Source organism: Girardinichthys multiradiatus, chromosome 22, assembly GCF_021462225.1.
Source record: "Girardinichthys multiradiatus isolate DD_20200921_A chromosome 22, DD_fGirMul_XY1, whole genome shotgun sequence".
Classification (NCBI taxonomy): Eukaryota; Metazoa; Chordata; class Actinopteri; order Cyprinodontiformes; family Goodeidae; genus Girardinichthys; species Girardinichthys multiradiatus.
Window position 1 is genome coordinate 19,439,279 of NC_061814.1, and position 143,400 is coordinate 19,582,678.

The window sequence follows — 143,400 nt, forward strand, 5'->3', positions numbered from 1 at the left end:
GTGTAAGAATGGACCAGTGAAAGTCTGGAACTAAATTAAGCATCTGTAGCAAAACATAAAAATCTATCTCTACAGATGCTCTTTATCTAATCAGAAAAAACTAGAGCTCTTTTGCAAATCCATTGGATAAAAGTGTGCAAAGCTGCAAAGAGAAACACCTGCAGCTGTCAATTGCAGCAAAATGTGGTTCCAGAAGTTTTGACTCAGTGGGGATGAATTGAAATGTGTCACATTTTCCAGATTTTTCTAAAAACCATTCAACGTCTTCCCAATTATGCACTACTTTTGAGTTGGTCCATCACATATTGTCTCTGTAAAATAAGCTGAAGTTTGTGGTTGTAATGTGGCAAATTGTGAAGTTTAAGCGGTGTAAATACTCTTGCAGACAGGGAGTTGTGTGTTTCTTTGAACCTTTTAATGCACAGACTGAGGGGTACCAAACACTTCAGCTTTTTTTTAATCAGCTCTCCATTTTTCTGCAGTCGAGTGAAAACAGTCGCCATGATGTGATATCAAACATTGTATTAAAATAATGAGTTGACAAATATGTGACAGGAGAGATGTGCACCCTTGGATAAACAGTGTTAATTGGTGGCAAACAGTGATCAAACACATTCATTTACAAAGTTCAGCAGTTCACATGCACAACACTAACAACAGCTATGATTTGGATGGAAAAAAAAAAAAAAAAAAAAAAAACAATCCTCAGTGTGAGTGACTGATTATTGACCAAAATACCGACATACCTGTAATTCTACAGTGGAAATCCCTTCTGTTACAATTCTTCTCATTCATTTTCACATATATATCATTCATTTCTCTACCTATATTTACAGATCTGACCTATACGAACAATGTATATTTAAATTGTTTTAGCCCAAATTAAAAACATCTTACTAACTTTAAAGCTTTCAAAGTGCAAGACTCTTATGGCAGGGGTCGGGGACCAATGAATGTCGTCGTATCACATGTATTCACACCCCAAACCATGCTGGTACAGCGAGCTCACACCAAAACTTTTCACATGTATAAAAGTCTTCATAAGGTTTTCCAGCATAACAATAGAAACAAAACCTCACCATGTTAGGCCAAGCAAAAGGAGCCATATTTCAGAGAGCAATATGAAGCAGTTTAAGCGCACAAAAGGAAATGGTGGTTTCTCTAAAGAGAATAATGCCACAGGATGCTCAGACTGAGAATTATCCCAGAAAAAAATGCTCTCCTGTTTCAAGAAATCCCATTGTAATATAAGCTGCCGTTTAAGTCAAATTAATGTCAAACCATGTTTCATGTAATTTTAGCTCTAATCTGCAGCCAATTTCTTCCCCTGCATCCACCTTTAATCCCGGCAAACATTACAACCCGAACAGAGCCCTGAACAGCAGCCAAGTCTGTACTCACTGCCTGGCAACGCTGGAGCACTCAGATATTTCCTGCCCTCCAAAACTCTGTTATACTTCGCTTTGATGCAGGAGAAAATTACTCCTCCCAAAAGGGGTGGGGTTTAATGTTTTGTTGGAATCAATTTATTGATGTAATTAATGAAGGAAAAAAAATGTACGTCATGAATAAGAAGAGTCTAGAAAGTAAAATCAGGCAGTTATCCCTTATTTTGATTAATCAGATACCATCCTAAAAGAAAACACACTGCTTTGCTAAATTATTCATACCACTTGAACCTTTAGACGTTTTGTCACATTACAACCCAAAATGCCAAACTATTTTACTGGGATTTTCTTGCAATAGACCAACACAATGTAGTATGTAACCGGGAAGCAGAAGGAAAAGGATGCAAGGTTTTTAATTAAAAAAATCTAAATGCAGATTACAGAGGGAATAATTTTTGGAGTATGGTTTTGCAAAGACAGAAAATCTTTGCCACTTCTCTGCAAAAATAGCTCAAGCTCAGTTGGACTGGATGGAGAGCATCTGTGAGTAGCAATTTCTAAGTCATCCCACAGACTCTCAGTTGGACTTTGGCAGGAATATGCTCAGTTTTCAATCGTTCCGTTGTATCTCAGCTTTGCTGGAAGGTCGACCCACGTGCCTGTCTCAAGGCCTTTGCAGGTTTTCTTCCAGGACTATTCTGTATTTTCCTCCGTTCACCTTCCCATCAACTCTGACAAGCTTTCTTTGTCCCTACTGAAGAAATGCATCCACACAGCATGTTGCTGCCACCACCATGTTTTTACAGTGGGTATGATAACTTTAGAAAGGTCTTCAAGATGCTTTTTGATCACCTGTGTCATCTAAGAAACATGACTAACTGTGGAAAAGTTCAAGTAACATACAATACAAAGCACTGTTCGGATGTATCATTTTTTGCCGTTAAAGATACTAAAAAAGAAAAAGTTCAGAGGGAACTTTATGGCTTTATTGTCTGGACTTTTTTGATGTGGGCAGTTGTGATGAAGGGATGGACACAGTGCTGTATGAAGCATCACTTTTTACTGACAATGCACCTCTAGCAAACATGGTGCGCAGCAGCACGAAGTCCAAGGTGTCGCACATTTCCATCCTCAGGTTCAACATCAGACATACAAGTGGCAGTTCTACTTACTGAACACATACACACACAATTTTTTCACAGCTCGCCTGGAGCTACAATCTTTTTCACACTTAAACATCAAACATCACAATCTACATTCTCGATGCATGCAGTGTGTTGTGTTTACTCTGATTGTGTTACAAGGTGCCAGGTGTGTTGTTTTTTTAAATAGTATTTTAAATATATTTTCAGTTTTATTTAGGTTTATTAAATTGTTAGATAGTTTAACTCTTTGATATAGCTAAAGATTTTAAGGTGACATCATTTATGAGTGAAATCCTCCTCCTTTCGTTGTTTCTTGCTTCATCTTTGCTTCTGCTGACACATAAGCGACTGATACCTGCTGACACAGATATGTGTGGTTAACAGTAGCAGCTGAGGCAGGGGAACTGTCCCAGGTGGCTCTTAATAATGTATACAGTGCAGTTGTGTGTTAGTGAATATTTACAGGGGCAGAAATGAACAACTACAGGAAGACAGACAGTAGCTTGGCACATTGACACAGACCCAGAAGGTCTGCACAACCAAGTGGAAATTAACATGTGGGAGAGATTGTATTTCTGTCTTCATCCTCCTCCTCCTCTTTCTTCTCACTGTGTGGGGGAGCAGTCGTCCACGTCCAGCAGCTCTCTGACCAGTCTCTCTCCGAACTGCGCTCGGCTGTAGCGCTTGACGGCGTAGGCGTCGGACATCTTGTAGAGTATGTACGCGTTGTTGATGGCGATGCTGATGCTCAACCAGAACACCTGCTGCCAGGTCTTGTTGGGCTTATGGAAGATAAAATATCTATAACACAGAGAAACAGGAAAAAAACAAAACACAAATGTTTACCACAAAACTGAAAAATAACAGATAAAATTAACTGCATCTAAATACATTGTTTTATTGCCTTTGTTTGTATATCCTGCCATGAATGGCAGTGTTTTCCAAAACACCTGTTAGACAGATTTAAACATGAATAAAGAATGTGTGTCATTTTTGATGCACTATCAAACTGAATAGTTTGTGTAAACTGGAATCAATAGTGGGGAATTCACAATGTTCTGCAGTATCAGGACAGGACATGTTAATTTTTTCTGACCTCACAATCCTGTTTTACTCCTTTTTATATTATAGGAGCAAATGATCATCTGTGAATAGAATTCAAATGCTCTATGAGGGCCTCTATATGGGCAGATAACTTTTAGCTGAATGAATCAGACAGAAAGTGATGACATTATTTTCACTTTCAATTTCAAGCATCTAGCATCCTGAGGTGAGTGAGCCGTCCGTATAGTATAGCATGAGATTAAGTAATATAATTGGGTCATGGCCGCGATATTTGAGTTGCATTTGTGTTAATTTTTTGAATGCATGATGTTTGAGACCTGTGGTGCTCACGCAGCAGTATTTTTGGATATACACACACACATATATATATATATATATATATAGGTCCTTCTCAAAATATTAGATGAAAATTTAACATTAATATATATTAGATTCATTGCACACTAACTGAAATATTTCAGGTCTTTTATTGTCTTAATACAGATGATTTTGGCATACAGCTCATGAAAACCCGATTCCAGACCTTGGGGGACCTGCGGAAGCAGTGGACTGAGTCTGGAGTAGAAACATCCAGAGCCACCGTGCACAGGCGTGTGCAGGAAATGGGCTACAGGTGCCGCATTCCCCAGGTCAAGCCACTTTTGAACCAGAAACAGCGGCAGAAGCGCCTGACCTGGGCTACAGAGAAGCAGCACTGGACTGTTGCTCAGTGGTCCAAAGTACTTTTTTCGGATGGAAGCAAATTCTGCATGAGTCTGAGGTGCCAGAGTCTGGAGGAAGACTGGGGAGAAGGAAATGCCAAAATGCCAGAAGTCCAGTGTCAAGTACCCACAGTCAGTGATGGTCTGGGGTGCCGTGTCAGCTGCTGGTGTTGGTCCACTGTGTTTTATCAAGGGCAGGGTCAATGCAGCTAGCTATCAGGAGATTTTGGAGCACTTCATGCTTCCATCTGCTGAAAAGCTTTATGGAGATGAAGATTTCATTTTTCAGCACGACCTGGCACCTGCTCACAGTGCCAATACCACTGGTAAATGGTTTACTGACCATGGTATCACTGTGCTCAATTGGCCTGCCAACTCTCCTGACCTGAACCCCATAGAGAATCTGTGGGATATTGTGAAGAGAACGTTGAGAGACTCAAGACCCAACATTCTGGATGAGCTAAAGGCCGCTATCGAAGCATCCTGGGCCTCCATAAGACCTCAGCAGTGCCACAGGCTGATTGCCTCCATGCCACGCCGCATTGAAGCAGTCATTTCTGCCAAAGGATTCCCGACCAAGTATTGAGTGCATAACTGTACATGATTATTTGAAGGTTGACGTTTTTTGTATTAAAAACACTTTTCTTTTATTGGTCGGATGAAATATGCTAATTTTGTGAGAGAGGAATTTTGGGTTTTCATGAGCTGTATGCCAAAATCATCCGTATTAAGACAATAAAAGACCTGAAATATTTCAGTTAGTGTGCAATGAATCTAAAATATATGAATGTTAAATTTTCATCATGACATTATGGAAAATAATGAACTTTATCACAATATGCTAATATTTTGAGAAGGACCTGTATATATATATATTATATAATAAAATAAATAAGCTACAGTGTCAAATGCCTCGTAAGGCCATGTGGGAGAGTTATTTTTCTATATCCTCATACCACTAACAATGAAGGACAGATACAAAGGAAAATGAGAACACCATTAGGTCTGTGCATACTTGCTATACTTGTCGTCGTATTTGCAGATGTAGCTGAGGTGCGCCGCAAAGGCCTCGACGGCAAGGGGGCATGGAATTTCTCCACTTTTCCTCTTAATAATCATACCTGCCAAAAAACACAAAGATGATGACTCTCAGCCAGAGAGTCTCCAGAAAAGAGAACAGCTACAGTTTATTGCTTGCATTGTAAATGTGAGTATAGAGAAGGAGGGACTGAGAAAGAAATAAATTCATATAAACATACCTGCCTGCATATCTGCATTAACACACAACCACTGAAATTTAAAAGAGGTTCTATAACTTTTAACACAATCAATTTTGATGCCGTTTCAAAAGAAATGAGAGGATTGGAAGCTATTTTGTCTTTAATGCCAGATTACAAAAAGTCCCACACAGACACCCACACATACACACAGGCCAAAGAAAATTAACGCTGGATAGTAAATGTTTAAATGATCTGGGGCCTCACTTCCACACTCCTCCTCCATTACAGTGCACAAACACGGCTAGATTTATAACTTCACAAAAAACAGTGGATTAGGCAGTATGAGGGTGTTTCCCTCCTAAAAAAGGATTATTGGGGATTAAAAGCTCTCATTGTTTCTCAATATCAGGAATGCTTGATATTGAGCAATTATCTACTGATGGCAAGCTCACATCACAGAATAACACTAAATCTTATTTTAACTAAAAATGGCAAATATAACTTCAACTTCGAGTTGTAGAAAAATTCACTTTGAAGAGGATATTTTTTTTATTTACCTTGTTTTGTTGGTGAGTAAGCATTGGTAAGAAACCTGAAGTGTCCCTTATTGTACCAGCTGATCAGGGACATGCTGCCTTTCATCATCACACGTGACTGGCCGCGCTGCGCCGGCGTGGAGCTGCAGACCAGCATGCTTTGTGGCAAACCTGTACAGTCGCTCTTCCTGGTGCTCAGTAAGCCACAGCAGTGGATATCTGAACAGACAGACAAATAAATATTAAAAAAGAGGTTTAGCTTAACCTCCAGATTATCCAACTCATATAAATGTGCATATTTGAAAACAGAACTTTAAAATGATTAGTAGAACATCTGATTTGTTGATCCAAAAATACCAAGCTTGTTTTTTATACAATGAGTGACACCTAATTTCAAAGTTCCTTGCTAAATCCTTCCTCATCTTTCCTTTTGAACTTTGTTATGTGATAGATAACTGTTAAGTGAAAGAAATATGATACATGGTTTTAACACGTTTTTACAGATTAAGATGTGGTATACATTTATGTTTGGCCCCATTTACCTTAATAACTAATCTGTGTGTCATTTAATTTCAGTATATTTCCAGGTGTTTTGTGAAGGCCTCAGAAGTTTGTTAGAGAACATCAGTGAACAAATGGTGGCATAAGACCAAAGACTGGGGCACCTTCCAGTCAGACGACGACTCTAAACAATAAACATACAGCTAGAGACACAATGTAAGGGTTTAGATTAAAGATTATTCATGTGTTGAAGTGGCCTAGTCTAAGTGCAGATCTAAATACAGCAAAAAATCTATGGTTAGATTTGAAATCTAATCTTTACAGAAACTCTCCATGCCATCTGATTGAGCTGCAGCTCTTTTGCATAGAAAAAAAAAAAAAGGTAAAACCCTCCAGTCTCTGGAAGATGTTAGATACTCCAGAAGACTTTAGCTAAGGCTTTAGTAGCACCTTCTTTTAAGTACTGACTCAGTGCCACATTGTTCAGATTTAGATAAAAAAAAAAACATATATCATGTTCCTTTCATCAGAAACTTGTTGGTATTTTTCAATAAATCCCAAGAAAATGTGCAGATATTTGAGTCACAAAATGTGTAAAAGATCAAGGATACTTTTATATGGCACTGTATTTCTTGGCTGGTCTCTCAGGGTTACTTTGCAATAGCAGAAATTTGATTAACACAAACTAAATTCAATGGTATTAACCAAAAAGAAAGGGCACATTGAGGACAATTCATGTGGCTTTCATGCTGCCTCCCTTTAGTTATGGAACAAAAAACCTGCAGACATGTTTTAGCTGTTCATCTCTCTCATCAATGCAACCATTGAATCACTGTATTTCTTCCTCGATGAGCAGGGGCAAAGCAAGCATTTGGTTGAGCGCTGCTGATGACTTAATTCAGAAAACAGCTTGTGTCTATGTTCATGAGTGCTGCAGAATAACACAGAGCAATTAAGTCTGCAAATTAAACATGCAAGATAAAATTGAGAGAGGAAAATGTTGGACAATGTGTTCGAACAGCCATTTATTGTGGGGGAGTGAGATGTTTAGAGCTGATGGCACAATGTTGATCATATCGCTGGTCTTTTAGTCCTCATGGTGCAGGGAAACTCAAGCTCCAGATAACTCAAGAGTTTTGTTTAGAATAGCTTTGATTAAACACAGAGTGAAAGTACAAAAACTTGTCTTGAATAAAGTAGCGGTGTCAGGTGAGAGAAAAGAGAGGCTCTTTATATTATTGCTTGGTTCAGTCCCATTTGTCTAAGTCTCCATCTGTGCTTTTGCAAAGCATCTACACTAAAAATATGTCATTTGTATGGAAAGAAGAGTTTAAAGGATTGATTAGTAGGCCTGTTATTTTATTTATGGTAAAACAAAAGCCACACTCTGCATAGTCTGGGATAAAGTCCTAATTAAACCATAAACCTATTTTCACTGTTGGAATATGTGACTGTAGTGTTACACCAGTTAATCAAATCAGGTTCAACCAATTTTCCCTTGATTGGCCCTGATCTCTGTGGAAAAACTGGATCTTTTTTCTTTTTCATGAAATGCATCAAAAGTAAGAACTTTTACCACATTCAGTCTATTGACCAGCCACATGTACTTGTGAGGGACATTTGGTTTTATTGTATAAGTGGAGATAATCTTGCAATTCCTTCGTTTTTTTGCCGGGGTCCAAAGTACTACTTCTACATGGGAACCCACAGCCCTTTTTGTCCCCTTTCATGCGTTACAGTAAAATCAGAATAGAAGAAAACTGGAAACCAGTAGTGGCGATGTACTGCCTGATCAGTGCATCCTTATTAGACTGTTATTACAATCTAACAAACAGTATGTGTCGAGCGGAGCAGGGAAAGAGATAATCCTGATTAGATGCATGCTTATTAACTGCAGCTTCTCCTTCAATGAAAACATTTTGCACTCTTCAAAGTAAAGATTTGGAAACAAGGAGAAAAGGAGAGTCTTTCTAGGTTTAGTTTGCAAAAAATAACATTTCAAGGAAAAAACATTTCAGGGCTTAAAGGTTGGACCTGAACACTCATTGCAGTCATAACAATTTTCTTGCATGATGGGCAAAGGCTGCAATATACGGACAATTCAAGCTGTAAAACCCGTGATCTTTTATGCTGTGTTCTTATCCTTTGCACAGCAACTAGACAACACTGTCACGTCATCAAACCTACTTTAAAAATAAATGAACGAATCAAAGTTGTTAAAACGAAAAAGTGGATAAGATGAGCTGCGAGATTACAATCTGCGCTCCAAAGACAGAAGAAGGCGGCTGCTACTTTATTGGGCTCGTGTACCCTGCTTGCTGAATTCAGTGAAGAGGCCGAGGCTCGTGATGGACGGCCCGGTGAAGATGATGGTGTTCTTGCCGGAGATGTTCTGACAGAGCTGCTTGGCCACGAGGCTGTGGAGCTGTGGCTTGTTCTTCAAGGTGGCCAGTCCATCTGTGCCCTGTCCCTCCTTCAGATGGACGGAGATCTGCATAGTGTGGTGGAACCAGACAGAACATGAGGTACAGAACGACTAAACATTGTTGACAGAACCTATGGTTCTGTCACATTTGTTTATGGGGGCCAATTATTGCTGCATTGGGGATTAAATACAAAAAAACTGTTCTTTCTTGACATGAGAGTGAATAAATGTAATCAGGTTAAAGACTGAATTTGTTCAGACTTTTTTAGTGCAAGATTATGCAATTACAATGTAAGATGTATTTAGAAGACTTTTAAAACATCTTTATCAGGGATGCACATAAATGTAGAGGAGCCTTCATTTACCTACTTGGTAAATATAGGACTTATTATTATCAATAATTGATAAATATTTTTGAAACTGTACAGAAGAACCAAAAGGTTGTGTATTCAGTGTGATTCATAATTACCTCTTAATAAAGTTATAGTTACACATTAATAAGCATCCAGATGCGCAATAAAGGTTGAGACTGATATGTTTATTTATTTAAAGCAAAATTTTGGTTTTAATATTCATTAAAATATTATTAAAAGTCTGAAAAAAAAATCAATATCTTAGAATTTATGCTTCCTCTGGAAATTTTAATTTTTGTCATTTTATGCAGGTAAAAGTGTTTAGATTCACTGTTTCTTACATTAAATCTCTACATCTCAAAATAAATATTATAAACTTGAAATTATGATCACTTAGGAAAAACAGTTTGCAAACTGCACTGGGTTAAATGGCATTCATCTCATTATCTCACTTATAACATTAGCTATGTAGCCATTAGAGTGGGGAGTCCATTCATCTGTGAGATGGTTTGTAAACATGCTGGGCTAGTCTTACGTGGTGCACAGACTAATGCAGTCCGATTGATTCCAAAAAATATTTTATCTATACTTTTTTCGGTCTTCTGTCCCTTGACAGACCTGATCCAGACGAAAAATACATCAGTGGAGCCAGCAAACTGGCAAAGGAGGAGCTGCTGCCAGATGGCTGCAGTCAGCGTGAGTGCTAATGGGTTTTCCCTAAAATGGATGGGGTAATAGAATGTGGCTTCAGCATATAAAGCACAGCGTATACAACATTTTATAATTTTTTTATTGGAATGTAAATGTGGCATTATAAGAAATCTATTAATAAATAATAAAAAATGGTTTGGTTTGCTGTCGTGTCTCTTTGAACTATTGCAACTCTGGCATGTTACCAGGTTAAATGAGGAGAGTTTATAGATAAATTGCTTAATGTAATCTATTTATGGATATGTGTAGTAAAAGGTCTTACATTTATCATGTTGTATGGTTGTACTTGTCTAACTGCTCCGTTGTTTTTGTTCTAGATGTACTTGGAAAGGTCATTCTCAAATTAAAGTTCTTGGCAGTGTTTATTTAGTGAGAGACCTACTGATAAAAGATTATTTGCATGGCTTTACTACACTTTGGTGGAGGTATCAGGTTATTGTCTCTGAAGCTGTGTTCACCCATGAGATGGTGTTTCCATCTCATGGATGATTAGTCTTGCTCTCATATTTCAGGTCTTCATCTGGAGATAAAGTCTTTATGCTCTCACACCCCATGTTTTAGGAGTTGGCGTTATTAGTTTTATAGAGCAGTGTTTTTCTAAGTGATATGGTGCACTCAAATTTAACCTTTAACCTACAACAAGAACTTTTCTCCAGGTCACTTCAAAGTGTCCCTGCCAGACCACAGGTCTAGTCAAAACAACATCTTACTCCACGCAGTTGGTCTCCAAAATATGATAAGCGATTTAGACCAAAATATTTTATTACAATACTTTGTGGTATTTATTACGGTAACTATAAAATGGGGTATAATGACTTTTCCAAGTTCTTACAGTTTTTATAGAGACAGAGCCTCAGAGCTGCACTAAAACAAATACTGTTCTTAAAATAGAACTTGCCCATTGTTTAGAAAGTACTTCATTGCACCCCTTACAACACTGACTGATTTTACTTACTTTAGTTTACTTTACTTTAGTTTGCCAACTTGAAAATTTAGGAAGCTTTAAAATGATCTATAGGTGGTCAGAATTTTACATATCATTGATGGTGTTAAGTCTTGAATGTGTATGTTGCATTTGGTCTTTGTCAGTCTAAAGAACGTGTTTTAGAAAAAAATTGTAAGAATCCTTTTGATTTTTGTCTGTCTAATGTTACATAGTGTAGTGCTCTTGTTACTCCCAAGTCTGGGTCTGATTGGTTGATCTGGCCCCTATAATGTCTCCTTCCCAGGAAGCTTGAGCTGAGGGGTGACACATACTTTCATTAAAAAGTAACAGGCTCACTAATATGTTTTTTGGGAGAAGAGGTTGACTATAGTCTAATCCACAGGATGAGCTGCTGCAGCAGAGCAGGTGGACACCTTCATGTGAGGATATCCCACAAAGTGAGACATGACTTGTTCTGCAAGGTATGGGATTGTTGCTCCCACAACTCCCAAAACCAACAGGTGAGTATTTTATTTACACATTAGGCTGTCTGAAATATACTAATATATACTAATATACTAATTATATGTGCTCTTTTTCAGACTCTAACCTTTATGTAAATAATAAATCATCTTTAAACTCTAGGGTTAATTGTGGAGTACCACAGGGTTCAGTACTTGGCCCAATTCTCTTTACTATATATATATGCTTCCAATAGGTCAAATGATCAGGCAGCATAGGATAAATATTCACTGTTACACTGATGATACTCAGCTTTACTTATCCATAAATCCTGATGAACCCAACCAGTTAGATAGACTACAAGCATGTCTTGAAGATATGAAAACTTGGATGACTTTAAATTTTTTGCTTCTAAATTCAGACAAGACAGAAGTTGTCGTCTTTGGACCGGAGTCTTTAAAAAAGAAACTGCTTAGTCAATCACTTAACCTGGATGGCATTAAATTGACCTCCAGTAATAAAGTAAAAAACCTTGGTGTTACTATTGACAAGGACGTGTCATTTAAATCCTATATTAAACAGGTTTCTAGGATTTATTTCTTTCATCTTCGGAACATCGCCAAAATTAAAAATATTCTATCCAGGAGTGACGCTGAAAAACTAGTCCATGCATTTGTTACTTCAAGTCTGGACTATTGTAATTCTTTACTATCAGGATGTCCACATATAAAATCCTTCAGCTGATTCAAAATGCTGCAGCAAGAGTTCTGATGAAAATTAAAAATAGAGATCATATTTCTCCTATTTTAGCTTCCCTTCATTGGCTCCATGTTAAATCCAGAAGAGAATTTAAAATTATCCTCCTCACATATAAAGCCCTTAATGATCATACATCCATCATACATCAGAGATCTGATTGTTCCATATGTTCCTAACAGAGCACTTCGTTCTCAGACTGCAGGTTTACTGGTGGTTCCTAGAGTCTCTAGAAGTAGAATGGGAAGCAGATTCTTTAGTTATCAGGCTCCTCTCCTGTGGAACCAGCTCCCAGCTTTAGTCCGTGAGGCAGACACCCTGTCTACTTTTAAGGCTAGGCTTAAAACTATCCTTTTTGATAAAGCTTATAGTTAGAGTGGCTTAGTTTATCAGGGAGGGAGCCTTCCTCCCTCCCTGTTGGACGGAGTAAGGAGGAGTCAAGTTTAGCCTAAACCGGCTCAGTTATGGTTGAGGTGCAAACACACCCTCCATTTCTGCTACCTGTATGACCCCTTCTCTTTTCCAATGGTTTTATAATCAGTGTGACAGAGAGACGTATCCTAATCCTTGTGGTTTTTAGTATAACAATGACCATCAGTGGGACCCTTTGTGGGGTGCCTTGAAATGACATTGTTGTAAATAAGCGCCGTTTAACTAAACAATCTAAACTGAAACTATCTGTGTAGTTATGCTGCTATAGGCTTAGGCTGCTGGAGGACATAATGACCACTTTCACCCTCTTCGCTACATTCTCACACTACTCTCCAATGTTGCATTATTTGCTGTCATTTCAGCTTTTAACTTTGTTCTCTCTTTTCTCTTCCTAGAAGCTACACCTGGCCTGACTCGGTGTCTATCGGTGACACCTTTCTGACCTTTCTGGAGAGGGGCATTGTCCGAGCTTTTGCTGGCAACAACTTAATGCTCACCCTCTACGGATGATCCACATAGCCCTGTCTTTTAGTGTTTAACCCTTTCTCTCTCCTAGACATGGCGATTGACTGAGATTTACTGTAACTAATTATATGTGCTCTTTTTCAGACTCTAACCTTGAAAACTGGCTCAGAGTTGATCTGTTCTTTCTTTCTAGTTGAAACGACTTAAGGAGCTACATCCATTAACATTTACTTCTCCTTCCCAAAGAAAGGACTCCTGGATCAGTGCTTCTTTGTTCTCTTTGTGTCTCTGCTCTGTTCTCTCAAACCCCCAGTCGGTCGTGTCAGATGGCCGCTCACACTGAGCCTGGTTCTGCTGGAGGTTTCTTCTTGTTAAAAGGAAGTTTTTCCTCTCCACTGTCGCTACATGCATGCTCAGTATGAGGGATTGCTGCAAAGTCAACGCCAGTGACTGTCCACTGTCTCTACATGCTCATCCAGGAGGAGTGAATGCTGCAAGTCACTGACTGGATGCAATCTGCTGGGTTTCTTTAGACAGAAAAACGTTTTATCCAATTTGAATAAATAACTAAGTCTGACTGCACTGTTCAATGGTTAGGATTAATTGGAATGTATGTACCTAACTTTTGTGAAGTACCTTGAGACAACATGTGTTGTGAATTGGCGCTATATAAATAAAACTGAAACAACTCCCAAAACCAACAGGTGAGTATTTTATTTACACATTAGGCTGTCTGAAATATACACTCACCGGCCACTTTATTAGGTACACCTTGCTAGTACCGGGTTGGGCCCCTGTTTGCTTTCAGAACTGCCTTTATCCTTTGTGGCATAGAGTACTGGAAACATTCCTCAGAGAGTTTGGTCCATATTGACATGAGAGCATCACACATGATCTATGATGTGAATCTCCCGTTCCACCACATCCCAAAGGTGCTCTATTGGATTGAGATCTGGTCACTGTGGAAGCCATTTGAGTACATTGAACTCATTATCATGTTCAAGAAACCAGTCTGAGATGATTCATGCTTTATGACATGGCGCGTTGTCCTGCTGGAAGTAACCATCAGAAGATGGGTACACTGTGGTTATAAAGGGATGGACATGGTCAGCAACAATACTCAGGTAGGCTGCGGTGTTGACACGATGCTCAATTGGTACTAAGGGACCCAACGTGTGCCAAGAAAATACCCCCCACACCATTACACCACCACCACCAGCCTGAGCCGTTGATACAAGGCAGGATGGATCCATGCTTTCATGTTGTTGACACCAAATTCTGCCCCTACCATCCAAATGTCGCAGCAGAAATTAAGACTCATCAGACCAAGCAATGTTTTTCCAATCTTCTATTGTCCAATTTTGGTGAGCCTGTGCGAATTGTAGCCTCAGATTCCTGTTCTTAGCTGACAGGAGTGGCACCCGGTGTGGTCTTCTGCTGCTGTAGCCCATCTGCCTCAAGGTTCGATGTATTGTGCCTTGTTGTGGTTGTAACGAGTTGTTATTTGAGTTACTGTTGCCTTTCTATCAGCTCGAACCAGTCTGGCCATTCTCCTCTGACCTCTGGCATCAACAAGGCATTTGATCCCACAGAACTGCAGCTCACTGGATATTTTCTCTTTTTCGGACCATTCTCTGTAAACCCTAGAGATGGTAGTGCGTGAAAATCCCAGTAGATCAGCAGTTTCTGAAATACTCAGACCAGCACGTCTGCACCAACAACCATGACACGTTCAAAGTCACTTAAATCGTCTTTCTTCATCATTCTGATGCTCGGTTTGAACTGCAGCAGATTGTCTTGACCATGTCTACATGCCTAAATGCATTGAGTTGCTGCCATGAGATTGGCTGATTAGAAATTTGCGTTAACGAGCAGTTGGACAGGTGTACCTAATAAAAGTGGCTGGTGAGTATAGAAGCGTCATTTTGTGATCTATCTAGAGCACCTTGCAAAAGTATACACACCATTTTGTAATGTTACAACCACAAGCATTAATGCTTTGTGTCAGACCAATTCAAAGTATACTGGAAGGAAAAATAAATGGGTTCAATTTGTTTTTACAAAATAAAATCTGAAAAATGACTGAATTTTTAAATCAAAGCATATTATTTTTCTCTAGATGTAGTCTCTTTTGCTACCCTAAAATGAAATCTGCTACCAGATTTAATTTTCCTCCTATTTTCACAACACTACTTTGTGTTAGTTTATCAAACAGTTGTAGAGTGCTTAATCCTGAAGCTCCCTTGTTAAGGTTGGATCTAATAATTCAACCTATTGGATCCAATAGTCTGAGGGAAACTCGGGGCTTTAGTTCATACAGGATAATATAATCTTACGTTAAAATGAGAATTATGACATAAGAAGAAAGACAAGAAAGCCTTCAAAAACAGACAAAAAGGACACCGACACTGGATCTACTCTGAATCAACGATATTTTCCTCTGAGCAACTGTTATATGATATGAGTAACTAGGCAGCTGTTTCAAGGAAAACCGCTTATTATTTTTATGCAAAATTAAAAACAGTGACTCTGAGGCAGATACCTAAATCCTTGTTGGCACATGTTCTGTCAAATACTTACAACACACTGCCTATAACAGTGGTGAAACACAATTAGTTATAAAAATCTAAATAAAAAGTTGTGCAATGTTTTGCTTTTGGGAGGATTGGACCGATTCTACCGTTCTGCTCCTCAGAGGATCCGTGGTGTTACATAAGAGACAAGCTTAGGAGTGGAAGGTTGCATGGAGGGCAACGTCGTCATTCAGCACAGCGGCTCTATCTGTGATTGTAATCTGAAGCCAGAAAATGCTCCATTCTGCAGCATCAAAAGGAAACTAACAACCACTATTTTAGCCAGAAGCCATTTCTCATGCTCACAACCAATTTTCAAAATGAATTTTGCAGTTTTTGAACATCAGTCTGACAAAATAAAAATTGCATTACACCTGTTTTCCTCTATTCACCATACACAAGTAATAGGTTGAGATAGAGATCAGAAATGGGCTGTAGATCAAAGCCTCTGATGTTTTTATGAAAGCCTTTTAGAATTTCTCATATTTAATGTAACTTTCGCCATCAGGTTTCAAAGCAGAAAATTAAAACTGAATCAAAGCAGATGCACATCCTGCCTTCACTTCTTTCAAAAAGTGCTGTGATTTTTACTTATTGCTGTGTAGTGACGTTTCTCCTCCAGCAGTCAGTGCCTGTACCTGACAGATGAATCCGGTGGAGGTGCACTGTCGAACCCAGAGACTGAACTTCCTCTTCTTTCTCTTCCTCAGATCTCTTTCTGTACAGGTGGTGATAAACACAGGGTCCTCGTCTATCAGTGGCTCATGAAGAACCTGGAAATACACAGATGATGTTATACATGTTGACTTGTATTAAAACATTTTAACTAAACCAGATCCAATGTTATTACTTGATCAGTTTATAAAGATATCATTAGATAAGCTTGATAAGTAACTTTTAGGCTTGATAAGTCTGGAAAAGGTATAGGTTTTGCCGTTTTCCACGTTAATAATGGAAAAAACTAAATTGTTTATGAAGAATATGTAGTTTTCACACTTTCTTCTATTATCTGAATCATGAAAAAATTTGTAAAAGAAAGAACAGGAATTTCTTTCACGATTTATTTTTAAATTACATCTTTTATCTTTGTGGTTTAACAAATCACTACTGGAGTTAACAAAAACAGAGTTAAGATGTCAGAGATCACAAACTGTGATCTGTATTTAGTGTAGGACAACTGCATTATGGGATATAGAGCTGATCTTAGCTAGTCCAGATGCCAAAAAAAACAAAACATAAAAATTCCCAGGGTCGCATGTTTCCATTTCACAAATCAGAAGTCAAGTTGAGCATTGTGTTGTTTCATGAAACAAATAAACCTCATCTAGCGAAATGTTACTGTTTTAAACACTGCATTAAATCCACAAAGACCTGAAAGGATGAGTTTTTTATCTTGAAAATGTGTAAAAACACAGTAGCGCAGAAGGTGCTACTGTAGTAAAAAGCTGCCCGACTGTGAAATCTAGACAGACAGAGAGAGAGTACTTCTTTCAAAGAGCTGTACGTGTTTGAGTTGAATAATAACACAAAAAACAGTTTTCAAAAAAATATATATATATTGTGCTTTGTAACCTTTGCTTTTTATTTCCAGAGAGCCGTTTTTCAACTGTTCAGATGTATTTGATAAGCTAGACCCTGGTTAAATTTCTACTTTTCTCAGAACCTAAGGACACTAACATACAGCAGCTAAAAAGCAATAACTGTATTTCTAGGCACTTGTAAGTTAATATTTTTTTCTAGGCACAAATGGCTAATAATAAACTTTGTGTTAAATTGTTTTTATGGTACATTTTACAAAAACAAAACTATTACTACAGATATTGATAAATACTATAGATATTGATTTACTACAACAGTTTTTCCAGCCTAATTTAGTTCATTTATATGGCACCAATTTACAGCAAATGACAAAGACAAACAAATCTAATTCATACCATATTAATATAGACATTAATTCAGTGGTCATTGAAGCTAACACACATATTTATGGAGTGTATCAGGAAGCTGGAGAACCATGAGGGAAACATGCAAACGTGCAGAGGGATAACATGCAAAACAGCAGAAGTTTAGGTTTAATGTTGGTCACAAAAAAAACGTGCCTTTTTATAAGGTGAGTGCATCTGGTTTCTGCTGTTGCCTTTTCTTGATGTTAAAATCTGGCTAAAGAGAGCAGTGATCAGAGGCTTAGTTCTGATCTAGCATCAATACAAACAGGACATTTATCAGTTAAATATGGAGTTTTTGTTTCATTAAAAAATACAGAGGCTTTCCAACCATTTTGCTGAATGACTTCATCCAGACCACAGTTCTCCCTATGGTTTAGGGTCCTAATGACCTAAGGATGTGTTTCAAAGAAACAAGTCTTTACTTAAATATTTATTGCCCAGCCTATGAAGAAAATAAAAAGAAATAAATAGCAACCATCTCCAAGATTAGAAATTAGACAATTGCCTTTCTCTTTTTCTTCATACGTCCCCTAAAACAAACAAAAAGAAAACAGGGAAATGCAAACAGGTTAGTACAGCTGATAAGAAAACCCCTTTTCTCCTGGATAGTGTTTATTGAATGAGTAAACTATTGTTTGACAAAGAAATGGTTTCAGTCTGCGCTTCTCTCAGCATCTGTCCCTGGCATTGTCAACTAACAGATAAAATAAACTGGCTTTGATACTCAAACACACACACACACACACACACACACACACACACACACACACACACACACACACACACACACACACACACACACTCTCTCCATGGCAGCCGTCCTGCCCTCATTATTTCAATTTTGTCAATTTTAGATGATTTGTGTAAAAATGCCTTTAAACAGCACGGGTCTACTTGGCAATTAAATAACTCCACAACGTTAAAATGTTTTCCTTTAAATTTGTAAAAGTGAATTAGATCTGGGTGTGATATAATGGGGGTAGTGATACTCCCAAATGTATTTGTGGCATAGGAATCATGTTTCACAGTTCGGCTGATCCAGAGCCACTTAAGCTGCTCAAACAAAAAGCAAACAAATCAGCTAATTTCCACTACTTCCATTACGTTTTTGATGCTGGCATGAAAATTAATGCTCTTGAAATTTGATTATTTATCCCAGGAGTCCCTTCATGAACAAACACAGAATATTAAGTAAAATGTGTTGGTTATTAGCACTGGACACAGTGGAGCTAAATGAATGCTTTTATAAAATAAGGAACACTGGTTGTGATCATTCTCTGTGCAAAACTCTTCATGCATTAGCATGAACAGAAGATTATTTTCTTCTTTCATTTCTTTCTAATAATGGTATTCACCAAGAAACCTCCTCTGGGTTCTTACATCTTTAACAGTGTCAAGCACTTTTAATGTTCATTCAATATATATTTTTAAGATTTTTCCACCATCTAATAGCAATGAAAGGTTACCCAAAGACTGCCTTACAATAGTACTTTTGTTTGAGGTAGAATCTATCATATAAACCAACAAAAAGAAAATACATGATTTTCCCTTTTATTAACAAATAAAATATTAAAAGTGTGGCATATATTTGTATTTGCCTCCTCTGAGTCAATACTTTGTAGGACCACCTTGTGCTTTAATTACAGCTCCAAGTCTTCTGGGGTGTATCACTACTAACTTTGCACATACAGAGAGTAAAACATTTTGCTTATTTTTCTTTGTGAAACAGCTCAAGTTCGTTCACAGAGTACCTGTGAATATCAATGTTTATGTCCTCCCTTAGATTCTCAATTGGTTTTAGGTCTGGACTTTGACTGGGCCATTTTAACCAATGACTGAGCATAGATCTAAACCACTCCATTGTCGTTCTGGCTGTATGTTTAGGGTTGTTGACCTGCTGGAAGGTGAACCTCTGCCTCGGTACCTTCTAACAGGTTTTCTTCCAGCATCACCCTGTATTTACTTCCATCCATCTCTTTATCAACTCTGACCATCTTCTCCCTGCTGAAGAAAAGCCGCCAGCATGTTTTACAACACATATGGCACACTGTGATGTGTAGTTTGAGTTTTCCACCACACAGTGTTTAGCATGAAAGTCAAAAGGTCAAATTTTGAACCTTTGACCAGAGAATCTCCTCCCACATGCTAGCTCATCTTCATGGCTTACGGGTAAACTGCGAAAACGACTTCTTGTGGCATTCTTTCAACTATTGGTCTCTTTTTGAACTTCTTCCATAAAGGAGATTTGTGGAATGCACTACCAATAGTTTTCAACAGCTTCTCCCAGATGAGCTGTGGATCTCTGTAGCTCCTCCAGAGTTACTAAGGGCCTCTTGGCTACTTCTCTGATTATGATTAATACTCTCCTTACCTGGCCTGTCAGATTAGGTGGACTGCCATATCTTAGTAAATTTGCAGCTGTAATTGGACACATACTCTTTCCATTTTCATGTGATAGATTGAATAGTACTCCCTAAGGCATTTAAATCTTGGGACATAGTTTTATAATCCGACCCTACTTTAAAATGTGTAAACCATGTATCATTCCAGTTTACTCTACTTTGTGTTGGTGTATCACATAAAATGATCAGCGTAAAAAAAGAAAAAAAAACTCAACTCTGTTGTTGTAGTGTTAAAATGTGCAAAAGACAAGAGGCACTGTAACTGTGAATTCTCTGCAAGGCAATTTTATAACACCTAAATTCTTGAGGATTACACTGATTTCCCTTCCAAGTGAAGATGACAGCAATTTGCTGCTAAGAACAAACACTAGGTTTTGTGATATTAGCATAAACATATTTATGCTCAAACGTGTGAAACTAGTCACAAAGACTATGTGCTTCACATAGTAGAATGTGCCGTTTCTTTTTCCCCATATTATGTAAGATGTGTTTTCCTTAAATTTAATCTCAGCAGACTATTTTAAACACAATGATGTGTTAGTGTCCAAAGCGATTTCTCTTGGCCCTTTATGAGTGGTTGTGCTACAATCATGTGGTCAAATTTAAACATTAAAACAAGACTTTATAGTAAAGCATCCATTAACCTTATCCGGGATTTCAAAAATCCTCTAAAATAACTTTTTCATGAAACAGTCACCCAGAGGCTTTTATTCTGTCACTTGTCTCTGATATTATGAGCGATGCACACTGTGCAGAGGGTGTGATCAGTGTGATGTTGCATGACCACATCTGCAAATGTGGTGCAAAATAAATCTCTACTGCATTTAAAAGCTGCGCACAGCTGAAGCCAGTAGGTTTATTTCAAATGTAGAACTGTGACCCCGTTCTACATTTATCAGGTACAAATCTGAAACTCTCATCCTTCATTGCGAAATGTTGCGTAAAAAATGAGAGGACTTCTCTGTTCCAGTTGCAAAACTGAGTCTTAAATGTTAAAAGAGGGGAGTTTTCCTACATAATTAATATGTGGATAGTTTTCAGACCGAGGTGAAACAATTCCATTGTTTTATTTAAATGTAGGTACACAAGTTTTCTCATAAACGGTAAGACAGTCTCTAAACTGCTAAGGTGTAATATCAGATTTAATTACTCCTACAAATATTGCTTCATTTTTAAATATAATTTTGTCTCAAATTTGACTTTGCCCGCAGTTCAGAAAATTGTAAACTGTGTCAAACACAGGTAAAAACGTGAAAGACTAATAAGCATCATTCTTGATGTCAATTATGAAATAAGTTTCTGCCGATCCATATACACAAAATGGTTGTGATTTTGGTGAATGGTTCTGATACAAGCTGGAAATTTTTACATGTTGACAACCATGGATTTTTTTTCCACCAACCTCACAATTTTAAACTACTTTGTTCTGATTGGTCATGTAAAATCCCATTACAACATATTGAAGTATGTGGTTATAAAGCAACAAAATGTGAAGACGTTCAAGGTGTATAAAAACATTTGCACTGTACCTTGGCCTTGTACATAACTGAATAAAGAATCTGTCTATATACAAATATCAGAAGATTCTTTGAGAAAACACAAAGCTGGAGACTTGCACTAACCTGTGTCTGCGAGGGTCTGAAGGTGCAGCTGAACGACTGCTGCAGTGAATCCAGGAATGGCTGGATCTTGTAAAGGCCCTGATTGCTCCCCTGGGACGGGCGGAAAGCCACAATGTGAAAGTACTTGAGGATCTTCTCAAAGCGCGACTGGCTCATCTTCAAGGCCATGCTCCTGTTGCTAAAGAAGCCCGAGCTCCAGATGCTGAGCACCGACTCGCAGCGCTGAACGCTGGTGGAGATGACGAAGCCCAGGAACGCCTTCATCTCCTGGGCCGTGACCGGACGCCAACCTTCGTCGGAGCCGAAGCGCTCCTGAAACTTCTTGGCGTACATGTTTGTCTGGGTGACCATATTTTGGATGCAGTTGTCCGGGACAAAGAGCTGAAAGAAGTCCAAGGCTGTGGCGGTGCCTGGCATCTTCTGAGCGGGGCCTGGATGGAGACAGGAAGGAATAAAGTGATGGAGATGTTGCAGCAAAGGAAACTGATTGACAGAAAGTCTTATATAAGCTTACCATCAGGCACAACTGTCACTTAATCTCAGGTCCTAAAGTTTACTAAAAGCCTTCAGTTTGGCTGATCTTGCTTGATAAAGGTTTTTATTTTGACACTATGACAGGAGAAAGTGACATTTTGTTGAGCTGTCAATCTTAAAGCAGAGGAGAATGCATGCAAAGTGTTTCTTGCTGACAGAGTACAATGTCGCCTCAAAAGAAAAGAAAAGAAAAGAACAGCATCACAACAATCCATTGTTTTTTTCATGAATGAACCGTGGCAGCTTTTGGTCTGAATGTCAGAGGCCTCGGGCCGTGGTTGAAAAGTTAAGAAGATTTGACAGCTGTAGTGAGCGTCAGAGTGTGTCATTTTTCTGCTTGCACAAGGTCTCAGAGTCTTGTTGCTTTATTGTTATGGCAGGAAATGAGTCAGAACCATGAGCCCATGTAGTTGAACCAGACATCTGCTAATAAAGCCTTGGCTCATAAATGATTGTTGAGCTGGAACAGCAACAACTTTAATTTAGCTATGTAAAACACACACTGCCATTCCCATTGACTCTGTGATTTATAAGGAGAGGTGCGAACTGAAACCCTACAAGTGAGGTTAAATATAACCCTTGCCTCAGAGGACACAGATAAAAATCTTCTTTAAAAATTAGTTAAAATAACTTTGTGTAAAAAATACCACCACCAAAGTCTAATCATCTGTTCCTTGTGCCAGTAAACACCATGTCTGAAAATTTCATCTAAACCTATCAAAATATTTTGTGAACAGACAGATAAAGCAATGCCGACAAAAACATAACCTTCTTGGTGAAGGTCATAAATAAACTATTACAGCTTTGAATTTAAATTAAATATTCACAGCCTTATACAGCTCATATTTGAACTCTGCTCTGGTCGTTCCATTTTTCCTCAGTTTAACTAGAGTCTAACTTATAACACAAACACTTGATGATACAGTAGCTCAAACCTGACATACTTTACTGTGCACGGTTGCCTCCAAGCAGCCAATATTTAGTAATCTGGAAATATTTCCACTTGTGGAAAACACAGACAGTCATGTGCAAAATGCACAAAGTTCACCAACATTCTGCAGAGTCAATAGCTTCAGATATCCAAACATCATGTGACCTTCAGGTTAGTTCAAGAGCAGTCCATAGAGAGATTCATGGAACGGGATTCCATGGACAAGCAGCTGCGCCGAGCCATACATCACTAAGAGCAATCGAAAGCTTTAGATACAGTGGTATAAAGCATTACACCACTGCCAGGATAAATAGGTATTTTTATTGATGGTGTGCCTGTTCAGTCTTTTTTACTGAGATTCTTAGTTCTTTCTTGTGTCCTGTTCTTTGTGCATAGGTTTAAATTCCAGGGTTCATATGCATTTTTCCTTTCCAAGTTCTATACTATAACAGAATCAAATTTCAAGATTTTCTTCTGCCGTTTTTATAATATTCTATTCATTCTGGATATTTTGAGACCAAAATTCTCACCTTGAACTGCTTAAATAGTCATCTTAAATTTTCTGCTTTTACATTCAGAAAAGACAAAAATTGTAGTCTTTGGACCAGAGTCTTTGAAAAAGAAACTCCTTAGTCGATTACTCAATCTGGATGGCATTAAATTGGCCTCCGGTAATAAAGTAAGAACCTTGGTGTTATCTTTGACCTAGACATGTCATTTAAATCCCATATGGAACAGGTTTCTAGGACTTCCTTTTTTCACCTCTGTTGGACTCATCCATTTTGGTTGCACATTTTGACATGCGCAGCTCAACAGACATCGCAGCTCTGACGTCACCGGGATTATAACTCCACCAAAAAATAAAGTGTTGTTGCCATTTCCCGCGTGTCTCACAGGACAGAGCATCGGAGGCGCATGTCTGGAGAGACAAAAGCTCGCAGACAAACTTTTGCTCCACAAGGCCATTCCCAGAAAAGCATGAAAGCTGAAAATCTGTCTGATACAAGAAGAACAGCAGGTTTATTTGCCAATCGAAGACCGCGCCGACACCTGGCGCAGCTGAAAACCCACAGAGGTTTATTTCCAAGGAAATGAGTTCCCTACTTGTTGATTCAGTCGACTAACGGTTCTTCATAATTTTTCCCTCTTGGACCGATGAGAAGATACCGTTTTTTTTTTTTTTCTTGAGTTGATCATGGACACGTGCTTGTTAGTTGAAGGTTTTTGAACCAGAATAAGGGTATATCAAGATTATTTGGCTTCAGTAAATCTTCATATATATAATTAAGAGAAGCGTTTGTGTTTTTTTCGTGCAAGAGTGATTTATCTGTCAAAACAAGGTCGAAGATCCTCCACCTTGGTGAAGTGGTTGAATAAACAGTGACAGTTTGTGGTTTTGGTTAATAATTTGTAATTATTAAACAACTTTGAGCCCATAATCACAACACCAGAGGACATCTCTGATTTCTATTCGTAAGTAATGATTTTTGTTTAAGAAATTAATTTTTTTCAAATTATGATTTTAAATTATAATTCTTGATGAATATTAATTAATCAATAATCATAATCCTTACCCCTCCGTAATATTGCCATATTAAATATCCTATCCATGAGTGCCTCTGAAAAACTAGTCTACGTATGTGTTACTTCAAGGCTGGACTATTGTAACTCTTTACTATCAGGATGTCCACAAAACAGTTAAAAGCCTTCAGCTGATTCAAAACGTTGCAGCAAGGGTTCTGATGAAAATTAAAAAGCGAGATCACGTTTCTCCTATTTTAGCTTCCCTTCATTGCCTCTTTGTTAAATCTAGAATAGAATTTAAAATTCTACTTTCTAATCAAGCTCCATCATATAGATGAGAGATCTGATTGTTCCATATGTTCCTAATAAAGCACCTTGTTCTAAGACTGCAGGTCTACTGGTGGTTCCTAGAGCTTCCAAAAGTAGAATGGGAGGCAGATTTTTTTTATTTATCAGGCTGCAGGTTACCCTGTCTACTTTTGAGATTAGGCTTAAAACTTTTCTTTGTTGATAAAGCTTATAGTTAGGGTGGCTTAAGTTATCCTGAGCTATCTCTGTTGTGCTGCTATAGGTTTAGGCTGCTGGAGGACATAATGATCGCCCTCACTCTGGAGAATTCTCTTACTACTCTCCCACTCTTTGTGGGAACAGTTTGGGGTTAGGCCCATTGTGTTCCAACATGACTGTGCACCAGTGCAGAAACAAAGGTCTATAAAGACATGCATTAGTGACTTTGGTGTGAAACAACTTGAGTCCTGCAATCAACCTGACAGAACATCTTTCGGAAGAATTAAAGACTGAGCCACGTCTTTTTGTCCAACATCAGTGTCTGAGCTCACCAATGCACTTGTGGGCGAAAGGTCAAAAATGACCAAACACACTCCAAAACCTTGTGGAAAACCTTCCCAGAACAGTTAAAGCTATTGTAGCTGCAAATGTAAGCCGATATCATATTAAACCGTTTGGATTAAACAGTGCCACTCAAGTTCCTGTGTAGGTGAGGGTAGGCTTTACATGCCTAAATGGTTTACATGTCATAGCTAATAGATATGAAGAATAATCAGGTGGTAGGCTGAAAATCAGTTAAAAAGTCACAGAAGATCAACCAAAAACGTATAAAGCCTGCAGAACTATTACTCAAATCCCTTTACAAGAATATCTGGGTTCTAGGAGGCAAAATATAAAGAAATAGAGTTTCATATTTTCCAAAACATGGTTTGTAATCCTGATATGAAGCCTTAAGGTTAGAACTGAATGTAAACACTTCCCTGTAACTTTGAGCTGATGCATTAATGTCCCACACCCATCTGTGAGTGGCATTTGTCTCAGAGATTTTCTGTAAACTTATTAACTGCTTTGGAAACAAATGGAAATCAAGTGTAACAACATCATCAACATATAGTGTGTGCTGCTGCGTTAATCTATCTTTGCTTCAGAGATATGTTTTCTCATAAAGCCCTGCCAACTTGTTTTCAGTCTGATCTTGAGATGCCGTTTGCCATCATTGTCTGATATTAGATCATGGAGATATGAAAATATATATTTTTCAAATTATTCAACATGAAATCCACTTGAATCCCTGAAAGAAGAAAATCCTACTTTATGATCAGTTGATATGTTATTCCAGTAGCTGGAGAACAAACATCTGCCTGGTAGAGCTTTTATATCTGGGGATTACAGTGTCAGGGATTACACTATATTTGCAGCACATAAATCCTTCACATAGCTGCAATAAACTGAACATGGTTTTGGCTCAGTTCCTAGTGGAAGATGAAGAGCAAGAGCAAAAAAATGTGAGTAATTCTCGACAGCCTTCTCCAACAGGATTTTCTGAACTAAAATGGTTCGATGTTAATATTCAGAAGGCCATAAACAGAACCCAGAACAAATGCAGTGCCATGAAAAGCATTTGCCCCATACAGATTTCTTGTTTTTGTTTTGTCACATACTTTTGTGTTTGTCATAATGAAACAAATTTTTATATCAGACAAAGATCACCAGAGTAAATACAAAATACAGTTTTCAAATGATGATTTTATCTATTAAGAGAAAATCTATCCAAACCCACCTGGCCCTATGCAACAAAATAACCTAATAACTGGTTGTTAACCCTTCGGAGGAAATAACTGCCATCAAACGTTGGCAAAAACTGGTAATGAGTCTTTTACACCTCTGTGGAGGAATTTTGGCCCACTCTTCTTTGCAGAATTGCTTTATTCACCCATGTTGGAGGGACTTCAAGCATGCGAGGCATGTCTACGTTATGCCACAGTATTTCAATTGGATTTAGGTCTGGATAGTGACTAGACTAATTCAAAAACCCTTAGTTTGTTTCTTTTAGCCATTCAGAGGTGGACCTCCTGGTTTGCTTTGGATCAATGTCCTGCTTGACCTTAGGGTCACAAACCTGTGGCCGGACATTCTCCTTCAAGATATTCTGCTAGAGAACCTAATTCAGAGTTCAATCAATTACAGCAAGTTGTCCAAGTCCTGAAGCACTGAAGTAGCCCCAGACCATAACACCACCACACTTTTTCCGCTCTCTTTCTGAAATACTACATTAGTTTTACGACAGATGTAACAGGACACACACTTTCCACAAAGTTCCATACTTATTCCATCAATCCACTGAATATTTTGCCAGAAGCCTGATCATCTACCTGCGTTATGGCAAAAGTAAGAAGGACCTTTGTGTTGTTTTTGGTTGGCTGTGTTTTTCTTGGAACTCCTCCTTGAATGCCTTTTTTGTTGAGTTTCTTTCTCTTGACCTTAACAGAGGCAACTGAGGTTTGCAGTGCTTTAGATGTTCTGGATTATTTTGTGACCTCTTGGATAAGTTGTTGATGCAGTACCACTAGTTCTTTGGTAGGCTGGCCACCCCAAGGACAGTTCTCCTGGTTCCATGTAAGGGATTTGGGTTTTTTTAGAGGTCTGTAGGTATTCAGGCCTGGGTGTGGCGAGTTAAACTGAACTAAAAATGTGGTTATTCATAGTTACAGTTGAGGCCGAAATTATTTATACTCCTAGCATATTAAGTTTTAAAGTAATATTTTCATTTTACCAACAGGTTTCTTCTGATTGGAAGTAATTTTGACTATTTGGGGTGTCCCACTCAGAGTCCACCCTTGAATCTGACAGAAAATCTGTGGAAGGAGCTAAAGATCGAGGTCATAGCAAGGAGGCCTTCAATCGTTAAAGACTTGGAGCTTATCACCAAAGACAATCATAAAAAAGGAAATCAGCAGAAACTCAAAAAAGGCTCCTCAGCAATTAATAGTAGGGCTGGATTGCTGTAGTGTCAATAAAGATTTTTCCATGGATTATTTAGAATGGTATAAGTAATTTGCAAAATACCATATAATAAAATGTAAATAAGACAGATTTTTTCCAAAATTGATACTCCCTTGGCATCATTTATTATCTTTAGAGACATTTCTTATTTTCTATGAGAAACAAACCTCTTGGTTGAATAAAAATTGTTTTAAATCTAAATCTTTCAGACGTATGAATAATTTTGGGATTAACTATTTGATTAAACATGGGGATTTGATGATCTGAAATATTTAAATGTGGTAAAATAAGCAAAACAGAAGATATTTTGAAAGGGGAGAAATACTTTTTCACAGCATAAATATTGTAAAACACTTTTTTCGGAATACAACATGTTCAAAAAAGGTTTTGAGTTTAGAAAACTTTAGCTCAGTCTGCAAGTCTATTTAAAAATGCATCTATAATTTCAGATTTTTTCAGGCTTCATCCCAGATCTTGCCTCCTTAATACCCCAAGTAAGCTGAGAAATCTCTACTCTTATTTCTGTCTATATATACGTATGCATTTTTATGCATATATGCATCATAATATGGTCATTCTGACATTTAGAAATACCAGGTCAAAAAATGTACGTTGGCATAAGGTGAGTAGCAGCAGTCTAACAGATATGCTCCGCACATCAGCCGATTGAGTGAGCTTTTAATTCCTTCAAAATGCTGATGAGTAGTTTATATAATCTAAAGATTGAGATATGAGATTAATAATACCTTCCCTTCCTGCTATGATGAAGGCAAAATCAACCAAAACCTGAACTAAAAACACAGCAGGGTTTCCTAGTTCTGCAACTGTCTTCTGCAGCGAACCAGAACAAACCATTCAGGGTTTGTATGAGGTTTGTGAGTGAATGCTTTCTGACAGCAGCTGATGATTTATGAACACGTTACACAGAGTCCAAGGAGTGGAGCTGTCACATCCACACCGTGATATAGACAGCACAACTTGACAGAGCGATGGGCAGGAAGGTAGACAGGTAACTGACTAATATACAGCCAGACAGGTCCACAGACAGGCAAAGCAGCCCAGACATTTTAAACTCCTTCTTTACTGCAGCATTAGTCGACTTAAGAAGCTTTCGATACCATTAAAGTCAGTAGAGATGCATATTCATGCACCAGCGTTCAGACTGAAGATTTCAAGATTATTTATTTTTTACAGGATAGTGGCCAAAACTCATGCTTGTTGCACTTGTGCAAATAGAAACTAAATGTTTTTTCTACAAATCCACCTCAGATTACACAAAGCAGACTGCTGCTACACTAGATTAAGCCAATAGCAACACCACAGCTAAACAAAGCAGGATAACTCCAAGATGTGTGAACACAGAGCATTGTGTAACTTTCCTTTTCTCCAAGGGAGCTCTGATTATTACGGGGAGGGAACCTCATATGTGTTCTTACATTACTAACCATAAAAGGGGCATTTTCTCCTGATGCTGCAGTGGTTTCCTGTCATTTTATCCAGTACAGTTAATGCTTGTGCTGGTATTCATTTGTGAAAGCCAGTAAACAGGTTATGAGGCTTGGTTCATATCTGCCACAGCAAATGCTGCAGCTACATCCAAGGCTGCTTTATTGCTGGGAAATAGAGAATGACATTCCCTGCTGCCTGGATAAATATATAGAAACTCAAAGGGACAAAGAGCAGTTGGATAGGAATCGTAATAATGTACATTATCTTCTGTTTCTACGCACAACCTTGTAATGACAGAAAACTGAGACTGGCTTGAATCGAGTCCTGAAAGCGCCACAATGTAATAAATAAGAAGAATGAAAAAAAAAAAAGAGAAAAAAATTAAAAATAAAGAGTATATTGACAAAATAATGATTTTGAAATAAGAAATAAATACATGCATTAAATTTATTTCATAATTACTTTAACGAGTAAACAATTAATCAAATGATTATATAAGAATTAAATGAGTAATAAAGAGTTAAACTTTAAACACATTAATTTTATAAAAAATAATATGTTTGCTGTCACCATTAAATCATTTAAACTGTCACTACAGGTGACATCGATTCTGACACTTGATTGGTCAACAAGCAACACTGATTGACAATCAATTTCACCTGCTGTTGTGCAAATGAAATAGACAACAGGGGGAAATCTTTGGTGATTAGCAAGACACACTCAATAAAGGAGTGGTTCTGCAGGTTCTGCAGGTGGGGACTACAGACCACTTCTCAGTACCTATGCTTTCTGGCTGATGTTTTGGTCACTTTTGAATGTTGGTGCTGCTTTCACACTCATGGTAGCATGAGACAGACTCTACAACCCACACAAGTGGCTCAGGTAGTGCAGCTCATCCAGGATGGAACATCAATGCGAGCTGTGGTAAGAAGGTTTGCTGTGTCTGTCAGCGTAGTGTCCAGAGCCTGGAGGCGCTACCAGGAGTCAGGCCAGTACACCAGGAGATGTGGAGGAGGCTGTAGGAGGGCAACAACCCAGCAGCAGGACCGCTACTAACGCCTTTGTGCATCACAGATGAAAGCAGGTTAACACTGAGCACATGTGACAGACGTGACAGAGTCTGGAGACACTGTGGAGAGCGATCTGCTGCCTGAAACATCCTTCAGCATGACCAGTTTGGCAGTGGGTCAGTAATGGTGTGGGGTGGCATTTCTTTGGAGGGCTGCCTGGTCCTCCATGTGTTCGCCAGAGGTAGCCTGACTGCCATTAGGTATCGAGATGAGATCCTCAGACGCCTTGTGAGACCATATGCTGGTTTGGTTGGACCTGGGTTCCTCCTAATGCAGAACAATGCTAGGCCTCATGTGGCTGGAGTGTGTCAGCAGTTCCTGCAAGATGAAGACATTGAAGCTATGGACCGTTCCCCAGACCTGAATCCGATTGAGCACATCTGGGACATCATGTCTCGCTCCATCCACCAACGTCACGTAGCACCACAGACTGTCCAGGAGTTGGCGGATGCTGTAGTCCAAGTTTGGGAGGAGATCCCTCAGGAGACCATCCGCCATCTCATCAGGAGCATGCCCAGGCGTTGTAGGGAGGTCATACAGACACGTGGAGGTCATACACAATACTGAGCCTCATTTTGACTTGTTTTAAGGACATTACATCAAAGTTGGATCAGCCTGTAGTGTGTTTTTCCACTTTAATTTTGTGTGTGACTCCAAATCCAGGCCTCCATTGGTTAATAAATTTGATTTCCATTGATGATTTTGTTGTCAGCTCATTCAACTTTGTACAGAACAAAGTATTCAATCAGAATATTTCATTCATTCAGATCTAATGTCATCTATGTGTTATCTGAGTGTTCCCTTTATTTTTTTGAGCAGTGTGTGTATATATATATATATATATATATATATATATATATATATATATACATACATACACACTGGCATTAGCTTACTAGTTTATCAGTTTCCTGAATGAATTAGTTTCAGCACAGGTTATCCTGCTGTTTCTCTAAATTACACAGCATGTCTCTCAGCACTGCAATCAAACATGAGCACAACAGCATGTGTATCACAGCACCAAGGGGAGAAGAATCAAAGGCTGAGAATGTGTAATTAACTCTACAGTGCAGCGTCATGCTCCTCTCCATCAGTTACCTGCACATGGATGGAAAAGAAGCATTACTGCCCTACATTTCAGACTGAATGAAGAATCTGAGAAACGGTGTGCCTGACCTAAAAACCTGCACCATGTATGTTCTTCTCTACTGAACAAACGAGCTTATTCGTTCATCATGAATCACGTCTTACCGTATGTCTCTATGTACGGCGGGACCGTGACATCCTGCAGTGTCTCTGCCCACCCTTCCTCCTCCGCCTGACTACGGGTGAGAGAGCCCGGGGGACCGCTGCTCCCGCTGGTAGCCCCACCACCAGACCCCCCGCTGTGGCCGCAATCCTTATCCCCACGTTTTGGATGATGGTGGTGCTGATGGTGCTGCTGCTCCTCTTCGCCCGCCTCGGCGATGTAGTTGTCGGAGTCGGAGTCCCCGGAGGTGCTGTAGAAGGGGTTGTCGCTGCTGTCGTCCCCGGACTCGCCGAACACGTCGTCGGATATCTGCAGGCTCTCGTACCGGGAGCGGGCCGCTTCCAGGAGAGACAGCGCCTTTCGCCCGCACTCAGCCATCTCTCTCAGCAGTGATGCTTTTCTCTCCGGCGTCCCTTCTTCCTCTCTCTCTCTCTACCACAGTCTCTCGTTACGCTTTTCCTGGCGTGCAGGTGGTCACGATCTTGCAGGGACGAGGACCTTCACCGTGCCAGCAGCACCTTACCTTGCCCTAGGTGGCTATACATTTAAATCCACCTCCATCCACCGGCTCAGAAGCGGTGCTGGCGGACAAACGACTGAGCACCCGGGGAAAGCTGTGCTTTAAGTGTCCGGAAATAATTCCGCCCCTTGCTGTGCCGACGGGGCTGCGCACTGGGTAGTGCACAGCATCCGGGTTGACAGAGAGCAGCGATCTACGCTCTCCTCGGAGGAGCAGGTGTAGTAGCTGTCTGCCCCTACATCACCTGACACTGAATCCCCCCAGCGTCGACCAATAAGATCATATTTCCTGATCCAATCCGAAAGGAGAACCTGGACCTTGTAACCCATGGAAAAAAGACGACAATGAACGTGGTTCTGTTTTTTGCAGCATTTGACTAAATAAATAAAACACAGTAACACATTGAATGCATGCAAGATAATTGGTAATATTCATAAAATGCATCAAATACATGAAAACCTATCTGAAATTAAACCTGTCAGATATTTAGTGTAGCAAATATACGTGTAAGTAATTCAATCAAGAAATCATACATTAGATATTGCACGTGGCACAGATTTTCTATACGTGAATAAAAAAAAAAAAAAAACATTTGCAAAAGTGCCACAATCCAATCCAAAACCTGAACAATTCTTGTAAATAATTTAAATAATAGTTTAAATAAATATTTAGGCCGTCTATGCAAATGTAAATGTGTCAATAAATTATTGACACATTTACATTTTAAATACATATTAAAATACAGATAATAAATGTGGCCCACTTTTTCCTGCCTTTGATGAAATACATAAATAGAAAAAAACATTGCAATAATCCTTGTTGGCTGTTCTCGATCAATGGTAAAAAAAGAAACAAAAAATGGTAATTCATTAACTAATGATCATTAGAAAGGTGAAGGATCAGTCCAGAACTACTTCCCCCAGTAAGAGCACTGAAGATCATGTCTGGGTCTTCCAGGATGACAATGACCTGAAACACAGCCAGGGCAACTAAGGAGTGGCTCCGTAAGAAGCATCTCAAGGTCCTGGAGTGGCCTAGCCAGTCCTCAGACCTGCAGCCAATAAAGAATCTTTAGAGGGAGCTGAAACTTCGTGTTGCCCAGCGACAGACCTAAAACCTAAAAGATCTGGAGAAGATCTGTATGATGGAGAGGTCCAAAATCCCTGCTGCAGTGTGCAAACTTGGCAAGAACTACAGGAAACATCTGACCTCTGTAATTGTAAACTGTTGTAAATTGGAAAGTTTAATTTTTCTATTATATCAAGTCCTTTATACAATAAAATGCAAATTAATCATTTAAATATCATACAGAATGATTTTGTGCATTTTTTAAGATTTTGTCTCTCACAGTTGAGTTACTGAAATACACTTTTCAATAACATTCTAATTTATTGAATGGGTCCAGAAATACTTCATAGAAACAAATTTAACAGATTTCAAAAAGCCTCAAGTTTTCACAAAAATAATACATGTCAATTTTTACCAAAAAAAGAGTCTTCATCTCATCTTGTATGATCACCTGGACACTTAACTGGATGGGAAAGAAAATTAACTCTAAAAGGATATTTTACTGTAATTCTCATGGATTACATTGACTATGCCTTAAAGACCTATATTGCTTTAGCAGTGAACACAAACGAAAATGTCCCCTCAGACACACTACAATATGAACTAGTCAAAACAAGAACGTTGTGGCAATGGACCGATGGTTTTATTAAAAATGTAATTTTCCAATAATTCTTCAGTCAACAAGTTTTAAACTTACAACCATCACTCTTTATTCAGAATTTCTGGTGGCCGAAATAAGTAACAACCTTTTTGTGGATAAGCGGTGAACACGTTTAAAAAAACCTTGTGGAACAGCAGGGAGCACAGTTGGGATTTTAGGAACTCTGCAGCTCTTGTCCGGTGGTGTGATCCCAGCAATCGCTTGAAGCCTTCACACAAGCATCTGGCTTCGTGATGTCTTCATCTGTCAATCACCAGAAATAAAAAAAGGTTATTGTCGGCTAAAAGTGAGGTACTTTAAATCAAACCGGTACATAAATATGTTTGTGATTCCTGAAAGATATGCTTTGGGATGTGAAAAGCAGTGCTGACCATCTATCACTCCACACTGACATTCATTTATTCCATCAAATAAAAAGAGTTACTTCCTGTCCCATATTGGGTTTCTGCAAGAATTATGCAGGTTTAATAAAACCCTATAAACTTGCCAAAACTCCTCAGATACTTTTAACGTTCATAACAGACAGTCAGGGGGATAAGAAAGTTTCCATGACTGTCAATACAGGCACGGAAAAAAAAAAACTAAGTACCCTTTGATGTTAACACTGGGTTTAGGAGGTAAAGTAGCAGCAGAAATGAATCAAATGCACTGTGATCATCTCCCTAAAAGCAGGATTTTTGGCACTTTGCTAATCTGGAGCATACAGGTGGATAGTAAGAGAATGCTAAAAGGGAAAAACACTACCTGTAATCCAGACATCTAAAGATCTATGAGCAGATATGGCCCAGTATGAGTTGTGTTCTAAGTACAAACACTGATGTTGCAGAGCAAAGAGAAACAATCAAAGTTGGGTCTATGAGAATTGGGGTCACTGGAGTCATCCTTCTTTGAGAATACATTTTAAAAATCTGTTTTGTTTTAGGTTTGGAAACTGACAAAGAAGACCTCTAAAGACCAAACCTTTGAGATGCCATCAGCACCAAAGCACTTTCTCACCAGCAATTGATCAGTTTTTAAAGTGATCTTCTAGCTTATCTATACATTAACTGACTACTGGACTACTTCAACATCGCAGGGTCAGGATGGGATCCCAGTTTTATTTCAATTTAATTTCAGTGTGATTTTGTATTCGAGCAATCATTTCTAAAAAGATGAAGTTGTGGAGCTAACTCTCCCATCCACTTTAAGTGTAATAATATTAAAAACATTCCATATTAATTTAAGATGGTTTTTTTTCTTGGAACTGACAAGTCTTTACAGCTGGTAACTGAACTGACCAGATTCCTGGAGCAGCTGGATCTGTATTTCCTCTGAAATCATTCCTTTATCTTCTAATTGTTCTAGGAGTGACTTTAAAGTTTGCTTCTGTCTTCTTTCTCGATCCTTAGCATTTCTGAGTTGTCGCTCCAGCTCCTCAATCCTTGCTTGAGCATCAGATAGCTTTTTCTTTACTTGATCAGGATTGAGGGCATAATGGTGATCCTGCAGAAGGAAAGACTTATTGAGTCAGTAAGACAAAACATTTGTTGTGAAAGTGCGGTAGATAGTTTCATTTTTAATTAAACAATCTATTATTTTTTCTGGACTATTCTCTGTTAGTGTATCACATAAATCTCATTCAGTATATAGAATTTGGTAGTTGTAAAATGAAGAAGCATGAGGTGTATGAATACTTTTGCAAGCCACTGTACTTACAGAGACTGAAAGCTTTGGAGGTTTGGGAGCAGGGACGTGATCCTTGATTGTTTCCAACGCGCGTCTTGATGTCCTTGTTGACCTGGCTTTAACAGGCTTCTTCAGGTTCAATAAGAATTCAGTATCGGTGTGAAAAAAAAGCATCTTTATTTTAAGTCTAATATTGTGTGGTAATCCGAGTAAATCTGTAAGAAATCTGTGAACTAACCTTCTTTAGATGGTTTGGAAAAGATGCAAAAACACAAGGTATCACACCTTCCCTCAATCGAACAGTTTGTCCAGTTCTGTCAAAATCCCCTTTATTAAAGTGATTGCTGCAGAGGACAGTTTTATTGGATGGCCTGAAGTCCATCCGTCTGAAAGCTAAGATCCAGGCTTTTCTGAGTTCAGGATTTTTGGGAAACCTTCAAACCCAACAAATTCATGTCAGATTTACTTGAAATTGGAGCAATAGTTCAGTGAGTGTGCACAAACTTAACAACATGAAAGTAGGTTTTTCTTGGTAACTATAATGTAAGTAAACCTGTTCATATTCATGAATAGCTTAAACGACGTTACAAATTGCAGACAACATTGAAACAACAAATATTAACTCACTGGTGAAAAGTTATCCCTCGATGTTTACTTAAACTGGTTCGTCTGTTTTTACAGCCATAAGCCGAACACGACACCGGCATTTTTGACTGTGGTCTCTAATCGCCTGTTGTCAACGTTGACCTACCTAACATGGCGGACACGAAGACGTACGTCTCAGCAGTAGCAAATACAGTATCTAGCCGTATTTATTTACGACCAGGAGATTTTTGTAGCACAGTCGGAGTATAGTTGTAATCTTACGATTAATTAAAAGTGAAGAAAACCACCTGAGTAAAATATATATTCGGTAAACTCTCCGTAAAGCGACGGAACAACGCTCCACGCCGTCTCGTTGGTGATTGAGAACCACCAGCCTCTAGAGGGCGCAGTGGTGCCACGGGAAGTGCCATGTTTGCGGAAGCTTGGCTGTAGTAGCTAAGCTGAGAGTGTGAATGAGTTCGGTAGTTGACAACTTTGTACACAAATATAGTGCCGAGCTGTCGTTTGTGGTCCAAAATGAATCTACCGAAAGGACCAGATTCTCTGTGCTTCGATAAAGATATTTTTATGAAGGTAAGAGCTTGTTAAACTCGCGTTATTTTAAAGTGCTACGGTTAGCCCCGGTTAAGCAATTTAGCATTAAACTGGATATTTCTCGATATTTGAAGGTTTAGAACAAATGTTTTCGGAAAACGTATACAATGCCCAACATATTTTTCATTACTACTAGTTTGTCTTAAGAAATGACCATAATCTTCATGTTCTCGGGATCTTTCTTCTATTTACAGTGCCTTGTAAAAGTATTTACACTCCTTTTAATTTTTACACATTAGTAAATGTAGTTAGTTTTATAATTAAATAAAAAGTCGTGCAAAAGTGTTTACAAGTAGGAGTCTCAAAAGTCTTATGTGCATTTGTATTTGCCCCCTATTATACTGTTACCAATACATAAACTTCAGTGCAATTAAATGCGTTAAGAAGTCATTTAAATTCGTAAATAAAAAGGCGTTAAAGTTTATTTAGATAACGATGACTCATAAGGAACTCATAAGATGAAGCTGTGGAGAAATTAAAAGCAGGGCTAGTTCATAAAACAATATCCTAGGCTTTGGACATTTCTTTGTGCACTTTTCGATCACTCATCCAACAATAGAAAGTGTTATAATTGCAAAATGTCCAAGATGTGCCCGTCCATCTAAACTGACAGGTTGGACATTATTTGGAGAAGCAGCAAGGGCCCCATCATAACTCTAAAAGAGCTACAGAAATCACAGGTCAAGTGGGAGAATCTATTGACAGGACAACTATGTGTAATGGTCTCCAGTAATCTGGCCTTGATGGAAAGGGTGCAAGAAGAAAGCCATTGAAGCAAAATATTGCACAGAGCAAACATGAAAAAGGAGGTACTCTGGTCAGACTAAACAAAATGAAACCTTCGGCCTTCTCGCAGAGTGGTGAAGCTAAATCTAATTTAGAATCTGAGGCATAATTTGAAAATTGATGTTCCCAGATTCTCTTCATGCAATCTGACTGAGCTTGAGCTGTTTTGCAAAGATAAATGGGCAAAAATGTTAGTCTCTAGATTTAGCAAAGTTAGTAGAGGCGTATTCCAAAAGACTTGCAGCTGTGATTGCAGTAAATGGTTGTTCCACCAAGCATTGATTAATGGGGGCTGATAACAAATAAATGTCACACTTTTCAGAACTTTATAAGTTAAAAAAGTTGAAAAGCATGTACCCGTTTCTTTCCGTTTCACAGTTATGTGCTACTTGCCGATGGTCTGCTACATTAAATCCCAATAAAATACCTTGAGGTTTGTAGTTGTTGTATCAAGAAAGGAAAACAGAAAGTTGAATTTGCCTGAGTACTTTTGCAACGCTCTGAAATGCCTTTTCTTTCACACTATTGACATTTCCTACTGTTGCCTTCAGGATGACTTTGATGTTGACCAGTTTGTGGCCGAGTGTCGAAAGCAAGTCCAACTGGAGGAGATGAGAGAAGACCTGGAGCTGTACTACAAACTGTTGAAAACAGCCATGGTGGAGCTCATCAACAAGGATTATGCAGATTTTGTCAACCTCTCCACCAACCTGGTCAGTTGTTTTCACTATGTGTCCATTTGTCTGCTTACAGATGGAAAGAGATGGGTAGGAAGGGGCAGCTTAGATTTATATGTGTGTGATGCCGCTGTTAACCCAAAAACAATATATTACATTTATGGGAAGTAACTATGCCACCTCCTTGGATTACATACCGTTTAAGCTATTAGTTAAATGTTTTTGCAAAATCAATCAAAGTTACTTTAGATGTAGTTTGTTGCCTATAAAAGCTTATTATTGTAATTTGATCTATTTGTTTTATTATTTAGTTGTAAATCATTTCTTTATCTGCCTTTTCAAAACCAAGCTTTCCTGCTCACGTTCTTGTGGTGACATCACAAAAGGCATACGGCACCAGATCAGATCAAGGGTCTATTTGTATTTTTCTTGGGTTGTTTTTCCTCTTTATTTGCAAATTTATGAACAGTTTCCTCCTTCAAAAGTATTTACTTGTATTCTGTATGGCTGCAGTAAAACATCTGAGCCGAATGCGAGCACAAATATGGATACAATAAAATATATGGCAGAATCTACTGTATGCTGAAATCAGTCAAAGGTTGCTTGTCTGTTATTTACTAACTCCAGCTGCTTCTTGGGCCTCTGGTGATGTCATCAACACTAATATACACAAGGGACAATTGGTTCTCTTTAAAAAAAAAACAAAAAAAAAACTTTTTGGAGAAGTCCTGCAGAAGAAATCCAGACTTCTATCACCCAGCTTTTTATTAGCAATATACATTTGTTAGTGGAAAAAGGAAAAATACACCACGCTGGTTAACACAAGCTTAAAAAACATAACCTAATTTTATTAAAAATTGCAGTCGAGACTTTTCTAAGTTGGTTCGTACCGAGTCCATTCATTTCTGACTGGGTGTCCACATCTCAGAACGAGTGACTCCAGGTACAAGCCACTGTACACGCTTCATGCTTGCCTGCAATGATTTTGGACATCCAGCAGATGTCACTAATGAGTGAGACTCAAACAGTCTCCAAACCGTTAGGCGCATGTAAAGCACAGTCATTGAGGAATCTACCCATCGCTTACACTGTCATGGGTGTCAGAATGAACACAGGCCTGCAGTAAACCCCTCGACTGTGGCTGGATAATCTGCATTTATTGGTGAACCATTTAACACATACTCTGTTCTCATGAACTTCCTTAAACACTTGTTCCTGCAAATTATTCCCAATTCTTTGTGAAGCAGTGAATGCATCGTCTGCATCAGGCCCTGACTTATGCTCATCAGAAGCAATTAAGTCCTCAAACGCAATCCTAGCTTGGGTCCAAATCCTACAGATGAAAAATAAGAATGGTTATTTGTGTGTACTAGACGATAAGCTCACTTGGTGTTGTATATTTGTTTCAAATTAGAAATGACTAATTATAATATCATTCCTCATTTCAGGTGGGGATGGACAAAGCCCTGAATCAGCTTTCTGTGCCATTGGGACAGTTACGGGAGGAGATTATGGTAGGAAATCTTAAAAAATATATATTAAAAGCTTTGATCTTTGCCTTGTCTGTGTGTTCCTGCTAATTCAGCCTTTTTTTGTGGCAGAGTCTGCGTTCCTGTGTGAGTGAGGTGATACAGGCCATTGATAACCAACTGTCCAAACAGGAAGACCTGCAGAAAAAGAAGGTTTGGATCCTTGATTCAAGCCTGGTCCTCTCCATAATATTTGATTTTTATCTGTAGTGTAATGACATGTCTGTGCAACACCGGGTAAATTAGCTAGAAATAAATGTTTTATTCTATGTGGCTCCTTCTTATTTAATTAGACAATAAAATGCAGCGTCTCTGTGAAATGATTTCTGTAAATCCTTTTCCTGTCTTTGTTATTGTCCCTCAGGTGTGTGTGCTGAGGCTGATTCAGGTGGTGCGCTCAGTGGAGAAGATTGAGAAGATTCTTCACTCACAGAGCTCAAAGGACTCAAGTTCCCTGGAAATCAGCAGGTGAGAAACATAAAAACCATTCCAGTTTAATTTGATTAACAAAGGATGGTCTAAACTGTGGGAAAAAGCAGATTTGGTATAAAATTATGCCAAGATTCTATTTACAGATATAATATTGATATAATATAATTTTCCCACTGACATATTGTTGAACTGGGTGTAGGCAAACAAGTGTCAGAGGTTAATATTTGTTCAGTTTGGTTATGTATTCATGCTCCTCTGACTGATCATGTCTCTGTATGAACAGCCCTTTGTTAGCAGGTCAGATCCTGGAGAGGATTGCTACAGAGTTCAACCAGCTTCAGTTTCATGCTATGCAAAGCAAAGGCATGCCCCTACTTGACAAAGTCAGACCTGTAAGTGTCAAAGGGTTCGTCACAGCGACGGCTGATAAATAAAGAGCGTCTCTCTTATTTGATCAAATGACTTATTGCTCGTTTTATCTATCCTGATTATATTGAACAGCGGATTGCAGGGATCACCTCCATGCTGCAGCAGTCTCTGGAGGGCCTGCTGATTGAGGGCCTGCAGACATCTAACGTGGACATGGTGCGCCACTGCCTGAGGACGTATGCCACCATTGACAAAACGCGAGACGCCGAAGCTTTAGTGGGGCAAGTGCTGGTTAAACCATACATGGACCAGGTACACATGCAATCATCTTTGATGGTTTCTAGCTTGTTTTATTTATTTTTTTGGAAGACAAAACTTCCGCCTTGCCACCCTGCTCCTTGCCAACTTCCCAGAAATTCTTGCAGCTCCTTTATTATTGCTGTAGTCCTCTTAGCAGCCTCCCTGACCAGGGATGTCTGGGCTCTTTCACGGTTGCACCATGTTTTATGCACTTTGTGATGACGGACTTCACTTTGTTCCATTTTAAATATGACAAGCCTTGGACATGCTTTTGTACCCTCCTCCTGACTGATACCTTTTTGACAATTAAATCCTTCTGATGCTATAGAAGCTCTCTGCCTTTTGCTGTAAGATGCAACCAAGAAAATGTCAGGAAAAGACTATTAGAGCATCTATCCTTCCATCTATCGTCTATACCCGCTTATCCTTGCTGGGCCCCGGGTGGTTGCTGGTTTCCAGTGGTCATTGGGCAAGAGGCTAGGCACAGTAACAATCAGGCTGAGCAACCATGCTCACACAAACTCAGACCTAAAAACCATTCAAGAGACACCAAGTAACATGACATGCATGTTCTGTAACTGTGGGAGCATCCCATAGTACCCGGAGAAAATCCACGCATGCGTTTGGAGAACATGCAAGGTCCCAGAACTTTTTTTCTGCAAGGCAACAGTGCCAACAACTGCTCCGCCGTGCAGCCCTGCCTAGTAGAACAGCTAAACTATATGTGGGGTTCAGAGGTGCTTTAGTTTTGAACACAGCGACATCCACATTTGTTTTTTTATTGTTTTTTATTTTTGCCTTTAAAAAACAAAACAGAAAAAGAACAGGATGTGCATTGATGTTTAATCCACTATAGGATTAAACCTTACCTTACCATCAATATATGTTCAGTCATGGAAGAGGCTGCACTATGCAGATGTGAAAAAACACAGTACTTTGGTAAAATACTGAATATCATGTGTGTAAGTGCTAAAGATCCCCTGCCTTCTTTTCAGGTTATAGTTGAAGAAGCTGTGAAGTCCAATCCAAGCAGTCTTCAGCTGATGTACTCCAGACTGTTGGACTTTGTTCCCCACCATTGTAGACTGCTCAGAGAGGTGACTGGAGGAGCCATATCCAGGTATTAATATCCTAAGAAATGATAATTCAGATCATTTAAACATTAACTCTATATTTTTGGAAATGTTTAATTATCTTTCTTTTCTTTTTTTGTAAATAGGAAGTTCATTGGTTAGCTGGTGTTATTATTAGTCTTATTTTAGTTTTTTTTCTAAAATGAGCAAACCTTCTCCTTCTAGAAGTAATTTGGCAGACCAGTAAACAACTTCATTTGGTCTTTTTTCCCCCTCAGTGACAAGGCTGATACAGTGCCGGGTTATGATTTCCTGGTGAACTCTGTGTGGCCAGAGATGATCAGAGGAATAGAAGAAAGGTTGACCTACATCTTTAACCCTGGAAACCCTGAGATATTCTATGAGGTACACAAATATTTGTTTTGGCAAGTGGTGAAAAGTTTTTTTTAGCAAACGTTTGAGGAATTTTCCATGAGCTTCAGAACTTGGCTCGTACTTTTCCTTCTGTCTTTTAGCGCTACAGCGTTAGTATGGACTTCGTACGTCGTTTTGAGCAGCAGTGCAGCTCACAGGCCAGTGTGAAGAGACTAAGAGTTCATTCCTCATATATCAGCTTCAACAACAAATGGAACCTGCCCGTCTACTTTCAGCTTCGGTAAATGTGGCCCTCATTTGTTTTACGCTTTATTAATCCTGGAGGTCTGTTACTGAATACACAACACACACCCAGAGTCATGCTGTCAGTCCAAACTGTACAGTCATGACAAAAAAAACAAACTCGCCTACTTTCAAATAAAGCTTAGAAATGTATTGTTTACATAAAGTTATAGTTTTCAGAGTCCTGAAGGTGAGTGGTAGATGGTAACATACCAAACATTATATTATGTTCCACTGATACGACTCATCTGTTATTTTACAGAAATAATTATCACCCAAAAGGTAGTTGCTTGTACACGTGTTACGTGTCATTGAGTGAATCAGATCTATGAATATGTGTGTTAGCAAAAGGCTTGAGCTCCAGCTATTTATTTAAAGGTAATAGTAAAGGGGGCACACCACACTTTTCAGATTTTTATTTGTAAAGTTTAAAACCAGGAAAGTACCAAAGTGTGTTAATTTTACTCTGAAATATACCTGAAAACTAAGAGGGTGCAATCATTACTTATTAGCTGAAAATGAGATGAAATGACGTCAGTTATTTTAGGGAACTTCTGTTTCATGTTACTGAACTAACAGGGATTTCTGAGTGGAAAGCATTTTGTGCCGAGGGATGCATGTTAAAGTCTAATAAATGCAGTCAGAGGTTGGTGCAAGAGAAAATTCAGCTCTGAGTGTAATTTGTGAAATTGACAAGTCTTTGCTTTTAGGATTCAGATTAAAATAGCCTGTCAGCATTCTCTGTAGATGGAGACAGCTTCGAAGACACTTACGATACGAACAAATCCCACTTTTTCTGGAATCTGGGAAATTATCTCTGGCTGCTTGTTTATGGAGAATGACTCAAAGCAAACTGTAAATTGAAAATGTGTCTCAGCATGTTACTAAACGTTGCTCACAAATATGACGCCATTGACCCGTGTGGAAAAAGTACACAAGCCCTCCCGCCCCCACAGCAACACATTGTAAAACACACAACATGCAGGTTCATCTCTGCACGTCAGAGCAAAGATTGGGCTGCATGTCCCCATTTCACAACCCAAACCTCCACAGCTTAGCTTTTCAGAGTCAAATATTTCCATGCACATTTTGTTGAGCATGTCTGTATCAGCGCCGATGCAAACACCGAGCTGATAACACGTTGTGCCGTCCCACTCTGCATACCTCCCTGTTTTTCAGGTACAAAGAGATAGCCGGGCGCCTGGAGAATACCATAAGTGAAGGACTAGAAGCAGCACCAGGTGGGAGTTTGAGCTTGAACATAAATCTCAGTGTTTACTGCAAACGTTACCCACAAGACCTCTGTGTGCCTGCTCATTTCCAGCTGGCAGTTCGTTCCACCTGCATGTGTCTGAGGTGTTGTGGTCCTGCCTAGTGAGGTGCTGGTCAGAGAAGGTGTATCTGTCACCTTTGGCGCATCGCTTCTGGAAGCTGACACTGCAGCTTTACTCACGATATGCCAAGTTTCTAGATGAGGTAAACCTGAATGCAAAACTAAAAGAGGAGCAAGCAAAAGCAGGACTATCCAAAATGTATTGGGTTAGCCTTAATAATAAGGTCAAGTATAATTTGATTGTCCCAAAGGGCTATGTTGGGCAGAGCAAATTCTGCTTATGATGGACTGAATTAGGTTATCTCTCAGGCTTTCTGAAACTTCTGCTGAGTTACTCATCTGGGGTTCTCACGTCGAGTCATCCCTGCACAGGTGTTGTCAAAAACTCCGACACCCGAGGCGCCGAAGGAGCTGGCCAGGCCTCTGCCGAGCTCGGCCTCTTCCACATCCAGCCGAACATCGCTGGATGAAGGTGGCAGTGAGAGCGGAGGCCCGGCGTCTCTGTCCACCAAACAGCTGGTTTATATCGCAGCTGACATTCAGAAGCTGCAGGAGAAGGTACATGAACACATCATCTGAACACATAACATGACAGAAGAAGCACTGAGTTGTTTTCTTCACAACGAGATACGGTACGTCTCTGTTTGTGGTTTTTGCTTCTCCGTTGTTGATAATACAATCTAATTTATTCTGATGCTTTTATCTGGTTCCCTATTGTTCTCAGAGGTGTTGCAAAAGTATTCATACCCTTGAACTGTTTCATGTTTTCTTGCGTCACAGCCCCAAACTTCAGTGAATTATGTTGGGATTTTGTGTGATAGACCTACACAAAGTAGCACACCACTGTGAAGTGAAAGGAAAATCTTCCAGTGTCATTTCGAATGAAAATCTGAAAATTATGGTGAGCATTCATATTCAGCCCCCTGATTCAGGACTTTGCAGAAACAACTGTTACTACATTTATAGCTGGATGTTTTTGGGAGGTAGGTCTCAACCTGCAGGTTGATGTTTCTCTCCAGTTTTCTTTGCAAAACAGCTCAGCCTGAGTCAGATTAGAAGGTGGGCTTTCACATGCTTCATTCTGCTTTCAACTCTCACCAGCCTTCCTGTCTCTGCTGAAAAAAATCATCCCCATAGCATGATGCCGCCACCACCATGTTTCACCACAAGCCTGGTGTGCTCAGGGTGATGTTCATTGTTAGTTTTCCCCACACAAAGTGTTTTGCACGGATGGTGGATAGTTCAGTTTTGGTCTCCTCTGACCAGAGCTCCTTCTTCCACATGGTTGCTTTCTTTTAATAATGTCTTTACACCACAAAGGCTAGATTGATAGAGTGCACCAGTCAGTGTTGTTCCTTTAACAGATTCCCTAGTATACGCTGGGGATCTCTGCAGCTCCTCCAGAGTTACCATGGGGCTCTTGGGTTGCTTGACCCGTCTAACATGTTCCCTGGTCTTTATGATGCTGTTTTTCTCACTAATGTTTTTCACTAACAAACCCCTGAGACATTCACAGAATAGCTGCATTAATACTAAAATTAAATTACTCACAGATGGCTTCTCTTTTCAAAAAAGGTAACTTTTTAATGGTTGCACTGGATGTTTTTTTTCAGGGTTATCCTATTAAAAAAGCCTGTATACATATGCATGCCACACTTTTCAGATTTTAGTCGTAGGAGTATTTGCACAGCATGTACCCTGTTTGTTTCACGTCACAGGCGTCGTGCTGGCCTGTCGCATCGAATCCACATAAAACTCATTAACTGTAACAAGACAAAACCTTGAAAAGGTCAGTGGGTGTGAATACTTTTGTAAGGCGCTGCGTGTCGGATTCCAGTCTAAAATGAGACCTAATCCACACGGTTAGCACATTTTCCACCTGATAAACACTCTGTGTTGATTTAGAAGCGATTCCATTTGCATGTTGAGAGGGTAACAAACCATGGCAAGCTAAATGTTTCCTACCTTTCTTTCTTTTATATTGTTCGTCTTCTCATTTCTTCTTTATCTCTTCTACACCGACCTTCTTTCTTTTAGATTCCAGAATTGTCAGAAATGGTCAGACAGCGATTAGAAGCGATTGGGATTAAAAACTTTGCTGTTGTGGAAGGTAAGGGCATACCTGGAGCAGCTCTTTTTTTATCCAGTACAATTCTTATCAATTAATTATATAAAAAAGATGATAAACAACCAGAATCTCTCTGTTTTACAGTCAGCATTATATCTCCTACCTTTTAATGTTTTTTAACATTGGTCGGGTAAAAAAAAACATAAATTACATATAAACAGGGTAAACATCCTCATGATGTGAAAAGAAAACCTACTGGGAAATATTGTACTGTGTTCTTAAATATTTTCTGTGGTTCGGGGTCGGTTCGCCCAGCTTTTACCTTTTTATCCCTGTCTACTTCCATTTCATATGTATACATAAACCATTTCATACCAAGGTAGTTGACGTTTAAGCTTCATGCTGGTGAATTATGGAGATGGTCATAAAAATCCTCATATTTTTCTAAAGATTTTATGTTTTACTCTTTTGATGTGTGACTGTTTATGATACCAATCAAACAAATCTTCCAGTGACCTCCTCCATTTAGATAATATGTAATCGAGTGACATAACCAGAGTATAAGATCGTAAAAGATGACTTTAAATCATCAACAGTCAAAGCTTGTTTAAAATGAAAAAAAAATAAATAAATAAAAAGGGGGCTGCCTCTCAAACCTAGAAAAAAGGGGTACAAAAAGATGTGATCAGTACCCTATAATTTTTGCTCTCCGTGAATGTATCTTGAGGATCGCTGGATATTTACAAGCTTTCCGTCTGACAGATGCTCTTGCAGACTCCAAGGTTTGCCTGTCGAGCAGCATTCCATCTCTGAACACCAGGATGACGCAGCATCTGACTGAACGCTGCTGCCGCTTCCTGAAAAGCGCCTCTGAGGTTCCACGACTCTACCGCAGGACCAATAAAGTACGTGGATAGCCCCCACCCCAATATTTCATTATAATACATGTCTTAGGGAAAAGATTTCCTTTGGAACACTGTTCTTTATATAGAGGCTACAAATATTTAGGCTTGAAGTTGTCCTGTTGTCTTGAAAAAGGCTAGCAGCACATGATCAGTTCACTCAGTGTTTTGTCCTTGATGGAAAAAAGGAAAATAATCCATTCGTTTCAGTGCCTGTTTGACAATATTATGAAGCATTTTGTATTTAGCTGCTTAAGTCTTTCCATCAACTCTGACCTGCTCCTCATCCTAGCTGAAGAAAATCATCCGCACAGCATGATTCAGCCACATCCATGCTTCACATTACAGATGGTGTTTTAAGGGGTGATGTGCATTGTTAGTTTTCTCGATTGTAATTTGACAAAACGTGGGAAACTGCAAAGGCTTGCATCTCTGAAAAGAAACACAGCACAAGAAATATGAAGGTTATTTTCTGACGTAGATATGAAATCTGTTCCTGCTATGGCTTATTTAAATTTATTTGTGTGAAGGATCTGCCAGTACGTGCATCAGCATATATGGACAACGCTTTACGGCCATTACACCAGCTGTTAGCAGACTCCACGGGACTGGTCAACCCCCAAACGGCACAAGAATGGCTCCGAGTTACATTGTCTGACTCCACACAGAAGTATGTTTCAAATATACATCCATACAACTAAAACAACCCAGACACGGAGGCTGTGATATTACTAAAACGGATGTCCGGTACCCTGAATTAGCTATTTTGGTGAAATAACAGAAATGTACTAACACTGTTCTCCAACTTATGTTTAGGTACTACGAGACCATCTCAGAAGTGCTCAGCTCGGTAAAAAAGATGGAAGATAGTCTGAAGCGTTTAAAGCAAGCCAGAAAGGGTGGAACCACCGCTGTCAACACAGGAGCCAACGGTGGACCGACCGACGACAGCAAGATTCGTCTTCAGCTGGCCTTGGATGTGGAATATTTGGGCGAACAGGTAGATGTCGTCCTAATATACATACAAATAGACACAATCAAAGCACAATTATTAACACCTAATAGAGAAGCAAAGATCTTCGCCTGAAAGCTGCTGTGTCATACCCATTTTTGTTTTTGTGTGTCTCAGATCCAGAAAATGGGCCTCCAGCCGAGTGACATCTCTATGTTCTCCACCCTGATGGAGCTTGTGAAAGAGGCTCGAGAGCTCGCAGAACCAAACCAGTAGAACATTGACTCTAAAGTGACTTAATGAATGTTCTGCACACCTCTACATTTCCTGGAGACGTTAAAACAAAATGGATTTGTCTGGTTTAGGCGGGAGCGATATCCATGGCACCACGAAGGAAAACGAACCGACTCTAATAAAATCATCATGCAAGTCTTTGAGCCCTTACAGTACAGTAATGGAAGGGACGCATGTTACTGCAGGATCACATACTACTATGTTGTGTCTCTGCTTTGTACAAACTGCTGTATTATCTCCTCTTGGGTTCCAATGTTTCTAAAGGAATCTTAATTTTATTTGTAAAGAATAAAGTCAGTTACAGCATGTGTATTTAATTTCTTTTTAATATCCTCTAAATATTCCACGTTAATGTTGAATATGTACAGATTCAAACGAAGGTTTCAAGAATCCAAATCAAGAATTTAGGAGTAAAGTAAAATGATTTTCGTATGTTCCTGTCTGTTTTAATCCGCAGATTATCCATTAGCTACACTGGGTTCTATATAAATCGTTTACTTATATTGTTTGTCTTTTTATTTCTAAAGGTCTATTAAAAACAGTGACTCTAGGATCCAGTTTTCCATTGTCTCATTTAATGAAGCAATAAGATTTACAGTGTAATTTCACACCTGGTAAAGATGTGTCAGGGGACTGATAATTTGCCCAAGCTTTAGATTATAATCCAAGATCTACTCATTTTCAGTTTCCATGCAGAGACCACCTATATATTTATTAAAAAGCTTTGGTTGTTTTAAAGAGTTCATGAGGCCATGTACCCTATCACAGTCTTCATGGCATTTGGAAGAGAAACAGGCCCACAGTATCATGCATCCTCTGCGATGCTCAACAGTGGGTATGCAGGTCCTTCTCAAAATATTAGCATATTGTGATAAAGTTCATTATTTTCCATAATGTCATGATGAAAATTTAACATTCATATATTTTAGATTCATTGCACACTAACTGAAATATTTCAGGTCTTTTATTGTCTTAATACGGATGATTTTGGCATACAGCTCATGAAAACCCAAAATTCCTATCTCACAAAATTAGCATATAATTAAAAGGGTCTCTAAACGAGCTATGAACCTAATCATCTGAATCAACGAGTTAACTCTAAACACCTGCAAAAGATTCCTGAGGCCTTTAAAACTCCCAGCCTGGTTCATCACTCAAAACCCCAATCATGGGTAAACTGCCGACCTGACTGCTGTCCAGAAGGCCACTATTGACACCCTCAAGCAAGAGGGTAAGACACAGAAAGAAATTTCTGAACGAATAGGCTGTTCCCAGAGTGCTGTATCAAGGCACCTCAGTGGGAAGTCTGTGGGAAGGAAAAAGTGTGGCAGAAAACGCTGCACAATGAGAAGAGGTGACCGGACCCTGAGGAAGATTGTGGAGAAGGGCCGATTCCAGACCTTGGGGGACCTGCGGAAGCAGTGGACTGAGTCTGGAGTAAAAACACCCAGAGCCACCGTGCACAGGCGTGTGCAGGAAATGGGCTACAGGTGCCGCATTCCCCAGGTCAAGCCACTTTTGAACCAGAAACAGCGGCAGAAGCGCCTGACCTGGGCTACAGAGAAGCAGCACTGGACTGTTGCTCAGTGGTCCAAAGTACTTTTTTCGGATGAAAGCAAATTCTGCATGTCATTCGGAAATCAGGGTGCCAGAGTTTGGAGGAAGACTGGGGAGAAGGAAATGCCAGAAGTCCAGTGTCAAGTACCCACAGTCAGTGATGGTCTGGGGTGCCGTGTTAGCTGCTGGTGTTGGTCCACTGTGTTTTATCAAGGCCAGGGTCAATGCAGCTAGCTATCAGGAGATTTTGGAGCACTTCATGCTTCCATCTGCTGAAAAGCTTTATGGAGATGAAGATTTCATTTTTCAGCACGACCTGGCACCTGCTCACAGTGCCAAAACCACTGGTAAATGGTTTACTGACCATGGTATCACTGTGCTCAATTGGCCTGCCAACTCTCCTGACCTGAACCCCATAGAGAATCTGTGGGATATTGTGAAGAGAACGTTGAGAGACTCAAGACCCAACACTCTGGATGAGCTAAAGGCCGCTATCGAAGCATCCTGGACCTCCATAAGACCTCAGCAGTGCCACAGGCTGATTGCCTCCATGCCACGCTGCATTGAAGCAGTCATTTCTGCAAAAGGATTCCTGACCAAGTATTGAGTGCATAACTGTACATGATTATTTGAAGGTTGACGTTTTTTGTATTAAAAACACTTTTCTTTTATTGGTCGAATGAAATATGCTAATTTTGTGAGATAGGAATTTTGGGTTTTCATGAGCTGTATGCCAAAATCATCCGTATTAAGACAATAAAATACCTGAAATATTTCAGTTAGTGTGCAATGAATCTAAAATATATGAATGTTAAATTTTCATCATGACATTATGGAAAATAATGAACTTTATCACAATATGCTAATATTTTGAGAAGGACCTGTAGAGTATGCTTCCACAAAGTAATTATTTGTTCCATGCCAAACCCAAACAGAGTGTTTGTTGCAGAAAAACTCAATCTTGCCTCAGCTGATCAAACCACAAAGTTCCAGTTTGAGGTCCAGTAGCTTTTTGCTAACTCCACGTTTGCATTTGTAATGATAGGGTGGAAAAAATCCTTCTCGGTGTGTCTCTCGAGCAACTGGCATGTAGATGACCCCTAATTGTTAAGTGAAACTCTGCTTTTGTTTTTACTGCTCCTTTAACATCTTCCTCACTGCATATAGTTACAAACTAAAACTGGGGTCCTCTGGCCGACTGGTTTGTCACAGTTGTTTTAAACTTTTTAGTTATTGATTTGACTGTTGAAAGTTGGGATGAGTAGCTACATTACTGTATTCATTTCCTGGCTTTTCACACACAACTGCCTTTCTTAAATAGCAAGTTCTTTAGTCTTTCCCAATTTGAAGAGTGGCTAAGAGAAGGCATTTATGAGGGTTGCCAGTAAGTGTCTCCTTAATATAAAATCATATCCTAACATGGCAGCTTTTTGCAGAATCCATTTACTCAAATCAAAAAAGGTCAAAAGTTAGCAGTGTGAGGTTATGCTACTGTAATAACAGAGAAACATTTTCTGACTTTTTATGCATCTTTGGCTTTAAAGCCACTATGGATAGAGCTGCATGTACATCAAACTTGTAAAATCAAAGATTTTCTGTAATTCTAAACCTTTGTTCCCCCATTATTTTTGCTCTTTAAGATGTTTTTACATTTTATTATTGGTAAATGTAGAAACATTTTCTATTTTGCTATTACTTTGACTGCTGTCCACCACCCAAAATGAGGCCCTTGCCTCAAATTTAAGAAGATGATTGATCCAGTGAGTCAACACTAACATGAGGAATTAAATGTTTAGCTGTGAATGTGTGTTTGAAAAGACAATCTTTTTTCAGAAATTATATTTTAGAATGTGACTGGGGAACGATAGACTGACGATGCTGAATTTGTTTCAATTAGTCATTGAACCTTTTTGTTTACATTTTTGTCTTCATCTTGACTCAGATTTCTACCAAATCACACCTTACTTTCCTTATCACAGATGGTTCAGCCAGAAGACAAACGTTGCTTGCTTTTTTACATCTGTGTTTTGATCTGTTTACAGTGCTGTGATAAAGTATTTGCCCCTTTACAGATTTGTTTCTGGGTTTGCTTTTTATTTTGTTTCACTTAAGTGTTTAAGGTGCTTAGACAAACTTTAATATCAGAGTAAATACAAAATGCAGTTTTTAAACAATGATTTGATTTGTTAAGAGAAAAAGGCTATCTGAAAAACAGCCTTATGTGAAAAAAAGTATCACACATTATTACCCTTGAGAATTCAATAAAAAATTGTGAATAATCACATCTTTTGGAAAGCCCGGTTCAGTTTCACAAGCCACACTGAGGCCTGATTACGGCAGCATCTGTAAAATCATGAAAGCACATAAATAGAACCTGTCTGATAACATTAAATAGGTCAGAAGGTCTCGAAAACTAACAAATTGTGCTGAGATTTAAATAAATTCAAAAACGAAGTCATTGACATCTATTAGTCTGGAAAGGGTTATAAAGTAATTTCAGAATTTTTAAGGAAAATGTCCAACCATCAGTTTGTTACCTTAAGCTTAAGCTCACTTAGGATATGCAGCAGGACAATGATTTAAAGTATACCAGCAAGTCCACCTCTGAATAGCCTAAGAAAACCAAAATTACAGAGCCTAGTCAAAGTCTGGACCACAGCAACTCAATCTGATTGAGACTAATGTGCCATTCGTGCTCAAACACACTCCAATGTAGATAAATTAAAAAAATGTTTAAAACTCTTCTACGCCAAAACTCTTCTACCTTAAGGACGAAGCAAATGCTTGATTTGCCAATGGTGACACAACCAGTATTTAGGATTAGCTTTTCTTTCTTTTCATTAAATGAAATTATTATTTAAAAACTGCTTTTTGTATTTTTTCAGGTTATCTTTGATATAAAAAATTGATCAGAAACCTTTAAGTGTGGAAGAAAAGGCAAAAGTGCCCTAAATCTGTAAGGGGGTCCGCAGTGTATCCCAGGACCGTTGATCAAGTCCGTTTTGTCCGATTCAAATAGTTACAATGGAAAAGCAGCGGCATGTGAGCCATTCTTTGAGGTTGTTTTATTTAGGAAATCACAAATTAACAAAGGGAAAAAAACTCTTTAAATACAATATTTCAAAAAGTCCTTTATTTCAAATAGGCAACTGTTCATACTATGCCTAATGGAAAGGGACATCATCAAAGTAAATATTACAAAAAAGGCCAATAGGTTTTAAACTAGTTTAATCTGAAAAATAAACATAAAGAAGTCTATCCATAAATAATACAATGGGACCTCCAATAATTCCAGTAACCTTCTGTATGCTGACCTTTAAAAACCGTAACACTGTTGAAGACTGTAAGAGATTTTAGCTTTAGCTTCATCTCTCATCTATACCATTTGGTCATTTTTTTCAGACGCAGCAGTTTTGTGGTCTGAACATCTGTTGTATCCAAGGTTTTGTTCAGTATGAAACACCTTCAGAGTGTAGGATTGGTGATCTTGCCCAGCAGCAGGATGGACTCATAATACCCCTCTATGACAGAGAAAAAGAACGGCCTGTTGATGGACAGCTTCAGAGGGACGCCTGCTTCTGGGGTCCTATCCTGAGGTTCTGCTCCATCCCCTGACATCTCAAACATCACATTGTTGATGGCCTGGCAGAAGACAAACAGAGCTACATGGTGAGTGGAGTGGTTTCTTCATGATGACAAGATTACTGTTCATCTGGTTTACCTTATCTATGGAGAAAGGTTTGATGTTGCTGAGCTGGCTGAACTCAGCCTGGGAGCCCACACTGTTGGGCTCAAGTGGTGGATTCATGGTGGTCAGCAGGTCACGGATGTCAATCACAGAAGATATGGAGAACTTCGGGAGAGACAGCTCCAACAAACTAAAAATGAAAAAAAGTAAAAATTATTAATTCTAATCTCTAAATGGGAACAGTCCAAATTTTTTCCTATAGTTCAAACCTTGTTTCTGTTACAAATTGCTTAATACACACTGAGGCCAATAACACTGTTCAATGGCATTAAAGCTGTGTTCTATTTCCTATTTCCACTAAACTGTGGGCCTTCATTGTTACTTGCAAAAGTCAGAGGGCTTCCAGCAGTTCCAAGGTAAATTCCCAACATCGCTGCTGTGCTTCCAAATGTAATGACATTGTTGGCAGAAACTATTGTTTCTACCAACAATGACTACTGTTTGCGGAGCACCTTCTGTTTATGAACATGTTCCTATATTGTTTAAATGCAAAAAAATGGAGAGAAATAAATTATTCTGTATAGTAGCCACAACAATTAGAAAATCTCACTTGTTTTCCGACTTGTAACTATAGTTTATTCTATTTGTACCTAGAAGTTAGATTTTTGTTATTCCCAATACAACAAGAAAGCCGGCTGAAATCAGAATTCCTCCGGGGAAATTCGGATGTTGTCGAGCAGTTCAATATCTGATACAACCGTCGTGCATATAAAGCTTATTAAAATATGCACATATAAACAATTCTGACAGTTTGTGTCTGATTAAACCAGTGGCACACAATGCTCTATTAGTATATACAATACAACCTCTATTAGTTCCTTTAATGCATAAATACATTATCATCTTGTACTGATGATAGCAGTTAACACTACAACAATAAGCAAATTCACCTGGTTTTCTGACTTGCTGCTAGAATATGGTCAACTTGATTTGAGTAAACTCAATACATTTTGGATACAAAATCTCAGTAGTGCTAATAATGAGTTTAAAAGTGCAACTTTCAGAGTGTTCAACATGCAGGATGGTATGGCTTACACAATGTATCGCAAATATATCGTCTTCACATTGTCATTGTTAATGGAAATGGAACGAAGTGGTTGAAATACAATATTGGTTTCCAATTATGGTCCAGCTGTCTTCAAATCTGGATGTCCATGACAAAAACATATTCAGCCTGTGTGATGGACTATTATGAGATTAACAGACCTCTATGTGTCAATATATTCAAGCTGATTGGACCTTGTGAACAGGCATATGCACCAATTCATATTATTCCTAGCTCAGCTGAACAGCCGGATTTCACTCAGAGACATAGATGATCCAAGGTTCAAGATGTTAAAGGTCACAGAGAGAAGTGGAATCACAGAAGAGAAGAGTGAGAAAAACGTGTTTCTATTACAACCGATATCATTGCAGTATTAAAATTTAATATTGCCATCCCATTTTTTTTTTTTCTACACGTCAGCCATATTGGATATTGAATTCGGAGCTGCTTGGAGGCCAGACACTTTCAAAGGAACAATTCCGGGTATTCTTACTGCATTTCCAGTGTCAAAATAGGGTGAGATCTTTCCATGTAATCCATGCAACATTTATGAAATGCTCACAGTTGAATCCATAAAAAGTTAAATAAGTATATTTTCACATTCTGGGACTAAAAGACTGGAGAGGCCTGTATGGAGTCATATATTAACTGTCTTATCTTTTGCAGAAGTATAAACTAGAAGCGTAACCAAAGAAATGATGTATGATGATATTCTATTTTCTAAAAGTATTAAATGAAATGAGTGATCTTTGTTTATCAAGTTAACACACATATGATTGAAATATGATTAAGAACCGATGATTAAAATAAAACATTAAGGTTTACAGATTCTTAATCAGCTATGTATAAAGGAATTATAATGTTTAATCATTTGTGATGCATGAATAAAAATAATGAATTGATGGTTTTATAACTGTGGCTAAAGTAAAAGCAGAAAGCTGAGAGTGAAATGTGTGATACTGTGTAAAGTTTAAGGTTGAGCAGATAAGGGAGAGAACTGTATGCTGAATAGCAGTGACAAGAGCCGGCTGCGTGCTGACAGCAAGTCTTTTGAAGACCAACAAGGAAGAGACTAAATCCAGCTGTGTGCTAACTACCAGTATCTTGAAGGCCAGAAAACAGCACAAGAAAGTCCATGTGTCTACAGGTCCTTCTCAAAATATTAGCATATTGTGATAAAGTTAATTATTTTCCATAATGTCATGATGAAAATTTAACATTCATATATTTTAGATTCATTGCACACTAACTGAAATATTTCAGGTCTTTTATTGTCTTAATACGGATGATTTTGGCATACAGCTCATGAAAACCCAAAATTCCTATCTCACAAAATTAGCATATCATTAAAAGGGTCTCTAAACGAGCTATGAACCTAATCATCTGAATCAACGAGTTAACTCTGAACACCTGCAAAAGATTCCTGAGGCCTTTAAAACTCCCAGCCTGGTTCATCACTCAAAACCCCAATCATGGGTAAGACTGCCGACCTGACTGCTGTCCAGAAGGCCACTATTGACACCCTCTAGCAAGAGGGTAAGACACAGAAAGAAATTTCTGAACGAATAGGCTGTTCCCAGAGTGCTGTATCAAGGCACCTCAGTGGGAAGTCTGTGGGAAGGAAAAAGTGTGGCAGAAAACGCTGCACAACGAGAAGAGGTGACCGGACCCTGAGGAAGATTGTGGAGAAGGGCCGATTCCAGACCTTGGGGGACCTGCGGAAGCAGTGGACTGAGTCTGGAGTAGAAACATCCAGAGCCACCGTGCACAGGCGTGTGCAGGAAATGGGCTACAGGTGCCACATTCCCCAGGTCAAGCCACTTTTGAACCAGAAACAGCGGCAGAAGCGCCTGACCTGGGCTACAGAGAAGCAGCACTGGACTGTTGCTCAGTGGTCCAAAGTACTTTTTTCGGATGAAAGCAAATTCTGCATGTCATTCGGAAATCAAGGTGCCAGAGTCTGGAGGAAGACTGGGGAGAAGGAAATGCCAAAATGCCAGAAGTCCAGTGTCAAGTACCCACAGTCAGTGATGGTCTGGGGTGCCGTGTCAGCTGCTGGTGTTGGTCCACTGTGTTTTATCAAGGGCAGGGTCAATGCAGCTAGCTATCAGGAGATTTTGGAGCACTTCATGCTTCCATCTGCTGAAAAGCTTTATGGAGATGAAGATTTCATTTTTCAACACGACCTGGCACCTGCTCGCAGTGCCAAAACCACTGGTAAATGGTTTACTGACCATGGTATCACTGTGCTCAATTGGCCTGCCAACTCTCCTGACCTGAACCCCATAGAGAATCTGTGGGATATTGTGAAGAGAACGTTGAGAGACTCAAGACCCAACACTCTGGATGAGCTAAAGGCCGCTATCGAAGCATCCTGGGCCTCCATAAGACCTCAGCAGTGCCACAGGCTGATTGCCTCCATGCCACGTCGCGTTGAAGCAGTCATTTCTGCCAAAGGATTCCCGACCAAGTATTGAGTGCATAACTGTACATGATTATTTGAAGGTTGACGTTTTTTGTATTAAAAACACTTTTCTTTTATTGGTCGGATGAAATATGCTAATTTTGTGAGATAGGAATTTTGGGTTTTCATGAGCTGTATGCCAAAATCATCCGTATTAAGACAATAAAAGACCTGAAATATTTCAGTTAGTGTGCAATGAATCTAAAATATATGAATGTTAAATTTTCATCATGACATTATGGAAAATAATGAACTTTATCACAATATGCTAATATTTTGAGAAGGACCTGTATATGACTATTGAGCAAAAATGTATTGTGCAACAGAGAAGCCTAACAAAGGGCTGACCAATGAGACCATCTGCACTATAAAAGCAATGCCAAAATAGGGAACTGCAGTTGTGGTCGAAATTTAGAATTTGATTTCATCAGTTGTCTTTTTACCCAGATCACTGAAGTGAACTTGGTCGGTGAACAACTGATTGCTCCAAGTTTCAAGCTTCTGGAAGTCCTGAATGGATGAGCCTCGGTCTTCAAAGCCTCTCCAAACTCACTAGTTTCAGCATCAGGAAAAGACAGGTTAAGTTGATTGGTTCATTTCTACTATTGAAGTTATGTGCTGCTGAATTTAAGCTGTTACTGACCCCTGCAAGAGCGTCACTAATAAAAAAAAAACATGAGTTTTTTAGATAAATTGTGGACAGTTAATTATGTGAGTCACCTTATTTTTGGTTTTTTGTTGGTAGTAAAAAGTCTTGTTACCTGGTTGTAAGAGATTTTAGAAGGTTTTTATAGGTTGCCTTAAGCCAAACCAGTTAAAACTGTGTCCTTGGGGCTTGTGCCAAGTCACAAAAATTAAACTAACCCATATACCAAGTGCCTGACTGGCGAGAGTTGGACGACTTCTGTGGGCTATTCGGTCATCCAGACCCTCAGTTGAAGAAGGGTGAGACTTTTCGATGTAGGCTGTTAGAGGTTAGGCGTGTCATTTCGCGACACCAGCTTAAACAGATCTTTTAATAGACCTGCTTAGTGAGGCCTTTCAGCTTTAGGGAAGTCCGTACCCGTTGGATTGAGCAATCCCCTCAGAAATAGGGAAATAGGGAAGAAGGAAGGAGGGGTTAGCTCATCAGACAACGAAACCATCTTGGATCCCGAAAAAACCTGTATTTCAAATGCCAGTTGTGCAGTGTAATATTGCCATCTTTAAGCTTATCCTTAGCATGAGAATAAAAGAACAAAAAGTTTTACATGAACCCTTTCTCACCCTTCCTGATAGTTCTTGTTCCAGCCAACCATGAGGTTTGTGAGCAGTTTGGACTCTATATGACCGAGGGAAGTTCCTTCGTGAGGTAGAATGAGCAACATGTGGGACTGTTTATTGAGTGACAGCTTCACAACAGTGCACTTGTTCACCTTCAATAAAAAGCATACATCAAAGGAGTCAAATTCCCAGCTCATCTATTGTAATATTAGTGCATGCATGTAAGAAACAAAGAAAATCTAAAGAAGGCTTTACCTTATCATTCAGGTAGTGGTAGTGATATGTGCGTGTCATCATTGAAGTCATTACTTTTGTTGTTTCATCCACGTGAAACTCTTCCATGGAGGTCTTATCTGGTTGGAAAGCCGTCATCCAGTTGCCTAAACAGACACAAGCAGAGAACAAAGTCAGGTTCTGTTTTTTCAGTTATTGGTATTATTATTAAAGTTAAAACCCAGAGCAAAGACCTTTGAAGCGGAAGGATGAGATGAAAAGAAGGTTATTTCTTGGATTCAGGTCTTTGAAGATGTTCTTCACTTTCCTGTCTGATGTTTTCTCCACAAAGCTGTTCACCAGTGTCTCCGCCTCTTCAGACTTCGAGAAGTCTATACCTCGGATAAACGAAGTATCTGAGAAGTCTTTTGTTCCTTGAATAAAGTCTCTGGATAGCTGAGCGTCACTCCGGACGAAGGCCCAGACCTGGGTGATGATTTCTTCTGTAGGCCCATTGTCCAGCAGGGAGTTAATGCCTTGTAGTGTACTGAGGATCTTATGTCCATCTACTAAAGAAATGCAGTCTTCTCTGTCTGTACCACTACTGAGGCCAAGAAATTCCTGGAATAAAAGCAAATGATTGGAAATTAGATGAACATTTGGGAAAGCAGTTATGCTTTCCAAAAATAAAAACCATAACAGCCCAAAAAACTTTCAGTAACCAGCAAATCAAAGGCATGCACCTGGAAAGAACGTGCCGTCTTCTTAGAAGCTCCCAGGTAGAAGGCAACAAGTGACCCAAATGTGTTGACCGGCGAGAAGAGGGTGTTGGTGCTGTTCTGTTTCCTGCTGAGAGCTTGGTACATCCTCAGGCCGAGAGGGTTCTGCAGTCCAGCCAGAACCGCTGTCCTCTCTGTCATGTTCTGCTTCTGTGTGTCCAGATTTGATTGGTCCCTGTTGTCTGGGGTCAAAACCTCAATATTAAGGGTCTCTATAGATATGGTCTCAAGGGGCTTTATAGCTGAGCTCTGCAGAGTCTCACAGCTGACATTCTCGACAGCGAAAAGATGAAAGGGGTGAATGTAGACCCGGTTGGCTTGGCTTCCAGAAATCCAGCAACAAATCACGGCCACTAGAAGATGTGATCGTAGCTTCTGCATTTTACCCTCTAATGATTCTCTCTCTGTGGGTCAACACAAGTACATTATTTAGTAAATAAAAAAAAAAATTTTATCTCATAAACCGCTTTCTCTGCCCTTAAGAGCACTGAGTTTGAGTTTATCTCTGAAGGTTACTGAATCATACAAACATCTTTCATCACAAATCTAGCTGCATCTGGTTTTGGTTCTCTGAGAGGTCAGCTGGCAAGGCTGACTGACTGATCGCAGTCAGAGATAATAGACACACATCCCTGGACTTTCCGTGTTTGAGCTTTGGTTATTGACTAGCTTTAGACAGCCCCCTCGTTGCAACACCATAAGGCTTTGACTTATTTTTGGGATCATTGTTATGTTCAGACATCCAATTTTTGCCACAGCTTCAGCCGTGTAGCTGTTGGTTTGAGGTGAAGTTCAAGATTATGCTGGCAGTCCTGCTTCTTCCTTGTTCCACCCATTTGCTCCAATGCAGCAGTACCACTCGCTAGTGAAGCAGAGCTTCAGCATGATGCAACCACCACCATGCTCTACTGCTGGGAAATGGTGTTTAGGTCTGAGATCTTCACCTTGACTCTTCCTGACATTTTTCTGTCATTGTAGTTAAAGAGCTGGATCCTTGTCTCGTCTGAACATTATATTTCTATTCAGAAGACACTGGGATGGTCTCCGTGGGCAGATGCAAATTTTATGAGATTTAAGGTGTTGACCCCCCTCATCTGAGGGTTACAATTTAGTTTTGAAGCTTGAAAACAATTGGGTGTTGTAGTGAAACAAAGCTAAAATACACATCACAAATGATTTAGGAATGGATAAGGCTGACATCAAGGTTCCAGTGTGGTCTTCCCAAAGTCATGTTAAAAATCTCAGCCCGGTTAAAAATGTGTGGACTAAGCTTGAAAGCTAGTTTCACGTCGGGTAACCAACCAATTTATGACACTCTTCCAGTTCTGCCAAGAACAGTGGTAAACTAACCTACCAGAATAATGACAGAAACTTGTCGATGGCTTTAAAATATGTGTGATTTCCTTGCATCTTGCTAAGAGAGACTGAATATTAGTTGGGGTATATATATTTGAGCTTGTGTGTATATTTGTGTGTAGATTGGGAAGTATAAACATAGTTGTTTGTTGTTTGTAATCATTCCACCCTGAGAAAAGAACAATTCAATCACATTCAGCCCAGAATTAATATGACATTCAAGCTAAGTTCTAATAACAAATATATTTTTTATTTAATATGTAAATGTTCAAATTGACCAGCAACAAACTCATTGGGATCCTTAAGGCCATTTTACCACAGATACAATTTTAGAGAAAACAGGACTTTATCTTTGGATTTGAGTGTGTGGACTGATGGACTCTCGTGGGATTTAAGCAAACATATGTTTTTCCTCTGTTTGGACATGAAGCACAGCCTTGGTTCCTGATCAATAAAACCAGCACCTAAATCTGCACACAGCCAAGTCTCTATAATTGAGAACACTAATGATCTGCAATGATTTCTATCAAATCAAAGAAATTTATGAAATTTTCTACACTGTGGTTCTTAGTATTAATTTTGTAATTGACCATTAAACAAGACTCCGTTACAAACTTGAGGTTTTTAAATGCAAAGATTTCCTTTTACTTTCCAGGTTTCTAATGTACTTCTTCAGTCCATCATAGGGCTCAAAACTGCCCACATCTCACCTGAGATAAAGACAAAACTGGCTCTTACCTTTTGTGTCCGCAGTGACTGACTGAGGTTCAGAATGAGGTCCTCGGTCCTCTGCTTCTTTACTTAAGTCCAGCTAGTCATCAGCAGCGGTTACAGATTAACCAAAGACACACTGAGTCAAGGGCTTTACTGTCATGAGCCACAGTCCGCCTTGTACTAATGAGCAACTGCTATAGATTTAAAGGGTGGTCTAACAGAGAGCAGAAGGAGAGGGGGTTAACGAAAAGCTCAACTTCAATAAAAGTTTACCAGGAAGCAGAAGAACCTCTGAACTTGTTTGTGTTTTTTTTTTTTTTGTAATACTGTCTGTCCAAAATAACACTAGGTAGCGGAAATGTTCATTTCCAGAAGGATGGTAGTAATTTTCCTCAACATGGGGTGAAGGTCAAACAAATAACAAGTCAACAAATCATATCAACGTCAAAGTGCTGACCCTGAAGTGACAAAAGAGAAAACAAAAGCAGATTTCCTTAAACATGACCATGTCTTGTTCCTGTATAAATAATGACTGAGGTTCTTGCTGGTGGCTGCACACAAAACAACCCTGGTGAATTAATGCTGCTTCTTTTCTGGTTGGTGTCACTCTCATTAGTGCTTTTTAAAATGGTCAGGTTTTGAATCGTAACTTTGTGCTCATTTTTCTTGTGAAACATAACCTCTGCAAGGGGATACGGGATGACTCAAGTAGATTTAGGAATAACAAAGTTTCCCAGAAAGAATTTTTTTACAATATACAAACAGTGATTGTAGAAGCTGAGAACCTTTTTTTTCCTTTTGATTAGATTTCAGTGGAAAATCATTTTTGATCATTTTTTTTCTTGAGTCCTAAAGTATTAATCTTTGGTAAATGTTTCAAGACCAGCTTTTCCTAATTTTAGGACCTTCAAGTAGACCTTAAAGAATTATGAAACACAAAGAATTAAGGTTTTACATATATACACAGGTAAGCTCAAAATTATTCCTACCACTGGCAGATTCTGATTTAAAGTAACCTTTTAATTTGATCAAAAACATCTTCTAACTGGAGGAAATATAAAGTCTTTGGAGCGACACAGCCAGAGTCTTGCTTGAATATGATAGAGAATCTGTGGAGGGAACTAAAGATTAGGGTGATGGCAAAGAGATATTCTAACCTCAAAGGGCACATCATAAAAAAGAAAAAGAAACATAAAACATAAAGAGCAAAGAGCTGGTCAGTGATTCTAGGAAGTAATTTCCACTGCCGTCTTAAGACCAGAATTAAATGAAGACCACTGTTGGAATATTTTTATAAGCATCCACGTGTTTATTGTGTTTAACAATTATTAGAGGAATGGGTAATTCTTTTCAGGTTAAAGGAGAAGTGGAGTCGAATTGCAACCCTTTACATAAGCCCTAGTGACTTGTTGGGTTTTGCAAGGAGTTCTACTTTGCACAATTCATATACCTCCAAAGTTTTCACTCCCCATATTTCAAGGAGATGAAATATGGGTCCATCTGCTACTAAACTAGATGTTTGTTGCAACTGGATCCAATTTTGTGACCATATAAGGAGTTGTTTTTTTATCAAGGAATGTTAAGCCTGGTTCATCTCAGGAAGCACTGGGGGTGCTTGGTTTTGGGGCTATCTCTAATCAGTTATTGCCCCACCCCCTAGTGTATGTTAGTATAAGTGAACTGTGTGGAATCTACTCTTTATCCTTTTTGGCTTCGAAGGAGCTAAATGTGTTCGGTGGAGCGAAAAAGGTCACTGCATGCATACAATGTTAATATACTTTTTTTCTGATCCAATATAGTTCAAAATCATCCTGGTTTAACTTATCCTCGTGTTGTATGACACTAACAGATTAGGACCCTTAATGTTGATAAAGAGCACAGAATGTCACCCCTCAGGAATGCTTCCTGTTGGGTGTTTTTCCCCAACAGGGGAATCAGTATCCTCTTTAAGGTGCATGTGGAAAAATCCCTTGTTACACCGAATAGTAATTTTTAGACTTTGAGACATTTTGCTGCATACATTTAGACTGAAATCCTCATAGTTGGGGTCCAAGTACCACTGAAGGACTGTGTATACTTCATTCTTTGTGAGCTTTGTTGTTTCCCTTTTCAGTGTTTAGGAAAAACTCACTCCTCTGCCACCTGTTTTCAAGGTTTTTTTAATGTCTCTACAGGCATCAGCCTTTTGGTTGTCATAGTGCAGGTTGACCAAACAGTGTTAACAACAATGGCAGAAGAGTAACTACGTACACTCTAGATTAGAATTTAGCTTTTAGCTAACACGTAAACCACAAGCAGCCCAGCTTAGAAGTAGGCGGACATGTCTTGATCTCCTCCAGTTTTAGTGTCACTGGACTGGTGCAGACGTCTGAATAGCATCTGCTTCTTGTTCTTCCAATTATTTCAGCTGTAAACAAATTACCTGGGAAGAAAGCCAATAGTATCCATGTGTTCAGCTTGTACTTTGTCACGTCATAGTAAGATACAATGTACTATTAGAGACAACATCCCTGGTGTTAGGGTGGAAACGTGCACCTGATTCAACAAGACAGGTTTTATTTCTTATAAAGAGGAGAAACAACATTTTAAACTCCTTGTTTAATCTCCTGCAAACATCCCTACTGTAATAATAAATACAAGTACCTCAAAAATAAATCCATAAAGAAAAAATGAAACATTATTTGATTTTCTTCCCTCATGAAACTGACAACAAGATGTTGATGTTGAAGTGTGATGGTATGAGACTGCTGTGCTGGTTCAGGATCCTGACAGTTTGTCGTAGGGATAAAGGTGTGAATTATGCCCTCTTCCTGAAAATCCTGAAAGAGTACGTACAGCCATTAATTTGTGATATTAAACTTAAACACAATGATTATGAAGCAGGACAATGATCCAGCAAGTCCAATTCTGAATAGCTTAAAAATGAAAACAAAAAACCAAAGCACAACAAATCCAAGGTTTTGAAGTGGCCTAGTCAAAGTCCAGACTTAAATGCAATTGAGATGCTGTGGTAAGACCTTAAACAGGTCAGTCATACTCAGAAACCCTTCGCTGTGGCTGCATTAAGTGATGTAAAAGACTCTAACAGTTATCACAAATTCTTAGTAGCTGTTGTTACCACAGAGGGTGGAACAATCCGTGGTTAGGTTTATGAGGCAATGTCTTTTTCATAGAGAACAGGACTGGTTTTGATGGTTTTTTACTTTAATAAAGCTGAATTTTATATTTACTTAAGTTAAATGTTTCTGATAATAAATGTGTTTGATGGTTTGGAACATGTAAGTATGTCAAAGAGTCAAAAACTGAAAACATCTGTAGGGGGCAAATGTTTTTAATGTGATTACATCTCTGGTCTGAACAGATCACAGTTGTTTATAAAGAGTATTTGGATCCAGACAAACCTGCTTCCAAACTGTTTCAAACTCAATTTAAAATATTTTTTGGTGAAGAAAAAAGTTTGTGCATTTTTAACCTTATTATTATATCCTTTTATGTTGCAGATGTCGCGTTCATGATCACTCACAATTGCTACTTTATGACTTTCCTGTTTGTCGACTTGGAAGATTCACAAACCTCTCATGAAATCCAGTACAAGCATGCAGCTTTGACGAAGCCCTGAAGCATCAGGTGAATAATAATCATTCATTATATTTAACCAAGTGTGTGCTTCTCATACCCAGTCGGTACTGGGTAATATTTCACTAAAGTGTTTGGTGACCTCAGGAGCTTTATGAGTGCTGTTGAGTATATAAGCTGCGGGAATCAGGACATGAAGCACGTTGGAAGTTGGGAGAACAGATTTGCCATGCGGGCTCTCGTGTTTCTTTGCAGTGTGCTCTTTACACAAGGAGTGCGAGGTACCATTTATCTTTCTATCAATTTTTTCAACATTTAGAGTATCAGTGTCTACTTAAGAAGGAAAACCTTAAATATTTTGAGGACTGTGCCACATTTAGTGTAAATTAAAACAGCATATTCTCAGATTATTACCCTTGCTCCGACTAACACAGAGTATCTTAAAATCCTCCAGGTTGGACAACTGAGCAAACAGATCATACAACAGCAGATGAAGGTACAAGGTTGAACAACACATTTTCAGATTATTACCCTTGCTCCGACTAACACAGAGTATCTTAAAATCCTCCAGGTTGGCCAACTGAGCAAATGAGTCATGCATCATCAGAAGGTACAAGGTTGAACAACATTAGTGAGCTTGAAAATGTTTCTGTAGAGTGGGTTCACAAACTTTGTTAATGTTTCTTCTTCATTGGCAGTCTCCTGTGGTGGGTACCTGTACAACATGAATGACACTTTTCACAGCCCCAACTATCCAAATGAATACCCAAACAATGTAGGCTGTACATGGTACATTAGACCTGGTTATAAGTTTATTCGTTTGGAATTCTTCGATCTAAAGTAAGTGAATGCTCTGCATATGCAAGAGGTTTTTAATTATTTGTGGCTAGATTCACGTTTTTAAAAATGTTGCTATACTGCCTGTTTGGTCTCAGCACTGAGTGCGGTTATGACTATGTTGACGTCTATGATGGCTACGACACCAGCAGCAGGAGGGTATTGCGTCTCTGCAGAACAAACCACACTGTCTACCACTCTACTGGCAACTACTTAACTGTGCACTTCAGAAGTGATGTTAGCGTGACCAGACCAGGATTTCGTGCTACCTACAAAGTTGTGGGTAAGAAACAACGATTACGGTCAGTTGTTTTTTCAGATGGCAGATGTTGCCATTTTAACAATAATTCTTGCTTGTTCGCTTGAAGCTGAAAGTTCCTGCCTGTACAACTGTGGCTACCAGCCTGGATCCTGCTCTTGCCGTTCAGACTGTGGATACAGAGGGACCTGCTGTGGAGATTACACAGGTAAGCAGTGATGTAATGGAACAAAGAGCACTCATTTTGTTGGGTTATTTTACCTTACAGAAACGTCTTTACTTCATCCTGATCAAGAAATAATAAAACTGCTATGGTTATTCATTAAGTTTTCAATCCAACCTATTTAAGATGAACATACTACCATGTTTTTATACAGTATATTTCTTGTAAAAATGCAATCTGATGAGAAAAATAAATTTAGGTGAATTAAACGTTTATGAATTGTAATACAAAGCGCATCAACAATCGGTGTTTGTCTTTACCTATTTGTTTGCATATTTTATGTTATCTACTGCAACATTCTAATATTATTAGTCTTGATATTTAGTTTGATTTCTGAAGAGGATCTGCAGAATCCATATTTGTTTATTCATGAACCCAATATATCTAGTGCATTATATAGTGAAGAACTGGACTACATGATTATAGGTATATCTTATAATGCATGATTATAGGTGCATCATTACAAGCAAACTTTTGTAACTTCAAATTGAAAACACATCCTGTTTGATTAATTCGAAATTATGAGTATCATTTTTATTTGGGTTAAGGTTGCATTAATGCATATTTTACATCTGATGGGGTAAATATTAAGACTGACCAATTTTCTAAATAATTTAAGGCAGAAAAATTCACAATTTAAATAAAAAATCATCAGAAATGCAACACAAATGTTAAGTTCAGTCATTAGACTTAAAAAAAAAAAATATTCATTTACATCTTTGCTGTTAGTGTGATTACACTTCAAAGTCTCAGTATCTCACTTTTATTAAAGCTTCGTGGTTACAGCTCAAAAACAAATGCTGCAGAACTAGAGAGAACGACTGTGAAATTTACTTCTGTCATCCTTACTTTTCTTTCAGCTTACTGTGGAAACACAACTGAACAACCTTCAACCACCGCTGAACCAGAATGGAGCACACCGACAAGTCTGACAAGTTACTTAATCTGACTATGTTTTTTGTGGGGGATATGAGGGGCAGTTGTCTGATAAGAGGTCACCTCTTTGATTCCAGCTTCAACCACCCCACTGTACAGTGTCCTCATGCTAATTACCGTGTGTAGTCCTGAGCTGCAACTTGGTGTAATTGTTAAAGCATTTCATATGGATGTCGTCTTTCTCTATCATAACATCTTCACGTACCATGATATGAATCTCTTGCCATTTCTGCCTTGGTGAGCAGTTTATCTTCACTGTTTAGCCTTGTATAACCTCACTGTCAACCTGTCTCTCTCTCTCAGCTCAACATTCTTGTCAATACAACTGTGGTAACCACCTGGGAAGCTGCAGCTGTTACCAGTCCTGTCAGTACTTTGGAAACTGCTGTTATGACTTCCACTGTAAGTGCAACCTCAACAGGTTCTTTGTTAAAAGTGCTCATCAAAGCTGTTACAAATACTGCTGTGAAATATTAACACAAAAAATCTTTTTGTTTTCTTTCTGATGCAGCATACTGTGGATACAATCCCACCACATGTAAGACAATCTATCCAGAGCCTTTAATAGAAGAAAATTAATACATTCGTTTCTATTTTTATACATTACAATAAATGTATGTGTAAATGAATGTGTTTAGTCTGGATTGCATGTGATGGATCGAGACAAAGTATTCCGTAATTGTGTTTAATTTTTACAAGATAAAAAAATGAAACGTGTAGTGGACATTCTTTCTCCATCTCTCCGGTCAAACTCCAGTGGGACCAACTGCCTTTTGATGTCTCTTTAATCACTAAATAGAGTCCACCTTTGAAAGTACAAATCCAGCTGTTCTGTGAAGGCCCCAGTGATTTGTTAGAGAATGTTAGTGAACAACAGCATTATGAAGACCACTGATCATGGCACATAGACCAGAGACAAAGTTGTGGAGAACATTGAAGCAGGATTAACTTAAAAAAGATAAACATCCACTGTTTAAAACACTGAAAGCAAAAAGAAGGCTGAAGGCAATCCACAGAAAGTCCGAGTTGCAGTTTTCCACAAGTGATGTAGGATAGACTGAATTTCAACTGTAGCCTACGTGCAAAAAGCTATTTGGCAGAAACATCAAGCTAAACACACCACCTCCATGATACAACATGGTGGTGGCAGCATCGTGCTGTGGAGATACTTTTGTACAGCAGGGACAGAGATGTTCCTCTGAGTTAATGGGAAGAAGTACGAAGCTAAAGACAGTGAAATCCCCAAAGACAACTTAAAACTGCAAAAAACTTGAGACTGGGCCTGAGGACAACCCTAAACATGCAGCCAGAGCTACAATGGAATTACTTTAGACTGCTCAGACCTTAATCCAACAAAAAAATATCTGGATAGACGTAAGAATTGTTGTTCAATTCATTTCAATTCAGTTTATTTATATAGCGCCAATTCACAACAAGTTGTCTCACGGCACTTCACAAAAGTCAGGTTCATACATTCCAATTAATCCTAATCATTGAACAGTGCAGTCAGATTCAGTTATTTATTCAAATTGGATAAAAAGTTTTTCTGTCTAAGGAAACCCAGCAGATTGCATCCATTCAATGACTTGCAGCATTCCCTCCTCCTGGATGAGCATGTAGAGACAGTGGACAGTCACTGGCGTTGACTTTGCAGCAAACCCTCTTACTGAGCATGCATGTAGCGACAGTGGAGAGGAAAAACTCCCTTTTAACACGAAGAAACCTCCAGCAGAACCAGAACCAGGCTCAGTGTGAGCAGCCATCTGCCACGACCGACTGGGGGTTAGAGAGAAAGAACAGAGCAGAGACACAAAGAGAACAAAGAAGCACTGATCCAGGAGTCCTTTCTATGGGAAGGAAAAGTAAATGTTAATGGATGTAGCTCCTTTAGTCGTTTCATCTAGAAAGAAAGAACAGATAAACTCTGAGCCAGTTTTCAAGGTTAGAGTCAGAAAGAGAGCACATAGAGTTAGTCAGCGTAAAAGCTCAGTCAATTGCCATTCAATGATGAACCCCTCTAGATCTGACTGACCCTGAGATATCTGGCAAAGAGGAATGGACATAAAACCTGAGCCTTTAGATATACAAAGCTGGCAGAGACATACCCCAAAGACTTGCATCTGTGACTGCAGTTCTATAAATTATTGACCAAGGAGGGTGAAATACAAAAGGATATCATACCTTTTGATTTTTTTTTTTTGCTAAACAAATTATACATAATTATATACTGCTATGTGATGCTCTATCACACAAATTTTAATAAAATACATTTTTGTGTTTGAAACATAAAAAAACATGTGGAAAACATTCAAGACATGTGAATATTTTTGCAGGGTACTGTGTAGATACATGTAGATACAATATTTGTGAATTACCTGTGTACTTTTACTCTGCCCTGTGCCACAGCTCAGCCTTCATGTCGATACAACTGTGGTAGCCACTTTGGAAGCTGCTCCTGCGACAGTTCCTGTCAGCGGAATGGAAACTGCTGCCATGATTTCCACTGTAGGCACTAAATCAAAGGCATTAATGATTTCTGCATCCACTATCCTCTGATAGACATTATTTGATGCATTGAATTGTTTTTTTTCTTCTTCTCTTTCTCTTGCAGCGTACTGTGAATCAACAACTCACAGCCCAAGCCCAGGTAGGATAAGACTGTGTGAGAAAAGGTGAAACAAAGTATTAATCCCTGAAATATTTGAACACCCTTGTGCATCACAGCTCAACCTTTGGGTTGTTACAACAGCGGTTTGCACCTTTACACGGATAGATTGAACGCAATAATATGATGAGAAAAAAGAAATGCAGCAGTACTACTGGCTAGTGAAGCAGAACTTCATCATGATGCAACCACCACCATGCTCTACTGCTGGGAAATTGTGTTTAGGTCTGAGATCTTCACCTTGACTCCTCCTGACATTTTTCTGTCATTGTAGTTTAAGAGCTGGATCCTTGTCCCGTCTGAACATTACATTTCTATTCAGAAGACACTGGGATGGTCCCCGTCGGCAGATGCAAATTTGATGAGATTTAAGGTGTTGACCCCCCTCATCTGAGGGTTACATTTTAGTTTTGAAACTTGAAAACAATTGGGTGTTCCGGTGACACAAAAAGCTAAAATACACATCACAAATGATTTAGGAATGGATAAGGCTGACATCAAAGTTCTGGTGTGGTCTTCCCAAAGTCATGTTAAAAATCTCAGTCCTGTTAAAAATGTATGGACTAAGCTTGAAAGCTAGTTTCACGTCAGGTAACCAACCAATTTATGACACTCTTCCATTTCTGCCAAGAACAGTGGTAAACTAACCTACCAGAATAATGACAGAAACTTGTCGATGGCTGCAAAATATGTGTGATTTCCTTGCATCTTGCTAAGAGAGAATGAATATTAGTTGGGGTATATATATTTGAGCTTGTGTGTATAATTGTGTGTAGATTGGGAAGAATCCACAGTAAACATAGTTGTTTGTTGTTTGTAGTCATTCCACCCTGAGAAAAGAACAATTCAATCACATTCAGACCCAGAATTAATATGACATTCAAGCTAAGTTTATCATGTTCTTGGTTTGGATCGGACCAAAGTGCAGATAAGAGCTTGGCAACCGCATGATGAGAGGAAGGCTTTTCTTTTATTAAAAGACTCCAAAACGTAACATAATCCAACAAGTACAAACATGAGTCGAGCCAAAAACTTACATGTGTACCTAATTCTGTAACGTAGCAAAACTGAGCATAAACAAGGGTAGTGAACGAGGAATAGTGACGGAGGAACCAGCGGGGAACAAAGAACACAGACCAACTAAAATACAGGGAGAAAACAAAGGCAGATAATCACAGGAACTAAGAACAGGTGTGGCAAGGAGACATGGAGGCATAAGGGACAGGTGGAACTAATTAACAATAAAGGAAACCATAGACCTAAGAACGGTTAATACAAAAACACAAACCAAGTCCAAGGATGTCATACCATGACAAAGTTCTAATAACAAATATATTTTTTATTTAATATGTAAATGTTCAAACTGACCAGCAACAAACGTATTGGGATCCTTAAGGCCATTTTACCACAGATACAATTTTAGAGAAAACAGGACTTTATCTTTGGACTTGAGTGTGTGGACTGATGGACTCTCGTGGGATTTAAGCAAACATATGTTTTTCCTCTGTTTGGACATGAAGCACAGCCTTGCTTCAGGAAATGTTTACACTGTGGTTCTTAGTATTAATTTTGTAATTGACCATGAAATAAGACTTCGTTACAAACTTGAGGTTTTTAAATGCAAAGATTTCCTTTTACTTTCCAGGTTTCTAATGTACAGGTCCTTCTCAAAATATTAGCATATTGTGATAAAGTTAATTATTTTCCATAATGTAATGATGAAAATTTAACATTCATAAATTTTAGATTCGTTGCACACTAACTGAAATATTTCAGGTCTTTTATTGTCTTAATACGGATGATTGTGGCATACAGCTCATGAAAACCCAAAATTCCTATCTCACAAAATTAGCATATTTCATCCGACCAAAAAAAGAAAAGTGTTTTTAATACAAAAAACGTCAACCTTCAAATAATCATGTACAGTTATGCACTCAATACTTGGTCGGGAATCCTTTGGCAGAAATGACTGCTTCAATGCGGCGTGGCATGGAGGCAATCAGCCTGTGGCACTGCTGAGGTCTTATGGAGGCCCAGGATGCTTCGATAGCGGCCTTTAGCTCATCCAGAGTGTTGGGTCTTGAGTCTCTCAACGTTCTCTTCACAATATCTCACAGATTCTCTATGGGGTTCAGGTCAGGAGAGTTGGCAGGCCAATTGAGCACAGTGATACCATGGTCAGTAAACCATTTACCAGTGGTTTTGGCACTGTGAGCAGGTGCCAGGTCGTGCTGAAAAATGAAATCTTCATCTTCATAAAGCTTGTCAGCAGATGGAAGCATGAAGTGCTCCAAAATCTCCTGATAGCTAGCTGCATTGACCCTGGCCTTGATAAAACACAGTGGACCAACACCAGCAGCTGACACAGCACCCCAGACCATCACTGACTGTGGGTACTTGACACTGGACTTCTGGCATTTCCTTCTCCCCAGTCTTCCTCCAGACTCTGGCACCTTGATTTCCGAATGACATGCAGAATTTGCTTTCATCCGAAAAAAGTACTTTGGACCACTTAGCAACAGTCCAGTGCTGCTTCTCTGTAGCCCAGGTCAGGCGCTTCTGCCGCTGTTTCTGGTTCAAAAGTGGCTTGACCTGGGGAATGCGGCACCTGTAGCCCATTTCCTGCACATGCCTGTGCACGGTGGCTCTGGATGTTTCTACTCCAGACTCAGTCCACTGCTTCCGCAGGTCCCCCAAGGTCTGGAATCGGCTCTTCTCCACAATCTTCCTCAGGGTCCGGTCACCTCTTCTCGTTGTGCAGCGTTTTCTGCCACACTTTTTCCTTCCCACAGACTTCCCACTGAGGTGCCTTGATACAGCACTCTGGGAACAGCCTATTCGTTCAGAAATTTCTTTCTGTGTCTTACCCTCTTGCTTGAGGGTGTCAATAGTGGCCTTCTGGACAGCAGTCAGGTCGGCAGTCTTACCCATGATTGGGGTTTTGAGTGATGAACCAGGCTGGGAGTTTTAAAGGCCTCAGGAATCTTTTGCAGGTGTTTAGAGTTAACTCGTTAATTCAGATGATTAGGTTCATAGCTCGTTTAGAGACCCTTTTAATGATATGCTAATTTTGTGAGATAGGAATTTTGGGTTTTCATGAGCTGTATGCCAAAATCATCCGTATTAAGACAATAAAATACCTGAAATATTTCAGTTAGTGTTCAATGAATCTAAAATATATGAATGTTAAATTTTCATCATGACATTATGGAAAATAATTAACTTTATCACAATATGCTAATATTTTGAGAAGGACCTGTACTTCTTCAGTCCATCATAGGGCTCAAAACTCCCCACATCTCACCTAAGATAAAGACAAAACTGGCTCTTACCTTGTGTGTCCGCAGTGACTGACTGAGGTTCAGAATGAGGTCCTCGGTCCTCTGCTCCTTTACTTAAGTCCAGCTAGTCATCAGCAGCGGTTACAGATTAACCAAAGACACACTGAGTCAAGGGCTTTACTGTCATGAGCCACAGTCCGCCTTGTACTAATGAGCAACTGCTATAGATTTAAAGGGTGATCTAACAGAGAGCAGAAGGAGAGGGGGTTAACAAAAATCTCAACTTCAATAAAAGTTTACCAGGAAGCAGAAGAACCTCTGAACTTGTTTGTGTTTTTTTTTTTTGTAATACTGTCTGTCCAAAATAACACTAGGTAGCGGAAATGTTCATTTCCAGAAGGATGGTAGTAATTTTCCTCAACATGGGGTGAAGGTCAAACAAATAACAAGTCAACAAATCATATCAACGTCAAAGTGCTGACCCTGAAGTGACAAAGAGAAAACAAAAGCAGATTTCCTTAAACATGACCATGTCTTGTTCCTGTATAAATAATGACTGAGGTTCTTGCTGGTGGCTGCACACAAAACAACCCTGGTGAATTAATGCTGCTTCTTTTCTGGTTGGTATCACTCTCATTAGTGCTTTTTAAAATGGTCAGGTTTTGAATCATAACTTTGTGCTCATTTTTCTTGTGAAACATAACCTCTGCAAGGGGATACGGGATGACTCAAGTAGATTTAGGAAAAACAAAGTTTCCCAGAAAGAATTTTTTTACAATATACAAACAGTGATTGTAGAAGCTGAGAACCTTTTTTTTCCTTTTGATTAGATTTCAGTGGAAAATCATTTTTGATCATTTTTTTTCTTTAGTCCTAAAGTATTAAACTTTGGTAAAAGTTTCAAGACCAGCTTTTCCTAATTTTAGGACCTTCAAGTAGACCTTAAAGAATTATGAAACACAAAGTATTAAGGTTTTACATATATACACAGGTAAGCTCAAAATTATTCCACCACTGGCAGATTCTGATTTAAAGTAACCTTTTAATTTTATCAAAAACATCTTCTAACTGGAGGAAATATAAAGTCTTTGGAGCGACACAGCCAGAGTCTTGCTTGAATATGATAGAGAATCTGTGGAAGGAGCTAAAGATTAGGGTGATGGCAAAGAGATATTCTAACCTCAAAGAACACATCATAAAAAAGAAAAAGAAACATAAAAAGCAAATAGTAATACCACTGAGGGACTGTCTGTATACTTCATTCTTCATCAGCGTTGTTGTTTCCCTTTTCAGTGTTTTGGAAGAGCTCAGTCTTCTTCCAATTGTTTTCAAGGTTTTCTTAATGTCTCTACAGAGATCAGCCAGTAGATTAAGTGTAAATTAAAACAGTATATTTTCAGATTATTACCCTTGCTCCAACTAACGCAGAGTATCTTAAAATCCTCCAGGTTGGACAACTGAGCAAATAGATCATACAGCATCAGAATGAGTTACAAGGTTGAACAACATTAGTGAGCTTGAAAATGTTTCTGTAGAGTGGGTTCACAAACTTTGTTAATGTTTCTTCTTCATTGGCAGTCTCCTGTGGTGGGTACCTGTACAACATGAATGACACTTTTCACAGCCCCAACTATCCAAATGAATACCCAAACAATGTAGGCTGTATATGGTACATTAGACCTGGTTATAAGTTTATTCGTTTGGAGTTCTTCGATCTAAAGTAAGTGAATGCTCTGCATATGCAAGAGGTTTTTAACTATTTGTGGCTAGATTCACGTTTTTAAAAATGTTGCTATACTGCCTGTTTGGTCTCAGCACTGAGTGCGGTTATGACTATGTTGACGTCTATGATGGCTACGACACCAGCAGCAGGAGGGTATTGCGTCTCTGCAGAACAAACCACACTGTCTACCACTCTACTGGCAACTACTTAACTGTGCGCTTCAGTAGTGATGCTAGTGTGACCAGACCAGGATTTCGTGCTACCTACAAAGTTGTGGGTAAGAAACAATGATTACGGTCAGTTGTTTTTTCAGATGGCAGATGTTGCCATTTTAACAATAATTCTTGCTTGTTCGCTTGAAGCTGAAAGTTCCTGCCTGTACAACTGTGGCTACCAGCCTGGATCCTGCTCTTGCCGTTCAGACTGTGGATACAGAGGGACCTGCTGTGGAGATTACACAGGTAAGCAGTGATGTAATGGAACAAAGAGCACTCATTTTGTTGGGTTATTTTACCTTACAGAAACATTTTTACTTCATCCTGATCAAGAAATAATAAAACTGCTATGGTCATTCATTAAGTTTTCAATCCAACCTATTTAAGATGAACATACTACCATGTTTTTATACAGTATATTTCTTGTAAAAATGCAATCTGATGAGAAAAATAAATTTAGGTGAATTAAACGTTTATGAATTGCAATAGAAAGCGCATGAACAATCGGTGTTTGTCTTTACCTATTTGTTTGCATATTTTATGTTATCTACTGCAACATTCTAATATTATTAGTCTTGATATTTAGTTTGATTTCTGAAGAGGATCTGCAGAATCCATATTTGTTTATTCATGAACCCAATATATCTAGTGCATTATATAGTGAAGAACTGGACTACATGATTATAGGTATATCTTATAATGCATGATTATAGGTGCATCATTACAAGCAAACTTTTGTAACTTCAAATTGAAAACACATCCTGTTTGATTAATTCGAAATTATGAGTATCATTTTTATTTGGGTTAAGGTTGCATTAATGCATATTTTACATCTGATGGGGTAAATATTAAGACTGACCAATTTTCTAAATAATTTAAGGCAGAAAAATTCATAATTTAAATTAAAAATCATCAGAAATGCAACACAAATGTTAAGTTCAGTCATTAGACTTAAATTAAAAAAAAAATTCATTTACATCTTTCCTGTTAGTGTGATTACACTTCAAAGTCTCAGTATCTCACTTTTATTAAAGCTTCGTGGTTACAGCTCAAAAACAAATGCTGCAGAACTAGAGAGAACGACTGTGAAATTTACTTCTGTCATCCTTACTTTTCTTTCAGCTTACTGTGGAAACACAACTGAACAACCTTCAACCACCGCTGAACCAGAATGGAGCATACAGACAAGTCTGACAAGTTACTTAATCTGACTATGTTTTTTGTGGGGGATATGAGGGGCAGTTGTCTGATAAGAGGTCACCTCTTTGATTCCAGCTTCAACCACCCCACTGTACAGTGTCCTCATGCTAATTACCGTGTGTAGTCCTGAGCTGCAACTTGGTGTAATTGTTAAAGAATTTCATATGGATGTCGTCTTTCTCTATCATAACATCTTCACGTACCATAATATGAATCTCTTGCCATTTCTGCCTTGGTGAGCAGTTTATCTTCACTGTTTAGCCTTGTATAACCTCACTGTCAACCTGTCTCTCTCTCTCAGCTCAACATTCTTGTCAATACAACTGTGGTAACCACCTGGGAAGCTGCAGCTGTTACCAGTCCTGTCAGTACTTTGGAAACTGCTGTTATGACTTCCACTGTAAGTGCAACCTCAACAGGTTCTTTGTTAAAAGTGCTCATCAAAGCTGTTACAAATACTGCTGTGAAATATTAACACAAAACATCTTTTTTTTTTCTTTCTGATGCAGCATACTGTGGATACTATCCCACCACATGTAAGACAATCTATCCAGAGCCTTTAATAGAAGAAAATTAGTACATTTGTTTCTTTTTTTATACATTACAATAAATGTATGTGTAAATGAATGTGTTTAGTCTGGATTGCATGTGATGGATCGAGACAAAATATTCCGTAATTGTGTTTAATTTTTACAAGATAAAAAAATGAAACGTGTAGTGGACATTCTTTCTCCATCTCTCCGGTCAAACTCCAGTGGGACCAACTGCCTTTTGATGTCTCTTTAATCACTAAATAGAGTCCACCTTTGAAAGTACAAATCCAGCTGTTCTGTGAAGGCCCCAGTGATTTGTTAGAGAATGTTAGTGAACAACAGCATTATGAAGACCACTGATCATGGCACATAGACCAGAGACAAAGTTGTGGAGAACATTGAAGCAGGATTAACTTAAAAAAGATAAACATCCACTGTTTAAAACACTGAAAGCAAAAAGAAGGCTGAAGGCAATCCACAGAAAGTCCGAGTTGCAGTTTTCCACAAGTGATGTAGGATAGACTGAATTTTAACTGTAGCCTACGTGCAAAAAGCTATTTGGCAGAAACATCAAGCTAAACACACCACCTCCATGATACAACATGGTGGTGGCAGCATCGTGCTGTGGAGATACTTTTGTACAGCAGGGACAGAGATGTTCCTCTGAGTTAATGGGAAGAAGTACGAAGCTAAAGACAGTGAAATCCCCAAAGACAACTTAAAACTGCAAAAACTTGAGACTGGGCCTGAGGACAACCCTAAACATGCAGCCAGAGCTACAATGGAATTACTTTAGACTGCTCAGACCTTAATCCAACAAAAAAATATCTGGATAGACGTAAGAATTGTTGTTCAATTCATTTCAATTCAGTTTATTTATATAGCGCCAATTCACAACACATGTCATCTCAAGGCACTTCACAAAAGTCAGGTTCATACATTCCAATTAATCCTAATCATTGAACAGTGCAGTCAGATACAGTTATTTATTCAAATTGGATAAAACGTTTTTCTGTCTAAGGAAACCCAGCAGATTGCATCCAGTCAGAGACTTGCACCATTCCCTCCTCCTGGATGAGCATGTAGAGACAGTGGACAGTCACTGGCGTTGACTTTGCGGCAAACCCTCATACTGAGCATGCATGTAGCGACAGTGGAGAGGAAAATCTCCCTTTTAACAGGAAGAAACCTCCAGCAGAACCAGAACCAGGCTCAGTGTGAGCGGCCATCTGCCACGACCGACTGGGGGTTAGAGAGAAAGAACAGAGCAGATACACAAAGAGAACAAAGAAGCACTGATCCAGGAGTCCTTTCTATGGGAAGGAAAAGTAAATGTTAATGGATGTAGCTCCTTTAGTCGTTTCACCTAGAAAGAAAGAACAGATAAACTCTGAGCCAGTTTTCAAGGTTAGAGTCAGAAAGAGAGCACATAGAGTTAGTCATCGTAAAAGCTCAGTCAATTGCCATTCAATGATGAACCCCTCTAGATCTGACTGACCCTGAGATATCTGGCAAAGAGGAATGGACATAAAACCTGAGCCTTTAGATATACAAAGCTGGCAGAGACATACCCCAAAGACTTGCATCTGTGACTGCAGTTCTATAAATTATTGACCAAGGAGGGTGAAATACAAAAGGATATCATACCTTTTGATTTTTTTTTTTTGCTAAACAAATTATACATAATTATATACTGCTATGTGATGCTCTATCACACAAATTTTAATAAAATACATTTTTGTGGTTGAAACATAAAAAACATGTGGAAAACATTCAAGGCATGTGAATATTTTTGCAGGGTACTGTGTAGATACATGTAGATACAACATTTGTGAATTACCTGTGTACTTTTACTCTGCCCTGTGCCACAGCTCAGCCATCATGTCGTTATAACTGTGGTAGACACTTGGGAAGCTGCTCCTGCTACAACTCATGTCAGCGGAACGGAGACTGCTGCCATGACTTCTACTGTAAGTACAAACATTTGCAGCATCAACTGGTCCTGCATCCATAGTTAGACATGCTTTGATTACAGTATTATCTATTGTGCAATATATGAAAAAAACACCACTTTATTTTCTGATTAATGCAGCTTACTGCGGATCGACCACCGATGTCCCCACCACAGGTAAGACAGTTTTTAACAACCTTTAAATGGAAAAAGAAACAATTTATTCATTTTGTTTGGATTTATTTTACAGGGACAGATTTAATACAATAATATAATGATGGAAAAATACACCTCTTCAATGCATTTATCATGGTGTTTGCATATAATAGCATGGAAAAAAAGGAAAAACGGATTAAATATGAGTTTAATAAAGTTGATTTATATAGTGCAGATTCACAACAAATGTAATCTTAAGGTACAGATCCAGTCTATATACTGAAATATAATCTATTCGATCCAGTCACATAGAGAGATTCATGTCCAATGAAATACATTTAGTTCAATCCTAGTTATTAGACAATTTAGTCAAGTTTACTGGATAGCACATATAGACATATTTAGAGTTCCACATAACCTTCAAAGTTTACAGTAAAATTTTGATAAACAACTGGATCTTGATACATTTACAGAAAATAAAAGTAGCAGGTCTGTTTAAACCTTGCAAGCTCAAAAAATAAAGATCCCTCTATTTCGTTAACCTTATCCACAGCTCAGCCATCATGTCGTTATAACTGTGGTAGACACTTAGGAAGCTGTTCCTGCTACAACTCATGTCAGTGGAACGGAGACTGCTGCCATGACTTCTACTGTAAGTACAAACATTTGCAGCATCAACTGGTCCTGCATCCATAGTTAGACATGCTTTGATTACAGTATTATCTATTGTGCAATATATGAAAAAAACACCACTTTATTTTCTGATTAATGCAGCTTACTGCGGATCGACCACCGATGTCCCCACCACAGGTAAGACAGTTTTTAACAACCTTTAAATGGAAAAAGAAACAATTTATTCATTTTGTTTGGATTTATTTTACAGGGACAGATTTAATACAATAATATAATGATGGAAAAATACACCTCTTCAATGCATTTATCATGGTGTTTGCATATAATAGCATGGAAAAAAAGGAAAAACGGATTAAATATGAGTTTAATAAAGTTGATTTATATAGTGCAGATTCACAACAAATGTAATCTTAAGGTACAGATCCAGTCTATATACTGAAATATAATCTATTCGATCCAGTCACATAGAGAGATTCATGTCCAATGAAATACATTTAGTTCAATCCTAGTTATTAGACAATTTAGTCAAGTTTACTGGATAGCACATATAGACATATTTAGAGTTCCACATAACCTTCAAAGTTTACAGTAAAATTTTGATAAACAACTGGATCTTGATACATTTACAGAAAATAAAAGTAGCAGGTCTGTTTAAACCTTGCAAGCTCAAAAAATAAAGATCCCTCTATTTCGTTAACCTTATCCACAGCTCAGCCATCATGTCGTTATAACTGTGGTAGGCACTTGGGAAGCTGCTCCTGCTACAACTCATGTCAGTGGAACGGAGACTGCTGCCATGACTTCTACTGTAAGCATCACATCATGCAACATAAAATGTTCATCCTCACAGTTTATAACCAAGTAACTATGAAAAACAAATATTTGTTGTTTAAACAGCCTACTGTTCAGTTGAAACAACACCCTCAGGTAAGATTTAAAATTTCTTTGGGCAAGATCATCATCATACTATAAAATTAAACAGCAATGAGATGGTAATCTCCTGCCTTAGGGTCATGTGGAGACTCCCTGTTCGGCTCTGGCACCTTTACCAGTCCCAACCACCCTGGCTACTACAATGACAACTCCTACTGTGTGTGGCAGCTCAGAGCTGCGTACGACCAAAGGATTTTTCTGGCATTTTCCTACATGCAGTGAGTAAAAACAGTCAAATCCAGCCGCATTATGAGAATGGCAAATATAAACTATGCATTGCTATGGCAGGCCCCAATAAAGCTACGGAAAATGCAATAAAATTTGGATGGACATTCCTACAAATCTTTTCCAAAGAGTATTTACATTTTTTTTTTTTTTACATTTTCTCTGATTTTAACATAGATTGGAGAACTGTTGCAGCTGTGACTACATATCACTTTATGACGGACCGTCTGTTCATTCATCATATCTGGGGAAAGTGTGCAACAACAGTCTCAGCACTTTCTACTCCACTTCCAACTACATGACTGTGCTCTTCCGGACGGACAGCTCTGTGGTCGGCCGAGGATTCAGTGCTGAGTTTGTGAGCACTCTAAAGCCCAGCTCAGGTACAAAAAGTCAGCTGGGGATTCTGAAAATTTCACTTCACTTTTTGGAAATTCAAATGGTTGCTACCAAACCATTTGTATTCATTCTCACCCCACCCCTACCCTCAAGTTAATACTTTGTAGAGCAACTATTTTACCAATTCTTTGCAAAATAACTCAAGCTCAGTCAACTTGCAAAAAAAATTTCTGTAAACATCAGTTTTCGAGTCTTGCCGGTTTCCCAATTGGATTTGGTACTGAACTTTGACTGGGCCATTCTAGCACAGATATATGCTTTCATCTAACCATTCCACTGTAGCTCTGGCTGTGAATTTAGGCTCATTGTCTTTCAATAATGATTCAGGTAAATGAAAATCTTCCGTAAAAGGTAAAAACTAAAAATATCGATGCAATAAAATAGTTTTTACATTTTTAATAAATAAAAATGTAAATTCTGTGGCCCACGACTACTTTCAACTTGACAGTTTTGGCCACTCAGGAAAAAGTTTGGACACCTCTGGTCTATTACATCATATCCCAATAAAATACACTGAAGTATGTGATTGTAAAGTGACCAACTGTAAAAACCTAAAGAGGTAGGAGTTCCTTTTTAAGGCACTGTAGGCCACAACGTTGCAGGGGAACAAAATGTTAATTATCAAGCTGTTTTATGAAATGTTGAACATAATCCTCTTTCAGGTCGTGTTGGGTGCTCCTCAGACAACATGAACATTGTTATCAACAGAGCTTACCTGAACTCTCTGGGGTATGACGCCCACAGTTTGTACCTTGATGATCCGTACTGCAGACCACAGATTTCCAGTTACGAGGTGGTCTTCAGTTTCCCCCTCAACACTTGTGGCAACGTTAGAAAGGTGAACAACTCATCACATTTTTGAAAACAACAATAAGATTTAGCAACTTTCTGCTAAGTTCTGCAAATATCAAGAGCAGCATGCAGATTCTTATCTCCCAAATCCTTCCTCAATTAACAGTTTGACAATGGCAGAATTGTGTACACCAACCACATCCGTGGATGGCCCTCCACGCATGGAGAGATTACACGTCAGTCTCACCTGAAGATGAATGTCACCTGTCAGATGGAGCCAGATTCTGTCTCCCAGATTCTCTTTGTTGTGGAAAATGGGGGTAACAGCAGCATCACTGGTTCAGGTCGATACAACACCAGCATGGCTTTCTACAAGACCGGCAGCTTCTACGAGAAGGTATGTTTGGGCAGTGAAGACCTGACTGGCGAAGATTTCTCTTAGAAACGGTATGATGCTGATATTTCGCTTTCTTACATTCAGGTGACTGATGTCCCATATAAGGTAGTTCTCAACCAGGACTTGTATGTTCAAGTGGACTTGAGAAGCAGTGACAGCAGCCTTATTCTCTTCCTGGACACATGCGTGGCCTCGCCATCACCCTTCGAATTCGATACTAGACCTTATTATTTAGTCCGAAATGGGTAAGACAAGAACATGTAACTCGCCAAAGTTATCTTTTTATGCTTGTTTTTTGCTAAAAAGTTAGATTTCATTATTTCACTCCCAGGTGTGGTGTTGATAACACTTACCGGCCAATCTCTAGTGGCACCCAGTCCAGAGCCCGCTTTTCATTCAGGGCCTTCCAGTTCCTGCGAGGCACAGATTCTGTGTACCTCCAGTGCAAGGTCCTGATCTGCCCCGCCTCAGACAGTAACTCCCGCTGCCGCCGCGGATGCAGTAGACGTGTGGCCAGAGAGCTAAAGTCTGAACATGAGAGCCAAACTCTGGTTGTGGGTCCCATCCAGCTCAAAGGTCAGTGTGTATCTGAATGTCTTTCCTACTCTGCCTGAAATACAGTTGGAAACTTAAGGAAATGTTATGATTTTAAGAGAATATTAAGGTCAATCATGTCTTTTTGGCAGACTCTGAGAAAGAGAAGGAAGGACCTGAGAAGTAGAAAGAGGCTTAACTTGATGCTGCAGACCTCCTCCAACCATCTATTCCTTTTAATCCTACTCATTATTTTTCTCTATCTCATTACCTGATTAAAAGCATTATCAAAAGACAATCTTTGTCTGTATGCCTCATTGTGTCAAACTCTCAACTGACGTTAACATATGTCTGGTAAAAAACTAAAACCTTCTTCCATCATCTTCTCTTCATCCAAATTTGGTTCCAAGAGAGAAACTATTCTCTCCTGCTCATTCTGGAGAATTGTAAGTTGTTCCTATGCCAGAAAGGATAAATACTACTTCCTACAACAGGGTCTCCTCTCAGTGGAAAGTTCCCAAAGAAAAGCTCTAAAGGGAACCACTCAGGAGGCATCTTAATAAGACGCTGGAACCACCTCTGTTGACTCATTGCGATGCAGAGATCTTATTATTGGGACAAGATCACTTTCTCAAGCCAGTAGGTGAGGGTAGAAATGTACACAGAGTGGTAAATCTAGAATTTCACTTCTTCGGTTTTTCTTCATAATTACTGCAGACAAGCCTGCAATTCCTCTATCCATCTCGTCCCCCATCATACCATCATAAGCAAGACAGAGGTGCAGCAAAGGGACGGATGGAAACCACACCATTTCTACTGAACCTGAGGTTTGACAACTGGTCAGAGCCTTATTTCTAACACCCTACAGTAAACATTTCCAGAAGAGAAGAGGAGTGTGATCCTTCGATTGTTGGAACAAACTTTCAGTCACCTTCTAGAAAGAATGGACAAAAACAATTGAGGCATAGTAAAAGTCAGTTAAAAAACACTTTACTTATAAATTAGTAATCCATATCACAAGAAACTCTTCTGCCATCTCAGCTCAGGGAGAAGGTGACAGCCAGAGGTTTTAACATTCATGAATCTACGACAAAGAGAACATAAGGCAGCCGTTACTGAATGTCCCCCGTTACATTTAGGGACAATAACAAGGAGGTGCATCTAAGATCAGCAACTACGCCCTCTACATGTGTTGGTAAGCAAAAGACAACAGTACCCAAGACAAAGGACAACCTTGCTGAAGTAGCAACACCGTTTAGCTTTTTTTGACACTGAACATTTATCCAACCATTCAGAATACAATACTCAATAAATATGCAAAATAAAAGCACTGGGATCCTAATATTTAATTGAAAATCTCTTTGAGAACTACTAAAGGCTAGAACATGGTTACCACAGTGCTAGGTGGCAATCCTAAAACAGTGTTCATATGAGACACAAGATTGATTTTGTATTAAACGTGGACACATTGGTTACAAAACGACTTCATATAATGTCAAAATGTGAGACAATGACATGATGCAGGTAAAAAAAACCAAAACAAAGAAAAACAAAATACTGCAAACAAATGACTGAAAATGAAGAAGTTAACCACGCCTTGATGATGAAGGAACCTTAATAAAACACTATAAAGCGGTTGGATGACCAAAAACCATTTTATACATGCTTTGGCCAGGTTTCACTGCTGATGCCATTGATTTTATACACAAGAGCTGGCATGGACTCTAAAGTTAATTAGCAGCATTCATGGAGCAGAAATTGGGCCAATAAAATTTTAAAAATACAATCACGGCAACTACAATCAAACTTTTTTTTTTTCATAAGGTTCTGGGTCTAGCTGCTATAACATGAAGAGGAAATAGTGTTTTAAATAACAGTCAGCTTAACCTTTGACACAAAAAGGTGACAATATCAGGCACTGCAAAGAAATCGGAATAATGCACCAAGCACAGAAATAATTTCAACAAGTCTTCAATAAGGCCAACTGTAAATATCTGAGAAATAAGCAGAAGTAGCTTTTGGTTTGTTGAGAATTTATTTTTGCAGCGCGGTCACGGATGTAAAAATATATCGTGGGCTCACCTATGTTGTTCAGTCCCGAGTCAGACGTTCAGATACACCAAACATAGGCAGGATCGCATATTGTTTTTAATGATGTAGTTGAATAGATTTTCCCAGGGTGGAATGATTGTCCAACAACTCCAGTGAATTTTAAAAACAAGTTTGGTTTTATTGTGGCTCTTCTCTAACTAACTAACGCATTGTCAAAATTAGACATACATGCTGCAGCAAACTGCACTTTGACTATATACTTTTTGCAGTCCTTACCAAGCATACCGACCATTTCTGTAGCACAATTGCTAGTTTGTTCAGATTGGTTGATCTCCTGGCACAGTTCTATCTTTAAGAATTGACAACTATTTTTACCGGGTTGAGGGGCTATCCCAGAAGCTTTATGAGTGACTTGCTTTATCCATTCAAAACTATTTCTGATGATTTCTGTGGCTCACAGTCGGAACCGTTTATCATGTCCAAGTTTCAACCATCTAGTTGCTGATTTAAGGCGAAGTTCAACAATCTGGAGGTTTTCCTCCTTTATTAATCCACTTCATGCGAAGCACCCATACCTCCAGCAGTGAAACAGATCCATGACGCTACAACCACTATACTTGACAGTTGGCTCACTGTTCTTGAGCTTAAAAGCCTCACCTTGGCTCCTCCAAACTTCTGGTCATTGCTGGTTACTAGGTCCGTTTTCTCCTTTTCTCTAGAAGGCTTCTGGCTTTTCCATGTAGGCATCTGAAGAGTGTAGTAGACCTAGAAAATGTTGATACTGAAGTAGGGGCTTATTTCTTGTTGTTGAACTTGCTTCATTTTGGGAAGTGACGCTGTTGTTAGAGCAACTTCCAGTTCATTGCAGCCTTGAGCGTTAGTATTTTCTGGACTGTTTAGGATCTTTCTACCAATTTTCTTTCAAGTGATGGGCACAGTTTGGCTCAGATGGTTGAAACTCTGACACAGCTGGATGTTTCAACACATGCAATGATCTCAAACATTCATTAAAATTGATTTTGGGATCCATAAATCAGGTTAACAATTTTCTTCTGAAAAGGCTTTTCAGACCAAGACCTCACCCCAATAGGCAATTGCAGACTTTGCTTAAAGGCAGCATTTGTGTCAGAAACTCTAACAAAAAGTGCTCATTTTTTCTGCCAGAACTGGGCCTAAAGCTTGTTGATGGCATTTAGATTGTATTTTCAATCCAACCTGTTAAGGGACATTAAACTAAATATTATTTTGAGTGTATGCATATATGAGACTGTATGTATAATTTCGATCACAATAACTTTAAAATTGTACACCCGATTTTTGTTTTTAAGGTTAATTGAAGTTGTCTGTTTTGTGATCCTTCCATCCTGGAAAAGGAAGAGTATGAACGCATCAAAACCCAAAATTAAAGACATTTGTAACAAAGCTGAGTGCATGTAAACCTCTGATGGGCACTGTGTGTTTCTAAAAGGAAAATGACCAAATATAAAAATATAAGCAGACCAACTCCTGTTGCTCCAGCACACACAGGTGACTTTCATCAGAATGTGATTATCTGCTTTCAGGTGTTTAACTGACATAAAACCTGATATGCTTAAGATCCAACACAGGAAACTGAATATTTTTTGGGAAATTGCCATGTGCTAAAATTCATCCATATATGTAAATTTTGTGCATTTCTAAATAAATGCTTATCAAGAGAAATGGATCTAGAATAAATGTGACATCTGCCACCGCCGCAAATAAATTCTCATGACATGAGAAACACTGATTGCTCCTTTGTAATACACAACAACGGGCACCTTTAGGTATACCAAAATAATATCTTTCTGAATGTTAACATTGTTCTGTGCAAGTTACACTTTGAAAGACTGTGCTACATACAGGCCAAGTGAGAGACCAATAAATAACATTCCTATTAGGTAAAAACAAGCTGTGTGCTAAAAAGTTCTACGTTTTTCCTCGTTCAGCGATCACTTGTGCTGCCCCCGAGCGAAGTGACAGGCAAAGTCATACTTGCTCTTGCACTTGTGGCCACAGATGTTGCACTGGAATGGGTTCTCGTAGCCATGGCACCCCATGTGGATGGTGTACAGGATGTTGTCGGGGAAGTAGATGTCACAGTGTTGGCAGTGATGCAGCACGTGGGGGTCCTGGATCGGGGCGGACTGGCCTGGGGCCGGGGTGCTGGGTTGGCTGTTGGATATGCTTGGAGTGCTGGTACGGCCGCTGTGCTCGCTGCAGGGTCCACCTGCAGGACTGCAGTTACTGTGTGGAGGGGCCCGGGGCTCTGGGGTGATTGGGGAAGAAGAAGCAGCGTGAGACATGCTGGCTGCGACAACAGGAGCTGTGGCGGGGTGCGGCTGCTGGAGGAGGAAAGGTTTTTCATCCACTACAGACTCTTCTCCTGGAGACATGGGAGGCTGAGTCTGGGCCTGGGATTCTGAGGGAAGGCTGGCCAACTGGCCTGCCAGGGTGGACAGTTGGTTCAGAGGGTTATCCATAACCATGTCATGGTGATTTGGATTAGTAGAGAGCCCATCCTCAACCGCTTGACTCTGACTATCGAAAGTTTCTTGACGCAAGTGGGGCAGCTCGTGGGAGAAGTCATTCACACCGTCAGCTTTGTGCACCACCATCGAGGGGGGGCTGAAGTTGATGAGGAGCCGTCGACCGTAGCCAAGAGAGCTAGCTTTCTTCTGCAGAACACTCAGCATCTTCTTATGGGAAAGGGACCGAGCACCTTTCATTGGCAGAAGCTTGTGTCGTCTGCGCCGATGGTGCGACAGATTGCTACGGTCGCTGCAGCGGAATGAGCAGAGCTCGCATTTGTAGGGCTTCTCACCCGTGTGTGACCGCATGTGAGCTTCCAGGTGGCGCTCATAGGCCGAGGCAAATGGGCACAGGTGGCATCGGTGAGGCTTCTCTCCTGTTTGTTAGAGGAAAATTGACCGAACAAGAACATCTCGTCAGTGTGAAATACAATTCTACACAGAATAATAACAGAGGACAGAGACATAAATACTTTGCAAACAGAAGGAGAACCACAATTCTAGGCAATTCACTCCAATGTAAATATCTTACAGTCAAACAAATACAATAAATGCTTGCAAAATACTGCAATTTGACGGGATTAATCCTAAAAATGTACCTGTGTGAATTCGGATGTGTTCAATGAGTCGGGCTGTGCCTCTTGTGGCATAGTTGCAGTACCGGCACTTGAGTTTGCCATCGTAGGTTCGCTCGAAACCATCAACCAAGATCCCTGAGCTGTCCTCCAGTGACAAGTCCACTGAAGGATGTTCCAGCCCATTCTGGCTGCATTCTGTGAGCAGAAATTGTTGCACAGACAATAAAAATGGAGCAACATGTAAATCTATAACTGTATGGTTTGAATTCTTGGATACTGTTGTAGATTCTCTTACATTTATAAAGTGGGCTTACCAGTTGATTAAACTGTGTATTAAATTGGCACTTATAAATCAGACAGGCTGCTTTTTCCAACTAGTAATTAAATAAAACCTCCAATGATCTAAACAGTTTATTATATAAAAATAAAAAGACATTAGTTAATCGTGAGACTCAAGAGGATTGTGATTAATCAGTTACACATAATTAAAAACAGTGTTTTGTAGAAAGACGTTTTTTATTTTAAACAGAAGATGTGCTTGAAACTCCATTAAAATTAACATGCATTTAGGTAATCCACAATGGTATACAACACCAAGTAAACGCACTCCTACCATCTGAACATTTTTTTTGGACATTTTAACCACAAAATTCAATGCATTTTAAATACTTAAGAGTTTTGAAGAAAATCATCCGCACAGAATGCGTTTCTTCTAATACTTTGTCCCATGCTTCAGCATAAGACTGAAGTGTGGTGTGCATTGTTATGCCATACATATAATTAACCATGTTGGCCAGAAATATTTCCATATGTTTTCTGTCCCCTAAATGGGAAACAGCAGACGGATGGTTTGTGGCAATCTGCAAATGGGACTTCTTTCTTTCAACAATGATTTTCCTCCCTAAACGGCAGATTTATGCAGTGCATAACTAACAGTTGTCCTGTCAGCACCATCTCCTACCAGTGCTGTGGATCTCTGCAGCTCATCCAGAGTCACCATCAAAGGAAATCTAATGCATCCTTTGATTAATGCTGTTTGGGTGGATGTCCAAATCTTTGCCATTGTGCCATACTCTTTCCATTTTCAAAAAAAGGTGCTGTATACGATGATAAAAGCTAGGAATGTAGTTTTAATAACCTAACCCTACTTTAAACTTTTCAATTGGATATCTGACCTATTTGATGTCTTCATTGGTATTTTTTATGCTGCTTGTTTACTAATGTCTCTAATAAAGCTCCGAGGTCTTCGCAGGAGAGCTGTCGTAAGATTAGATTACTCACAGGTGGACGTTATTTACTAACTAGGTACATTCTGAACGCGGTAAATGGGGCTGAATACAAATGGACACAAAGATTTGTTTTAAATATGCGTCATTTTCCTTTGACTTCACAGTTATGGACTACTGTGTGAAGGTCTATCACATTAATTCCCATTGAAATGCATTGAAGTTCGCGGCTGTAACATGGCGAGATTTGAAAACGTTAAAATGATACAAATACTTTTTCAAGTCACCGTATGTACACACAGAACTGCATTCTAATCATTTGAACAGAATCCAAGGCATACTAACTAGGGGGTAATAAGTACAAAATGCAATAGTTTATTAATGCTTAGTGCATTAATTAACAGTTTACTGTTGTCTGACTGGCTATTCATAGTTACAAACCAACACTGCCAAGGATATTCCTGCTATTAATGGGAACATCCATAAAGATACAAAATATGACAACAGTAAACACATGAGAAACATGTTACCTGCTGGCAGCTCGTCCACCTCCTTGACGCCGCTCACAGAGCCTGATATCATGTTGACATGTTGAGTCTGCTGGCTGAGATACTCCTGGAAATCCTTCACAAAGTCCAGCGTGTCCGGCTTTTCCTCCCCCATTGGAAGAAAGTGACGGAGGTGCCACTCACTGCTTAACAATGTAATATATTTGGACACTAATCAGTGAGGAAAAAGCAAGTATTGAAGCACATTTTTAAATAAAACTGGCCAGGTGCATCTAAAACACTACAATTTGTAAATCTCACATTTGTCAGTGCGTTACGTGTTATCTAGTTGAATTGTGCGGCGTACCAACCTCCAGAGACAAAAACAGTTGTGAAGTACCGATCAGTGGCTAGCCAGACACAAAGACAGGAGAACCCTGGAGAACAATGACTGACAAGCAGGAAATCGGTACGATCCAATGTCTGCTCGCTGTTTTCTACACGCAGCTCCTCCTCATCATCCTTAGCATCACCATCGTCGTCATGTTTGTTACCAAAGCCACGTTAGCCGGCCAGCTACAGTTAGCCCCCTGAGCGACAAGCATCTTTATCAACGGCAGCGCCTAACGCCAAACAACAACTCAGCGTTTAAATGAGAGAAAATGTTACTGAGCGCTACAAATCACTAACATGGCTCCTGCATCTGTGAATAACCGCACGTATTTACAATGACTGCTAGCGGGCTAACTCAAAACATTTAACCAGTTCAAGTACAGATAGTTGCGCCGTTAAGAACCGTCCCCATACAACCACAACGCCTAAACAAAGGTTCCCACCAGTGAGATGCAGTGACAACTTACATTGAACTGTGTTCGTCTCTTTTGTGTAAGGTATCTTGTTTTCAGTAAAAACGTCCCGGTGGATACAATCAAAAAGCAAGAGATAGAAAAGCCTCACTGTCCTTGTCGCACATCCTGTGCAAATCGCACTGTATGGATAAAGTGAAAATATATATTCAATTTTATAGAAAATTATTTCAATTTCACTGCCATGTGAAATCGAGGCATTCTTAATTAATCCATAATGTGCAATTTTCCCTCTGACTAGAAAAACAAGAAGTAATCAGTATCCATGGAGAACCCAGCAGCACTTTAAAGTATCTGGCCTTTAAAATTCCAATATTAATTTCAAATTTATTTTAGAATTAAAATAAGAATTAAAAATTACAAATGGAAGATTTTTTTATATCAAGTTACAACAAATAACTTCAATGTAATTATGAATTTATTCCCAGTGTTGTATAATACGCAATGAAGTGCATTGAAAAAACTTATACTTCTGTCTGCCTTTTCACTATTTGCTTAAAATTGTTTTTAAAGCTTCTCACGACTTCCTTAGTATATCATGCGGAATTTAACTTAGAGTCAAAAGTGCAATATTTGATTCTGATTTTAAGAGTCTGAATTCGTCGAAAGAGACACTGATCTGTGCTTGTGCTTAAAGCATTTATTTATTAATCAAGTTTTCACAATGGAAGATTTGCACTTGCACAAAATAACATTTATTAATAAATATTAAGAGAAAAAGTACATAAAACCCATAACGGATGCTAACTGAAATTCCCATTGTCATTTGCAAACAAAGAACAGTTATGGAAAATTGAAACGTGCTGAAGAGTGTGTCAGAGATGAAGGCTGGGAAGGGATGTGTGAATTGCCATTTTTTTTACTGAGCTGCTCTAGCTGTTTAGAAAAAAAAAAAGTACATTTGAAATTTCAGACCCTTGTACAGGTAACGTTACACCTAATAATTTTTCATCGGCATTTTTCATTGTCACCTTACAATAGACAATTTTCCTCTTTAAAGTTAGAGTAGCATTGTTGCAGTTGCTCAGAACCACCAATCATCTTCTGCTTATCTAAATGGACATATATCCCTCTACCCAGCAACACTCTCCAGAGAGCTAAATGTGTTTGCCTGGGCCAGAACGGAATAGTACTCCCAGAAAGTTATGGGTCAACCCAGAACTGTAGCAGGGCCTCTACCCTGAACTCTGCTTAGCTGAGGGAGTTCCTCTACCTAAGGCTGAGTCCAGTGACCCTAAGAAAGATAAAGCTAGTTTCAGCTGAAATTTTTATCAACCTTGTGAATTCAGAGCTTCGCTCTTTGGTTCAGCTCTTTGTCCATTGACAAACCAGAGCAGCGCCCACATTACTGCAGACATGGCTCCAAACCATTTGTCAATGTCCCGCTCCATCCTACCATCAGTCATGAGCAAGACAAGGCAGAGACTGACTCCTGACCTAGGATGAAGTGATCCAAGATCCAAGGCCTTAGACTTAGAGGAGCCAACTCTCATTCCTGCCAGAATAGTTCTCCAGGTGCAAAGTAAAAGGCCTGCAGACTCCAACAGAACCCATTAGCCACAAAAAGCAACGATACAGCCCCTTTATTGCTCTGAAGGACTAGAGGAGTTGAAAAAGGAACAAGCTATTTCTTCTTAACCTGAGGCCACCAAAGAGGAAAGACACAGTGTGTTAACAGGTGTGTGAAGGCAGTTCTACTTGGTCAACTGGAAAACTTCAGTCACCAGCTTAAAAGAACGAAATATAATGACAGGAGGAAATAAAATGAACACATTAAAAATGTTGATGTGTTTGAACACTGTATGTCACCTTATGACATTTATATTAACGTTCTGCACAGCATTCCCTGTCTGTCTCTGTACAAATCCTCACTGTAATCCTAAATGTTGTTACTTTAATATCCCTCCATGCTGCCTTGACTGCAAGAAGCCATTGTGCTGCCGTGTGTATCACTGGGCCCATGTGTTGGGCCCATGTGTTTTTTCACTTAGATGCTGATGGCTGTGGGCAAGAAGGATCTCCTGTAGTGGTCTGTCTTACAACAAATCTGAAGAAGCCTCTGACTGAAGACACTGTTATTTACAACAGTCTCATGAGGATGTTTAGGGTTCCTTATAATATTCTTCATTTTATGAAGAATCCTTCTTTGGACAATGATCTCCAGAGATTCTAGATGAGTCTCCACAACAGAGCCAGCCTTCATAATGAGCCTGTTGAGCTTTTTCTAGGTCCCTGGCTCTGATGCTGTTACCCCAGCAGATGGTGGCAGGAGAGATCACACTCACTACAACAGACTTATGGAAGAGGCCAACACTAAAGGTCCAAAGTTTCCCCAACAAATACAGTCTGCTCTGTCCCTTTTTAACCCAATTTTTCTTTGTAATATAGCTAAATCACTTTCCAATGAACGGAGAGCTTGTGTAGATATCAATTTTCAAGATTGAAGCCAGATTCCTAATTGGATTAAAAAGTGATCTTTGACTTGGCCCTTGGAGTTTGCATGTTCTCCCCGTGCATGCACGGGTTCTCTCTGGGTACTCCAGCTTCCTCTCGGAGTCCGAAGACATGCCTGTTAGGTTAATTGGTCTCTCTAAATTGCCCTTAGGTGTGTGAATGAGTGTGTGCTCCCGCCCATAGACTGCGGGAGATAGGCACCAGCTTCCCCGCGACCCACTATGGAAAAAACGGTAAACAAATTGATTGACTGACTTGGCCCTTTTAACACATGTATATGCCTTGAACTTTTTCCAATGCAGTTCTAGCTGTAGGTGTAGTATAATTATCATGCTGGAGGGTAAAGCTTTGCTTCGCCCGAACCTTAAGTCTTTTGCAGTCTCTGACATGCTTTCTTGTCTGATCAATGCTCTTCTTCCTGGGGCTGTCAGTCTGGTGAACGCATGCCTTGGCAGGTTTGGAGCTGTGCCATATGTTTTCTATTTTCAGCCGATGTACTGAACAATGCTACGTGATATGTTAAAAACTTAGAAAAACGTTTCATAGTCTGACCCTGATTTAAACTTCTCCACAACTTTATCTCTGACCTATCTGATGTGTTCTTTGGTCTTCACAATTCTGTTTTTGTTCACTAATGTTCTCTAAAAAGCACCTGGGAACTTAACAGAATGACTGAGATTAAATAACACGCAGGTGGAGTATTTACTGATTAGGTAACTTCTGAAAGCAGTTGGTTGCACTGGATATTATTGAGGGCCATTGGATTAAAGGGGGGTGAGTACATATACATGCCAAACATTTCAGATTGTTTTTTGAAAGAAAAAAAGAAAAACATCTATCCTTTTTCCATTCTACTTTTAAAATTTTTGTTTAGTTTGTCTTGGTCTATCACCTAAGGTTCTAGTAAAATAAACTGAATCTTGTAGTTGTGATATTTTCAGTGTGAAGAGGTTAAACTAACATGTGACATTATGCAAGGTTCTGCACACTTCTGTCGGTTTAGTGCCCTTTTTACCTTTGAAAATATATACATAGGTAATTATTTCCTCATCCTCTGTTCATTACCTACGGTGTTATTTTTCACAGATAAGTGGAAACAATCATCTCTTGTCACCAGCTGATGAAATTAACTGATAGCCTGTCCTCCACATACTGTAAGACATGAAACACTTTCAGATTTACAGTTTGTAATTATACTGAAGGGGCAAATGATGCACAAAAACAGCAATACGTCCATAGGCTACAGACAGATTCATTCAAATTTGATCACAATTAATAATTTACAGGTTAAGTGCACAGTGAAGATCATGTTGCCTCATTTGTGTCAAACTTGTAGAAAAACCTCTGAGGAGAAGATAATAAACGGCCAATTAGATGGAGAACACTGTATCCTTTTACTCGTTAACAACTGCAACAGTCAGTGCATCCATATAACAGCAGTAATGTAAACCTGCCCATATCTTTACCTTGCAATATGAGCTGCTCATTTAGAGTTCATTTTTAAGTTTATCTACCTGTGTACACAGTGTTCTTTACAGCAGGCCGCTCTGTACAGGATATAATGTATGCATGTATAAAATTAGTGGGATCATACAGTTTGAACAATTCTTTCATAGACTCAAGTGGTGCTCCACAGTTAATCTCTGCTGGTACAATATGCAATCTGGACACCAGATGGCACAAACACACCAGTGGTGAAACTGGCTTGTCCCACTGTGCTTGAAGTAACACTCTAGCAAGTCAACACATACAGAATTGCATGATGCATAAAGTGAGATTGCACTAATTGAGGCTATCTTATGATTGTGTCTTCATGGTGCAAGATTCTGGTTGGAACATGCACCTGCAGGACCAGAGGATAGTCGGCCTCATATGTTGAACCTCGACCACTGGAAGAGCCAGTTACATCACCCTCTAACAGCCTGTCCTCGCTAATGTTATTTTATTGCATTTTAATTATGCTCAGGTTTCTGCTGAGGCCTGAACCTCCTGAATAATTTACAAGCAGCCATGGTGATTTGTGGGCACGAGAAGACAAAAGAGCGCACTTCCAATTGCAGTGGTCTAATTTGTTTCAATAGTTTTGTTTTTTAAAATCCTGCTGAAGAAATTATTGAGCCACTAATCTTATGCTGTATTTAAAACTAAGAATCTCCAGGGGTTTAAAACCATGTGGCCTCTTGACTAAATGAATGATTTATTGTGCCTAAAAATACGAAAGGGGAGCATTGGGTCAAACTTAATTTTGCATTCATGACTTGTTCAATTCCAGATACATTAAGCTGTTCCGCTAAAGAGGAGCAGCTCAGCTAAAGAGACTGGTAGCAGGTTATACTCTTATTGCATCCAGCATGTGCCTCTCAGCCATATATTTTTGTTCTTTTGTATGAAATACGCCTTTAAAGTCACATAAACGTTTTCAAAAGGGTATAAATTGAAGAAGTAGTTTGAAAAATCAGTCAGTTACAGAGTTATCTGGAATCTTTTAAAGGTTTAACCTGGACTGTAAGGATGTGGGCCCTTGGACTGAAGCCAGTTTTGGTGCCCTGCCCTAACAAGTTGATGATATAACACAGTCACTGAAATTCAACATTTTCAAAGAAGCAGGCATGGAGAATGCACGTAAAGTGTCGTGAGATCATATGTTAGGGTCAGGGGTTAGGTACACTACCGGTCAAACGTTTTGGAAACACTTTCTCATTTAATGGTTTTCTTTTTTTCATGACTATTTACATTGTATGTAGATTCTCACTGAAGGCATCAAAACTGTGAATGAACACATATGGAATTATATAGCAAACAAAAAATTGTAAGATAACTTTAATTATGTTTTATATTATAGATTCCTTAAAGTAGCCTCCCTTTGCTGTGATGACTGAAATATTAACCTTTGGCTGTCTCTCAATGAACGTCTGGGAAGTTCTTTCAAGACTCTTTGGAAAACAATTTCAGGTGACCACCTCATGAAGCTCATGGAGAGAATACCAAGAGATCAAAGCAGTCATCACAGCAAAGGCTGGCTATTTATGCTAAAAATGTTTAGAGTTACTGTATTTCACACCTTTCGTATTCTACATAATTCCATGTGTGCTCATTCAGTTTTGTTGCCTTTGGTGAGAATCTACAATGTAAATAGTCATGAAAATAAGGAGACTCATTAAAGGAGAAAGTGTATCTAAAACCTTTGAGCGGTAGTGTATACATTAGGACCACAACATCATTGTTTTCAGGTTTTTTTCCTTGTTGGTTATCTACATGAAAATCCATTAAACCAAAACATATTATAGTGACATGGGCTTATACATTTTTTCATTTTTCTTTTAAAGCCTACAGAATATCTTACTATTTTAATGTAAAAAACATACAGCGTTTGTAAAACATCCATTAATCCTATCTCCAACAGTCATTGGGCGAAAGCCGGAGTACGCCCTGGACAGGTTTTCACATCCTCACAGGGCAAAACAGAGACAAACAGGACAAACAACCATGGACAAACACACACACATACACACTCTCATACCTAAGAGCAATTTGGAGAGAAGAATTAACCTAAAAGTTGTGTTTATGGACTGTGGGAGGAAGCTGGAGTACTTCGAGTGAACATGCAAGGGAGAAACATACAAACTCAATGCTGAAGACCCCAGGCCAGGATTTGACCCCAGGACCTTCTTCCTGCAAGTTAACAGTGCTACCAACTGCTTCATTGTACCACCCTGCTTGTAAAACATTCATTCATGAAATAAAAAATCTCTTTTGGGTCCCCAAACCTTGGAGTCGCAGGTTACTGCCCAGGGAACTCCTTGCTAAAGTCTGGCCCAGACTGTAAAACTGACAGACTGACATAACATAAGTTGGTTCATATGTATTATTGTTACAACAATGTAGGATGTAGAACTGAGCCAGTAATAACACCTGTCGTTGAGATGCTCGCAGTGTTATCCACTTGCTCTGATTCACATTTAAAAGCTCTTTCTGGCAAGATTCCCTTCTCCCCTTAATCACTTGGTTTAAAGGCCTCTTGTTGTTTAACACTACACTGGACAATTAATTTACTCCTCCTTTCCCTGAAATAAATTAGAATTTAATTTAAAGAAGGTCTTTAGCAGTTTTGTGAGACACTGTGTCATTTGTTATGCTTGTGTAAAAGCTGCCTTGGAGATCACCCTTCTGGAAAAGCTTTTTAATCCCAGACAAGTGCAGCCATAGTAACAGCAGACAGGAGCCTCTTGGAAGCAGAAGGGTGAAGGGGAGACTTGGAGATTTATTCTCCTTTGACTGAGACTGTTTCTTTTCTTGAGGTCTCCTGCTCCACGTGGAGCATTTGAAAAAGAACTGAAAGGTGGGGGGGGGATAGGATAAAGGAGGTATATATTAAGCTTTTCTTTCCTCTCACCACTTAATTTCCTTGCAGGCGCGCCTTGCTCCGGTGTAATGAATGTAATTGCCGCCTTTGATGAGAATGCTATTATCTGGATCACACTTTACATGGGCAAACAAGACTGGCCTTCCCTCTGCCTCCGCCTCCCATTTAACTCAGCAGTCAGACCCCCCAATTATGCCGGGAACAAGTGGCTTTTCATAAAACCAGCGTGTCGCTCTCGATTGGTGTGGCTTGGAGGCGGCTACATGTGGACAAAGGATAGATTAGATGTGATATAGGTGCACCAAAACCCCATTTCCTTGATTAATTTCCTGCATGGCTCGTAGGAAAGGCTCCACTCTTTCCCAGCTAAACATCTTTCCTTTAAAGTTGAATATTTTATCATTTGACAGATGTGTCAACTCAGTGGACAGAAAGACATCTCATTGGCCTACAGTGAATTGTAAAATTTTTTATAGACCTTAAATCTTTTCTCTTTCAATGTATTTTATTGACATTCTATTGCCTTGCTTGACGTAGTAGTATTTAAGTGTTTTGCAGCCACTTCCAGTTTTTTTTTCAGGTTCACAGTTCATTCAGCTCCATCCATCTACTCACTTCGACCAGCTTTATGTCCCTGGTGAAGAAAAGCATCCCCACACCATGATGCTGTGGTTTCACCATGGGGATTGGGTGTTCAGGGTCTGAAAGGCCAAAAAGTTAAGTTCTGGTCCAAACTGACTAGAGCACATTTTTCCACTTTTAAATGTCCCTTACATGGTTTCTTGCAACCTTTAAGCATGACTTTTCATGGCTTTCTTTTAACAATGGCTTCTCCAGGCCACTCTTCCATACAGTCCAGATTTATGAAGTGCACCACTAATAGCTGTCGGAATCTCTGCACCTCCTCCAGAGTTATCATTTGCCTCTTGGCTGCTTCTGTGATAAATGCTTTCTGTGCCCAGCCTGGCAGTTTAGGTGAACGGCCATGCGTTGGTAGGTTTGCAGGTTTACCCTATATTTTCATTCTAAGATGATAAATAGGACAGTACTCTGTGAGATGTTTAATGAATATTGTTCTAAAACCTAACACTGCTTTAAACCCCACCACAGCTTTATCCCTGACCTGTCTGATGTATCACTTAGTCTGCATGATGCTGCTTGTTCAGTAATGTTCTCCAACAAATCTACGTGTCTTTCACAGAGCAGCTGGATTTATGCTGAGATTAAATTACACACACACACAGGTGGAGGTTATTTGCTAATTCAGTGACTTCTGAAAGCAATTGATTGGGTTATTTTAAGATATTTCTTTAGGCACTAGCCTTTATTTAAAAATATTCTTTTTAAAGTAGGTTGACAGGAAAAAGGAGGGAAGGCAATGCAGCAAATGTCGATGGGCCGGAAATTGATCGCGCGGCAGCCTGTGTCGAGGACTAAGGCCTCCATACATGGGTCACACACTTAACCCTCTGTGCCACCAGCACCACGCCCTGGTTACGCTTAATTTTATTTGAGGATATAAGAGTTAAGGGAACCGAATATAAATACACATTACCCTTTCCCAATTTGTATTTGTATGGTTTAACTAAGTTCTATAGGCTTAAGGTGTTTTTTTGGCCTCAGGCAGCATTAACCCAATTTCCGTGCTGATCTTTTGCTGCCCTACTGTCATTACTTCACTCACACACAAACAAATGAGGTTATTCACATATCATATTTGCCTCTGTGTCTCACATTCATAGATACCGGTGTGCTAAATGCCCATTTAAAAACAGGGCTGAATAGATATGGTGGGAATTTATGAAGCGATGCGCAGTAAAACTGCTGTCACATTAGGCAGGTTCTTCCCACTGCCTCATCTTTATATTGAAGCACCACTGAGCTACACACACACACACACACACACACACACACACACACACACACACACACACACACACACACATTTCAGACTAGCTGCGACAAACCGGCGAGATTCCTTCCAATATTCCCAACAGGCTGAATATCAGGAACAATCAAAGAGACTGTCACAAGTGACAAATTATACTATTACTCCTCAAAGATTGTCATTCTCGAAATCTATTCGCAGCCATTTCATCTTCATCAATGAATGATTATTCCTCTAAGCAAGCAATTCCCCCGTGATTTATTGGTAATCGATTCATTTGACTATTAAGCCCTTAGCATAGCTGCAAGCAACCAGCAGCAGGAGCATTCACTTGCATATGTATCCAACAGTGTCTCGTAGCAGTTTCATGGCGTGATGAATGTTGGCTGCTTGTCTACCTGACTCTCAGAGGTTTATGCCATCAGAAACAGGTCGCCATCTGGGCCCAGTCACCCCAGAGAAAGAATTGGCCAATATTTTTGAGTGAAGTGGCATTTTAGCAGTATTTATTTGATGGCCCCCACTACCAAAACCGCAGCCCACAAATAAAGAAGATGGTATAATAGCTTGTGACTGGCCGGCTGGCTCCCAACTTGAAATGAAGTGTCCGGTTGTGAGTTATCGTGGCCAAACGTCATTTGTACAGCGGAAAAGTGGGGACATTTTTCTGCCATGTCACTTTCTGGCCATAGCTCATTGTCCCGAATGATGCCTCTGAACGCACAGTTGCCCTAATATGAGCATTACACTTGTGTCGTGAGAAGGCTGGTAATGGATTAGCCTGTCTATTGGAAGATAATATATAGTGGATCCACTAGCACATCCCTAAACACTATGAAGTAATATGTGTGTCATACTGAACTGTGATCATCAATACAGCTCAAATGAAAATCTGGGTGAGTTTATACATAAATAGATTTTGTATTGGAGGTTGAATAAATGTGAGCAATAAATGTGTTTTTTTTTTTTATTATTTTGAAAGTCTAGCTTTTTGTTGATATCCTTGTTTTTGCCACCCCATTAGTATCTCAACTTTAGCAATTTGTTCACTTCAGTGTCAAATTGCAGCACCTTTACTGTGTTAGTCCATTAAAACAAAAAACCCTGATTTTGTGCATCTTATGCAATTATAGGAAAACTACCAAGTTTTAGTCCTGTATGGAAAAACAAAATAAACAAATAAAAGCGGTTACCCGTTTATTTATTTACAGATATTACTTTAAATCTGAAGAACCAGATTCTTCACAATTAGATTTTTAGAAGAGAGGATGACCAAAGGTAAACAATACTCCATTGTTTAATGGATCTGTAGAAAAGTATTTTGATATACTTTACTAGAAATTCCCTTTTAGCAAATATTTTACCTAGTTATCCAGGCTAAATAATGTTATTGTATTATTTTATAAAAACCCACAGTGTTCTGGTTTGCATAGCCAAAGAATAATGTACAAATAAAACAAAAACATTTATATTGTGTTAAGTTTTATTCTCTTCTCATAGGAGAACCTATACTGTAAGTTAAACTTACTTACTTAGGAAAATAACTACATCACACTGATTTAGAGGCTGAGTAGATGCAAACAAGAAAGATAAAAAAACCGAGCTGATTTGTTGTAGTGGCTGTTGGGTCTGAGGGAAGTGAGGGAAGTTTTAGATTAATGAGCTCTTTGCTCTTTGAGGATATTGATCTAATGCAATCTGGCCGAAAAAGATTTCCCATGTTCCTCTGCTGTAATGTTAACAATGCATCACCATCATGAACAAAACTGTATTCCTTGGAGGATCTGCCCATAAAACAAAACAAAAACTGCGTTCTTAGAAATGTGAGGAGCATTTAATATCCTCTGTTTGGGTCTCTAGATGAATTTGCTTGAGTGACATAGCAAATTAGTCAGAAACTGTCAGTCCCAATTAAGTTTTAGCTTTTTAAGGACATATTCAACAAACTTAAACTCATGGAATTCCAAATGTCTGCTATCCTAGAAATAATATAAAACAAAATTAAATAAATCTTTTTTTTCATTCATTCATCTTTCATACCGCTTGTTCCATAGTGGGTCATGGGGGAGCTGGTGCCTATCTCCAGCAGTCTACAGGCGAGATGCAGGGTAAATCCTGGACAAGTCGCCAATCCATAGCAGGGCAACACCGAGACATACAAGACAAACAACCATGCACACACTCATTCACACCTAAGGGCAATTTAGAGAGACCAATTTACCTAACAGTCATGTTTTTGGACTATGGGAGGAAGCCAGAGTACCCGGTGAGAACACACGCATGCATGGGGAGAACATGCAAACTCCATGCAGAAGGACCCCAGGCCGGGAGTTGAACGCAGGACTTTCTTGATGCAAGGCAACAGTGCTTTTTTATAAATCATTTTTTAAAAGTTCTCATAAAAATGCTAACATTTTGTCACAATTATTACTTTTAGATAAAGTTATTTAATCACTTCTAAATAAGTAAACAATGTTAAACAAAAATAGCAAAACATTGTAGATATGTAAGAAAAAAATCTTATAAAAAGCTTTGACAAATAATCCATATATGGACTTCGTGGCATGATTTGTCTGTGGAAGGTAATGGGGCAAATACATGAATTTAAAGTCAAAGTCACTTCTGGATTCAACATTTATTTTCTTTTATTTCCATCCAGTCTTGCAGTGTGTTGAGGTTTTGGACTATATGTATGAAATTGCTGTTTTAACTGTTTTAAAAAAGAAATAACCTTAATTGAAAAAAGAAAATGTCTAAAACAAGCCCATGCACAATGTATTTGCTAAAATAAGACACAAAAAGCATTATGCACATTAACAATATGCCATATTTGATTATATTTATTCAGAATCAGATAAAATCTTCCCTTAGCTCAAAAATCTGCATCCTCTCCTTGCAGTTGTTACTTTTTCCAGCTCTCCTGCGGGCATCGTTAGCCAGATGATGATGGGAGCTACCTCGGCCATAATAGGAGGGTTGACTGACCCCTGACCCCCACATTGATCCATTGGCTCTGTCCAGCTGGGCCTCCCCAAACCCAGTCAGCTGGAGAAGTGTTTAAAAGCTAAACAAAAAGCTCCCATCCACTTTGCTACACCCTCATTAATTATATCATTTACCTGTGACAGTGACAAACCTGTGCGACCACGCCACAGTTTATTAAGGTCACTGTATAAAACCTCCTCTGAGTCTAGATCAGAAGCATATATGTGTGTGTAGGTGTGTGCGTGTATGTGTGTGTGTGTGTGTGTGTGTGCATGCTTAATGTTGACTCCATCTTAAACATTATGAGATTATGAGTGCAGGTGGGTCATTCCTGCATTGGAGGACAAGGTAAGCATCAAAACCTTTGAAGAATCTACACTTTATTTTACAATTTTCTTTCATTTTTTTTAAACAATGAAATAAAGCATGAAATAAAATTATACATTCAGCTCAAGCATCAAAAACACACTTTTAGTTAGATTTTCTGTTTTTTATGTGATATTCTATGTGCAACCCTACTCAGGAAACTGAAAAAGTAGATGAACAAAAAACTGGTTAAGAAATAGTTTAATCTTAAAAAAGAGTTCAATTAAAAGTTGGATTAAAATTGATTAAACATTTAATTTCACATAAGACTTGACTTTTGAAATCTAGCTCTTCCAACCTTTGAATAGTCATTTGCTTTTTATTTGCATTCAAAATATTTGCTTAGGTTCATTAAGCCATTCAAAATGATCAAAAGGACAACAGGTTTAAGAAAGTAATTGAAGATTTTTTAATTTAAAAATGACATGGTAACTGAGTTAAATAGATACATTCCTACTGATTGCAGATCATAAGTGTTGAAAATTGATACTAATGTTATCTTTAATCAGGAATAGATGCAGAATGTAATGTCCCTGATGATTTCACAGACAGACTGATTTTATGTGTCAATATATAGTAACACTTTGAATAAACCTGTCTCTGATAATATTGAAAACATGGCTGCATTTATTAGAGTGACACACTAAGAAGATTGGATAAAATATGAAATATAGAAGAGGGGACTGATCTTTGGTGTATCTATGATGTTTGCTTATGGACTGATTTCCTCTGTGTCATGTGACTAAATGCTTTTCCTCTTCCTCTATCACAATAATAGTAACACACGTTACTATTGGATAAAATTTGTTTCTGATTGTTTCAAATGCAAGAAACATGTGTCATCAAAATCATTTAAGAAAGATTTTTTAAAACAAATTTTAATGCTTATATTAGACATGCAAGTTGGCATTAAGAAAGCAGGATAAGAGAGAAAAACAATTAGAATGTACACAACAAATACATGTGTCAGTGTTTTGTGCATAGATTTGCCTGCTCTGTGGGTCGGTTTGGTGAGGAACGTTATTTGGATGTAACTTATATCTTAACATTCCAAGCTTTTCAGCAGTTTTGCACAGACATGGTTGTGAGTACAAATGCAGTCAACTCAAAGGGGAAAAACAAGCAGCTGATTTTATCATTGTTGTCCTTGTGAAACACCAAGCATGAGAGGGTTTTTGACATGTTTTTGGATGAAATATAAAAGCTTGCAGATTTAAGACCGCTTTTGCTTTATGTCCCCTCTCTTTTTACTTTCAAACCCAACTTGCTGACTCAGTTTTTTTTCTTACCGTTTCTACTCAGGAGCAGCCAGATGTGTGCCATTCATTCTTCCACTTTTACTGCTGCATTTGCATTGCTCCATAATTCTGCAGCTACCTCGTCTACCCTTCCATATCCACCTGAAATCACCTTCTTTCACCCCTCTGTTGTTTCACCTCTTTCACTATCTCCCCTTTTCTTTTTTTTTTTTACTACAGCCCCTCTACACACTAAAAGACTATTGGTTTCCTCTTCTCATACTTTTCCCACTACACACTAGTATTTCAATCTCAACTCAATTGAGAAGGCTGACCTGCAGACATAAAGAATTGGCTTTAAGGCTTTCAAAATGGAACTAAATCTCCTGCAGGTCACACTGGGGGAAAATAAGCAGCAAATGTAAGTAAGCATGAAATAGTTTTTCATAAATAATCCAAATGACAGGTGGCTTTCTAATGGTACCAGGGGGCTGTAAAAGAATATGTTGGCAATTTCTCCCCTATTAAAGTGAAATAGAAAGCCGAATACATAACGCCGCTGACGGAAGAGTTGCATACAAGGGCCCATTGGAGTGGAGATTGAGGACACAGTTGGGTATTACAGGCAGTTGTCGTTGGGGGTAAGATGGTGGAGTGATTGCCAGACTTACAGTCAAGGTCTTTCCGCTGTGGGGAAAATGAATGCCCTTTCCTTCAGATCAAATCAATTGGTCAGTAACTGTCTCCTTTCCCTGAGTGCGTACAGGTAGGCAGCTCTATTCTGTCGCAGAGTACAAAGTATTGATTTAATTTGTGCTTGGGATTTTACAAGTAATCATTGCTACATCTGGACTAATATAAAATCCAGCGCCGCATGTGCAATATAAGGAAAGCTCTACTGAAAACAATGTTTTTCACAGAAAAAAAATAATGAATAGATATCAGTTAAGTGGAGTAAATCCACAATATGACTGTAACGATGATGCAACTCAACCAGAACCCAAAACGCAGCCAGACAAGAGAATGGTTAACCAAAAGTTTTAATATAAAAAATAATAATAATAATTGGGTAGAAGAGGTTCCACTGAAGCGGTCAGACAGGAAGGACAGGAATGGAGGTTTATCAGGGAATTGAAATCCAGCCGGGGAGGAAGGGGAAGTGGACAACAGGAGGTCTTGGGGGTTCCAGGAACAAACAGGAGACAGAGAATATTTCCACCAACCAGATGCAGAAGCGGGAGACAATCCAAAGTAAAGCACTGGAGGGTTTCAGGCAGGGATAGTCCAGTAATCCAGAGACAGAGTCAGAGACAGGCAGGTTTCAGCAACGTGAGGTCAGGATATTTCCGAACAGCAGAAGGACAAGGCAGAAATCTGTGGTCAAAAAACAGGCAGGATCAGTTAACCAGAAAAAACTCTCTTGAAACATGAATCAAGGCTTGAAAGCTATGACAGAGGCAACAGACGATCTCGCACTGAGCTGGTGACGAGCAGCTGATTAAATAGGAGCAGCCCAGTGCAGGTGAAGGCAATGAGTAATCAGCACAGTCAAGGTGAGCTGAAGGGCTGGAATCATGACATCACCCCCTCCTCAAGGGGCGGCCCTTGACGCCCCTCTGGGCTGGTCCGGATGTCGGCCATGAAAATCGCGGATAAGGCCCTTATCCAGGATCAGGCGAGAAGGTATCCAAGACCTCTCCTCAGGACCATAGCCCTTCCAGTCCACCAGGCATTGGATGCCACGGCCCCAACGTCGGGAACGTAGCAAGCGTTTTACAGTGAAGACAGGGGCTCCATCTATGAGTCGGGGGGGTGGAGGGGGTCTGGAAGGAGGGCAAAACCTGGATGACCTTACAGGTTTGACCTTGGAGACATGGAAAGTGGGGTGCACACGTAATGAAGAAGGTAGACTGAGACGCACAGCTAGTGGGTTAATGTTACCTTGGCAATAGGAAAAGGACCCACAAAACGGGGTGCCAACTTGTGATTCTCTACCTTGATGGGTAAATCCTTAGTGGATAACCAGACCTTCTGACCCACCAGGTATCTTGGAGCTTGGGATCTGTGACGGTTGGCATTACGGGCATAGACAGCTGAGGTCTTGCAGAGAGATGCTCTTGCCTTTCTCCAGACTCTGAGACAACGACGTGCTGTTAAATGGGTAGCAGGAACCTGGGTAACCCCTTCCTGAACAGAGAGAAGAGGCGGTTGATAGCCATAAACAACATGAAATGGTGACAGACCTGTGGCACTTGATGGTAATCCATTGATGGCGTACTCCACCCATGGTAAATTCTGTGACCAGCGACTGGGAGCATCCATGCATAGGATGCGTAATTTGGTCTCAACTTCCTGATTCATCCTTTCTGTCTGGCCGTCCGTCTGAGGATGGAAACCTGAAGAAAGGCTGACGTCAATGCCAAGAAGGGTGCAAAACTCACCCCAGAAACGGGAAATGAACTGAGGTCCTCTATCTGAAACGATGTTACGGGGAATGCCATGAAGTCTAAACACCTCTCGGGTTATTACATCAGCGAGTACAGGAGCTGAGGGTAACTTGCGGAGAGGAATGAGGTGGGTCATCTTGGAAAATCTGTCAACCACAGTGAGGAGTACAGTGTTACCATGAGAAGGAGGTAGGCCGGTGACAAAATCCATAGAGATGTGGGACCATGGTCGGTGTGGAATAGGAAGAGGCCTTAGTAGACCGGCTGGAGGGCGTCTTGAGGGCTTAACTCTGGAGCAGGTGGTACATGCTGACACAAACTCTCGCGTGTCCTTTCTGAGTGTGGGCCACCAGAAACCTGACTGGACCACTGCCAGGGTCCTAGTAATACCTGGGTGACAGAAAAGTTTAGAGCCATGACAGAACTGAAGGACTTTAGACACCATTTCCTCAGGAACATACAGAAGTCCCTTAGGACACTGAACAGGAGGTGGTTCTCTCTGATGACTCCTCTTGAGCAGGCTTTTGATACTGGTAAGAGCTAGCCTGGTCTTGGGGGAAAGGATGTAGTCGTGATCAACAGAATCAGAAGGACAGACAGAAAACTGATGAAGTCTAGAAAGTGCATCAGGCTTGATGTTCTTGCTGCCAGGTCAATAGGCTAGGGTGAAGTTAGTCATTAGTCAGTCAATCATTTTCTACCACTTATTCCATAGTGGGTCACAGGGGAGCTGGTGCCTATCTCCAGCAGTCTATGGACAAGAGGCAGGGTACACCCTGGACAGGTCGCCAGTCCATCACAGGGCAACACACAAACAACCATGCACACACTCATACACCTAAGGTCAATTTAGAGTGACCAATTAACCTAACAGGCATGTCTCTGGACTGTGGGAGGAAGCCAGAGTACCCAGTGAGAACCCACGCATGCACGGGGAGAACATGCAAACTCCATGCAGAAAGACCCCAGGCCGGGAATCGAACCCAGGACCTTCTTGCTGCAAGGCAACAGTGCTACCAACTGCGCCACCGTGCACCATAAAGTTAAATCTACTAAAAAATAGTGACCATCTAGCCTGGCGTGGGTTAAGTCTCTTGGCAGATTTGAGATATTCCAGGTTCTTATGGTCTGTCCACACAGTAAAAGGATGTGTGGATCCCTCAAGCCAGTGCCTCCATTCCTCTAACGCTAGTTTGATAGCCAATAGTTCTCTGTTCCCAACATCATAGTTTCTCTCGGAGGTCGAAAGCCGGCGAGAAAAAAAAGCACAAGGATGTAACCTAGCATCGTCTGAAAACCTTTGCGACAGGACAGCGCCAACCCCAGTCTCCGAGGCATCAACCTCCACAACAAAAGGGTTCGATGAATCTGGAAAACGCAGAATAGGAGCTGAGGTAAAGAGACGTTTTAGTTTGTCAAAGGCCTGTTTGGCTTCTGAGGACCATTTGAACTGAGTCTTTATAGAAGTGAGTTGATAAAGAGGGGCAGCCACAGAACTATAACCCTTGATAAAACGGCGGTAAAAATTGGCAAACCCAAGAAAATGTTGAAGTTCCTTCAAACTGGATGGGTCAGGCCACTCCAGGACTGCAGCCACCTTTGAGGGGTCCATGTGAATTCTGCCAGGAGCTATGACAAAGCCCAGAAAGGATACAGATGATTGATGGAATGAACATTTCTCGGCCTTAACAAATAGTTTATTTTGGAGAAGCCTGAGAAGAACCTCACGAACATGTTTGATATGGGTAGAAAGATCCTTTGAAAAAATTAAGATGTCATCAAGGTATACAAAAACAAATCTGTTTAGCATGTCCCTTAAAACATCATTAATCAATGCCTGGAAGACGGCTGGGGCATTGGTGAGCCCGAAAGGCATGACCAAGTATTCATAATGACCTGAAGGGGTGTTAAAAGCTGTCTTCCATTCGTCTCCTTCTCTTATGCGGACCAGATGGTAGGCATTACGCAGATCCAGTTTGGTGAAGACAGTACTACCTTGAAGGAGCTCAAAAGCAGAAGTCATGAGAGGTAGAGGGTATCTGTTCTTAACTGTAATTTTGTTTAGACCTCGATAATCGATGCATGGTCTAAGTGAACCTTCCTTCTTGCCAACAAAGAAGAATCCTGCACCTGCAGGAGAAGAAGACTTTCTGATAAGTCCTGCCTTGAGGGCATCAGAAATGTATTCCTCCATTGCCTCTCTCTCAGGACCTGTAATGGAATAGATTCTGCCTCGAGGAGGGGTAGTACCAGGGAGAAGATCAATGGCACAGTCGTACTCTCTATGGGGTGGTAGAGAAGTGGCCTTAGATTTGTTAAATACCTCACACAAATCATGATAAATCTTAGGGACCTTAGACAAGTCTGGATAAACAAGGTTGATCTCACGGGGAGATGTCAAGATAGGGGCTTCCCGCAAACAATTAGTAGAGCATGATGGCCCCCAAGACTGAACCTCATCAGTGAGCCAGTTGATGACTGGACTGTGTTTGATGAGCCAGGGGCGTCCCAGAATCACAGGAATCTCTGGAGACCTGGTTAGCAGAAACATGATCTTGTCGTGGTGGTTTCTTGAAATGAGTACAGAAACAGGCTTAGTGCAGCGAGTTGCTTGATCAATGAGATGCCCATCAATAGCAAAAATCTCACGTGGTCTCTCTAGAAGTTCCAACTCCAGTGCAAGCTTATGAGCTAGGCTGACATCAATAAAGTTAGCATCAGCCCCAGAGTCAATGAAAACAGGTACCTCCTTATTTTCAGGAGAGTCGGGAAATCTGATGGTGCACCGATTATGGGGAGGGTTCTGAGACCTGAGGATAGGGCTCAGCAAAGACATGGCTGCCAGAGTGAAACTGGCCTTTCCACTGTTGAGTACAACTAGAGCTGATCAGTAAAGGCCTTAGAGTTTTGTTAAAAGATGTAAGTGAACAAACAGCATCAAGGAGATCAAGGAAAACACCAAGTTGGTCAGGGATAAAATTGTGCACTGGAAAAGGGTGGTCTGGTCAAAACTGAACTTTTTCACCTACATTCAAAGCCTTATATGTGGTGGAAAATAACACTGAACATTAAACTTAAAACCCAATTTCTTCTGTGAAACATGGCGATGGCAATATCATGCTGTGGGAAGGATTTTCTTCAGCATGGACAGAAACACTGTTCATGGATTAATTTTCTTTCCAATCACAATTATGCCTCACTATGTGTTGTTCAATCACATAAAATTCCAATAAATATTTTAAATGCAAAAGGTTCAAGCGCTATGCAAACTTTTTGCACTGGATGGAGTTAAAATTAAGCCCAGATGTTTTCATATCCCTGGCAGGTTTAAAGGTTTAAAGTATTAAAGTTTTGATTTTTCCAACATGTTTGTTCTGTTTGGAAGTAATGACAAGATTTTTGAGTGGCCCATCCTCAGTCCCAACTTCAAACCAATAGAGAATATGTGGAGGGAGCTAAAGATTACGGTAATGGCAAGGAGGCCTTCCAAGTTCAAAGACTTATAACTCAGTACTGGTAAATCATCAAAATACCTGTGAAAACATGCAAAATGCTGGTTAGCAATTATAAGAAGGGTTTGATTTAACTGACTTTCACTAAATATTGAGAATGGTGTAACTTTATGAAAACTGGAATGAAAAATTAATGCTTATTCATACACAGCTATAAACACTTCACTATTCTGACACAGGCAGTTGAAAAGGCCTTTAGGTGAGATTAGATTGAACTAATAATCTTTATTCCACAATCTGTGCTCTTGAGATAGTCTAAATGAAATGTTTATGAATATCAAACTGCTGTAATAGACTGTTTCTAAGATGCATGTCAATATGTGTAAAATAATACTCTTTAGAATAATAGTCTTGCTCTCTTGGCCTTGGCGTGACAACAGGTTTCACAAACAGGAGTAAGGAGTCTTGTCAATTTATCTCAGGTTATTTTGGGGCGTCGGAACCTGCTTGACCCCAAAGGCCTCCCTCCAGTTAAATTCCTTTGCTGAATTCTTTCAAAGTTTGCCTCAAAGTTAAGACAGGATTTTAGAAAATTCAAATTGTGTGCAAAACTCCTGAGTTCACCCTTTAGAGATCTCAGTTAAAGACAACCTGAGCGTTCATATTTAGTTTCCTTAAAAAAATGTACCTTTCAGATTTGTGTGTTTATGTCTTGTTTTCTTTACTTGACTTATAAATTAAGTCTATGGTGTGATTAGAAGATAGATTGATTATTGGTGCTTTTAGTGATTAGATACAATGTAATCATTCAATTTACAATAGACGTGTTAGTATGCAAATTAATACATTTTGAGAATATATTGTATTTTTCTCTTTGATAAAGTGTTGTAGGTTTTTAATTTTAGACTAATAAAATTCACAATTAGGATACATTTTTTTTTTACCAAGGTTTATATAATTATTTTACATGAATATAATTAAGTAATCAATTTATTGCAACACCGTTCCTCTATGAAGAATATCAGTTCACTCATTACTGATGCCAGCCCATGCATTGTGTGTAAGCTTCATTCTCTACAAGGGTAACAATTATTTATGCTTAGATATAAATGATTTATAATTGAAAACAAACTTATTGGTTGAATGAAAATATTTAAGATCCATATTTTGGTCTCAATTGTAACTAAATATGTGAAATGATTTTTTGTTATGTTTTTTTACATTTTTAAAGGTTTACTCTTTTTCTGCACTGAATTTGTCACCAATTCTCTCTAAAGTACCATTGTGAGTTTAAATAGTGTCAATTACTAAGACTGTAGCATCTTAGATTATATAAAACAAAAATGTCCTTCACAATTCATTGACACATGAATGAGAAAACAGTCTCAGTCACAGATGGTGTGCCACCTCTGCCATCCTGATCTGACTGGACTGTTTGCTGTTAAGCTGCCATATGTGGCTGCTCCTTATTTTGTGTGCAAGTGTCTAAGAGAAAGAGTGATTTGAGGTCCCCTTGAGTCAGACTGTGTTATTTATTGCTATTAAATGGTTAATTTTCCTGTGTGCCCTGAGGACTGCAGGGCTGCGTTAAGATGTGAGGAAGATAGAGTTGTCGTGGGGTTACTGTGGATACTTGATGTATTAAGAGTCCAATTTTAAGAGGCCCATTAAGGGATTGAGGGATGTTCAGCGTGAGAGAAAAAGATGGGACGTCTTCAATGAGTTTTCTTTCATTTTATGATTAGGAAGTATTCAATACATTGTGCCTGACATAAAGTATGGCATTGTATGTTCATTTACTTATTTGCTCAAACAGATGTGTTTAGATATTACTGGCCATAGCTGTGATTAGGTGTGTAGCAATGCATCCAAATCATGAGATGATAAATGATATTCTGCTCACGAGAACAGGACTAGAAAAGATTCAAAGTGTCAGTCAGTCATTTTCTACCGCTTATTCCATAGTGGGTCGCGGGGAAGCTGGTGCCTATCTCCAGCAGTCTATGGGCGAGAGGCAGGGTACACCCTGGACAGGTCGCCAGTCCGTCGCAGGGCAACACACAAACAGCCACGCACACACTCATCCATACACTTAAGGGCAATTTAGAGTGACCAATTAACCTAACAGGCATGTCTTTGGACTGTGGGAGGAAGCCAGAGTACCCAGTGAGAACCCACGTATGCACAGGAAGAACATGTACCCTCCATGCAGAAAGACACCCGGCCGGGAATCAAACCCAGGACCTTCTTGCTGCACGGCAACAGTGCTACCAACTGCACCACTGTGCAGCCAGATTCAAAGTGTATTTGGGAGAAAACTAAGAATTCCATGTTGATGCTCAAAAACAAAGTAAAACACTAACACATCACAAATGGTGTTTAAAAAATCCCTGATCAGTGTAGAACTGTCTTGTTTCTGCTTTGACCAATCTCAGTTTATCTCAAATTTTTAACAAGAGAAGATCAAATGCAGTCTAGACTTAGTTTAGCGCTAAAAAGGTCTGAAACAACTTTAGCAAGGGTAGCGTCTAACAGTTAGCCAGTTGCAGCATTCTCACAATGGTTAGGCCAATAAATCGTTAACAACTTATCTGTCAATCTGTTTTCTATTCTTCTTTCTGTAAAGTTTGAAAAAAGTGATGGGGGCTTCTCCAGTCTTTATTAATCATCTCTGTCAACACAAAACGGCAAGTCAAGAACTAGTTACTTTTTTACTGCAAAATAAGAGTCGAAAGCATAGATGTAACAGGATATCATGCTTGAGGAACCTACCTCCCAGGATAGTATTAGTAGTTAATGTTCACTTTACCAGACAGACTTCCCTTTGGCTATTGTAGTGATGTAATATCGAGATCTCATATCACAAGATCTCATAACAGCTTTAGTAGTTTTTCTACAATTAAATCTGGGATTCGCATTAACAATATGTGACTAGTTCTTACTTTTTGGAAACAAATTTTAAAGTCACTCTTTGTAGAAGTTGCTGCAGAACAAATGTTGGGTTAAAAAAACAATAAGACAGTGAATCCTTTTCAATCCATGCATAATCACATAAAATACCAATACAATGTGTTGAAGTTCTTTTTTTTTAACATAACAAAACATGCGTTTTCCAAAGCAACTCTATCAATCCAAATCTCAGCCACTTCCTTCTCAGATTTCCTCCTGTTTGGCAGTTTTCACAGCTTCTAGAAGAGGAAGATGAGCAATGCTAAGCAGCTGACAGTAATAGTGCTCTTTACTGCCCCATGACACAAAGAGGAAGCTGAGAGACAAAACACACACTAATAAGTGATAAGTGCCCATCATGAGGACTGAGTGGCAGGGGCAATTATGTCTGAACTTACTCTGCTGTCATGTGCCCCTTTTACCAAACAAACATGGGGGTCAAGAAAGTTGTGTCAACAAGGAGGATACCAGTCTCAAGTAGAAAAAATGCATTTGTTGGTCTTAAACCTGTAAAGAAAATAATTGTTGAGCTTGACAGCCTTGTTTCTGTTTTGTGTTTCCATGTTCTCACAGTTGATCCTTTTCGTTTTGGATCATTGATCCTGCTACGTGTCAGATGGCATAGGGTTTCCACTGGAGCTGAGTGAAAAGCAGGAAGAAAGAGGCAATTAAAGTGCTATTAGTTTTAAATGGTTAGTAATGGGCTCCCATTCACTATCCAATTTATTGATCTATCGGTAATCAATTGTGGTTCATTTCTAACCTGTGAGCTGAATCTCAATCCATTTTCTGTGTCATGTGGAAAGGAATGAGTCACAATCCTACACAGCAGGGGAAAAACTAATTCAACAGTTTTACATATCAGGATGTAAAACAAGGATCAGGTCTTTACAAGGTTCTAAAATATTGAAATTTAACCGCTGGTGTACAAAAAAACCCCAAAAGATAGCACAAAGTCATTATTTATGAAGCAGAGAAAAAATGGAAAGTCTGTGTGTGAAAAACCAAGCACATTCCTGATGTATATTGGATTACAGATGAAAATTAACAGCCAGCACAAGAATAATTTATATTTAGCTGTGACTATCACTATAAAAGCATGAGCATTGGCAGTTTTCTCCTTAAACACAACGGACAGGAATGAAGGACATCAGCAAAGACCTTAGAGACTTGATTATTGCTGCTCATCAATCTGAGAATCTGGTCCATAAGATGATTTCCAGACCATCTGACGTCCGTCATTCTACAGAGAAAAGGATTATTAACAAATGGAAAAATGTTTAAGACAGTTGCAATTTTCCCACCAGTGAACATCGTCGCAAATTCAAACCAAGGTTCTATAATTTATTTATTTATTTATGGATCACTAGGCTCAAAGGCTTTCTGGCAGACTGAAGCTCTGTCCTTTAGATGGACCTTATCTGCTGGCTCATTCCAGTCTGATCAGGTTCTAATGGTTCTAGGGTAACACTTTCCCATCTCTCTCAGGATCACATCCTTGATACCAAAAGCTCCTCAATTATGCAGTGACACAGAAAGATCAGCTGTCTTTATGAATGAGGACAAGATAATACACTGAGGGTACGTTACATAAGATTTATGGTTTAAGGTTCTGGGTTAGTAGATCTTTAAAAAGACAGAACACCCCTAATGGGATATATTATTCTGGTCAGGATGACCAGAATTAAAAGTAACTTCAGATTACTTTTAGTGAAAGGTTTGGGGAACCTTTCACATTCCCCAAACCTTGGGGTGGATCCTCACATTCATTCCTCTTGTTCTACTGCCTTTACTCTTTTCTTTCTGTGCTTGTACAGTACAAGGAGATATATTGGCAAAAAGAATGTTTGGGTCCTTTTTCTGCCCTTTGGTTCTTTCAGTTAGTTAAGGCAAGGCATTCCTCTTGGTGTTACTGGTTTTGCTGGGGATTTGTTTTTCCTGGTAAAAGGAAGATCTGCTTTCTATTGCAATATACTCAAGGTGAGAGACTGGATCAAAGTGAAGAATTGATGCAACTGGCATTTTAAACATAATGGCACTCTGAACTGACTCCAATAATTTAAACTGGATTGTAACAGATCTGAATAAGACTGTAATGCCAAACGTCGGTTTCAATGGCGCAAGGAGCGCAAATCTTGGGCTGTGGACAATGTGAAACATGTATTGTTCTCTGATGAGACCACCTTTACTGTTTTCCCCACATCCGGGAGAGTTACGATGTGGAGAAGCCCCAAAGAAGCGTACCACCCAGACTGTTGCATGCCCAGAGTGAAGCATGGGGGCGGATCAGTGATGGTTTGGGCTGCCATATCATGGCATTCCCTTGGCCCAGTATTTGTGCTAGATGGGCGCGTCACTGTCAAGGACTACCAAACCATTCTTGAGGATCATGTGCATCCAATGGTTCAAACATTGTATCCTGAAGGCGGTGCCTTGTATCAGGATGACAATGCACCAATACACACAGCAAGACTGGTGAAAGATTGGTTTGATGAACATGAAAGTGAAGCTGAACATCTCCCATGGCCTGCACAGTCACCAGATCTAAATATTATTGAGCCACTTTGGGGTGTTTTGGAGGAGCGAGTCAGGAAACGTTTTCCTCCACCAGTATCACGTAGTGACCTGGCCACTATCCTGCAAGAAGAATGGCTTAAAATCCCTCTGACCACTGTGCAGGACTTGTATATGTCATTCCCTAGACGGATTGACACTGTATTGGCCGCAAAAGGAGGCCCTACACCATACTACTAAATTATTGTGGTCTAAAACCAGGTGTTTCAGTTTCATTGTCCAACCCCTGTATGACGCAACACTATGATTAGCTTAATAATTAAAATCAGAAATTAAAGAGCTTACATTTATTTCATAGGAATTGGTGGGATGCTACTAGTTTGTACTTTTTGTGGCACCAGTGGTTTTATAATTATTCCTCAAAATGGGATATTTTTACTTACTAAACTAATTCTCTCAAATGAAAGGTTAAAGTTTCTTATAATGTTCAGGGTGAGATTATGCTGCTCCATCAAAAGATGCATTTATTTTAAAGCTTTTTAAAACATCTGTAACAAAGTGCCAATAAATATGGATGGCTGTTATGTATAAAACCACATGCTCATCTACTGAATCCTGATTAGTTTCAAATTAATTTTAGCCTCACAAGAACAAAAAAATTCTGTTTCATCTGGAAAATAATAATCCCTTTGCGCTAAATAATAAAATGCAAATGAAATGGTTAACTGAACTTACATGCACGTAAATGTTGTTATTACCACTATATAAACATTTATTTGCCTACGTTCAGAAAGGTTATATCTTATCATTTAACGCTATTTTAGATTATATCCCCCAAACTTAAAATACATATATTAAATGTATGTGAATTTGCATAATTTAATTGTGTGATTAATAAGATATGAAACCAACAAGCTCCATTCGTTTACATTCTCGGTTGAACGGATATCTCAGGTCACATTTAGATATTGTTAAGTGGCTTTGAATTGCTGCCCTGAATTCACAGCTCCAAATGACCCATGATAATCAGGTCATTAAAATCAGCCCATTCTCCACATCTGACACACTGACACTCATGGTTCACCTGAATAAAAAATAAGCTCCAGCATGCCTTCTCAAAGAGTAGGGGGGGAAATAATAAACAAAAGCGGCAAAGCTGGCTTTGTCTTTATTTTAAACTTGACCTTGTCTTCACATTCTAAAGACAAGATAGAAAGTGAGCTGAAAAAAGGGGCAAAGGTCCTGTCAAAAGTGCCAGTGCCTGTATGGAAGTACCCGGTTTTCTTAATTCATCCCTTAGGACCGGATAAGTCTATCAATCTGTTAAATTGGAAAGCCATTAGGTGCCCTGGTTTATGTGTTTCAAGCTGTTAACTAGAGGCTGATTGATTGTTGTTCCTTTGATGGGATATGCTGATCTAATCTCACTGTGTGCACGTTTGCAATAAATTACACAATTCATTTCCCCCATTTAGAGAGAGAGGGGGGCAAGGAGGGGGGGTCACACCTCCAGGCATGCCTACGCTATACAGGCAAAAGAGCAGGAACCTATTTTATGGTGCTATTTAGCCAGCAAGCTTTCAGCAATCCCAGCTTTCTTTCAAACCCCCTGCTCCCCTCCCCTCCCCTCCCCTCAGCCTCAACCCTTCCAAAAAATCGAAGCATAATCAAGGTGTATGTTTAGAAAATTTATTGTTATAATTTTCCCCCATAATCTCTTCCATTTTCCTGCAGTCGCAATGACATATATCATCATCTAAAAAGAGAAAATGGATAGCAGTTTAAAATTTATCGGTCTTTGATTCTCAATTATACATGTTTATGACTTCATCTGTCTTCAGCAACTTCAACCTTTTCCATTATAGCGGAATATTATTTGTACGGAATCCATTAAATTCACAAGGCAGGGCTGTAATGGCGGGGCTGCAGCGATTTGCAGAGGGAAAAGTTTTGAAAGGTTGGCTTTAGGAAAAGCGCAGCTGTTATGACACAAGAAATTGCTTTATTGATGGTGTGCTCTGCTGCCTGTGCATTTGGCCATTTGTTACCTGGCCCATATCTATATCTCAGGCTGACGCTGATGAGGACTTTTCTGCTACCTTCTCCTGATTACTGACTTGTAATGACACATGCAGGCTGGCTGGGTAAAAGGCGACAATCCAGGCAAGATTTTCTGGAGGTACAGTGGATAGACATTTGGGGCAGGTGGCTGGAGGGCTCAGATAAAACTGCACATAATAGAGAAAAAAGGGGCTACATCAGTACCATGACTGTTTCCATAAGCACCATACAGAGGTCATCATCTTTGCTGAGAAACAAGGAAGAAAGAGAAAGGATTATACAGTGCATGGAAAAAGTATTCACACCCCTTAAACTTTTCTCCATGTTGTTAAGTTACAACCTCAAACCTCTCTTTCACTACGATCTTATCTGTTAGAGCAACATTAAGCAGTGCATAATTATGACAGGAAAAGAAAATGACTATTTGTGTCAAATTGTTTTACAAATAAAACTGTCAGTGTATGTGGTGCAGTTGGATGAGCATGGGTTTGTTTCCACAAATGTGGCCTTTATGAAAGAGTGGTAAGAATACAGCAATTGTTAAAAGCAATCCACAAAAGGTCTCATTTGCAGTTTGCAACAAGGGGACACAGCAAACTCATCTCAGATCAGACCAAAATGGAACTTTTTAGCCTATGCAAAACACTAAGGCTAGGCAAAAAGCCACACATACCCTAAACACAACATCCCCTTAATGGAAAGTCGGGGTGGCAGCATCATGATGTGGGGTATGATTTTGTCCAAAAGCGACAGGGAAGCTGGTCAGAGTTGATGGGAAGATACTGTAGATATAGCTAAATACAGGGCAATCCTAGAGGAAAACTTGTTAGAGGCTTTAAAAAACTTAAAACTGGAATACTTGATTATAAAGCCTTAGCCGTAATTGAATGGTTCATATCACAGCATATTCATATGTTAGAATTGCCCAGTCAAGGTCCAGACCTCAATCCAAGTGAGAATATATAAGACTTGAGAATTTATGTTTACAGAGGCCAATTTGAGCTTGAGCTATCTAGCAAAGATAAGGGTCAATAATGTCAGTCTCTGACAAGCTGGCAGAGACACAACCTAAAAGCTTTGCGGCTGCAATTGCTTCTACTTCAACAAAGTATTGACCGAAGACAGCCAAGTACAAAAGCGCACCAAACCCTACAAGCACCTTGTGAAAAATTTTAAAACCTTGTATTATTTTGCTTCCAGTTCACAATTATCCACTGCTTTGCATTGGTGTATCACATACAATCTCAATAAAATACATTGAAGATTTTGGTTTTACTGTACATCACAAAATCAAGGAACTGAAAAATATAGATCTAATAAGAACAAGGTAATTAAAATGAGAATACCAAGAATGTACTAGAAATTGTAAGCAGAGCTATCATCTTCCTTTTAAATCCATGTTGTTTTCTGTTTAAACACAAAGTTACAAGATTTCCTTCTGTTAGGCTCAGCTGTATGACATCGAGCTTCTTTCGACTGGCTGATGCAAAGGGCCAAGTAAAAGTTAATCGGGCTGTAATTCAAGAGCCATACGGCCACTTACAATCAATGCCTGCACAATCCCAATTAAAGCTTGTCGGGTCAGTGGACAGCCACTAATTCCTTTAAATGCAATGCTTAAATCTAAGCATTCTCCTTGTGGCCTTTGTTGGTTCAATGGCTTGTTTCAACCTGAAATCGAGAGTTAAGAGTGCAAGAAGGACACAGAGTGGACCAGTTTTGGTAATAAATGCTGCTATTTGGGTGGATAGTGTCTGATGCAAAGACTTGGGCGAGCTCTCTTTTAATGTGTTAAACTAAATGAACTCAAATGGTTGGTAAAACTTAAATACATGAATATTATTTATTGTATGACACCAGTTTACCACATCGTACACAAGTAAACACATGTATTCTCTGAATAATTATATAATAGGGTTACTCTTCTGAGGCCCTGTTTACACTGCAATGATTCATTGAAAACTGGACTTTTTTTAATTACAATGTCTGTTCACATGGCAACAGTAGACGTGAAAATGGTATAATTCCCATGCCACTAGTAGGCGGTATGTTCTTTGGAACTCAACATGTGCAAACACTTCCTGTTTACAAAACTGGGGGAGAAAATTAGCACTTTATTGGAGAGCCAATGAGTCAAAAGAGTCAGCAGTACAAGTACAAGCACGTACTCCGCAGTCCGCCATTGTTATTGCTGATATCATTGTCTTCTGTGGGTTTTAACTAGTCGGCAGCTGTTATGTTTTGCACAACGTGCTCATTGATTTCTACTGATTTCAGTCATACTGCGCATGAGCCAGTATGACTGGGCTAAGAAAGATACAATTTTTCCTGTTAACATGGCAACAGAGACTGGGACGTTTTCAAACTATTACACTCTGGAACCCTTTCTCAAAAGGTGCCATTTTCAGAGAAAACATGCGCTGTCATGTAAATAAACAGTAGAAACACAACTAAACGTTCCCATTTTCACCAGAAAATGTCATGTTAACAGGGCCTAATTTGTGCAACTTTTTTCCCGTTTTGCCTGATTGGGTAGATGACATCTGTGAGCACTAAAAGTATTGCCACAGATTCTCAATTGGTTTTAGATCTGAACTTTCACTGGGCCATTCTAACGCATGAAGGTGCCCAACTCCAGTCCTCAGGGTCCAATGTCCTGCATGATTTGTATGTGTCCCTCCTCCAGCACAGCTGATTGAAATGATTGCATTGCCTCCTCAGCAAGCCATCAAGTGGTACAGAAGCCTGCTAATCACACACTAATTTAAGTCAGGTGTGTGGCAGCAGGAACATATCTAAAACATGCAGGACAGTGAGCCATGAGGACTAGGGTTTGGGACCACTCATCTAAACCATTCCATTGTAGTTTTGGCTGTAGGTTTAGGGTTGTTGCTCTGGTGGGAGTTGAATCTCCACCTCACTTCTCTAGTTTTTCTGCTTCACAGGGTTTTGTATGTAGGCCAAAACATTTGATTTTCTCTCATCTGATCAGAGGTTTTCATTCTTACAGAGTTTCTCTGCTCACTCTTTGTAGTTTAAAATTCCAAAATCTTGATCAAAAACATCTTTCAATCCCAAATATGATGTTCCAAATAAATACTCTCTGCATTTAGTTTTATAACCACATTTTGAAGAGCATTCTAACGGAAAATACATTTACTTTAACTACTGGACATTCATCCTTTTTCTAAAGATAGTAATTCTACATTTAGCTTAGGCTAAACTAAATGAAAGTTAAATAATTCTAACTACTCCACTTTCCTTTAAATTTATCACCAGGTGGTATCATATATTGCGTTATTATTATTATTATTATTATTATTATTATTATTATTATTATTATTATTATTATAGGTAAACATCGTCAGGCAAAAAACCCTGATTGTTAATTTTTATTCTCTTTTGTTTTCTGGTGAAAATCAGCTATATTGATCCCCGCTCACATCTTTTACACACATTTGGATATATGAGATTTTTATCAGCGATGTTATGCAAAATAAAAATCGTCAACTAAGGGTGCTATTTTTAGACAAGTTAAGTCTGATGCATGTTAGAAATAATTACACATTTTTAGAGATGAGTATTTATTGTTATGCTGTATTCCTTATCAGTACTACTGTTTTCACTCAGGTAAAGGAGTCTAAATTATTTCTGCTGAAACTCACAACAAACTCACAGTTTCACTGTCAGCACCTCTTGGTCGGCCAAGCTTTTGCTGTTGTCTTTTATCACAATTCTGACCTACAGAAAGAAATTCTCACAAGATATCAAAACAAAAATCTATATTTAATATGGGAGCAATTACAAAGCAAAGTTGGCTGCACAGGGCTGTTGTCACCACAGCGCGTGTTTTTCATCAAATAGGTCATTAGACGATGATGGATGTAAACCTATAAAGTATCTAAACTGGACCTTTTAACAAACCATGAGCAACACTATCATTTCTCTAATAGAACCTGCTGACCGTGTCATTCCTTGCTGCCATTTGTCATTTTTCCTTGTGAAATAATCAATAACTGGGCGCTTTGAAATAAATAATATAAAGGCCATAGCAACCTACCCGAGGAGCAACAAAAATAGACTTATGGAACATTCAGAGGCTCTAAATGGCATGTGGTCAACAGCTACAACATGTTTGTAATGGATGCATAATAAGAGCTGTACTTTGGTTGAACAGATTGCAGGATACCAGTTTGTGTAGTTCTTTTCTATGAAATGTTCTGAAATATGAGTTCTATCTAGAAACATGGAGTTCAGTAAGAGTAGAAAAGCATGCTGAGGTGTATGTTTCTACACAGTGTCCATTTTTAATTCCTTGCTTTTACAGACTCAAAATTTCAGACTCTTTAGGTCATTTTTGGGGATATTTTTTACACCTTACAAGATATGTTAACTGTACATTTTACAATTGTAGACCCTAGTCACACTGTTTATAAACTCCAAAAATCCTAAAAACAAAAATCTGGATACGGCATTTAAACATTCATCTTTCAGTTTCATGGCCTTAATCAGAAATGTTTTTTACTGAAACACAAAGTTGTGTGGTCTCGTACAATTATATATATATATATAATATATATATATATATATATATATATATATATAATAGAATAAGGGTTTAAATATCAAACGGTTTTGTACAATCTCTGTTCAGTTTAGGATAGTCATGTTAAGGTTTGAATCCCCTGGGTGAGCTGGAGATGACCTAAGAGAGTCCAGACTCTTCATAACAAGGTGAAATGCTGACCTAAATTTGTGTTTAATTGGCAACAACAACTCAGAAACCAAATTTGATGCCAAGAGCCACCAGTGGTGTATGCACAGATATGTATTTGTCATAGAGCTTACAACACAGAGTTCATTGACTGAACATGCAAAGATGCATCTGACAAATGCCTTTTTCTTTCATTTTGCAGATTACTTGTGGTGGCCTCAAGGTCTTGCTCTCTGTCTGATGAGCCATATTACCCCTATCAAAAAACTAGCTCTGATCATGTGACATCTTCTTTAAAAAGTGTGTTTTTACAGATGAATAAAAAACATTTGGACTTCAAATTTGTATTTTATTTATATGTTTGGATGACATGCATGCATGTGGGGATAACGGGCAATAAATTAATAGTATAACATGAATCTAGTGGATGTTTTATTGTTAGAATCAGAGTTGGCAAATTCAGTTTTTTCTCAGTTATGTCATACTTTACTAAAAGCCTATGAGACAGACACAGGGCAGTTTTAACAAAACAGTGGCATCAGAATTTGTGGTCCAGATTTTTGGGTTAAAAAGAGTCTGGTAGAAGCCTCGTCATTCCTCACAGACCGTCATTTTAACAAAGATCTCATCAGACTTGACTGAACCTCTAGTAGGTTGGTAAAATGATGCCGTTCAAAAATATTAATGTCATACTAGATGCTCATACTAGAGAATGGGTTTGTTCAATTAAGATGACATCAGCCATTTATCTGCTAAGTTGTTAGCACAAGCAAGTGTTAGCTAATTCCAGATTCACACTTTGACCAAGGAATTGGTCATAATGTTAAAATAGACTGAGTGTTTATGGTCTTATATATAATAGGCTTATTGGTTGAGTAAGAATGTTGTTATCCAGTATCAATTGTTTGTCAATAAAAGTTGAAATCTGTTGAATTTGCCTTGATTTTATTTTTAATCCGAACATTTTCAATGCAGATTTAAACTAAAAATATAACCAATTTATCTTAATCCAAATATTCATTGTTTAGTTTTTCAGGGTATGGCTTTTAACTCTTTTAACTTTAGTAGCTTTAACAGTTAACATTTGTCACTGTCACCCATTTCTTGAAAATCCTGACTCTAACTCATAACATAACTGTGTTGTGTTTAATTCATCCTGGATTGTACAAGACCGAGGACGGCATTAGCAATACACCTCACATTGGGTTGTTCTTAACCCAGCAATTTTTAAAGTGTAGTGACTTTCTTCATTTGCTGAAAACTGCATCTGTCTTTTAGCACTGCTGGAAACATAAATAATTTTAAAAAATCACTATATTCAGTTTGTGTATATAGCACCAATTCACAATAAATGTGGACTCTTAATCTCCTAAAGTTAAGTATTTTTCCCCACCTAAATGAAAAAATATATAAAAATTAAAACAAAAGGATAATGTTGCAGACCAAAGATTATTCAAATGTGACATTTTGATCTTCTAATGAATTGTACTTGTTTGCACCTCAGTCTGGCAGGGCTGCCTAAAACTGCAACAATGGCAAACAACTGCTGGCACTGCAGACACAGGATGTCTTTATTTGAGCAGCTGGCAGTGAAATAACACCAGTTCCTTTAAGTATGGATTTGACATTGCATATTCGAATTCATCTAATCTGTCCTCTAAAAAGCAATATCCAACATCAAGACATCGCAGTATTTATAGGCTTAAGGAAGTAAATGAATAAATGAGGAAACTACATGTCTAGCTCTCTCTTTTGCAAATCTGCAACTTTTTGCCCACCCTAATACCAGCATGTGTTTATTATCTGGAGATTTTACCATGTACGTGACTTGTTTAAAGGGGATCTGTTTGTGAGATTTACCACAATGCTACACAATGAAAACACAGAGGCCGAATCAGGCACAAGCTCCATGCTCTCCACAGAGGGCGCTGTCCCTCCGCTTTTCCTCCTCCACGCCAAGTCCAGCAGCTCGCTACCAGCTCGGCTGCTGCTTTTTAACAAGTCAATTAATATCAATGAGTGAATATACATGGCGCATTTTACAAAGGGAGCAATCTGAGGGGTGAATTAACAAAATCGATTTGGAATTAAAAAAATAAATGACTGCGCGACCCGCAGACATTGTGGAAGTAGCCCTCGCTGGAAATCAATGAATTAGAAATATGAATCTAATCGCCCATTGGTGACGAGCTGTGGAGCTGCAGAACTTTTTCACATTATAGGAGCAGCAGAAACTGACTATAAATGAACCTTAAGCTTTCTTACATACAATAGTAAACACATACAGACAGTGTTTTTAGTGCGGATCAAGAAAAGTGAACAAAATTGACAATTATCCACAAATAAGAAGAATTTCAATTGATTTATTTAGCTGTTATTTATTTACTATTTTTTCACAGTCATTATTTATTAGGTGAACTAACTGTAGATAACAGGCCCGTATGCTGTTGGTAGCTCTAAGATGATTGTTGACATGAGACCTCACACCCACTCATTATGGGATTTGCTTTTATAAATAAATTTGTATCTAATAGAAAATGTTTTAGTGAAGCAATTACCAAATTTAGGGCAATTGTTGCAAAATACGCCAAAATACAGATATAAATATATATTTTTCAGGTAAATTGATTTTTTAATATAATACTTTTAATGACTTCACGTCTTTCTATTTTTTTGAATGCTTTTTCAAGTAGCAAGAAATTAATGACATCTGAATATATAAAAATGGAACAAACAATTTTGAGAGAATTAAAGCACACAAGCTTTTGTATTAAATTAAATAAAAATAAATTGTTATGAATGATGCGACCTATGGATCTCTCAGTTGTGCTCTTTGAGAGACGGGTCCCAATCCTTCTTTTTGGTACTATTCATTTGCCGCTTAATTGGACTGTATAAGAGACCAATAACAGGGGAGCGCGCACAGCCTGCAGCCACAGGGCGCAGGGAGTGGGGAGCGGAGGGGAGGATGGTCTCTCCCTCTTTTTTTTTCTCCCTCCCCTCACCGTCTCTCCCTTAATCCCATTTGCCATTGTACATGCCCAATCGCCTATACTTTCCGCATTTAACTTGGATGACATTTTTATTTCATCATTAGCATCAGACACCAGACTGACTGACACGCTGGGACGCGAAGGTTCCCCCACCCCCCCACCCCCGTTTTTGACGGAAACACTCCGGGATGAGACATGCCCATGTTTGTCTTTTTGTGACACGTATCAGAGCTTTATTTCATTATTTCACCCGCCGAGAAGAAAGTGTGTTTTGACGAAGCTCTCCTCCGGGTGTGAAGTTGAGTTAAAGAAACAGGAACTTCAAGTACCTGGGATATCCACAGTCTGTAAGTCAGCATTTTTCCCTTTTCCCCCTCCTCTGCATTTAACAAAAATTTCCTGGACCTACGCGTTCAGACTGCAGCAGCAGCGATGCCAGAGACGACGCAAGAGACATGCGCTCCGGCCAAGGATTCCCCTTTTTTTATCAAGAACCTGCTGAACTGTGACAGCAAGCCGTCTAAACCCAAACCGCCGCTTGTTGCCTCTGCTAAGGCGGCCTTAGAGGGAGGGTTTTCCTTTTCCCAGGTCGGGGAATTCAACTTTCCACGCTTCGACGTGCCCGCGCAGAGATTCACTCTGCCGGCGCACTACCTGGAGCGCACCTCGGCTTGGTGGTACCCTTATACCCTCAGCTCAGCGGCTCATCTGCACAAAACTGAAGGTAAGATGAGCTAATTTGATACCCATGTAGTTTGATTTTAAATTATAGATTTGACAGAATAAACTAAACAAGTTTATGTCATGCTTAAAAGTGCTTCCTTATAGATTCCCCATCAATTCCGTTCGTTTTCCAGAAAGATTTTTTTAGGCGTGTAAAGATTTAGCACCTTGTCCCCTACGAAGGCCTACTTTGTTATGCCACGACGTGGGATAATAGATCAATAAAGCAACACGCTGTGCATAAAATGAAGCAGACATGATGAAACCATTGGATGAGGGTGACGATGCGCAGCTTGCTTTTGATTTGTCCCCCGCGCTTATGGCGCACATCTCACCCCCGAGGCTTCGTCACTGACAGCCTTTTTTATGATCTATACAAGCCGAATCATTACGCGCTGACAAGAAGGGGTGCGTATTAGAATTTAAAAAAGAAGCTTCACTCCAAATCAGGTTTAATGTTTTCAGTATTTATTAATCTATCGAAATGTGTTTATTTTGTTAGAAGAGAAAGTTTGAAACATGCCGTTTTTCTTGGTACTGTAGTTTCCCTAAACTCTACTGAGTGTCTAATATCAACAGGCGGTGAGAAATGCCCCAAACCCATAAAAACAAATGTCCTCATGTTGACATCTCCCTTCATGTGTTCCCATTCCAGTAATCGAGAAACCAGGAGTCAGAGATTCCTCTCCAACCTCCGGCACGGACAGAGACTCCCCGGACCTGGTGCTCAAATCCGAGCCGGACGCAAAAGACGACGACGACGAGGAGGAGGATGAGCACAGCAACAACAAAAGCAGCGACGAGATCATCCTGGAGGAGAGCGACGCAGAGGAGGCCAAGAAGGACGAGTTGGAGGAGTGGAAGAAGCGCGACGACGACAAGAAGCCGTGCCGCAAGAAGAAGACGCGCACGGTTTTCTCCCGGAGCCAGGTGTTCCAGCTGGAGTCCACCTTCGACATGAAGCGCTACCTAAGCAGCTCGGAGCGCGCCGGTCTGGCGGCCTCCTTGCACTTGACGGAAACCCAGGTGAAGATCTGGTTTCAGAACCGGAGGAACAAGTGGAAGCGGCAGCTGGCCGCCGAGCTGGAGGCCGCCAACCTGAGCCACGCCGCTGCGCAGAGGATAGTCCGGGTGCCCATCCTCTACCGCGAGAACTCGGCCTCGGAGGGCGCGGGGGGCGCAGCGGCCAGCGTGCCCGTGAGCCAGCCGCTGCTCACCTTCCCGCATCCGGGGGTTTACTATTCCCATCCCATCGTCACATCTGTGCCGCTGCTCAGACCGGTTTGAATAGCGCCGCAGAGATTTGACGTCTCATCCTCTCACAAAATAATAAAAAAAGACAATATTTTTTATACAAAGTCAGACACTGAGAAAAAGCTAAGAGACTGTCACTGTCAGACAAACATGGACGTATTCGTCAGATAGGTAATTGTGTCATTTTCCATAGGGGTGCCGATTATTATTATTATTATTATTATTATTACTACATCTCAGGAGTCTGCCCACTGCTTGATGAGTGTATTTTTATTTTCCTTGTTTTACAGCCTGATTGTTGCTGGACAGGCCAGATCTGCGCGATGCAAAAAAGAGGGAGGGTGATGGGTTGTTTACATAATAGAGGCGACCTACTTATCTCCTAACTCCCTCATTTAATTTTTATTCCCTTTTCCAGAGCTGATAACAGTGCTGTCAGGTGAATGAATTCACTACACCTGATGCACATGTTTTGTCTGCTTTTTTGTTTGGTTTTCTTTAGCGCTTGACGATGGACAATCAAGACACTAGCTGTAAAAATACCCACTCAGCTTTCTGTTTTTAGCGATTCTTTCAAATGCTCCTTCCACACAGACGGATCTTTTAAGCACAAGTCTCCAAAGACAGTTTGTGTTTTTGAAACCGGGGGGATAAAAAAAAAAAAAAATCATGAAAATGTTTTTTGCTGGTGTAAAAAATGTAAATGTATATATTTAATGAGGCGCGGGAAAAGAAAATTCCTTACATGCTTCTCATTTGTACAGCCAAAGAAAAAAAACAAAAAAAAAACAAAACAAAACAACTACAACGTTTTGATATTGTATTACTGGATCATGTTGTGAAATAAATCGAAAATATTCCTTACGTTTTATTTTTTGTTTTTACCTTATTTCATGTATTTTGTTTCCCCACTATCATTTAAATATTTAATAATATGTGTATATAATTAAAGCTTAAGGCTGGACTTCATCCACGTCCTCTCTGGGCAACAGCAGGTGGCTTTTCTGCCATCATCCAAGTGCTATGCACTTTAAAACGTTATTTTACATAAAGAGTGGCTCGGTCAATTACGTGCGTAATTGGCACCATCTTTCCAAAATTGCGGGTAATGTATTCAGAAGAGGAAATTATTCTCCAAGTACGAAGCGATGTCTATTAACGTTTGTTTATGTTATGTCAATGGTAAAAAAAAAAAAAAAAACCGCCGGTTTATAAATTTATTTGCTTTGCTATGTATTGGTTTTATTATATTTTTGGCACCATATACATTTTAGTAAAAAATATTTGCCTTTTATTTGCTTCAGCATAGCCTGCTTGTAGAGGCACTTGAATTTAAATATAAAGCAATTTAATCCCTTTTTTTTTTAAATAACCTCTAAAACTTGTTGGTAACGTTTTTGTTGTTGTTTTTTTTTAATCTTTGAAAACTTATGAATAATATCAAAAGAGCATAATTAAAGCTCGCACTGTTCTACTGTTGTCCAAATTACAGGTTCATCCATTTAAGAAATGTGCAATAGAAGATGTACATTTTCAAATAAGAGATCAATTATTTAACAGGTACTTTGTCTCACAAGGTTCTACAGGTGTCTCTGACTCCAGAGGATTAAGTCATACCGGGAACATACATGGTGTCAAGGTGATCATATTTGTTATACTCAAAACACCTAAAATAGATTAAACTGTCAAGCGTGCTTTTTCTTTTTCTACTAAATCCGTATATTTTGACCAGTTGAAATGTGTAGTGCAATGAACACATTTTTCAGCTTGGTTTAAGATCGTTAAAGACAAACTAATGAAGTTTAATTAAGGATACAAAAGACAACAAGGAGGGCATTTTGACAAATATCCTCTTCTACAGGAGCCAGTTGAGGCGTCGAGATACATGTTATGTTTTCACTTTGATTTATATTTCTCATCTGTTTTTTTAAACCAAAGATTTTCTGTCTAAAGTTACGAGGGAGCAAAACACGGAACTTAGACCAGGAAGTTCGCCTGTGCAAAAATGATTGCATGATGGTGATATTTAAATACTGGTGTGCAGAATTTATTTCCGTTTTTATTATTTAAGCAGAACTTACCTCTAGATCTTACTTAGGTGTCAGTGCCAGTTGTTGGATGGCAACTGCTTCTCTGTTGTTAGGCCGTCTAATTAACACTTATCAACCACTCATCATGGGTCGGTTCACCCATTTTTGGCAGGTTACATATATATATAAGAACTTAATCAGTCAACATAAACTGTTATGATGACCTCATCAAGAGACAAAAGGTTCATTCAAATATCACCAAATCAACCCAGTATATTGACGCGCACCTTACAACCCGGCCCCATTACCGCAAATTAATAGATTAGTATGGTATTATTCCCCTGGCACATATCGATCTGTGAACGTCTGCAGCACGCTGCGTCAAGTAAAGAGCAGCAGCGTTCACACGCGGCTTCGGCCCGGCTCCTGACCTTGATTTGGGCGCATAAATTGAAAAAAAAAAAAAAATTACCACTCGATAATTTCCATTTGTGTGACATCTTTATGTAAAGGAGTGGATAGAGGGAGCTGGGCCGAAAAAAAAAGTCAGATTAAACGCATTTGCACGACCGAGTGTATTGCATTAAAATGGAGAGCTGAATAGATAATTTTCAGCAGCCCGTGTCACAGGATTCAGGGGCCAGTTTGGAAACACACAAGTGGAGTGAACTTCTTGGATAATGCCGACCTGTTATCTGTTTTAGTAAGTATCACGCGCAGAAATTAAAGCGTCTATGTCAAGAATTTTGTCACAGCAACAGATGTGAACCACAGAGCAGCGGTGCATCGAAATAGTTTAAGAAAGTGTGGCCAGATGGATGCCACTTATGCGATTGGGTTGACACACTGGAGGCAAAAACTATGAGAGAATTTCAGAAGTTCTGATTATCTCTTGCCATGCTGCTGTTGACCATCTTTAGGGCGAGTGAGGGATGACGTTTTGGCAAACAAGAAGCACCCCACAAAATGTATTGTTTTCATATATAGACATCACATCAGGTTTATTGTTTACATTAGCATCACATGTAATTCATGGGTTTCAACTGGGCACCACATGAAGTTTATAGATTTCATACGGTAAATATATGATTTATGTTTTCACATAGACATCAAATGTAGATTATGGTTTTCACATGTGCATTATATATAATTTAAAGGTACATTGATCCAATCAATTAACATCAATCAATTAACATCGTATTAAGTTTATGGTTCCACATGGGCATCATTTACAGTTTGTGGGCTTCACATGAACATCACATGAGGTTTATGATTTCACATAGGCATCATATATAATTTAAATATTTCACATGGGGACCACATGAGATTTATAGGTTTCACATGGGCATTACATGAATGACGTTTTTAAGTCTCACTTGGGTTCCTCTCTAATCACATGGGTTTCACTTGTCAATACATGTCTTTCACAGCCAAAACTAAAAATTTTCCAAAACCTTGTTTGCTATATGCAAAACATGTGTTTAACATACAATTTTAATGTGGTGTTTTGCATGGTTATTGCATTAGGTGACCTTATGTTTTCTTATATAATTGACCAAATATAAAATTATGTCTTTTTCTATAGGGGTGCAACTGCTTAGGTCCATTGCAAGGCGTGCATCATACAATTGTCTTTTGAAGTTTTATTTTCTCATTGCTCTGTTTTTCATTCAACATTATTCTCTAAACGACAAAAATGAGGGACATTTAGGTTCATGTATTAAATCTTAGAACTCCTTTAAAGCCTCATGCAAGCGTTCACCAAATAGTCCAAAAACAATGTTACATACACTGATCCATAATGAACCAAACAATAAACCTTATGGACCAAGTTAGGAATATAATTTCATTTGTTGGCTACGTATTGAGATACAGGCCCTAATGCAACAGTGCATGCAGTGCATTAAGTGAGATTTTGTTATTGTAGGCATTGCACTGCATATGAAAGAAATCTTACAAGTGCTTACAATTATATATATATATATATATATATATATATATATATATATATAATGGGTGACTCAAGGATCAATTTAATCATTTTTAATAACTGTATTTATAAGATTTTGTGAAATATTGTACTCTTGAATTATGGACAAACATACAAAATTCACATTTTAATGGAACATGTCATCACAAAAAGTGTTAGGGGCCAGGAGTGATGGGTTGGTATTTCAAACAGATGTGCTATTCAGTTCAATTAATGGCTCATCTCTATATAAAGCTGGTTCACAACAAATGCCATCTCAAAACACTTAGCAAAACAGGTCCAGTTCATTCAGTTTATGTCAATGGATGAAAGGGTATTTATTTAAGGCAGCACATGCAATTGCATTGATTCAGGCATTGCAGCAATCAGCAATCTCTTCTACTGAGCATGCATGTGGCGACAGTGGACGTTGTTAAATTTGTAGTCAGCCAGGCTGTGAATGAGAATTTGGATAGATAAATAAATAAATCAATAAATCAATAAATCAATCAATAAATAAATGGATGTTGCACCTCTTTAAAACTTTTCCTCCCTGATCTTAAATTTATATTTAAAACAGTTTTAATATGTTTTAGAAACTTGGTTTGTTGCTAATTTTCCAAGTTTCTATAACATGATCATTCAACATGTTGTCTCTGGTAAGATGGACAAACCTGACTTTGAAAGAAAATAAAATCCTTAGCGTCCAGAATTACATACATGTAAACTATCTCGCTACAGATAAATGACAAACAATAATCACAAGCCATACAAAGGTGATGCCCTCGCCACGTGTTCCTGCGTCAAATATCATGTGTTTGAGGAGGAAATCTTGTTTTTCTACCGATGCCATTTGCTTTCCTGATTGAACGCGGGCATCAGATTTTCATCAAAGTTCTATTAAGTGAAACATAGGTTGCAGAGCAGCGTCTGATTGGAACAGTTTAAATTTTAATTGTGTTTTTAATTTGACATATAGTTGCTGTGAAGAATGACACCGCAACGCCGAGGGGGCGGTCGATTTTCTTAATTTCTCCCCGAGGAATTGATGAGTCTATCAGGGCAGTAGATTGGAAAGCCATTAAAACTCAATGGTTGGGTTGTTAATTGGAACTTGATGGATAGGAGCCCTTGGATAGGCTGTGGCTGATCCAATCTTCCTGACTTTGTGTTTTCCAATAAATTACCCAGTTCATTTCCACACTCAGATTACATAAATTGTACACCTTCAGGGCTCGGCTGCTCTGCTTGCATTTACAACTCTCTCCTCTCTCTCTTTCATTCACACGCACACGCACGCACTAAAGGCGCGCACAAAGAAAAAAAAGGAGCAGCCACCGCTTTCTTGAATGAAAATCGAAACATAATCAACGTTTATACTTAGAAAATTTATTGATATCATTTTCTCTGGTAATTTCCTTATTCTAGACTTGGACACGCCATATATCATAATACACACGTGTAAAGGCTCTTTGTTTAATATTTATCGGAGCTTGATTCCCAGATCAAAGCGCCTCATAACTTCATCTGTCTTTCTCAGGGCTTTCTCTTCTGCTAAAGATCTTGTTCAGTTATTGCGGTAGGCCGGCCATACACCACCTATCATTGTGATAGAGCGCGAACTTCAGGCGCGCTCCTTGCTGCTCGGGCCTTCAGACGCGCAGACACGCAAGGAGGGGATGACTGTTGCCATACTACCAGAACAAACCACAGCTCGCCTTTTACCACTGCTGGCCTGTAAACGTCAGCTTCCACATCAAGACAGGATGCGTAATTTATTTGCTTTAACACAAGAGTAACGCGTTGTGTCCATTTTCATCACCTCTTTCTTAAAGTCGTCTGAAAGTGACGAAGGCGCGGCTGTACACTGACATGGGTCTTTGTATGAAAAGAGTGGCGTATAAAAAAATAAACCCATTGAAGTGTCATTGCAGATTTCACGCTTTATTTGTTGCCACCATAAATCCAGCTTCCGCCTCAGCTGCCCTCACATACCCCCCCGCGTTTCAGCGGGACCGTTTAGCAGCTGCTGGCATCGCCGCCGCTTTGGAATATTTACGCACTCTGACGACGGCAGGATCTGATGTCAGCATCAGCAGCGTCACCTCACCTGCATAATTAACCCAGCTTCTTTCCTCTTTTTTTTCCCGGGGCTGTCCAAACAACATGCCAAAGCAAAACTGTATTTGGTGGCCCACTTACAGTTATTAACACACCAAGCACCATAGCACTATTAATGGTGTTCTGTTTGGTATTTAACACATTTGTTTTCGCGGATTTCTGCCAGCATTGATTTACAATATGGCTTGGTGGTTTTTGATATGGGCAACATGGCTCACCGCCCAGGGCACCATTATACCGGAGGGATGACAGGAGTGATCAGGACAAAGACAATATTCGCCACTTCAGGGCCAAAACGTTTTATTGATTATTGTGTGTCTAGGTAAGAAGTGCATCACTCTTTACTGTGCATATAGTATAACCTCAGTGACAAACGGCTGGGTACCATCTGGGGGCAAACTAAAGAACAATTATACTATCTTTTTTAATGTGTTTTTTTTGCTAACCGGTACTGCTTTTGATAATATAAGATCCAAATTTTTAAACAATGTCTAAACTGCCAACATTCATCTAGGCTGAGTTTATTTAACCTGAAAGGGAACGTTTTCTTAGACTTGCAAATTCATTTTTTTAGAAGCAGTCTGAATGCAGACAGTTGGATTGATAAGCATAACAAGTTACATGCACTGTGCTCATACTCTAAACCTCTCAGTTACAAGTTCACTGTCTTAATCAACGGAGCTACACAATTACAGCGCTGTTCAGGTGTAATAAATAATAATGAATTACTGTACATTTGATTGACTCCGTCCCTCTTCTGTATTGAAGATGTTCTGTAACAATATCTCTGTTGTGGGGCCAACTAGGAGAGTTGACCTTAAAGGCAGAGGACATGCAGTTGAAAGAGAGGATGCTATTTGTGGTTGGAAGTTATAATTCTTACTTAATAACTGACATTTTGTTTTTGTGAAATCAGTCTCAACTTTCTTTTAAGTTTTTATTGACACTGTAAACAAATACATGTTTATAATTCACCAACACAGTATCAAAATATAATACTGCAGCTTCAGTCTTTAACATGGGCAATAGGTTTCACTGCCCAGACTGCCTTTTGCTGGGGCAGGACAGGGACTTAAATACAGTATATAGTTGATATTGAATTCCCAGCTTCATATTGGCTGCTAAATTAAAGGGTTATTTCAGTGTTTTTAAAAGGTTCTGGGCTGCGATTGATGATCTCCTAGTTCAAAATAGAAAATGTTTAGACTGATCAGACTTGAATTGCATAGTCTACATGGAACACACATTGTTTTTAAAGCAGTTTGAGGTTTCTGAAACATGAACAATGAAACATAGAAGAGTATCTACAGTACATGGTTTTTCTGGCATCTTGACTTAAACTGAGAGAAGTGTTGAAACTGGAGTGTTAAAGAAGAGCTAAATATATCCTCATTATTACCACTATTATCACAAAGTTTAGCTCTAAGGTCAACGTAAATACAATCTTTTCCCATTATATTTTCATGTCAAGATTGAAATTAGTTATTTTTTGGTATCTGGTTTTTGAAATGTATATGTGATTTATATACCTTATCGTTCTAAAGCTCTTTAAATTGATTGTGTGGAATATATATATGAGTTTATAGAGCCAAAAATGTTTGGTTTATATGAGGTCAAAATGCAGATGAAATAATATTTACTTTTCCTTCCCATAGAAAGGACTCCTGGATCAGTGCTTCTTTGTTCTCTTTGTGTCTCTGCTCTGTTCTCTCAAAGCCCCAGTCGGTCGTGGCAGACGGCTGCTCACACTGAGCCTGGTTCTGCTGGAGGTTTCTTCCTGTTAAAAGGGAGTTTTTCCTCTCCACTGTTGCTACATGCATGCTCAGTATGAGGGATTGCTGCAAAGTCAGCGCCAGTGACTGTCCACTGTCTCTACATGCTCATCTAGGAGGAGTGAATGCTGCAAGTCACTGATTGGATGCAATCTGCTGGGTTCCCTTAGATAGAAAAACTTTTTATCCAATTTGAATAAAAAGCTAACTCTGACTGCACTGTTCAATGATTATGATTGATTGGAATATATGTACCTGATTGTTGTGAAGTGCCTTGAGACGACATGTGTTGTGAATTGGCGCTATTTAAATAAACTGAATTGAATTGAATATATCTGCCTAAATCTGAGGTATGTACAGACTTAACTCTGACTAATACCTAAATGAGGTCTGTGTGTGGCATTAATTTGGTCAGTGGGTAATTGATTGGTCCCAGCAGACATTGTATGTTATTTATCAGATTTATTTCAGTGACATTGTGGATAAAATGCGACTTTAGCACAGAGACAAGCAGTAAACATAATTATAGTGGCATTATATAACAACTTAACCTAACCATAAAACTGTAAAGATTTTCCCTCTGTATGAAAGCAACTAGTACATTTGCCATAAAAAAAAAAAAAAAAAGAAATCTAAATAAAACGAGATTTTAAATTTCCAATACTTTGCAATCATTTTAAACTTCAATTTTGGTGCAAATTTAATGGCAGGCGTATTCTTCATTAAAAGTAAAAATCTGAAATTTGGAAATACATCCTGTTTGAGAAGTAAAGTGCTCTTCTGGGCCCCCTGCTGGCCTGAGGGCACAAAACAGCATCTTAGCTCGCAATGCCTTGGACCGGCTCGGCGTAGCTATTTGCATGATGCTAATGTGACCCAACATGAAGCTCAAGCCCCTCATAATCGGAGAGAGACACACATCTTCAGAAGGTGGTTATGCGCGCTCACTATCCTCTCGACACCGCGGTCGCGCCCTCAGCCTCCCACCACCTCCGATCAATTAGTCAATCAATTAGCCGGCCTCCATTCCACGCGCGGTCATCACGTGGCAGATTAGCTCAGTAATGATCAAATTAATTCTTAATCGTAGATAATGGACGGGGTATGAGTTTATTATTTTCGGGGAGAGGGGGCGGGAGTTGGGTTTTTGTCTTAGTTCCAAAGACTTTGTGCGTGTTACTATCAGTGCGACCAATTTGGCATGGCTGCAGAAATTGTCAACCTGACAGGTCATCCTCAAATGACTGAGTCAGTGTTTTAACTGCATAGAAAAGGATACTGGAAAAATAACAGCACTTTTATCAAAAACGTGTGTTCTCCAACATACAACTACAGCTAAGGAAAAAGTATGGAACATAATTTATTTTCTCAAATTTTACTATGCATTATGAAAGTAATAAACGAACTTTAACACGCGTTACATGCGACACATATTAATAAATAAATATGTGGCCATTTAAATATTGCATTTTACAGTTTTACCTGAGTTATGGATTATCCTCTGCAGTTTTGGGTATAGAAACGCTCTCTCCCTCTCCACTTCCCATCTTATACCCTGACAGAAGTTTGAAATTTCCGGGCTCATACTGGGGGCTGCGATTGGCCCAGTAGGAGCTTACCTACATGCAAATGAAGCAACGCAACTTTGTTGCCTCGGATCCAGAGCGTGAGGAGGAGGACCGGGAATACATTCATGTTCCCAGAGCTCTAGAAAAAACACCTCGAAGTCCTTCAGTGTTAAAACGCGACAATTAAACCCACAAGGGGGTTTAAAGCGAAAAAAAAAAAAGCGGACAAAAGAATCTTTGGTCATTTTTTACGCGACAGTTGTGTAGAAAGCAATCACGGAATCCAACGGGACAAACCGATTCAGTCAATATACTTCGATACTGTTATGAAGCGAGAATGAGTAGCACAGACGACAGCGGGAGCAAGTGCCCGTCGGGCCCCGTTTCCAGCTTTACCATTCAGTCCATTTTGGGCACGTCGTCTGATGAGCCGCGCTCCGGAGCCAAGGAGCTGTCCAAGGGGCCGTCGCCGTCGCGGAGGCGCTCGCTGTCGGTGTCCTCCGAGGAGGAGTGCAGCGGAGGGGAGGACTCAGCGGACTGCTTCTGCTCCGACACGGGTCAAAGCGAGCCGTGCGCGCAGCACCAAGCCCACAACTTCTCCTGTTTAGGTCAGAAATCTATTATTATTATTATTACTAATTAATTTAATTATTTAGCTTTTATTCTAAATGTTATTTACCGTTCAGATCTTATTTAATCAATTTACATTTCAAGACTGCATTCGCGTGCAGCCCATCCACATCCACTCGTGTATGCGCACAAGCGCAGAGGCAGCGGTGAAAGTTGAAGTACGGATAAAATAGCCCTATGTCTTACCTCTAATTTCAAATTTAATTGAGCCCACTAATTGATGAAACATGCTTACAAAATGGCTGCACCAGGCCCTACACACACCGTCAATTGAGCGTTAAATACAGCGGAATTTAATTAATAGCTTACTGTAGTTGAACCGCGCACGCTCAACAGTCATGTTTATTAAAAAAAAAAAAAGTCGTTGTGTGGCTCTCATTTAGTTTAGGTCAAACTGACTCAATCTTGTGTCTAAAAATGTCAGTGGCTCTTTTAAAAGCACTGCTAAACCGTTCACGAATGGTTCTTATCATGCACTCCTCTTGCTGCGATCAGGTGCCGCTAAAGGTCTTCTGTCTGGGAATGACGGACTCGCACGGCGGCCGCACCTGTCCCAGCCTCTGCTGCAGGATTACAAGAAGGAGCAGGACAGACCGTGCCATCAGATGTCGCCTCTGTCGGAGGAGAGACAGGCGGACGGGGCGGACAAGCACGGCAACTCGGCCAAGAAGAAGACGCGCACGGTGTTTTCCCGGAGCCAGGTGTACCAGCTGGAGTCCACTTTCGATATGAAGCGCTACCTGAGCAGCTCGGAGCGGGCCTGCTTGGCATCCAGCCTGCAGCTAACGGAGACTCAGGTCAAGACGTGGTTTCAGAACAGGAGGAACAAGTGGAAAAGGCAGCTCTCCGCCGAGCTGGAGGCGGCCAACATGGCCCACGCCTCCGCACAGACACTAGTGGGGATGCCGCTGGTTTTCAGAGATAACAACCTCCTGCGCGTCCCCGTCCCCCGGTCCATCGCCTTCCCGACGCCCCTGTATTACCCGGGGAGCAACCTGCCAGGGTTACCTTTATACAACCTGTACAACAAAATAGAGTACTGATAAACTGTTTTCTATGTTTACCACTGCAGTCCACGTAAAAAGACGCAATTCAAACAATACAACATTTATATAAATGTCTCCATAACCCCATGTATATTAACTGTATCACTTTATTTGTTGGGAAAAAACTGTAAGTTACAAGAGAAAGCAAACAAGCTTCCCTGTACATACAAAATACACCATGTGTATTACTAATAATGATAACCACAAATTTGTACCTTTTTTATTTTTATTATCTTTTACTGTTACAATATTGGATTTAAGACTTGGATGACTTGGATTTGAAAGGATCTGCTTTTACACTTTTATTTATAACTGATCATTTTATTTCACCAAAGGACCAAAACGACATAATTCTTCCATATGAGGAAATATATCATTCTTTTTTTTTAATGTAATTTAGACCCTCAGTTATAACCACACTCAATAAATTTTTCTATTTCAGTGACAATTGGGATTGCTTGGTTTTATTACATAGGAATTGTATTTACTTTCTATTTCTTGCATTTTCAAATTTAATTTGGACATTTTACTTTTAGACAAAGGAAACCAAAAAAAAAAAAAGCAAAAATAAATAAAAAATAAATAAAATTAATAATAATAATATTTTCCAATTACCACAAAGTTTATCATTAAAACAATACAATGAGATAATTTCTTGGTTTTATTACATGGATTTTTTATTATATATATTTTTTTTACATTTAATAGGGTTAATTTGCTTTTCAACACTCAAAGCAAATGCAAACAAAAATATATATATTTAATGTTACATTTTCTGTCTTCTCATGAGCAAAAGGTAGAAAGTAAAGATCCCACGTACAAACCTCTTCTGGGTGAAATGTCTTATATGTCTTTTACACTGAAAACATATATATGTACCTTAAACATGATTCAAATAAGGTAGGAAATCTACAGTAAATTCAGTAATTCACATAAAATATTGTCTTAATTAAATTTTCTCACAAAAAAATATTCAGTGAACCTCAACTACTTAATAAATAATCGCACTGGTCGAAGTGAATTGTAGATATTTGTCTAAGGCTTATGATATTACTTCCAGTTGCTCAGTCCCAAAATAGCAAAATAGAATAATAAACTGTCCCTTTTTATTTTTATTTTATTAGTCTCATATTAATATAGATTACAAGTGACCAGAGAACTCTGTGGTAACTAAAGAGATGGATACTGGTAGATCAAGCACATTTTCAGGGTAGAAATGTGATGCTCACTATCATTAGCCAATCATGCCTCTGGGCGGGATCTTCTCTCATTTGAAGTCTTGCCTCCAGTGGATCTTAGAAGCATCAGGCCTTGTATAGGAGGGGAAACCTAAGAAGGAGGCACGTTGTAAAAGTTCAAGACTCTGTCATTGAGCTGTATCTCTATTCTCCATTTGTGTAATAGATTACAGCACAGGCCGCCCTTTGCATCCTGGACAGTGTGTCCTCGTCCTTTAGAGGCCTGTTAGATTTTCCACAACTTATGTTGTCAAAAGACAAAAAAAAAAAAAAAGATCTCTGATTTTATAACAGTTTCCTTCATGCAAATATGAAACACACACCTGGACCTTATCACACTGGCTGAATATCTGCCAAGCCCACGTTTAGGCTCTTGGGTGTCTAGTGGTTGATGGAAGAGTGATAAAATAGTGCCATTTGCCAGCTTTTCTTGGGTGTCACATCCTGTAGGCTACAAGGGGAGCGACCTATCCACCCATCTGATCCCTCTCTCTCTCCGTTACGCCAACCTCTCTCTCTCTCTCTGTGCTAATGGCTACATTACCTGGCAGAAATCATGACTAGCCGGGCTCTGCAGTCTCGCAGATTATGCCTGACCCAATTTCTGGAACAGCCGCCCCGTGTTTCAGGGAAAATGGATAGCGTTAAACAACAGATGTGATTTATGGGTAACTCTGGCTACATGCCGAGAAGGAGGTGAGGTGCAGGAGGATGAATTTGTAACAGATAGGACAGAGAATGGTGGGGGGTGGTATGGGATGGTGACGCTTACAAAAAGGAGCAATAGCTTTGCTTGAATGAAGCTGTTTATTAGTTTCCAAGTGGTCATTATGTCATTGTGCTTGATGGCGATGCGCAGTGCTTTTGGATGGATGTTTGCACCCCACTGACTTGTGAGAAATCTACATGACTTGTCACCCTCAGGTGCTTGATTTACAAGACAAGGGAGGGAGAGAAAGAGAGAGAGAGAGATGTGCAGCACGTAGAGACAAGGGAAGAGTGCTCTAAGTTACTATGTATCACGGCAATGGCAGGCGTGAATTACAAATTTTAATAGCAGGGCAATGAAAATGATTTGAAGTGGCTTAAACTGCAGAAAGACGGAGACTGGCACGGTGATGAAGATTTGTTAAGATGATATGTTTTGCCTTAGGATTCATCAAACGGTCCCGGTAAGGTGAAAAGCAAGTGTAATTCACTCTGGAAGGTAATTTATGATAGAAGTAATGGGAACTGTGGGCTTCATGTAGAGGGGAGGGAGAGTGTACCGAGCAAATTGATTCTCAGGCTAATTAAAAAAAAAAAAACATATTTACAGGATCATTATGAATTAAAGGAAAAACGTCCAGATATCACCTCCCTTTACGTCTTCAGATAAGATCCAATCTAACTTAATCAAGATTATTGAGTTTAAACAGACTGCAACAATATTATCTAACCCTCCTTAAGATCTTCTTTTATATAAATCCCATTCTTTCATAATTTGCTGGGCTGAGGGCCTTTCAACTAGCTCGCAACCTGTTTGCAGACATTTGATTTATAAAATAAAGGGAACGTTTGGCTTAATATTAGAATAAAGAGATATAACACCAGAAACAGATGCAGGCAAGGGTTTTAAAAGCGATCGCAATGCATTAAGCCAGGCAACTCTCAAGACCTGTTTTGCTTCCTAAATGAATTTGAGAGGAGCGTAACGAGGTTTTTGAAGGCAGGCCCTGTCATCCGCCCGGCTTTAACCAGCCTCTGTATTTATGGGTTAATGGTTAAAAAGGAGAGCTTGGAGCAGGAGCGATTCTTTATGATTCTGTTTTATATCAACTGGAAATGAACGAGCTGAAGGGAAATTGTGTTTGCCCACCAACCCCTCCCCAGCACACAGCCCCTTCCTCTTGACAGAGAGGGAATATGCTACCTGGCAGAACGGATGGTAAATGAAACATATTTATTTATATTGATTTATTATAAATCACTTAAGAAAGTGAAAATTTTGATGATAATGGGAGGGAAAAAGCTACAGTGCTGTAAAAAAAAGTACTTGCCCTCTAACAAATTTCTTCTGTTGTAGTATTTTTATCACACTTGCATGTTGCAGATGAACACATTTTAATATCAAAGATAACATACAGTAAATACACAATGCAGTTTTCAGAGGATAAATTAATGTATGAAATGAAAAGAGCTATGCTCATTGCACCATGTGAAACAATAATTTTATAGCTAATCTCAATAACTGATTGTTCCACCTTAGGCAGAAAAAGCTAGTGTTTGCGCTGACCTTCATGAGCCTTTTGGATCCCTGTTGAGGAATTTCGGGCCAGTCGTCTTCAGCCACATTGAGGATTTTATGATCACAAACACTTTGGTTAGCATCATGCCACAGGCCCACTGAAATAGGATTTCAGTCAAAACTTTGACCAGGCCTCTCCAACAGCATTTTGTTTTGTGAGCCATTAAGACTTGGACATTTGTACACTTCAGAACATTGTCTTCCTGCATAACACCAGTGTGCTTGATCTTAAAGTCCTGAACTGATGGCTGGACATTCTCCATTAAGATTTCCAGTTGGAGAGTAGAATTTCTGGTTCCATCAATAACAGAAAGTACTCCAGATACTGAAGCAGCAAAGCAGCCCCAGACCATCATACTGCTACCACCTTGTTCAACTGTCAGTATGATTTATTTTCTGCTGAAATGCTGTTTTTTTTTCTCACCAGATATAGGAGAACACCACTAACAAAAAAAAGTGTTCCACTTTTGTATCTTCAGTCTGTAGAATATTGCAAAATCTTGGAGGTCATCAAGATATTTGTTGGCAAAAGTTTCACAAGGCTAGTGAGGCCTCCAGAACTGTGGGTGTTGGTCTGGGTTCTTGAGTGACCTCCTGGATTAGTCATTGATGTGTGCTCTAAATACATTTGGTAGGTTGGAATTACTTGGAATTTTTTCACATTATACTATATATATTATATATAGCCTTTTTCCACATAGACTAAATAATCATTTGAACACTGCATATTGGATATTTGCCCAGGTTGTCCATATCTGATATCAAAATGTATTTAATCAATTAGAATCATAATGAAAAAAACAATAACAGGAGAAATTTGTTGGAGGGAAAATACTTTTTTACATTGTCCACAAATCTATTGAAAATTTGGTATCTAAAAGAAAATCTTGTTTGCTTAAACTCTTCCTAATGTGACTGATAACTCAGATATTGACATATCTGTAGCTAAAGGTCGAATAAAAGCATAAAATTGGCCCTTATTTAAACCACAATGAAAAAACATTTCGGTCTCCAAGTTAAACTCCTCAAGAACAATGTTTAACCAAAGACGTGGATCAGGCCTTCATCGGCAAACTGAATCACGCGTCATTGTTAAATTACCGACCATTTCTTGAACTGTCTATTTGAAGTGCCCCTCTCAGCACAATATGCATCAGACTATTACAGACTACAGTATGTGTAGAAAATGCAGCCATTACTCTGGAGATAAGTCCATTAGCATTATCTTTGACACAATAATGGCTGTGACATACAATTTTCTGCTCTCCATTTTTGTATTTGTAAGGATAATAGGGGGGATTATCTTGAAGGCCTCGCGCTATACACTCAAGCGTGAGACCACCGAGACAGAGTGCTCTGCAACAGTTGTTTTAACATCCCCCCCCCCCCTTCCATACCCCTTAGAGGGAATCAGGGAAGATAAAGCATGTCATTATTCTATTAAAGACCTACAATTTTTGTAATGGGACTTGCAGTGGTCGGCAGAAGTGCAGGCAGCTTCTTCAATATCCTGGACATTATTTGCTCGTTTAGTTAAATGATGTTTCTAATTCCATCATAATTACTTGTAATGAGGCCGTCTCCCTCGTTTTGATGCGGCCACATCTTAATACGGCTTGGCATTCTTTTTTAGGGATAATTACCTCTCATGAGGCCAGGGAGCGAGCCTGCGGTTCGCTGTGTGCTGCACACGTGGCAAATTGGCTTGTTTCCTGCCATCTTGTCTTCCTGCAAATTGGTAAATTAGGTTTCTCGGTTGGAGCATTACAATTGTTAACTTTGCTGTCTTGGCTCCTTCAAACGGTCTGCT

At 39.2% G+C, this 143,400-nt stretch overlaps 8 protein-coding genes and 1 long non-coding RNA gene across 16 annotated transcripts; 4 read left to right on the top strand and 5 right to left on the bottom strand.

Annotated features, from left to right (window-relative positions):
• Positions 1-393: 393 nt before the first annotated feature.
• Positions 394-32,480, bottom strand: pgbd5 (piggyBac transposable element derived 5). The gene is made up of 7 exons (XM_047352411.1): positions 31,679-32,480; positions 21,629-22,059; positions 16,297-16,431; positions 8,867-9,047; positions 6,077-6,274; positions 5,315-5,420; positions 394-3,334 (listed from the first exon to the last, which is right to left on the bottom strand). Exons 1-7 carry the CDS (start codon positions 32,052-32,054, stop codon positions 3,139-3,141), a joined length of 1,623 nt encoding a protein of 540 aa, XP_047208367.1. The 5' UTR covers positions 32,055-32,480; the 3' UTR covers positions 394-3,138.
• Positions 32,481-33,406: 926 nt separating this feature from the next.
• Positions 33,407-36,550, bottom strand: LOC124859423 (THAP domain-containing protein 6-like). The gene is made up of 5 exons (XM_047352200.1): positions 36,218-36,550; positions 35,829-36,024; positions 35,621-35,719; positions 35,203-35,407; positions 33,407-34,168 (listed from the first exon to the last, which is right to left on the bottom strand). The coding sequence occupies exons 1-5, from the start codon at positions 36,295-36,297 to the stop codon at positions 34,080-34,082; spliced, it is 669 nt and encodes a 222-aa protein (XP_047208156.1). The 5' UTR covers positions 36,298-36,550; the 3' UTR covers positions 33,407-34,079.
• Positions 36,551-36,556: 6 nt separating this feature from the next.
• Positions 36,557-48,715, top strand: cog2 (component of oligomeric golgi complex 2). Its single transcript, XM_047352199.1, has 18 exons — positions 36,557-36,769; positions 38,128-38,289; positions 39,702-39,767; positions 39,855-39,935; positions 40,147-40,250; positions 40,498-40,606; positions 40,716-40,895; positions 41,879-42,003; positions 42,235-42,361; positions 42,472-42,611; positions 43,793-43,854; positions 43,938-44,089; positions 44,319-44,504; positions 45,984-46,056; positions 46,777-46,919; positions 47,447-47,586; positions 47,733-47,916; positions 48,046-48,715. Exons 1-18 carry the CDS (start codon positions 36,713-36,715, stop codon positions 48,142-48,144), a joined length of 2,190 nt encoding a protein of 729 aa, XP_047208155.1. The 5' UTR covers positions 36,557-36,712; the 3' UTR covers positions 48,145-48,715.
• A 4,115-nt stretch (positions 48,716-52,830) lies between these two features.
• On the bottom strand, positions 52,831-73,211 carry agt (angiotensinogen). 2 transcript variants are annotated; one of them, XM_047351428.1, is made up of 7 exons: positions 73,130-73,211; positions 59,196-59,635; positions 58,707-59,073; positions 58,495-58,619; positions 58,243-58,391; positions 53,441-53,597; positions 52,831-53,361 (listed from the first exon to the last, which is right to left on the bottom strand). In XM_047351428.1, the coding sequence occupies exons 2-7, from the start codon at positions 59,610-59,612 to the stop codon at positions 53,185-53,187; spliced, it is 1,392 nt and encodes a 463-aa protein (XP_047207384.1). In that variant the 5' UTR covers positions 59,613-59,635; positions 73,130-73,211; the 3' UTR covers positions 52,831-53,184. The 2 variants fall into 2 exon arrangements, with proteins under 2 accessions (XP_047207384.1, XP_047207383.1); XM_047351427.1 differs by lacking the exon at positions 73,130-73,211 and adding an exon at positions 61,326-61,477.
• cuzd1.2 (CUB and zona pellucida-like domains 1, tandem duplicate 2) lies at positions 57,371-83,067 on the top strand. 5 transcript variants are annotated; one of them, XM_047351422.1, is made up of 28 exons: positions 57,372-57,554; positions 64,802-64,928; positions 65,025-65,158; positions 65,332-65,373; positions 65,449-65,487; positions 65,576-65,717; positions 65,813-65,997; positions 66,083-66,181; positions 67,057-67,131; positions 67,436-67,534; positions 67,644-67,670; positions 69,539-69,637; positions 69,744-69,779; positions 74,657-74,798; positions 74,894-75,079; positions 78,616-78,719; positions 78,842-78,877; positions 79,410-79,508; positions 79,631-79,666; positions 80,199-80,297; positions 80,387-80,416; positions 80,499-80,640; positions 80,825-81,030; positions 81,709-81,884; positions 82,005-82,235; positions 82,320-82,480; positions 82,567-82,811; positions 82,922-83,067. In XM_047351422.1, the coding sequence occupies exons 3-28, from the start codon at positions 65,032-65,034 to the stop codon at positions 82,954-82,956; spliced, it is 2,898 nt and encodes a 965-aa protein (XP_047207378.1). In that variant the 5' UTR covers positions 57,372-57,554; positions 64,802-64,928; positions 65,025-65,031; the 3' UTR covers positions 82,957-83,067. The 5 variants fall into 5 exon arrangements, with proteins under 5 accessions (XP_047207380.1, XP_047207381.1, XP_047207382.1 ...); XM_047351423.1 differs by having other exon boundaries at positions 64,802-65,158; positions 67,057-67,122; XM_047351424.1 differs by lacking the exon at positions 65,332-65,373 and having other exon boundaries at positions 57,371-57,554; positions 64,802-65,158.
• A 670-nt stretch (positions 83,068-83,737) lies between these two features.
• Positions 83,738-90,480, bottom strand: ikzf5 (IKAROS family zinc finger 5). 3 transcript variants are annotated; one of them, XM_047352373.1, is made up of 4 exons: positions 90,034-90,480; positions 89,705-89,865; positions 87,970-88,143; positions 83,738-87,747 (listed from the first exon to the last, which is right to left on the bottom strand). In XM_047352373.1, the coding sequence occupies exons 2-4, from the start codon at positions 89,835-89,837 to the stop codon at positions 86,792-86,794; spliced, it is 1,263 nt and encodes a 420-aa protein (XP_047208329.1). In that variant the 5' UTR covers positions 89,838-89,865; positions 90,034-90,480; the 3' UTR covers positions 83,738-86,791. The 3 variants fall into 3 exon arrangements, with proteins under 3 accessions (XP_047208329.1, XP_047208328.1, XP_047208330.1); XM_047352372.1 differs by having other exon boundaries at positions 89,705-89,868; XM_047352374.1 differs by having other exon boundaries at positions 89,984-90,480.
• Positions 90,481-113,209: 22,729 nt separating this feature from the next.
• On the bottom strand, positions 113,210-113,915 carry LOC124858931. The gene is made up of 3 exons (XR_007035977.1): positions 113,832-113,915; positions 113,434-113,491; positions 113,210-113,309 (listed from the first exon to the last, which is right to left on the bottom strand). It is a non-coding gene; the product is annotated as an uncharacterized LOC124858931 (long non-coding RNA).
• An 11,197-nt stretch (positions 113,916-125,112) lies between these two features.
• hmx3a (H6 family homeobox 3a) lies at positions 125,113-127,793 on the top strand. The gene is made up of 2 exons (XM_047352015.1): positions 125,113-125,676; positions 126,331-127,793. The coding sequence occupies exons 1-2, from the start codon at positions 125,385-125,387 to the stop codon at positions 126,960-126,962; spliced, it is 924 nt and encodes a 307-aa protein (XP_047207971.1). The 5' UTR covers positions 125,113-125,384; the 3' UTR covers positions 126,963-127,793.
• An 8,553-nt stretch (positions 127,794-136,346) lies between these two features.
• On the top strand, positions 136,347-138,501 carry hmx2 (H6 family homeobox 2). Its single transcript, XM_047352144.1, has 2 exons — positions 136,347-136,997; positions 137,515-138,501. Exons 1-2 carry the CDS (start codon positions 136,727-136,729, stop codon positions 138,060-138,062), a joined length of 819 nt encoding a protein of 272 aa, XP_047208100.1. The 5' UTR covers positions 136,347-136,726; the 3' UTR covers positions 138,063-138,501.
• The last annotated feature ends 4,899 nt before the right edge of the window (positions 138,502-143,400 follow it).

What these genes read in the sequence shown, in the direction of transcription:
- LOC124859423 (XM_047352200.1), bottom strand. Translation starts at nt 36,297, where the DNA reads ATGCCGGTGTCGTGTTCGGCTTATGGCTGTAAAAACAGACGAACCAGT. An exon ending in TTCCAAACCATCTAAAGAAG is followed by an intron (nt 35,720 to 35,828) that starts GTTAGTTCACAG and finishes TTGAACCTGAAG; the next exon opens with AAGCCTGTTAAAGCCAGGTC. An exon ending in CTCCAAAGCTTTCAGTCTCT is followed by an intron (nt 35,408 to 35,620) that starts GTAAGTACAGTG and finishes TTCCTTCTGCAG; the next exon opens with GATCACCATTATGCCCTCAA.
- hmx3a (XM_047352015.1), top strand. Translation starts at nt 125,385, where the DNA reads ATGCCAGAGACGACGCAAGAGACATGCGCTCCGGCCAAGGATTCCCCT. An exon ending in TCATCTGCACAAAACTGAAG is followed by an intron (nt 125,677 to 126,330) that starts GTAAGATGAGCT and finishes TTCCCATTCCAG; the next exon opens with TAATCGAGAAACCAGGAGTC.
- cuzd1.2 (XM_047351422.1), top strand. Translation starts at nt 65,032, where the DNA reads ATGAGTGCTGTTGAGTATATAAGCTGCGGGAATCAGGACATGAAGCAC. An exon ending in CTGCTGCCATGACTTCTACT is followed by an intron (nt 79,509 to 79,630) that starts GTAAGTACAAAC and finishes TGATTAATGCAG; the next exon opens with CTTACTGCGGATCGACCACC. An exon ending in AGTTGAAACAACACCCTCAG is followed by an intron (nt 80,417 to 80,498) that starts GTAAGATTTAAA and finishes CTCCTGCCTTAG; the next exon opens with GGTCATGTGGAGACTCCCTG.
- ikzf5 (XM_047352373.1), bottom strand. Translation starts at nt 89,837, where the DNA reads ATGGGGGAGGAAAAGCCGGACACGCTGGACTTTGTGAAGGATTTCCAG. An exon ending in GGTGGACGAGCTGCCAGCAG is followed by an intron (nt 88,144 to 89,704) that starts GTAACATGTTTC and finishes TTCTGCTCACAG; the next exon opens with AATGCAGCCAGAATGGGCTG. An exon ending in ACACATCCGAATTCACACAG is followed by an intron (nt 87,748 to 87,969) that starts GTACATTTTTAG and finishes TCTAACAAACAG; the next exon opens with GAGAGAAGCCTCACCGATGC.
- cog2 (XM_047352199.1), top strand. Translation starts at nt 36,713, where the DNA reads ATGAATCTACCGAAAGGACCAGATTCTCTGTGCTTCGATAAAGATATT. An exon ending in CCCGTCTACTTTCAGCTTCG is followed by an intron (nt 42,612 to 43,792) that starts GTAAATGTGGCC and finishes CCTGTTTTTCAG; the next exon opens with GTACAAAGAGATAGCCGGGC. An exon ending in TCTACCGCAGGACCAATAAA is followed by an intron (nt 46,920 to 47,446) that starts GTACGTGGATAG and finishes ATTTGTGTGAAG; the next exon opens with GATCTGCCAGTACGTGCATC.
- pgbd5 (XM_047352411.1), bottom strand. Translation starts at nt 32,054, where the DNA reads ATGGCTGAGTGCGGGCGAAAGGCGCTGTCTCTCCTGGAAGCGGCCCGC. An exon ending in TCAGACCCTCGCAGACACAG is followed by an intron (nt 16,432 to 21,628) that starts GTTAGTGCAAGT and finishes GTGTATTTCCAG; the next exon opens with GTTCTTCATGAGCCACTGAT. An exon ending in TTACTCACCAACAAAACAAG is followed by an intron (nt 5,421 to 6,076) that starts GTAAATAAAAAA and finishes GTTTTTTGGCAG; the next exon opens with GTATGATTATTAAGAGGAAA.
- agt (XM_047351428.1), bottom strand. Translation starts at nt 59,612, where the DNA reads ATGCAGAAGCTACGATCACATCTTCTAGTGGCCGTGATTTGTTGCTGG. An exon ending in CTCATCCTTCCGCTTCAAAG is followed by an intron (nt 58,620 to 58,706) that starts GTCTTTGCTCTG and finishes GTGTCTGTTTAG; the next exon opens with GCAACTGGATGACGGCTTTC. An exon ending in AACCTTTCTCCATAGATAAG is followed by an intron (nt 53,362 to 53,440) that starts GTAAACCAGATG and finishes GTCTTCTGCCAG; the next exon opens with GCCATCAACAATGTGATGTT.
- hmx2 (XM_047352144.1), top strand. Translation starts at nt 136,727, where the DNA reads ATGAGTAGCACAGACGACAGCGGGAGCAAGTGCCCGTCGGGCCCCGTT. An exon ending in CCACAACTTCTCCTGTTTAG is followed by an intron (nt 136,998 to 137,514) that starts GTCAGAAATCTA and finishes TGCTGCGATCAG; the next exon opens with GTGCCGCTAAAGGTCTTCTG.